Genomic DNA, 144179 nt, shown 5'->3' on the forward strand with positions numbered 1-144179 from the left:
ACTCTTTTTAGCTATAGCCTACAGTATATTGTGTCCATTTTTATAGACGATAGAACGGCATACAGAGTCAGAAACACATCTTCAGTTTATTAATATTAGGCTTACTCTGCAACTTAGTATGATTTGAAGCAAGTGTGTGATCATTTAATCTAGCAGCTTGCAAAATGCTAAGTGGTGGATGTAAGCTTCTTTACCTACTAGCCACATTAGCGCTGTCACTGCAAATGTAAAAAAAAAAAACATACTTATTTGTTACTGGGCTTTCATACTGTAATCTAGTCATTCAACTATACTGAGCTGAACAGCTGTAGCATTTACATAGCCACATGACCCATGAACAATGGAGGGTTTGCTTGCGTTCTACAAACTACTGACTGACGTCTGGATTCCTAGCTGACTGATACACAGATCTGGTATATTAACTCTTCATCTGTGTTGCCTTGCAAATTCTTGTTTGACTAGTTGAGCTTACATTCAATTTGTGGTCTGTGTGATATTTCTGTGTTGTGATACTTATCCAATGTTTGTATTAAAATCAAGATACAAGTACATTTCTGTCTGTCAAAAATCAAAACATTGGCTGGAGAAATACAGACAGCGTTTCAAAATTAAGTGGTGTAATAACTGATTTGTGATCTAAGAATTATAATAGCAAATACAATTAAATTTAAATGGGCCTAATTCTGTGGTGTCTGGTGTCAGAAAACAGTTTTACTTAAATTATTTCTAGCATTCCAAACATTTCGATTTAGCCTCCAGTCTAGAACTGTATTTTCTAGGGCTGCATTACGTATACATACTATGTAAGACTTCTGGGCGTCTTGCAGGTCGTGCAGCTGCTGTTCTTTTCCTTTGCGTTTCTCTTCAAATTTGATTCTGTCAGCCTGCAGTCTGACCTGTTAACAAGCCAATTACAATTCATTAGAAACAAATGAGAAGGGAAAATGATTTCTGAAAATTACAAATAGACTCGAACGACAAGACACAAGAAAAGGAAACAGAAAAGACGGGCCATTACTTGTTTCTCATTCCGTTCGACAGCAGCAGAGACGGTGTCATGCCCCCTGTGCTCGTCCATTAAACAGTGCATACAAATGCACATCTGGTCTGTACGACAGAACGCCTCCAGCAGCTTGTCGTGTTTCTGACAGGACGGCATGTTGGTGGCATTCACCAGCTTGTGCCTCTTAAGAGCAGGAAAGTCATAGTGAGGTTGAAGATGCATTTCACAGTAGGAAGCTCGACACTCCAGACACGAATTCACAGCTCTGAGCTTGTCTCCGGTGCAGAAGTCACATTCTATGTCTCCCAGTTTGGCTAAGGTCGGAGGGTTAAATGACGCCTGAAAATCATTCTTCCTCAGTTTGTCCATTATTTCAGCAAGCATTGTATTTTTGTTTAGATCAGGCCTTGAAATAAACTTTTGCCTGCACTGAGGACAGTTGTTGTTTCTGAGCTCGTCCTTATCCCAGTAGTCTTTAATGCAGGCCATGCAGTAACTGTGTCCACAGGGAATTGTCACTGGATCCAACATTAGATCTAGACATATTGAACAGCTGTACTGATCCTGATCTCTGAAGATAGACTCCGCCATGTTAGTTATAACAAAACTAGCAGTAAAAAAGATTTTGCCTAAACCCGTCGTTTAGTCTTCCTGGTTAATCTTTCTGGTACGTTTATGTCTTACCGAGAGACGAGTGAAACAGGAAACTGCAGCATTTATTACAGACGTGAAAGAATGGGAGAGAGTGAAAGTGAAAGGTCAATATTCTCTGACTTCTCGAGAGAATTGCACGATTGAGAGTATATGAAAATGTAGGTACATATATCAAAATGTAGGTAAATTCTAATGTGTGAAGTTTGACTTTGGACTGGAGCCAATGCAGTATAATTGTGCTAATAAAAAAAATTAAACCTGGAGAAAGTAGCAATGCAAAAATCTTGGACGTTGGCACCCTCTGCTGGTAATTATTTGACTAACGCTGTATATTGTAGAACGTTAGAGTAGCCCTCCAAGTACTGTTCTTTAGTAATATAGCTAATCGGTCCTTTGTGAGTTCAATCAGGTGTCATCATTAACACACTAAACTGTCTTCACCTGTAAATATTTGGACTCCACCTGTGGTTTTACATAGCTAGTGATAGGTGGCTTGATACTCTGTACAACAGAAACGACCTTACACTTCACCTTCATGTTTACACAGATGACATTAAGAAATATAGAGATGAGCTTAAAACCACCTTACAGACACCTTTTCTCCTTCAAAATAAAGTAGCCATTATCTATGAACAATTCTCAGATCACTCCCTTTTGGACGCCCTGTCCACTGTGATGTAGGTTGTACCCTTTTCACAGCACTGCTATAGACTTACTGTACATATATTGACTCATCATGAAATCACGATGAGTTATCATGAAACCGCCACAGGCTTTTTGATACAGTACCTACATTACAAAGACCATCTCTTTGTTCTCCATTTCTTGTCAGCTCCCGCTCCCTGCATGAAATATGCAATTTTTGCCTTATTATAAAAAAAATATTCTTGACTCTACCAAACCTAAATAACTAAAAAAACCATTTCAAATCTTCCTTTCCTATCTAACATATTTATGGAAGTAGGAGATTCTTGATTACAAACACATCCAATAGTTATTTGTCTGAGCTTTCTCAGTAAGATTTTCATTCCCATTACAGTGCAGCGACTGCTTTAATAATGGCAGTAAACTACTTCCTGTGTTCTGCAGACACTGTCCTTATTAATATTCTACTCCTTCTATATCTCAGTACCCCTTTCAATACAGTTAATCATAATATTCTCCTGAACTGTCTCCATTCTCTCCTAGGCATCTGTGGCATTGCTGTATCATGATTCAAGTCATATCTTACCAGCAGGCAGCATTTCATTTGTACTGGCAAATTCAGATCGCACACTGCACCAGACTTTCAAGGTGTCCCAAAGGGTTCGGTGCTTGGTCCTTTCTTACTTACAATCCACTTGTGCCCCCTTAGTTCATTCACCAGCATGGCCTTCCCATTCTATGCTGATGACTCTCAAATGTATCTTAGCACCTAACCTCCCACTCCTCTCCAGCGCTGGATGATATATTTTTTTTCTCCAGATGAACTATGACAAGACAGAGATTGGCTGGTGAGGCCCAAGGCTGCTCTGAACAGGGCTAGTGATCTCTTTCTTGATATAGATGACACCACAATAATTCTTCCCACCACTGCTCAAAACCTTCAGATTACCGTACTTTGATCCCATATTCTCCTTTCAGCCTTCTTCCGCCTTTGCAATATTGGCCACTTTGGTGATGAAGAAACACTGGTTAATATGTTCATTACATCACATCTTGATGTAACTCTATAACTCTAACTTTTTTTCTATGTCTCCCCCTTAAATCCCTTTATGACCAAAATGCACAAACAGATCTGGTCCTGGCATCAAGGTGCCAAAAGCAGTTCTGCTATTTGCTAACATCAAACTTAAAGATGAGAGAACACAAGTTTACCAGTTTCACTTTCGTGGTGATTTGAAGCACTCTAATATTCCATAACCAATTCGGGCAAGATGTTAAAAAATTTAATACATTTACATTTACATTAAGGGCATCAAGCAGATGCTCTTATTCAAGATACCCTTGAACCAGACTACTACTAAACTATTGGCCAATACCTAGAATTGCAAATAAAAATAGGCTCAATATCTCAAAAACTACAAGAATTAACAACACACACACAAGATGTGCTATCTGCATTGTTAGTGGTCATTTAAGTACTCAACAGGTGAGTCTTCAGACTACATTTGAAAATCACAAGGGACTCAAGGGAGTTCAAACAGCCAGTGGAAAATTGTTCCACCATCGTGGAGCCAGGACTGAGAAAAGTCTTGAGGTTTGTCTTCCATGCGACTTTAAACATGGCATTTCAAGCCAAGCCATACTTGAGATTCAATGTGCTCAAGGTACGGATCGAACATTGACCATGGTCATCGCACTCATCAAGGTTTTAAATCTGATGCAAGCAGCTACTGGAAGCCAGTGAAGAGAATGCAGAAGTGCAATAATGTGTGAACTTGGGGAGATTGAAGACCAGTCGTGCTGCTGCATTCTGGATCAGCTGTAGAGGTCTGTTGAGTAAGACCCGCAAGTAGTGAGTTGCAGTAGTCTAGCTTTAAGATGACAAGGGATTGCACAAGCACGTGAGTAGCTTCCTGTGAAAGAAAGGATCATCTGTATATTGCAGAGGAGAAATCTGCAGGATCTGGTCAGGTTTGAAACGTGTTTTTCCAAGGTTATGTCCAGGTTTTGAACAGTTTGTGATTGTGATAACAGGGTGTTCTCAAAAGAAACGGTGAGGTCTTTGTATGGGTTTGGGGTCCCTGGAATATACAGAAGCTCGATTTTGCTAAGGTTGAGCTTCAGGTGGTACGTTGTCATCCATCAAGCAATATTCGCCAAACAGGCTGAAATACTCCCAGAAACATGAGTGTCAGAGTGTGGTAAAAAAGAATTAGTTGGGTGTCATCAACATAGCAATGATAGGAGAAGTCATGAGATGAAAACATTTCACCACATAAACAAGTATACAAAGATAAAAGAGGAGGACCTAACACTGAGCCTTGGGGGACTCCAGTGGAGAGTTTACATGGATTGGGTGTTGAGCCTCTCCATGTTACCTGATAGGAGCAGTCTTCCAGATATGACTGGAACCATTTCCAAGCAGAGCCAGTCACACAGAGGCTAGAGAGAACAGATAGGATGATGTTGTGGTTGACTGTGTCAAAGGCGGAATGAATTATTAATGGAATGAATTATTGTTAATTTCATTTACTTTTTCTGTAACATTCATTTTCTTATACTCTCTACTTTTGTCAGTGCTGTCCTCTTTGTGTAAGACTAAGCACTTTACCACTGACAGACAATTTTTATGGTTTAGCATTTTACAAAGAATGGGTTTTTTGTAGAGATCTAGTGGAACAGAATTTCATCTGGCTAATCACTACCATTCTGCTAGCAGTGATAAAATCACTTTATTCTCATTAGTAGTGATATAGTTTGTAACTTTAAACATTGGAATATGAGACCATGAATATTGAAACGTAACGCATAATTACTGTTTCCTGTCACATAAAATCCTACTAAATAAACAGTATATACAAACAGGAACAATTAATGGCATCAGGTCACCGATCTTAAGATAAGGATCCACAAGATTTCACCAGGATTTTAATTACATTAAATAAGAAATTATGACATTCTTTTCATTGCATCCTCTCTCTCTATCTCTCTCGCACACACACACACACACACACACACACACACACACACACACACACACACACACACACACTCACAATTTTCCATATCTGTCCAAAGGGTCAATTTTAATTCAGAATTTAAAAGCCTAGCCTCCACGTGTTCACTTTTTAACATAGAAGGATTTTACCTTAGATGTCCCGAAAGCTCTGCAAAAGGCAATTGTCTACCCACAGCAATTTAACAAACTGCATCCAAAATAGGTTAGAATTTGCTTATTTTATTAACATAAATAATGTAAAAAAAATTCTCAATTCAAAATCAAGTGATGCTTATGTGGATTAAATTTCTGTGTAGGTACTCGGCTATTTCCTGAAAATAATACAATATTACAATAAAGGTAAATGTAGAACCTTTCTATTCCATCGAAGCTTTTGTTCGGGTTCCACAGATGAAACGATGGCCTGCTGTCTATCAAGATGCAAGCGTCCGCCCCCATCACCCCTTTCACTGCCGCAGCTGGCCGCCTGGCTGGCAACCGTATGCTCACTGCAATCTGTGTTGAAGTGGCCGAGGGAGCTACACCTTTAATATTACACCCGGCCTACAAAACGCTTATGACGCTCATCACCAAAGAACAAAAGTAGTTACGAGGTGAGTTTGAACCACCGCGATGCGCGCCGTGCGATGCATAATAGCGCGCATCTAATTCATGTGTGATTCCGACCCAGTGCGCGATTGTCTCGAGACGCGATGGTTAACTGCGCGGTCTATTTCGAACGGAGGCATGTTTGCGGAAGTGGCAGCTCGGTTCACGTTAGCTACTCTCGCCAATTTGCCCATTGTGCTAACCGCCTACACGTACACCTTCGAGTGTGCTTCACGTGTGCCTTTTCGATGTATTTACACCACATTTACTTAAACGTTGGCGATGTCGCTTTGTATGAGCAAACCGGTAGATGACGAAAGCTGGCCAGCTAGTTGAGAAAATCAAAATGGCGTCCATCTTTGTCGTTTCCATACAACCGAGCTGGATGGAGTTGTGCTTTCACGTACTTCAGCGTACTAACCCACACAGCCTGGATTAAAGGCATGAAACGACCGTTTAAATTCCTATGAGGATATTGTTGTTAGTCACACTGTTATTTTATTTTATTTTTTTATTTCTTAGACTTAGAGGAGCTGTATTTCTGCTGCTTGTTTCACAGTACGGTCAGTAACTACTAGCTCCCGTAAGCCAGCTCTTTTTTTCCCCCTCCGGTAGCCTAGTTATTGTCCACGTCAGGGCGGTGGGGGAGGGGGCGAGCGCCGGGCCAGGGTGGAGCCTGCGTGGAGAGGATGTACGGGCCGGGGTAGAGTTACACCAAATGCTCACGAAACCCAGGCTTTTTCAACTGCATGAAGCACGTCGCTGTTACGGGAGTAGCCCAAGACCTAAATCTCAGTGTAATTTTATGTGGTTATGATTGTGCGTTAAATTTCGCTTAAAAAACAGGGTTGTTATACATGGCATATCTAGGACATCCCTGTCTCGTCTTGAATGACATTATAGATATACCCACTGGTCTTATTCTTATTTTGTAATACTTTCTTGTTTTATTATTGTCATTTATTATTATTATTTTTTTACTTTAGGTAAAAAAGGCAGATATTTATTGTTGGTTGTAGTTTGAACCAGAGGTTAAGCCTAGTCACTAGCATAGGACTTGGTTGTAGTTTAACTGTGAATGTATGTCAGCTTGCACTCTGGTCTCTGTCTCTACAGTGCTGGGATGTCACTCATGCTTCAGGTAGGAAAAGCACCATGTGCTCATCCTAACCCTCCCAGAAAATACGCATAACATGTGGCTTTATGGGTTAGAGCTATTGTGTGTTTGTGTGTGATATTAGCAAAGATCAGGCAAATCATTTCCATTATGTTAAGACACTACTCTTAACATAAAACATACTTTGCATTTTAACGTTTGTAGATAACGGACCTATTGGATTTTTGTATCTAGTGTAATTTGACATGTTAAAGAATGCCTGATCTTCTAAATGTACTCCATTAATGTTTTTATCTATAATCATGTAGTTTCTCCACTCCATAGTCACCTACCATTTCTTGATTTAAAATAGGCGATGGACATCCCCCTTACCTTACAGCTACGCAAACTCACAGTCTGTCATGAACTGATGCCGGACAATGTGTTTCGCCATGTTGGGTGGTGTCATGTGTTTTCCCTGTTCTGGCTGCATGTATGTCTCTCTTAAGCTCTGTGATCCTGGCAGACTGGCCATGGAGACTCAGTATGTGTTTGTCCACACTTATTCCAGCTGTCACATTGCTCAGTGATGTCTGGGTCCCATACAGTTTTAGTGTGGAATTGTGCTGTTTGTATGCATCATGCACACTCGAATGAGGCTTTTGCATTTATATCCGTATTTATTTGTTATTAGACTAGTAGCCGTTGTTTCCATTTTGACATGACTTATTAAACAAGTACAAATTTGAGGCTGGAATGATTTAATTTACTTTTTCATTAGCTTATACAGAAAAAGAAACTAGGGGAAAACACAAGTTTTGTGTGCAGAGACATTCAGTACACAATTTCTGGGGTACTGCATTGTGTGAGGTGGAAAATTCATAGTGTGAATTGAATTTTCCTCAAGTCTGTCTGGAATGTAAGTGACTGAATATGTAAAAAAAAAATATATATATATATTTGTTTTGTTAAACCCATAAGTATCACATTAATGATCAAACTCAATTCAGTAATGCTAATGTATTTAGATGTGATTTGCAGATGCAGTATTTAGCATGTTTGATAACAAACACTATGATCACTATTACGGATCTCATTAGATTTGCGTCCAATTTGAGATTATACCATGTGGACAACCACTGGATTCTTATTTGTTACCATTTAGACAAATGACAGGCTAACTACTATTTCAGTGTGTCTGGGTGGTGATGTAAGACAGTGAAAATTAGCTCACTCATAGAAACTGGATGGAATGGTTGTACTGTCAACCGTACTGTTGTCTAAATGTTACATTTACCCAGACAGTACAAATAAAACATATTTATACAACATTTATATAGTCTGTGCATCAACTGACTATATTTGATTTGCCTTAAGTATGAAATATATTTGCATTAAAGTGATAATCACACCTCCTTTAACAGTTCCATCAGTTTCCCCTTGTTAACTCTGACTTAGCCTGATGCAGTGTTACTGTGTTAAACTAAAAGCCTAATCACTTCATTCTGACTACCATTATATGGTATCCTTGAAAACATGTGGTAACACTTTGGTTTGATTTGACTTGATGTGAATGAAGATGTTTGTGCTGACCAGTGTCTTAAAATTTGGTCTTCTGCAGGGTAGACATGTTCTCCAAAGGCACCAAGCGCAAGTTTTCCGATGATGGCGATGAGATGTCGGACGACAGCCTGGGTGGTGCCAACGTGTCCTCGTCGTACAACCTGCAGCGTCAGTCACTGCTCGACATGTCCCTCATCAAGCTGCAGCTCTGCCACATGCTGGTGGAGCCCAACCTGTGTCGCTCTGTCCTCATCGCCAACACGGTGCGGCAGATCCAAGAAGAAATGACCCACGACGGCAGCTGGCAGGCAGTCACGGAAGCCTTCTGTGGTGGCAGTCAGAGCCCCTCTGAACGCCTGGTGGCCACAGAGGTCCTTTGCCGGTCTCGCGAGCAAGATGCTGAGCCTAAGCTTTTCTCCGTCATCAGCTATGAAGGATGTCGTGAAGAGGAGGTAGTGGCCGATGAGACGTTGTGTTCTGTATCGGTCAGTGATGCTGCGTCTAACGTTTGCCTGTCGGAGAGTGTCAGCCACTGTTGGGAGACAGGTGAGCTTAGAGTGGTGGAGAGTGATGATGAGACCAGCGATGGCTCCAGGCTTGGTCCAGGAGATGATGACGATGACGATGAAGTTGACGAAGAAGAGGAGAGCGCCAGTGAGGATTCAAAGACCATGGGGCAGGTTTTTGGTACCTTTGAAATAAAAAATGGTGCACCAGGTCCAGACTCTGCTCTGGAGGAGTTGTTTTCAGATGTGGACGCCTCTTACTATGACCTTGATACCATGCTCACAGGAATTCAGAGTGCGCCCAAGATGGGTCCTTATGACCTGTTGGACAGTTTGTCGCCCTCTCATGGGCCCCCATCCTTAGGTTCTCCCTCAAACTGTCGCTCTGATCTCAATGAACTGGACCACATCATGGAGATCATTGTTGGTTCTTAGTCAGGAGTCTTTTCAGAGACTTGTATGCTTCTCTTAACATTACTGACTTTTCTGTCCCTTATGGGAAGCAAGTTAAATCTGCAATCCTTTCAGGGAAAGGAGTCTGTGTCTTGTAAAGGATGGCCTTGATTTTATGAGCTGACCATAGTTATCTTATTTGCATACCCTTTGTATGTTTTTAATGTTTTCTTTCTGTATTTGTATGTCCAGAAATGGTTTTTTTATTTATTTCTTAGTCATTAACACTACATGGTTGGAGAGCAGAACAAGATGTATACAAAAATGTAAAAGATATTTTCATAAAAAGATGAAATTGTCTAAAATATGTATATAAAATATATATATATATTTTTTACAATAGATACTACTTGTTAACTGTTACTGTAGATTCTTAGTTTCAGCATTTTGTTTTTAAAATGGACAGATCAGATATCTATGTCTATGTTCATTTATTTTTAGTGGTCTTCCACTTTCTGAAACGGTTGAAGGTTAAGAGCTTCTACTCTTTTCAGGATTCAGAAATGGCAGTAATGATTACAGTGATGCATGGCTTATTCTGTAGTACGTTTAGGTGCATTTTGGCACCCAGCATTCTTTCCCCTCTGATCTTGGCAATAGGCTGTCAATCAGCTCAGCTACGACTCTTGTTTTTCTATTAGAAGTCAAAGTGTTCTTATATTTGTCTTACCAACAAATGAAGAATAGTGGGTCCAGCCCATTCTATATTATGACTTTTAATTTATTTTATTTATTTGCTGCAAACATGTTGAGTATTGGCTTTGGTCAAACTCAGGGCAAGATATGCTTTTCAGCTCAGTCAGACTCAAAGGGTCTGATTCTTCCACACTTTTATCAAAATTCTGACCATTTGGAAAACCAATAACATGACTAATGACTGGTGATTTTTATGGGAATTGCACCAGTCCCTAGTTTAATTAGTGGTTTTGAGTGGTGACCTAAGTTTACCAAAAGATAATAAAAAAATAACTGGGTTTGACTCATTTGGGCTACGTTTAGACAAGCAACAAAGTGTTTTGCATGTGTACAACCATGTTCAACCGATCTTCAGAGACTAAAAATCACAAGTGAATAGAATACAATATTTTTTTCAGTTCTTTTTTTTATACCACCCTTGTATACAAACTTTATGACCGAAGTAAGTAATTACTTTCTTACGGTGTGTTCATTGGACACGTATGTGATCAGGTACAGAATAAAAACAAATCAGAGATGCAATCTGCTGTCTAAACGTAGCCTTCCCAGCCCTTTGTGATATCTATACTGTTTCTCTGATCCTATGCATTGAGTGTTGCAATACACTTACTATGCACAAAGTGTTCCAGCACATTTTAAAATACAGTATTGAATTTGTATTTGCAGTCAGAAGGAAGACAGTGTTTCCACTGAAAAATGTCTTCTAATTACAGAAATTGTTTGGTCATGTCTGAAAGGAATTCTTGCATATAATGAATTGATTTGTGCAAGCAGTACATAACAATTGAGGGGAACTCGTTGCCCTCGAAGTCAGTTTCATTTTTAATTATGATCTAGAATAGAGTATAAACATTTTATATGTGCATTGTAGCATTTTTATAACATTTTTAATAAAAGGTACAATTTTAAAAGCATATTGTCCTTATGTTAATTATTACTCACATTTGCCTTAGTAAAGATTATTGGCAGCTAAGTTATATCCCTCAACATCTTGGTGTAGTCCTCCACAAAAATGTCTTCCTATCTACATAGTGTTCCAACTTCACAAACTACATGCCCCTATAATGTCAATGCTGGATAGAAGCAATGACTGACTGTTATTTCCCCTTGGGGATAAAGTATTCTGATTCCGATTGATGAAAAGATGAAATAATCTACACGTATTAACTGGATGAGATGAAAATTGTTTTATTTGCTGTAGGTATTTCTAACTTTTTAACTTTTTCTCCAATTCTGAGTATATTCTATATGTAAATGTACAGTAAAACACGAGTATATTTATACACAAGCTTTAAGTTCGGTTTTTAATACTGTAGTTTATGACAGAATTGGGATCAACATACAGATTCCTGACTTTTTACTGCAATGCCGAAAAATAACCAAACTGGTTATTGACTCGGCCGTATGGAAAGGAAGGAATAGGTTTAAGTTGGGCGCGATAAGCAGAATTCTGAAGTTTTAAAGTGCATAACTCATTTACAGGACACGGCTGGAAGGAAAGCGGAATGAAAATGACATCAAATTATATCCAAAGGCCGCAGTACTCACAGAATACCTGATACATTTGATCGAGCAGCAAGAACGTAATATTTTGGTATCCGTAACGCAGTTGAGCTCGGCGTCTCGAATGGTAAAATGGTGAAATGCAGCAAGAACGTTTCTCCCAGCGATAATTTCACGTCATAGTCAGCGGAGAATCAGCACGTCACCCTTAAACCGGATAACGAAATATTATAACGAAATAAAGTGGTAATACAACAGTTGTTTCATCAGTTCTCCATATTATGTTTATGTGTAAAACACTACAAAAACCAACTCGTATAACCACATTAACCAGACGTAAATCTATTTTTTTATTTCATTCTATGAATTATAGTTGTTCATGCTATTGTTATCAGATCATGCATGTACAAATGCCGTGTGCGACGCTGCAAAGCACGCAACGTCTTACTATATGTGGCATATTTTACAGTAAATTCGGGTAGTCACGTTTTCAGCTAGCGCAGGAGCGAATGTGTCGTGAGGAAGAGAAAACGGGCCCCCACCAATGACACGCAGTTACTAGGCGGGCCTGAGATCTCATTGGACCAATCGGCGCGCTCGCGCCTGACTACAGTCAATCAGCTGAGCGCTTTTCCCGTAGCTTCTTCGCCACACCAACAGTTTAGTCCGCGATCCTGACGGGGGTCGACCACAGTTTGGCGAAGAATGTCTGAAGTCCGTATTAGAAGTCAAATGTACAATTTAACAACCTAACGAAGTCGGCGGGACATCTTTTTTTTAATCAGCCGTGAGAATGTAGGGGTTGTCCGAAGACCTCGGGCTGTTTAATTGTACTTTTTTTACCTAGTTAGCTAGCTAACATAATTTTGAGATCATAATTTGTAGCTAGCCGGCTAGCTATCCAGTGTGGTGAAACTACCTCAGCTGGTGAGCTAGGCTAGCTGGGCTAATTCACTGCGTATCCGGTTCCCCTCGGTGAGAAGCGGCGCGTACTGGCTTTTTAAAAAAAGAGTTCGCCTCGTTAGTGCGACTCGTCTTAACTAGCCGGATAACGTACTCGCCGCGAATTCAGCGAAACATTATGGTATGGGTCAGAGGGACGTTACACCATTGGAGACATCCATGAAAAGGAAAAAAGGACTTCATCCTGCCTCTATGTGTCGGCTGGACGTAGACTCTGTCGTGTCCGTGCTGAAGAAGGAAGTTGGACCCGGCGAAGGAGACGATGCCCTTTCCTCGTCCAGGTAGCTTTAAAAATAACAACGTGAACAAAAAAAACAAACTCCTACAGAACCAGCTAGCAGATGTTGGTGAATTCAGGCGATGGTCGTCGTGTTGCCACACAAGACTACTACTTATTTTACACGTAAATGTTCGTATGTGTCTGGCTATACAGCTAATTAGCCCGTCTGGCGGCTAATATAGCTGGTTAGCTAACTGAAGCAAGGCAGCAGTGGACCAAACTTGGTCGTGAGTGAGCTAACCCAGTAGGATGGACGGTATTAACTAGCTGTATCGTTTACGTCCACACGTAATTGGGATGTGTGGACGACAACGTCGAAACGCCTCGGGTTTTTGTGGCCACTTTTCGTGATAAAAAGCGTCGATCTGTTGCGTAATATGGTGGATTTGACCACCTCCGATAGCTGGGTAATGGTGAGACTAAACTTGACCGGCACTTTGTTTAGTGTGTCTTTTAAAACACACACCCATAGGGAAACTTGCTTGAGAGTGGATCGATTTTTTTCACTTTCTAAGTTAGCAGTTTACAGGAAAGTATCTAGCTGGCACGTCGACCTGGCTGTTGTTCACTTGTAACTTTCCTTCGGGCTTCCTAAGGCGTTTGTTCACCGTGGACGCCTAACTGGCTTGATTGAAGTCTTATTAGCTCAAGTTACGAAAGAAAAGCAGCAGTGTGTAAAGTTTAAAACTGTTGTCTCTGTATAGGTTACATGCTTAAAACAAATAGTACTTGAGTTTTTAAAGTACATAGGGTTTTAATGGCTTCCCGGGCACATGAATAAATTCGCTACTTGATTAGTTGGTCTGAAAACTGACTTTGTGGATTTTTCTACTAAAATTCTATTGCTGTTTAAATATTTCAGCACCAAGATCTGCAGTCAGTATGGTACATAGCCGAGGGCCATTGCAGGGAAGCACGATCATCCGATAGTGTGCTAGAGAAGATTAAGAAGGAGTGAGATTTTTTTAAAGTTTTGTTTTACACATTAGTAGTCTATTAAGTTTCAAAACGTTTCAGTTTCAGAAGCTCCGATTGTTAAAACATTATATTGGTGTAGGCAGGTGACTAACCAATCTCGCTGCTGTGACTCAGTTTGGTCAATGTGTATTTGTCATTGACCAAATTAAGGCATTCCGTTTTACTAGCCTGCCCGCCCATTGGTTATTTAGGATTTGCTAGACTTTTCTCCACCCACCCTTTTCCTCCCACTCAGTCTATCCCCAGAACAGTTTCTTCTCATTCCTTTCCTTCTACTCTCTGCGTCACATAGAATAGCTTGTGCTTACTTATGTCTGATTTAAGTCTAGGTATTGGGCACATTTTCTTTGTTTCAGCTTCTTGAAACTTTTATGTGCTTGAGCATTCTCTTGCAGATTTTCTTCATAACTTGTGTGTTTGTGTTCTTGCTCAGTTACTTCTCCCCCCCCCCCCCTCCCCTTCTGTTCTCTCAGCAATGGAGAGATACCCACTGTGCTTTGGAGATATGAGAGGGGCTACTTGGGAGCAGGAAAGGCTCATGTGTAGTCTATAAACGTCTGCATTACTTGTTTGTGCATATAAACCACTTTTTTGTATGTGGTGCATTAACAATGAATGCTGAAATTGCAACTCCTTAAAAATATATATATATAACACTTCAGATAGAAAATGGCTGCAGTTTGACAATGAAGGCTGTTCTATGATGTGAAACCATGGCATTCAAATGTAGATCCCAGAACCATTTCTTAACTTTGTAATCTTATAGTTGATCAAATGATTAGTGTAACTGCTTGGCCACTTTCACATCTGACTCCTGGGTAAAGGGAGCAGGGAACCTGTAGGACCTGGACCGTACTTCTTATTTCTTCACTTAAAACACTTGTGGAACGAGAGAAACACTCTTATTGCAAGATTTACTTCTTGGATTTCAATGTGCAAAATGATTTTTTAGTGTAACAAGTTAGATTTATGACATTATTGCTTTATTCTGTACTCAAGGTAGTAAATTGTTGAAAGTTAAAAGTAAATGGTTCACTTGAACATTCTGTTGAAGCTAATTGGAGTTTTTAAAGCGATTCTCCTGAAATCTTCAGATTTAGAGCCTTTGTTGATAAATGATCATTTATACATATCCATCCATTTACAACTGCTTATCCAGGTCTGGGTCATGGGGCAGTAGCCTAAACAAAGAGGCCCAGGTTTCCTTCTCCCCAGCCACCTCTTCTAGCTGATTTATATCAGTGAGGATATTTAGCAAATTATCTTTAGCATCTTTTTTGGTTAAATAAAGGTGAAGACATTCATTTTGAATAAGTAGTCAAATCCATGGATAGTTAAACACATATAATAGAAACGACTACATTTTAATCATTGGCCACACAAACCAAATGACCAATTTTTTGTAGCTCCGTTTGAAAAGATTCTTTATTTTGGCCAACATATTTTAAGTCTGCAAAAGAATGTTTGGGTACAATGCTCCTGTCCATGTGACCGTTCAGTAGCAAGTGAAAAAATGCTTGTCCAGAATAAGGATGTCTGTGATAGTGTGACTATATTTTGTTTCCCGAACCAAACAAACATGCACTTGTTTTAAATGTTAAGTGTTGCATAAAATAAAATCTTAATGCAAGATCTACCTCACTTGTGTAGCAGCTAAAAAGTGTCACATGACAAACAACTTTCCCCCTTCTTTTGTAATTCAGAAAAAAATTGATTTTTTTTTGTTTGCAGAATAATTACTCCAGTCAAATAAGTATTCATTATATAAATACACTTTCGTGCACATTCTTATGCATTTGTTTGCTTGCTTAGAATAGTTTGACACATAAATGAATCTTTGGTTGTTTACATTCGTTATTTTTGTTACAATAGGGGCAATAATAGCAAAAAGATGGGGTTGTTTTTCATTACTGTAATTTAATTGGTGAAAACATTTGTCAGAATTGTTGCCTAACAAGGTATTGCCTAATTTTAGTTAATGCATCCCTCTTTATGGTTTAATAGTTATTGGTCATGTATGAATTTAGGAAACGATCATGTACATGGAGTAGAGATGTACTGAGCATGCTCTGTGTTGCAAACTGTTTTTCCAGGTTTATCATCGCTACTTTGATTGTCCCATTTGGCTCCTGTCTTTATGTCCTTCATTTTATTTATTTGTTTTATAAGGAGGGGGGGCACCTACATGTCATTCAAGCCCTAGCCTCTCGTCCATTGCTGTTGCCATGGTAAGCAGGCCAGAGAGGCCAGTCTAATGACGGAGCCCCCGTTTAAATCGTGCTCTCGCAATGGTTTGCGTGAGGAACCAAACCAGTCGTGTCTGCAGCTCGATTATCAAAAACATGTGACCGGGTTTATTCGAACCAAGGCAAAAATCAGAGATTTTATGCCATATGATGTTACTGGCAAAGCCTGTGTATTTACGTGTAACTCTTACCAAATTATTTGTCGCTTAGTTTTGTGTGGCTGGCTGTTGGAGTTGGAGCTTGCACTGTGCGGCTGCAGGGATATTTAAAATGGTTGTAATATGCCATTTTTCAGTAGACTCTGTTCAGTGCTCTCCTGTTCCATTTATAGCTTGCTGTTGCTGACTGAGTTGAGCTGCAGTATTGTGCAGCTCCTTCAAGTTTGCTCTCTGTTCCTCTTGGAATTCAGCTGTGCCCTTTCCAAACCTTGTGCCATCTTTGTTGGGTGGGAAAGCGCACAGATCTGAAAGGGAATGAGTCGGACATGCAGTGCTGGTGCGGGTGGTTATATAACCGCTAGCCACAATGTGACACAGTTGAGAACTGCTAAACACACATACCCAGACAAATATCCCAACGTTCCGCTTAAATAAACGCCCTCTTATAATCGTCTTCATCGCAACGAAGCGCAGACATGTTTTCCTGACTCGTATCATGTGGTTCGCCATGGAAATGGCCTAGTTTATCAGACCTGTGGGGTGAACGGCAACGTCCCGAGTTCTACTTTTAAATCTGCGTCCTCTCCAACCAAAAAGGCTCAGATTCGGTCTTTTTAGCACCGTCCCGAAGCGCATTTGCGGTTGAAACGGATCCGTCTCTGTGCGCAACACAAAGGATGGGCTCCTCCGGGCTCCCGCCGCTTCCTCTGCTCCCCGCAGTAAAAAGGAGCAGTCTGCGTCCAGAGCTGTGGGGGATGTCTTCCTGCACGCAACAGCATGATGGATGGATGGAGGAGGCTGAGCCACCCACGCTACAGCAAGTGCACACAGCCGTGGACGGCCTCTTCCATTTACACCCCCTCTATCCATGATCTGTGTGCAAAAAAAAAGAAAGAAAAAGGCAAAGTGACTGCGTGATGGTACAGCTACTGTCGTAATACTGAATAAATGCACGCAGTTTTTGTTCATTTATTTTGCATTAGTTTGCTAGTTTGTTTTCGCCCTGTGGGGATCTTTAGAGCAGGAGAAGCTTTGCTCTCTGCATAGCTTTTATTGCGCGACAATCTTGGGGAACGAGCTATGTAGCAGTCCTGACCAAAAAAGTGAATGGGTTAGATGTAGAGGGGTGATCATTTATATGTAGCACACGCCCACACTCCCTACTGTGAGAAGGAGGCTCTGGCTGTGGTCGTGCTCCCTCTCATGCTTACTGCAGCCATGACCACGCACACTTCCACTGTTCACTCTGATGTAGGGGGAGGAGCAGGTGTATTGTGTGAGTAGCGATTCCCGCTGTGTGCTTGTCGTGTGTTGCGTATGTTCGATAGCAGTTTTTAGTAGTGATTTAGAGTAACGTGGCAGAGTTTGGACTTGCATACTTGAAGTTTGAGGTCTCTTGACCAGACTGCATGTGTCCATTGACTTCAGATGAGTACCTACACGTTTTGTCTTCTCTACCAACCCTTGATAAGGCAGTGCTCATGAAGCATTAGAAACCATTCCAGTACTGTACCGTTTTAATTGTTACTGCGCACAATGTTTTGATGTGTAGTATTTCTCACAGCATCCCTCTTTCTTCCGCTGCAGGTATGTACTGGGCCGTGGGGTGAAGCGCAAGGTGAGTGAGTGTGAGGACCCCACTCTGGGTCTGCCGTACCCCCTGCAGAGGCAGCTGGTGCTGGACCTGTGCCTGGACAAACTTCAGAGCTGCCAGCAGCGTGCCGAACCCAGTCTCCACCGCTCGGTGCTGCTGGCCAACACCCTCCGGCAGATCCAGCATGAAATGAGACTGGAGGGGGGGGCCTGCCCGCCCCCGGCCCCTTCTGCCCCTTCGTTTCCTCACGCTCCCACCCCACGTCATGTCCCTGAGCTGCCACCCGCATCCTTAGACTTTCCTCCGCCCTTTGCCGGGGAACTGTCCCCCTCTTCGTCGCCGACGCCCGTCACGGGCGGCGAGACCCAAATGGTCTGTGCAGAAATCAAGCCGTTTTACCCGCCCCCCTCAGACGAGGCAGACGCACGTCCGTCGGATTCGCTCTTTGGCTCGTTCGAGATAACGAATTCCACCGGCTACCTGACGGACCTCGCGCTAGACGACATCTTTGAGGACATTGATACGTCCATGTACGATTCGTCTGACATCACTGCTCTGGCAGTCCCTGCGCCGAGAGGCGGTAGTGCGGCATCTGGGCTGGGAGACGACGGCCTGAAGAACTGCTCCAGCTGCACGCCCAGCGGTCCCCTGCAGCTCTGCCTCTCTGACCTCAACGACCTGGACCACATCATGGAGATCCTCGTGCACTCTTAAACCACTCTCCACAGTTTTCTCTCAGATAGCCATCCCAATGTTTTCAAGGGGATATTAAAATATTTCCCTTTTTTTAAAACAATTTTTAAATTTATTTTTATACAGTAAAACTAATATTTATAAGAAAAACGACTAGCATGACACACACACACTGTAGGATGAATGCACATTATTCTGACCTTTCAGGTGGTCCAGCTGAGACCGCCGTCTTTCGTATTTAACTAAAATATGTATATGCAGGGACTTCAGGAATCAAAACGTATTACCCGTGAGACTTATTTATACCAGAATGGCACTCTGTTGTGTCAACTTCGAAGATGAAAGAAAATGGAAAACTGTATGTTGATCAAGTTGGACGTGTTAACTTTTTGAAGTGATGTAATGCTTTTATTTTTGTGAACTGATCCATTAAGATTTCCTCAAGTGTTGTATTTACTATCCGTGATCTTGGTGCATCGTCACATGCACACTCAACTTTCACACTACCTCTCAAAACCCAAGAGCAAGCTTTTTTCCCTGTACAGTTACAACGGAGTGAATTAACTACTCTCGAACCCTCACTCCCCTCTGATTTAGCCCACAGTAACATCACATCCCTTTCTGTTCAGAATGTGTCCTGTATTTTGCTTTCAATTTTTTGGATGTTTTGAGTGGAATAATGTTTTGCTGTTGCTCCTGGTGGACAAATCTTTTACCTTTTTCAAGGCAATTTTTTTCACCCCGTTTTACACATCCATGATTGTTGGACACGGACATTGAATCCCTCATATGAACTTGGTGCCTATGATGGAGGATGAAGACTGGCAGAAGTACACACTGTGGATCCACACATGGACTTGCCTGAACCTGTTTATCTAAGCCACTCTTCTCGTATTTACTGGGCTCTTCTTTCTCACACATCGGTTGAATCCATAGTCTGATTAAAAAAAAACAAACAACTAAAACAAGACAACCTGTCTTGTGTGCACAGCTGTTCCCAACCCCTGTTCAAAGATGACCAGTGATGTACAAACGACAACCGAATGTGGATGCATGTGTTCTGGTCATGCTGAGTCAGTCAGGATTGCATATTCCAAGCTCTCCACTCTTGTGGTGTGGCTATCATGTTGAGGTATGGTGTTGGTTGGGCTTGCACAAAAAGACCTTGGTCGGGGTTAAATTGTTTTTGTTTGTTTGTTCTATATTGTTTGAGTATGTCTAAGGAGGCGTCCTGTAGTATATGATGTTAGGCCTAAAGGGGCGCTGGGCTGGTGTGGGGGGAGGGATAACGTGCAGAAGGGAGAGGAGGGGGGGGGGGGGTAGGGGTCAAAGCCTGAAGCTCCTGTCACGTGGCGACTCTTGCATGTGGAAAAGGCAACATTAAGGGTTTCACAACAGCTGGTATGTGTCTGTGTGTGCGTGCTCATTTGTGTGTGTCAGTATCGAGCCCCTCCCCCCACAAGGGCTTCATTCTCTTCTTAAACCAATCAGTGTTCGTTTGCGTAAGAATCTCAAGCTGCCCAGAGCAGAACGTCTTCCCTGCTCAGGACTGTAACCTAGGCTGTGCTGTCGAGACATCTTGAAATTCAAAATTACCTGAAGTCAGAGGTGGTTTGGTGGAAGACAGTGGTGGTGAAGTGGCATTATTTAGCGCTCGTCTTTCAAAATGTTCAACATAAACGTCAAACTGACTCTCCCATGTCCCTGTAACTCAGGCTCACAAACGTCCTCTCCCCACCAGTTATAAGACAGGCAGACCTACAGAGAAATCTGACCCATAATGAAGTTTACACTCAGTTTTTGAGAACATGCTTTGAGATAAGAGGTGGTAAACAACAATAAACCAGAGACTTATATAAATCACCCATCAGCAATTTCCAAGTGGTCTATTTTTGAAGTGCTGAGAGCTGTGTATCAAAGTGTATAGCTTTTAAGCTTTGTAAGCTTGATCTTTTGTTTGTTGTGACTATATAAATATATATTTGTATATTTATTTTTTGTCTGCTTTTTTTTTTTTTCCTTTCGGTCTGTTGACCAAAAATTTTGATAATTTATTGCATTTATTTAAGAGTGAATAATTGTAAAAAAAAAATGAATGTTTTGTTATGGAGGGTGATTTTGTTCTGTAGCAGGATTTCTGCTTTATCTTCTGAGTAATAATTATATAATGTGTGTAAATAGCAAATTCAGAATTTTTTTTTTAATGATTGAAAGTATTTGTAAGAGTATGAAACTGTGCTAAGTCTTTCTGAATGCCTGTGGGAATCCTTTTAGAGTTTCTTTTGGATCATCTTCCTTTGACCAGGCATTTAATCTGGCAGCTCCGTACACTGTATTCACACTGAAATGACTGACCGCATTGGGGTAAAACACATGTTTAGCCTTACTGGTGTAATTTTATTAGACATTTCTTGTTGACAGACACAATTATGTCAAGATTTACTTGTTTTATTCAGTGCTATTCTCTCAAACCCAAGTACTTTTGCTTTTAATGTATTAGCAAAAAACAGCTGCCTGATTCATCTAGCCTACTGAAACATGGATGGGATGGTATTTTGTTAATGCCATTGTAGTCATAGCACATATCTCACAGCCATTTAATGTACATAGCTTGACTATTGAACTGCCCTTTTGAAGTTTCATAGTAAAGCACCAGTTGCACATAATATTCCTTTAAAAGAAAATATAGATACACCATTTAAAGACTGTTTCTTGGTGTAATCTTAACTGCTGTTTTCAAAAGCATTGAATGACTAGCTTTAAAAAATTGTTTGCCATTTTTAGTGAGGTGAATAAAATATCCTAATGAAATTGTAAGATGGCGAAACCTCAAATGTCACTTCTGTCCCAAGTGCAATATGAATATACCGCGCTGTTTGACTTATTTGAAAATGATACCTGTATGTTTAACTTTATATAAATACATTTTTAAATAATGGACTGATGACTTTGCACCCTGACTTGCATTGTTCTCAGACTGTGCTCTGTAGCTTGGTTTGTAGCTTTCTGTTTTGTAAATAATGAAGCATCAGTCATATTCTATGCAATGCTACTGTAGCAGGTCAGTATGTCGGAATAAAAAAACTGAAATAAGAATGTTTGTCATTGTATTTGCTCCGTTTGGGAAGATCTGTATCATCCATGACAGAATGAAAGTAAGTAGTAATGGAAACTTAATTGTAAAGAAGGTAAACCATAAAATATGGCCACATTGTCATGCTTCATGTCCATCACAAGATTCAGCATTTTAAAATCAAGGTTAACATTTTTCTAATGTTTTTCTGTTGCTGTGCCTTTTAATGTGGTGACGATGCAGTAAGGTTACGATTTGTTTACTATAAACCCTTTTCTCCTTTAACATGGGTACTATAAATAATCAAATTAGAACATTACTAAATGATAATTCTGTGAGCAGAGCTCACGCTTACTTCTCTACATCATTACTCTGCAAAGGAAACTGACTCTGAATCTATTCTAGTGAGGCTGCTTATTGTGAACTTGCCATAAACTTTACCTTCAGCTGTATTAATCATTCAGGACCCCATAGCAGGAAGATGTCTGCTGCACCTAATGCTGCGTCTAATTCCATTTCTGTCTCAATCTTCCTAATACTTACACATTTATAATCCGATTCAAATTGTTATATATTAACATGCAGGGCTTCAAAGAAGACTAGTTAAAAAGTACTAAACATTTCAAATGCCAGCTTCTCTCTCCGTGAACGCATTTCTACCTCTGTCCTGCTGCCCAGGTTTTTGGTATGTGGAGGAGTGGAGAGGCGTCATGTGGGTCTTCTGCAGGGCCCGACTCAGTGGGTGGCCATGCAGGATGTGAGATGCCAGAATGAACAGTCAGGCAGAGTAGAAGGGGGAGCCAGCCTGCTCTGTGGAAGAGCAGTACCAATGCAGCAGGAAAAGCTTCCCTCCCTGCACCTTAGCAACACGTTCCTCCAGGCACCGTTATAGACTTTGCAGAATGACATTTTCAGATTGTTTGCTAAGAGCTTACTCGGACCAAAGTTTATGTGTGTGGTGAACATTTCTGGCATATAATTGTGCTTTGCCTAGGAATGTCTCATCTTGGAGAAAAATGTATTTTAAATTGCATTTTTATTTAATCTGCTATACATCTAAACCCAATATATTCCATAAAGATGTATGATTAATAGACGGAGTAAATGGATGCACATCATGTCACTGCTGCAGCGAGTTCTAAAATTGGTGCATCAATAAAAGAAAACTGATTTATTGATTCATTGTCTTCATAACACATCACTGATAACTTCAAGGACGGAAGTATATTTGATATATAGTTCATGCAGAGTAACTGTGCTTTAGTTTCATAGTAGAACCATTCATTAGAAGTTGAGCTGGCTGAGTTCATATATTCTGTACTTACTTGTCAGTTTCCATTAAATCATTTATTTGATGCTCCATTGGTTTCTTAAGACTGGAGAACAGGGACAAGGTGGGGGAAGCATGAATGGTAGATTCAGTCAAGGCTGCTAAATATCTGACAGATCTGTTTTAGTTACATTTATCAGAACATAACAGAATTCATAAAATCATAAATAAAAGCTTATATGGCACGACAATGCAGTTCATGTATTATATACACTGCATTATCTAGAATCAAGACATTTCCATTTATATTTGGGGAATTTAGCAGACACTCTTATCCAGAGCAACTTACAAAGTGCTTTGCATCTGTTCACAGAATGTATAATAGATAGTAGATCTGAACATCTCAAGAGCATCTGAATCTGGACTGCAAGATATTTGGATAATAGAACAATGTTTCCAGGATTACTGAAACGTAGGCCCTGATAGGCACAAATGACAAAGGCCATCTGTAAATGTAAATCGGATATATTGGTTTAGAGATGAGCAAGATCATGGTTATTCAACAGATTATGTCAATCAGTCTTGACCAGATCACAGATGCAACCTAACAAAATGTGCAGTGTGTTTATGCTTTTATTAGCAGATGCTGATGCATGTAAATTGTTACATATCACCTGTTAATTAGCAATTAATTAATGTTACCATTTTTATTTAAAGAAGCTGGCTGTACACAAAAAATTTGTTTTACCTGCATCTCCACCTGCTGGGCGGCCTGAGCATCTGCAAATATACAAACCTGCTCTAGCAAGGTTGTTTATGGAACACATAAACATTTAATTTTCGCATTTCTGGCATGTAAACACTTGTAATCTTAGTTGTGCTGTTTCTACACAGCTTTGCTTATTATGTGAGATACTATACACTCACTTTATTAGTTACACATATTCAACTGTTAACACAAATATCTAAACAATCACATCTCCATACATTTATGCATGTAGACAAGGCCAGCACGACCTGCTGAAGTTCAAACCATGCATCAAAATGGGGAAGACGGGTAATTTAGGTGACTTTGAATGTGGCATGGTTGTTGGTATTTCAGAAACTGATGATCTACTGGGATTTATGCTCACAATCATCTCTTTTACAGAGAATGGTCCGAAAAAGAAAAAAAATGTCCTGTAAGCGGCAGGTCTCTAGACAAAAGTTCCTTGTTGATGTCTGAGGTCAGAGAATGGCCAGACCGGTCTGAGCTGAACATTAACTCAAATAACCACTCGTTACAACTGAAGCATACAGAGGAGCATCTCTGAAGGCATGACATCAAACCTTGAAGCAGATTACAGCAGCAGAAAACCATTCCAGATGCCAGTCCTGTCAGCTAAGAACAGGCAACTGAGGCAACAGTTTCTATGGGCTCACCAAAATTGGACAACAGAAGATTTGGACAGCAGTGTCTGGTCACACGAGTCTCGATTGCTGCTGTGACATCCAGATGGTAGGGTCAGACTTTGGTGTAAACAAGATGGAAGCATGGATCCACCCTGCCTTGCATGTGCAGTTTAGGTTGTTTGTGGTGTAAAGGTGTGGGGGAGATATTTTCTTGGCCCACTTTAACTGAACGTTGTTTAAACACCAATCTGACTATTGTTGCTGAGTATTGTTTATGACCACAGCATACCAATTTTCTCATGGCTACGTCCAAGCAGGATAATATATAATGTCAGAAACAAGTTCACTGTACTCAAATGGTCTCCACAGTCACCAGATCTCAATCCAACAGAGCATCTTTGGGATGTGGAGGAACATGGGATTTGCATCATGGGTGTGCAACCAATAAATGTTGAGCAACTGTGTGATGGTGTCAATATGGACCAAGATCTCTGAAGATTGTTTCCAGTGTTTTGCTGAACCTATGCCATGAAGAATTAACGCTTTTATGAATGCAAAAGGGGGTCCAACCCAGTACAAGAGAGACCTAATAAAGTGGCCAGAGAGAATATATTTACACATTACTTTGTTCTAAATGTTTGCATATCATGTGTTTATGCATATTGTGGGTTTTATTACAAAAAAGTATGTGTGCCAGATGTTAATGATATATTATAATAACACAGGGAATTAGTCTTGGTGAGTGCACGTGACATACCAACAGAAACTGGCACACTGGACAGATATACAAAACAGATGATAACCTAAACTAAAACACTGACCAGAGCTATAACAAGGGATATTAAAAATGTACATATTCAAGGAGCAAGGCCATGAGAGACTAGGGTCTGTAGAGACAGTGCTTTATGAAGACTTTTTATCATCTTGTAGTTCTCGCATGTGAACTCTAGGAGGCCTTGGCGGATTACTCGGCCATTACCAGGAAATTTGTTTTTTTTGACATTGTCATATTTATCTTTGTCATTCACTTGCTCAAAGATTAATCTGCTGAATCGACCTCTCGCTTGAAGTAACGCCATTAAGGCAATCTTCCGTGCATCTAGTTTGCTTTCCAGACCATCGACATGTAGGTACAACGTGAAATGCTGTTCACCATTTCTGCATGCATATCTCCAGGCCAATTCACAGCTACGGGAGGCTTTACAGTGACAAAAACTACTCCTGGTATTATATAATGTTTCTTATTACCAATTAAACTAATGAAAGCATGTCTTATTATTTATTACTGAACTTAAAAGAGTTTTGTTTTGTTTTATTGTATTGTCCTTCAAAGCTAAAACAGATCTAGCCTCTCTGCTTTTTACACACAACTGTCACCCAGAGGACTAGCAATCATTGCATACCACGACAGTATGAGGATAGCGCAGTTGTAATGATGATGGTCTTTGTGCCCACGTGTGTGATGTGTGATGTCTACTGTGTCTTGCCCTGCGTCATCAGTGACTCTGGCCAGAACATTGACGTCACACTCTGACACGCTTGCGCTCCACCGCCATCGCGCTGTGTAACTGTTGTAGCGCAGTAATTCAGACCCCACACTTTCAGCCTGAATCAGGCATATATCTCTCCTTCCATGTGGGAGAGCTTTTCTCTTGTGTAATGGTGACAGGCCTACACACTATTCCCATGACGTACTTAATGCTACTTTCACATTTTTCAATAAATATTTGACATTTTTTATCATAATCTGTAATATTTTTTTATTTGCATCGTTCTCGTTAACTGTCTACCACTGTAAGATAAACCTGATATAATCTGATTTCGATAATCTGATGGTAATGGTTCACGAACGATCCGATTCTATTGAACAGGGGTGGGTTTCCCGAAACGTTCATAGCGCTAAGTACTTCGTAACCTCGTATGAAACGTATGAGGTTAAGAAGTACTTAGCGCTAAGAACGTTTCGGGAAACTCACCCCAGCTCTTTAAAATTAACGAAAGGAACCGAGTCGCACCTCAGGGAGCCGTATGATTATATTTGTTTGTTTGCTTATTTCTGTGTAGTTTATATCGACTGTAATCCACCCATTCCTCCACGCGCAGAGAGCGAGATCCGTAATCCAAGTACAGAGACAACGTTCAGCAAATGGGCAGTGCTAGAAAATGTAATTTAGTATATTTTACCAAATTGTTTTAGTGTTTCTCTTTTTGGGTTGTTTTATGCTTGAAATGTAGGTTCATTTTGGCTACAAGTTGTACAACAGATGATACAAGCTTTATTCAGTTGCAGTTATTTGAAACATTTTTGTTTAACTATAGTTGTTAGTTATTATAACCTAGTTGTAGCCGATGTAACCCAAACGAATGTAAACTACGCCACTCCCGAATTATAAAAGGGGGGGGAAAAGCCCCATCCAATCGTAATGGTTCCCCGTGATGATCCCCATACAGTGATCACACAGCTGTAGGTACGATAACACTTTTATTATAACAAATGTAAAAGAAGGAGCGATGACATCACAACCCCAAGGTTAAAAGACTCTAAGATAGTAACACTAGGTACAGCCTCAAATGGGTCCCGTGGGTGGCAGCTACGCATAGCCCAGGTACAAGAAAATAATCACTGCAACCATTAGCTGCATCCTCCAATTTGGACACATACCCAAGTGCGCAATGCCACTCCCCAGACTTTCAAACGTAAACTGTTTCAAACACCCCAAGCACAGCACACAACCCTGGGCTAAAGTGAACTGCCAACCACCAGACAACCCAAAAAAAGGGACCCAGCTATAGAGTCTTACATAAAAAGGGGCTGTTAAAATACAACAATTACAGCTGGTTATTTAAAATAAAATACAAAGCAGATAGAGCTCACCTAACTGGCAATGCAGAACTATGACTAATTTACATCGACAATAATGCCCAATATAAAGTAAAAATCTGTAGAGTTCGTTGTAGGTGTTGTACTACACACCACAAACACAAATCAAGGTGGGAAAAAAACAGCGGCTGCACCACAGGCGCGTCTCCACTCCTCTGCAGCCTCCCCGGACAACTGCACTTCCAATCTTCTCCCCCAATATCAATGACTGTGTCAGCAGCCCAAACTCTCCGTACTGCATCCAGCGTTTCTCCTGCGTACAAGCGATCAACCCACGAACCCGGCAAAGTCGGCAACTCCAAACTCCGTTCGCGTTCCGAGCACACGTTTCCACAATGGCGGCACCTCACGGGTATCGAGGGAGCTCCTTATATCCACATTACGTGATTACCAAAACGCTGATGCTTCCTGCTGGGTCCTAGTGCCCCTCCATTTCCTTCCCCACTGGGACTAAGTCCCACAGGCTACATCCACCCCCACTTAAGAAGTCGCCGTCCCGGCGGCAACTAATCTAACACCATGGTCTAAAATAGGCTTGAATAGTATCTACCTGAAGGTGAACTGCAGCCCCCACCTGCCCATTACCTTGGGCCGCAAAAGCCCGAGGAAGGTGGTGCGGGTTAGAGTGGAGTCCAGCCGTTGCTCTGCCAGTCCGACGGACGGGGCCAACGGTGGCTGGGGGAGCACAGGAAACTGGGGTCAACTCAGCTGTTGGTCTAGCGGCTGGAGCGGAACTGCGCTCCTCTCTTGCTTCCCCAGGTTCAGATGATGGTGCTGGGGGCCTTACAGTCGCAGGTTGCACTCTTAGGTCTGCATCACGAGGTGCCACTACCACTACTGGGCCACTCCAGTCATCCTCTTCATCCTGATCATCCTGTGCCTCGGTCCTACTCCCTGGGCAAGGGACCCGTTCCTCTCCTTCGCCAAGGACCACCTGAGGTGTTGGCCCTGGAGCCACTCGTAGTTCTGTCCGATGAATATTATGCCTCCTGCCCTCACCCTCAACAGGTGTAATTGTGTACACCCGTCCCACATCATCTAGGCACTTCACTATCACATACTTCTTAGCGTCCCACACATCTTGAATTTTATGCCTACCCAACACATGGTTCTTCTTGTACACTATTGTACCTGGCGGCAGGAGGTCAACATTTCCCTTGGGCTGTTGCTGTACTCTTTGGGCCGCTGCCTCTTGCAGATGGCGGCCTGCCAACTCATAGGCTGACCGAAGATGTTCCTGGTGTCTTGTAATCCAGTCCTCCACAGGGACCTCAAGCTGACCTTCTGGATGAGTTCCCAGCAATGCATCAACTGGAAGATGTGGTTTTTGTCCAAACATCAACTCAAAAGGACTGTAACCTGTGGAGGAGTGCACAGTGGTGTTATACGCGAACAGCACATGGGGCAAGTGTTGTGGCCATTTTCGCTTCTTCTCTGGAGGAAGAGTTCGTAGTAGGTCATGCAAGGTGCGATTGAATCTCTCGCACTGCCCATTTCCTTGTGGTCGATAGGGTGTGGTGCGGCTTTTCTCAACCCCATACAGTCTGCATAAGCTTCGCAAGAGGTCCCCCTCAAAGTTCCGGCCCTGATCAGAATGTAACCGCTGGGGGGCACCATAGACATAAAACCACTTTTCCGTAAGTATGCGAGCCACTGTACTTGCTTTCTGATCTGTGGTGGGATATGCCTGAGTAAATTTTGAAAAGACATCGGTTACGACTAGTACATTCTCTCTCCCGTCACTTGCTCGTTCTAGGATCGTGAAGTCAATGGCCACCACCTCCAATGGTCGAGAAGCCAACAGGTTGCCTGGGAAAGTTCGTACTTTGGGCTGAACCGCTTTGGCTAAGGAGCAACGCTCACACTCCTGACACCACTTCTCAATGTCCTTCCTCATGTTCGGCCAATAGCACCGTTGCCTCACCAAACTTGTAGTCCGCTCACATCCTTGATGGCCTTGGTCGTCATGTAGGGCTACAAGTACTTCATTGCGCAGGGAACGGGGTAACACTAATTGCCATGAAGGTCTGCCCCCCTCTGGTGGCTGCACATGTCGATATAAAACTCCATCACGATCTCCAAGCCTTTGCCACTGTCGAACCAGCTCTAGGACATCGGCGGAAACTTCCTTCCGTTCCATAGCAGTTGGTAATTGCCCCCTCCGCCAAAAATGTAGAAAGGATCCTATAACAGGATCGGCCTCCTGTAGAGTCTGTAAATCAGCCCTTTCCCGTACTGGAAGAGCATCAATAAGAAAACAAGGGGCTTCTAGTACCTGACTTCTAGCCAACGGACCCATGGACAATGGGCCCGAAATGCCCGGGGCAACTGCTGCCATTTCCTTGGGGGATGCAGGACAAGGCAGCCGGGAGAGTGCATCTGCATTACGGTTCATGGCCCCTGGGCGGTACTTGATGTCAAAATTGAATAATGCTAATTGAGAGGCCCAGCGCTGCTCAACCGCCCCAAGCTTGGCAGTCTGTAAATAGCTAAGGGGGTTGTTGTCCGTATAGACTGTAAACCTGGCACCCAACAAGTATTCTCGGAACTTCTCTGTGACCGCCCATTTCAAGGCAAGCAATTCCAGTTTCATGGAGCTATAATTGGACATATTACGTTCCGTTATGGAAAGACCCCGACTGGCAAATGCAACTGGCCTTCTCCCTTCTCCATGATCTTGTGACAGAACTGCTCCCAGACCTGCATGGCTAGCATCAATCTCAACAGAAAATGGCTTGCTGAAGTCGGCATACCCCAACACTGGAGAAGCCACTAATTTTCGTTTCAACTCTTGGAAAGCTTGTTCACAGACACTATCCCAGTGTTCGTTGAGGGAGTTCCCTCCCCTGGGTGTACGTTGACTCTGAAGAACCCCAACCAACTTATGCAGGGGAGCTGCCGCCTTGGCAAAACCCTCTACAAACCGCCTATAGTATGAGGCAAAGCCAAGAAATGAGCGAAGTTCAGTCAAAGTGGTGGGTTGCTTCCACTCTACCACCGTCTGGATCTTGTCCGGGTCTGTCATAACCCCAGCGGCTGAAATCACGTGCCCCAGATACTTAACTTCAGACTGGAAGAAGCGACATTTCTTCAACTTTAACTTCAGATTGTATTGCTTTAGTCGGGCCAAAACCACCTCTAACCGCTGCAGATGACTCCCAAAATCAGAAGAAAAGACGACAATATCGTCGAGATAAAGTAGCAAAGATTGGAACCGCTCATCCCCAAAAATGCGCTCCATCAAGCGCTGAAACGTACTCGGTGCGTTGCACAGACCAAAGGGCATCCTGTTAAACTCAAAAAGACCAAATGGTGTACAGAATGCGGTCTTGGCCTTGTCTTTGTCTGCCATAGGCACCTGGTTATACCCACTGGCCATGTCAAGTGTTGAAAACATGGTGGCCCCGGCCAAAGCGTCCAATGATTCTTCTATACGAGGGAGGGGAAAAGCATCCTTCCTGGTCCTAGAATTAAGTTGCCTATAGTCTACACAGAGGCGAATGGTGCCATCTTTCTTCTGTACCACGACAATAGGGGAGGCATAGGGGCTACAGCTCACCTGCACTACTCCCTGATCCAGCAGCTCTCCAATGTGTCTCTTGAACACTTCATACTGTGAGGGAGGGAGGCGGCGATATCGCTGCCGTACGGGTGCGTCCTCCAGCAAAGGTATTTCATGCTCTATGAGATTGGTGCAACCCAAATCTCCATCCCTACAAGAGAAGACGGAGCTATACTGCTGAAGGAGGGCCTTACTGCTCTGTTCTTGTGCAGGACTGAGATTAGACCAAGAGATATCAGACAGGTCAAGAATGTCCTTTGGAGTCTGGACGGACTGAACTTGCACTGTACACTGGGCATTAGTTTCCTCTCCGAACACCACCATGTGGCCACTGGCTGGCTGTACCTGAGCCATAAATAATGCACCCAGAACCACTCTGCGGGGAAGCCAGATATCCCTGGTTTCCACATTTACAATAGGCACAGAAACTTCTCCATTATCGATAGTCACGAAAGACCTAGAGGCTAATAGACCATCGGGCATTTTCCCACAGTTTGGTTCATACAGTACATGACGGAGAGCCTGACCAAATACCTTAGTACAAGTAGCAGTAACTGTTTGTATGGACCCCGCAGGGATGCAAACCGCAGCCCGGCCTTTAGACCTCACCTTGCCCAAATATCCTGAAGAAGGCAAACCGTCAAGTTTCTGACATGTTAATAAAGCTTCCTTCCATGCCTCACTAGCCCCCCGAGCTGGACCAGAAGTAAACAGAGCAGACCCATGTTGGCGGAAAAGTTCATCGTAGCACTCACTGATCACATTCATCCCCAGCAAACCCGGCGCCTGAAGAGTTTGACTACTAGCCAGCGGGCCAGCGGGGTCCTTTACTACTAAAACCCCCATTCCAGAAAGAGTCTTACCTAAAATCAGCATATCAAGTTCCATATAGCCTAGGTATGGGATCTCTAATCCATTGGCAGCTCGAAGCTGCAACCAATTACACTCCTGCAACTTACCACCAACCCCAGGCTGGAAGTGTTGTCTAAAAAAACTTTCTGGAATGGTGGTTACCATTGACCCGGTGTCAATCAAGCAAGAAACCTTCATGCCCCCCATACCAACTTCCACCAAAGGTCGAGTCCCCACCAATTTCGAGGACTGTTTTACCGGAATAGCTGAGCCCCCTAAACCCCCCTCTGACGTTGGGCTCCGTTCGCCAGGGGGTACTAGTTTCCCTGTTGTTGGGAAGCATAACCCACCACCCCCGGGTGTTGACTCTCCCCGACCACCCCTTCCGGTCTGGGTACACTAGAGCTAGTTCCCATATGCGTACGGCAAAATCGAACTATGTGGCCCGGTTGTCCGCAACGATGGCAAATAGGCTTTCCATCTGGTTGGAAACGATATGGTCTACGACTTACGCTACCATTACCCGTGCTGAAAGAGGAACCTGGAGGACATGTACTTAACTGTTTTAAAATAGCATCCAATTGCGCTTGTTGTTTGCGCAAACACGCTTTTACCTCCACCAGCTCATCTTTAGGGCCGGCATTGACAGCGCAATCGTCCACCACATGAACCCTCGAATCGCATGAATAAGCTCTAGTCCTAGGGGCCGGCACATGCTCTCCCTCCTCAACCCAACGAACCGCCTCACCCCGAACTGTTAAAAAAGAAGAATCAGGGTTACATCTAACAAAACGTTTCAGTTCGCGTCGCAACATTCCATCCCTTGTATGCTCAATAAATTGGTCTCGTACCAGAATATCTGACTCTGGAACACCCCCTGGTTTAATTTGCATGATTGCCCCCATCAGAGACAGTAAAGCATGCGAATATTCACGCACAGATTCTCCCTCTCTCTGTTTGCGTTGAAAGAACTGTTTCTGCAAAGAGACAAATGACTGGGAGGCCCCATAGGTCTCTGATAATATATTAAAAATTTTGTCTACTGTATCCCTATGGGACTGTGCCCGGAACTTGACTTCATTCTTGGCCTCACCCTCTAAATGATCAAACAAAAATAAAACTTGTTCGCATTGAGGCATATGGCGTACACTCAAGGACTGACGGGCCTCTTCAACCCATTCCTCTACAGGTAAACTGCTAGTGTTGCCAGAGAATTTGGGGCATTTTCTTTCTCTGGGTACATAAACATAGCAATCTGGTCTATTTGGAACTGAAGGCACAGAACTACTAGATTCTGCAGCATCTCTTAACCTTGCATTATCTGCCTCCAACTGTTGAACTCGGGCCAATAATGCCCTTAGCTGTTCCCCCATACTTTCCCCTACCGCCCCGGGTTCAGTACCAGTAGACATTACAATAAACAAAACGCAACCTCCAAAAAATAAGTAGCCAATCAAAGGCAAGCCTCCACGATCCTTGCTGAACTTTGGTTTCCCCTTCCAATCCACTGCAACCACTGTTTTTTTCCCACTTCCAACACAACCAAAACTCTAACTTTCCAACAGTTAAGAAAACCAGCTGTGTGATCCTGCCGACTGCGCCAAAAATGTAGCCGATGTAACCCAAACGAATGTAAACTACGCCACTCCCGAATTATAAAAGGGGGGGGAAAAGCCCCATCCAATCGTAATGGTTCCCCGTGATGATCCCCATACAGTGATCACACAGCTGTAGGTACGATAACACTTTTATTATAACAAATGTAAAAGAAGGAGCGATGACATCACAACCCCAAGGTTAAAAGACTCTAAGATAGTAACACTAGGTACAGCCTCAAATGGGTCCCGTGGGTGGCAGCTACGCATAGCCCAGGTACAAGAAAATAATCACTGCAACCATTAGCTGCATCCTCCAATTTGGACACATACCCAAGTGCGCAATGCCACTCCCCAGACTTTCAAACGTAAACTGTTTCAAACACCCCAAGCACAGCACACAACCCTGGGCTAAAGTGAACTGCCAACCACCAGACAACCCAAAAAAAGGGACCCAGCTATAGAGTCTTACATAAAAAGGGGCTGTTAAAATACAACAATTACAGCTGGTTATTTAAAATAAAATACAAAGCAGATAGAGCTCACCTAACTGGCAATGCAGAACTATGACTAATTTACATCGACAATAATGCCCAATATAAAGTAAAAATCTGTAGAGTTCGTTGTAGGTGTTGTACTACACACCACAAACACAAATCAAGGTGGGAAAAAAACAGCGGCTGCACCACAGGCGCGTCTCCACTCCTCTGCAGCCTCCCCGGACAACTGCACTTCCAATCTTCTCCCCCAATATCAATGACTGTGTCAGCAGCCCAAACTCTCCGTACTGCATCCAGCGTTTCTCCTGCGTACAAGCGATCAACCCACGAACCCGGCAAAGTCGGCAACTCCAAACTCCGTTCGCGTTCCGAGCACACGTTTCCACAATGGCGGCACCTCACGGGTATCGAGGGAGCTCCTTATATCCACATTACGTGATTACCAAAACGCTGATGCTTCCTGCTGGGTCCTAGTGCCCCTCCATTTCCTTCCCCACTGGGACTAAGTCCCACAGGCTACATAGTTATTAAAACATTTTGAAATTTCTCAAGTGTTTGAATTAGGCCTACATTTAAGGCAAGATACCAAAATTTGCACAATTATCCCTCGCTGGTATATCAACGCTGTCTAGTAGCGCCTCCTGTTGCCTGAAAAAAAAGAACTAAGATGCATTTTTAACGGCTCTTTAAAACAGGGATGGGCAACTTCCATGACAAAGAGGGCCAAAATTTTTTCAGCATTATTATTGGAGGGCCACATGACCACGCACTTCAAATAATTGGATATGAAAGACACTACAAATTATTCTCAATAAGAACACGTTTTAAATGAATTCAGATCTGTATGTTTATTGCACCAACATACATCTATTTTCTGCATATAAATGCATTAACGTCCTTAATAAGCAACAAAGACAAAACATTTGCTTAATAAAAAAGTGCAAAAAGGAATTTGAACTCCTTCATATCAAAGAACTGTAACGCGTAGCGCGCTGCGTAGCTAGGAGGCGGACACAAATGCTGAGAAGAGCGAGATTTAATAAGGGGAATTCCATAGGCGAAGTCGTTTGTACAGGCACGGGTCAAAACGGGAGAGCCGTCCAAGTGGTCAACAGGACAGGCAGGAGTCGTAACAGGAGAGCCATTCACAACGGAGACGGAAAATACCAGAACAGCGATGACAGAGATAATCCACAAAACCGAACAAACCACAAATAACCGACAACGGGCGAAACACAGAGATACAAGTACACAGGACTAAACTAGACACAACTGAACACAATGACGACATGCACATGGCAGACAGAGGGAAACCAGGACAACAGACACGCAGGGCGGCATAACCGGGCAAGGAACAACACCAACACGGGAGAGGGGGGCGTAGCCCTATGTGACAAGAACAAAAAAGTCCTGCTCTATCGGGCCGCACTGAGTGAGGACGAGGGCTGTGTGCGGCCCGCGGGCCGCCAGTTGCCCATCCCTGCTTTAAAAGAAACTGAGCTAAAAGATCCGGTTTGCTTCAAAGAGCCATCATTCCCATCACTACAACATAAACAATTAACAAACAACCCATTTGTTAGATTTCCACAAATCTTCAGGATAACATAACTGAGTGGCAGATTCTCAACAGTCACCCAAAAGAGTTGTCTTTAGATGCCTGAAACCAGAGGCAGATGGTACTGTCGAGTGGCATTAGCCATGTTAAGTGCCATGATTATGTGGCTTTTGCCACAATTTTGTGGCACATGCCGCTACGGGCCACTTCCGGGTGGTGCAGAAGCCACTTCCTGCTGCCACATACCCTGAACCCTCAGAGAGTGAAGGGTCCACGACCTTTGAACTTCATAACAAAAAGCTGATGTGCTGAGAAATTTATATACACAGTTCATATTATGTGAATGTATTTAGAGAGGTATCATCTGACTTGCTTGCTTAATATAGTATAAAAATGCATTTATAGCTAATTTAGCTAATTACATAACAAAATGAGCAAACTGTAGACTTTACTATGGCCTGCATGTTTTGTTATATTCTCATTGCTCACTACATTATTGAACAACATGTCAAATGAAAACAATGCCTTATTTAAACACATAGGTTACCAACTTATCACTTAACATGGCCTCCGGTAAGTGTCAGGAGAGCTGTTGCTTTCAGGTTGAGTCAGCTGTAAAATCTCAAACTGTATTGAGCCCAATTTTCAAACGATTGGATGTCACTTCATGTATTGGATGTCACTTCAACCCCAGAAAGCAATGTGAGCCATCTTGAGATCGTCTTGAGACACCTTCAGACCATCAGGATTTGGGATATGTCATTACCAGTGGCAAGGCATTTTACTAATGGACATTGTATTAATCGGTCTCAATTGTCAGTCGTTAATAAAAATAACTGATATAACAATGTGTGTGCAACGCTGTTACTGAATCCCATTTACCTCAGTGAAATGTCAATGTCACATGATAAACACCATCCATACCCTCTACTGGCATGGTCAAGCATTAACCAAGCATTAAGCATTTACAGTATTGACAACTCAACTGTATTATCAAGATTATATCTAAAAATGATGTAATTTAACCAGCATAATATGTACTAAACTTAGAATCCTTAGATTATCCTTTGTGAGATAATCATACCAGTGGTCACTAGTTGTGTGTCTAAGTCTCCTCATAGTGGGACGTACCTAGAACAGCTGTAGCCAGATGTCAGCCAGAGGACATACTTATGACATACCTGAACCACTTCAATAAGCTACTCTCAAACGTAAGGAGCAGTAGCACTACTCACTGGACTTCTTAGGTTTCAGAGTTCTCCACTATGCATTCAGCAAACTTTTTTTTTGTTGCTGGTTGTATATATGATCATATTATTTTAGCCACTACCTAAATTTTGTGACCAGAGTTGAGTATGAGTTTCTTTCTAGCAATAAACTCCAGGTTAACCAGACACTGATTCAGAGATGGCAATACTGTTGACCCCATCCGTGAACAAAATCCTGAGATACTTTAATCTCTTCCACAAATGGCAAGTTTAAATGTAATTAGACCTCATACTTAGAGGCTATGATCTGTATCACAGCCACTTTTTGACATTTTGTTGTTGTTATGCACTGATTCTCTCTCAAGACGAATATTCTGGTGGAGAATTTCAGCTACATTGTGTCTGCCACAGTAGTTAATAGTTTTGTGCGCGTGTGTATATACGCTTCAGGCTGGCTAATCAGTGCATTTGTCTTATAATTACTGCAGCAGCGACGTAGACAACAGGAAAAAGTAAGTGGCGAATCTGTGGGGACCCTCGCTGGATAGTGGAGCAGAGGGCAGACGCCACCAACGTTAATAACTGGCACTGGTAGGTTTAAATATCTGTCCGTTTGGACGAACGTCATTAGCGCTTGGCTGAAGAGGTAGCGAAATATCTACGATAATAAATGGACTCTTCTTAATGGACCCAACGTCCCAGCTAAGCAAAATGTGTTAGCTAACCGGGAGACGCTTGTTTAATCTAACTGTACAGGACAGACAGCTAGCTGCTTAGCTATGAGGGGACGTCAGATGTCAAGGCTGTCTGCAGTCGTGAAGTACAGGAAAATACTTTGCGTTGAAGTTGATAATCGCACTCAATACCAATTTCATTCACTTCTGGCACGAATTTGGCGTTTAACCTGGAAAAATACTTTATCCAGTTTTTGATTCTCTTTGTGATTTCATAAAAACACCTAGAAGGTAAATTTACTTATATAAAAAAAGCGAACAGGGTATACGTTAAATACCTATTATGCAATCCCTTTAAAAAAGATAGACTTAGAAGATGTGAAAACATCACATCTATAAATTAACGAGGAGTCCATGCTAGCTGATAAGCATGTCAGTGCCAAGACTTCTTTTAAAAATAGAAGTCATGGGTGTATGACTTTTAAACATGTGCAACTGAACATGTGAACCTGTTAACACACAGGTATCAGCTACATAAAGAGGGAAATGCATTTCATGTGCATCTGGGCTTGTGAAACATCTCACATTTGTGAAAACACATCAAATGTCAGATTTCCTATTTTTGCCACTGGTGGACTAAAAAAAAGCATTTTTTTTACCAGTTTTGCAAACATCAATTCACTAGTAATAAAAACTACTAGTTGTTTTCCTGCACAATATTTACCCCAACAATAGCCAGACTTCAGTGTTGACAAAGTTTTACTTCTCTTTTGTGGGTTAGTCAGCGGCCTGTCAGGGGCCCTCAGTTTCAGGGAACTGTTTACAGTTAGGGCTTTGCTGAGCTGCAGAATCCCTCCATCACTTTACTGTGTACTGTATGGCACCATGTAAAGCAAAGCAGTAAATGGGCCTGAGCCCTCAGCATCAACCCACCACGTTAGAGGCCTTAGGTCATATTTAGGTCAAAGCTATCTTTAAACAACTGCGGCAAGAGAAAGGGACATGATTGGAGGATAGTTACCGCACATATAAAGGAGGAGATGACAATAAATATGACAACGCACTCCAAACTTAAGGTTTCCTGTTGTTCTCAAGACAGTGTTTTATTGTATACCCTGTTGGTGTCAATAAATTTAATCTTGTTTTTTTTCCCATCACCTCACTCTCTGTCCATAGAGTACAGTGCTTTAATTTTCTGCATGACACCAAGCTTTGGATTATCAGTCAAGCAACCACTGAATATATGGGAGATTAATTGTCATATCAATCATGTATTCTCTGAAAGAAGGGATTTGAGTGCCATCCTGCAACTTCTCTCCACCAACAACCCACCTCAAAGGCAAAATAATCATATTCATCGCCATGGTAAATGCCAACAGTAAAATAGTTCAACCTGCCATTATGCCCATTTTGACAGACTGCCAAGATGTGGTATTTTCACCTGTTTTAAAGCAAAATGGGATATATTTGAAATAGGCTCTGACCAGCCTAGTGTCTGTTAGCTGAAAGAGGACATATATCCTCCACTACAAACTGATTAGTGCTGTGGTACATTCTGCGAAGCCTGAAATGTGCCAATTAACCTTACACAACCAGCTGCTGGGAACCGTTGGAAATGAAGAGAGTAAAAAAAGGTTTTTATATTAGCAAAAGTTGAGATGTAAGCTTATAATTTGAAATAACAAAATAATCTAAACAGATTTGCAATGTGGTGATTACTCCCCTAAGCATGCCTTTAGCTCATGAGAGCTCCGCATGCCTGCTAGATTATCTGATCTGTGTATTTGTCCTCAACTGTGATGATGTCCTCATCATTCTGTTGACATATTAACCTGAGAACATAATGTTGTTAATAGGGCATCTCTGGTCAAAAGGTCAAATTGTGCAAATCTTGACTAACAGCTTTGTTACAGATTTCTATTCATCACTGACGAACAGTAATGGCATAGTTACCTTGAAAAAGTAATCAGATTACTGATTACTCATTTAAAAAGTAACTTAGTTACGTTACATATTACCTGATTTTAAAAGTAACTACGTTAGATTACAAGTTATTTTAGTAGTTACATTCAGCAGCAAAATACGTTTTTCTAATACTCACTTTATTGGAAGTGTATTTTTAACAGTAACAATGTATCTCCTGACATTATGTTTGTGTTGCTGCGCGGTATTATTTTGTAAATGTATTTGTAAACATAATACAAGCGAACTATTCAGTCAGACAGCTATTTGTTGTGAAACGAAATACAATTACAATTTCAAGCATTTTTAAGTACGTTAGCCAAAATTCCAGCACTTTTCAAACCTGGAACACAATGCAACATTAAAATTCGTCAGGTAAATGTTCCTTCCCCTGTTTTTGAGGGGTGTTACTTTACACTACCACAGACAACACTGCACAGAATGACGTGAACGCGCTCGCGCTCTCAAAGGTTAGCGCGCAGCGTGCGGAGTCGAGCGCTACGGTCAGACGCTAAAGTATAAGTGAGCCAAGAAGACAGCATATATGATACTGGACTGGAAATAGTAACCCATTATATTACTCGTTACTGAAAAAAGTGGTAAGTAACGCGTTATTGACATCACTGCTGATGACATGTGCAGGCCTCATCAGACACCAACTGTACTGTATATATTTAGCGAAGACACACAAACGTTTCATGAAAAAAGTGGCAAATTATTTGACCAGTAGATGGTGCTATGAGACAAAATTTGAAATGCACATAGTTTTTAGACCTTTCCTTTCCAAAATACAGCACATTGTTTAAAGGTCCGAAGATCAATGTTTACAATACCTGACAAACATCTTGATCACTCATTACAGAGGCCTCTTCAGACAAGCTATGTGCACTTTCATTTCTTTTTTTAGTCCAAGGCTGTGTCTGGTTCCGTCTGTATGAACAGTGGGATGTTAATGTTAAAGAGCAGGAAAGGGAAATCGTCTTTCGGTTTCGATATCGTAAAACTGGATAGTTTTTCTTTCAAACATGTTTAGTCGCTGGTTTAATAGAGAGGTAAGAAATATGTACAGTAACTTGTATTTAATAATCTAGATCTAATTAGTAAATAACTTTCAGTTGGTGGACAGAATTCCTGCAAATAAAAAGCTAATTGTAGCCTTGTATAACCCTGCTACTGAGTTTGGGGAGGCTATAGGCCTATATAACAAACTCCTGGAGCAGAATTTATGATTTAGTCTGAATTCATAATGCTGTCTCCTCTTTTCAAGACAAGCAAGAACCTAAGGGAACGAATCGAAAAACTGGGTGCATCGGTGAAACTAGTATTGCAGGGTAGGTCACGACTAGCTTTGTTATTCTCGAACAATTATTCGCAATTACTTGTTTCCCCTCGTCTGTCTCTGTCTTTATAATCAATTCATAGATCAATTGAAATGTTGCACACGTCTTTAGTCTGCAATAGTACCTGGTCATGTCAATCGTGTTGTCTTCAGACTGATGTGAATTGTGTGTGCAGACCTAAAGGTCGGTAAACGTTGAACTAACATTTGTGTGTGTTTAGAACGTTCTTAAATTAAAGTACTAAAGCAGTCCCCTATAACTGGGAGGTGTTTGTGTGTGGGGGGACGGGGGGGTGGGGGGTGGGGGGGTGTGACGGACGGACCAAAATGTACTGGGAATTATTCACGTGTTAAATGTGTTATTTAAATGATGTATCAGATTTTTGTAATAAGGAAAACACTTCTTGTTTTGTGGACATTTTCTTTAGGCTACTGTAAATTGGGTCAATCATAAATGCTTCTATATTCTGTAGATGCAGATATTGCTGATACACAGCTGCTTACCTTGACGAGGGAAGATTTAAACGAGCTTTTTCCTGGTAACAGAAACTTTCAGCTTCGTAGAAGAATGATGGAACTGATCAGTGAGGCAGTGCAGGTGCGTTTACACAACTAGAGAATTTGGAGATTTTCTGCACTCTCCTTTTCACACAGCACTATATGCTGGAGATGATCTCATCGACCTTAAAGAGACTCATATGGGTCTACAAAATATGTTAAATAATCTTCAGATTATTATGATTTTCAGTTGTGCATACCATTCAATTTGTGTTTTTAAGCATGGCTCCTTAAACATTTATCATTTTAAAAAACATTCTGGATTCATTTTTAGCATTCTATGGCACCAGAGCAAACGAGTACAAGCTTGGACACATTAAGGGGTCTTATTCAGAGGCCAGACAGAGGTGAGTTTTTATCAGTGATCATATAAACAGTATGACTACCACAGAGAATACATGCATGTACACAAATAACCCCAAATGTTCACTATAATCCCCCATGGATTATTTACTGTGTTGTGATTCATGGAGGTGAACCTGCTGCTGAAGGCATCTGGAAGGAGCACCTCCACACTCTGAGGGACCTGGAGAAGGAGCTTACACTTGCCTTGGATTTTATAAAATCTCACATTGAACTAATGGAGAACCTCACTGAAACCCCAATGAACGAAGCAGCCAGTAGTTTAGAAACCACCGTGAATCACATACATGCTGACAGAGAGCCACACCTGCCTGCAGCGTCCCAGAGCACACCGCTCTCACTTCCTGGTGCGTTATGGGTAAATCGTACCAGGCCCTAAACACGAGCTTATTATTCTCATCATATTCCGGTTTACTTCTGCATTACAGAACGCTGTTATATCACTTTGCAATACTGTTTATATTATGAAAATTTGGTTAATTTTTTTTACTTTTCACTTGCAGTGAAAATCCACTCAGTTGTGTGTGGCAACACTCTGGGAGCTCATGATGCGATCCTCAAACATGTTCACACAGCGGTGCACAGCAGTGCAGAGGACTGCAACGTCATCCTGCTCTTCTGTCCCATAGTGTCCCGAGAGGGAACAGATATCGAAGCCGCAATTCAGAAAGTTCCAGGTGAGTGTGAAGGTTAAAATGGAGAATGTGATTTTTCTCTATTGTGCTGGCAATTTAAGGATATTGTTTTTTTTGTTTTTTTTTTTGGATCAGTTGTAAAAACCACACAGTACAACTAACTGAACATGTAGTTTTATGTTATACCATGTTCATTGTGTCTAAAAGTCCTGGTAGCTATGTAAGAAAATTTATTTTGCTTTATTACCCTTTTCCAATACGTAATAGAAGGACTCCAGGTTGGGTTAATGTCTCTGATCTGCTTTTGCTTAGAAACATACATAGAATTAGGTGGATGCACAAACGTAATATTGCTTCAGCTGTTAATGTCCATTCTTTAAATGTGTTTAAATTCTCTTCTAATGGGACCTCTTCTGTAAATAGTTTCCAAAGCAACCATCCTGGTAGTGATGCATCACACATTCCATCAGGACCACGCTGGAGTAACTCCAAGGATTTGGTCTTCCAAACCAAACATAGTCAAGTGCGTGAACGTGATGTTCCATGAGTCCGAGCCAGGGTTACTGCTTGGATGTCATGCAAACACACAAGCAATAGCCCAGATACAGTCAGCTCTGCAACAGTTCAGGTGAAGCAAGAGCCATCTGTAAAGGTTCAACGTCTTAAAAATGTAAGAACATTTTAATTATATAGATACACGTCAGTATTGCTCAGACAGAAAAACTGCTTTCATTACCACTATCAACAAAAAAATGTGGTCTTGAAATATGTTGTAAGAACTAAGTGTCATTCATCACCCTATGGAAAACACTATGTAAGTTCCTAGATCGTGAACCTTATTCATTGGCACTCCAATGTCTCTTAAATATGACACTAATTTTTTTTTGCTTGTTCCATGGTCACGACAAAGACTAAAGCGACTAGAGCATTTGCAGTTACTGCTCCATCATTGTGGATTTCTTGTGTTTTAATTATTTTCTCAGTTTAAGCTGCATCAGATATGCTCTAAAAACATTTATTTATGGCAATTCCAACCTCAGCAAATACATTTAGTGAAACTAATGTTGGTATAATCTGAAAATAGAACTAGGCTGTGATTCTAATTGTTTTCATGTTTCACACGTCTGAATCACAAATCTGAAGTACATTTGGTTTGATTTCTCATTATTACTGGAATCACCAAGTTTAATTACCAACTCCTGTTTTAGGGAACGTTTGTGTGTGAACTACACCACTAAAACCATTAAATAAACAGGCTACTTATCACTCAATGCACTCATCACAACTTTGTTTATACAACTTTTTTAGGGGGTGGAACCAAAACATGTTCCAGGTTCATTCCAGCTTTTAATATGAATACTGATGATAGAAATATTAAAAACTGTCTCACCCGAATATATATATATATATATATATATATATATATATATATATATATATATATATATATATATATATATATATATATATATATATATATATATTATATAGTCATCACTGTGTTAGTTCCCATGTAGTTACTACAGGCACCTTTAAATCATACAACAGCCACATCAGTAATGATGATTAATTTCCAAACTGTTCCAGCACATGAAAATAAAACCAAACAGAGCAGATCAAGTTAGCTACTGGATTTTCAGTTCATGGAATTTTCAGTTCATACACACAAACCAGTACAATGTGAACATGACAATCATTCCACTGCTTCAGACTGACAACATTAACCAGGTCCATGGATGATTAGTTCAAACATACTCTCACAATGTAGGAGAATGCTACAAAAATAGATTTTTGGCAGAAAACCGCTGGCCAAATTTCTGTTGAAGGAGTGTGTCTCAAAGTTCCAGTAGAGGAACACCTGAATGGATCAGGGTTGGGGTTGAAGGGTCAGGGTTTGGGTTATAGGATGAGGGTCATAGGGTCATGGGGTCAGTCCCTTCTGTAGAGCTTAGACAGCTTTTATTCTTGTGCGATTATCATACATGTAACAAAACAAAAGCAACAACAAAAATGCTGATCTTATTCAAACATATAAGCCTTAAGTGCTCTGGACCTGAACTAAAGGCCCAAACTGAGATAATAATTAGGAGAGGTGACCCGCTGGCATAGTTGGCAAATTTGCAAGGTCTTGAACTCCATCAAAATATTAGGTAAAACACCCCAAACTCACATGGGGATCTTATTCCTCCGGTACATAACAGATCCTCACTCCAAATGAAGGACAAGAGAGTCCAACAACGGATAATGTACCAAGAACATGTTGTGATTTAGGCTTAGAAAAGGAAACAGTGCCATGATTTTACATTCATTTCCGAGTCCTTGGCAGACCACAGGAAGCCTGGTTAAGCTTCTGCCCTGCCCATCTCCTGACACGTCCTAAGACTGGGCCTGCGTCTGGAGGACAGAGTCATTCACGGCTGTTGTCCTTTCTGCCGCTTGCTCCAGTAGTTAGCGTAGGCATGTTGGAACATATTCTTGCAGCGCAGCTTGGCATGGAGGTGTGAGCAGATGAGGAACGAGCCTCCCATCTTACGGTGCAGTGAGTACGTCTCCTCAGGAGGGGGCGCCAAACGCTGTTTCAGCATGATGGGGATCAGGTTGTGGATTCTCTTGGTGGTGCTCTGGGAGCCGAAGTCGAAGAGCTCGTGTGAGGAAAAGGCCTCACCCAGAATCATCACTGCATCTATGTGGGCATTCTCCATAGCCTGTGGCAGGGGGTGTATATCAGATTGGGGTGTATGTAATAATCTTCTTCACACACAGATGCACAGTATGAGGTACAGGACCTTACCTTTGTCTCATATCCTGTGAGAAACTTCATATCTATTGAACGCTTCAGCACCGCCTCTCTGTCGCCATCTGCAGCTGCTTTAATGATCTATTACCACACAAGCTCAAAGTCAGATTACACTTTATTGTTCATCAGTACGTGGGAGTTTGTCTTTGCTGTCCAACAATTCAGACAGAACAGATACTAGGGCTGTCGTGGTGTAAGAATTTCCACTGCGGTAAATTAACAGGGCTCCACACCGCGATATGCGGTATTATCGCCATTTTTGTTGTTTTCACAAACATATCCTGATTTAAGTGCTATTATAAACACGTTTTTATTGCAAAGGAAATAATGTGCTAGGAAAACCAACATGTTCACCTTATGTGGTTTCAGAGAGGATCTAAGTGGGGTAACAATGTTTCCGGCAGCACTAAAAACTCTCTGGTGGTGTGCTCGTTGCACAAATACACATGTACTTGCGGGACACTTTAGAAAGCAGAGGAAATCTAACCTGGTTGTCGCGCCACCAGGCGATCAGGTAGCGCGAGCTTGGCATGTGCGCGAGCTCTCTTAGTTTCCCCGTTTCACAGCAACCTTTCGCGCACAGATTTTGCATACTGCATATCGTCTAAATTGTCCGGCTCTCTCTTTTCATTCGGTTGAAAGCCGAAATGCTCCCAAACTGGCGAAGTCACATTTGGTTTTGCGACCAGAGTAGCCGCAATTGTTTCCATAAAAAGGCCACTCAGAAGCAACGGATACGAACGTTTTTAAATAGTAATTAACATCCACCGCACACGCAGCAAAGTGGCTTACGTGTAAAACAAGAAGAACCTTGTGGAAAAAAAGAAAACACGAACATCGCGGTGTGACGGTTGCTTGGAATTCCCTGCGGTTGGCAGGTGAATATCGCGGTATTACAATATTGCGGTTATTGCGACAGCCCTAACAGATACAAATGCATCTAATGCATGGGAGTTACAAATACACACAAACACACATACAAATACACACACAGACACACAAATACACATACAAATACACAAATACACATACAAATACATACAAAGACGCATACAATCTGCACATACAACAAAGCTAAGTACTTGTTATACACACCCACACATACCACATACACATCACAACTGCAAAAAATACAAATAATACTAATCCTATCAAAGATTCCTAATAAAACACTAATATTACTAACAAAATATTTTATCAAATGACCCTGCTTACCTCTATATAGACATCTGTAAAGCTCTCATCAAAACCTCGCGTTGCTCCAAAATCCAGTAATGAAACCTGTACAATGAAGGTTCAATTACTGAGCTGGATTACCCTAATCCAACCCATACCTTAAAAGGCATATTTCATACAACAGCAGCATACAATAAGACAACAAAGAACAGCAGCAACTATTTAAATCGAGCTTATAATAAAGAATAAATTCCCATCAGCGTCCTTCCATAACTTTGACCCTAATAGAGAAGAACAGAACAGCCTTACCTTGTGGGTTTGTGGATCATAGAAGAAATTTGACCAGTTTGGGTCTGTCTGCATGTACCGAAACTCAAACAGCTCTCTTAAGCACAGTGTCAAGATGTTCTCACAAATCTGATGAAACAAATATAAAGCAAACTGGTGCTGATAACCACTAGGTGGCAACATTGCACTAAATCTTCCCTCCACACCAGTGGATGGATGGGTGGGTGAATTTACTAAAGATTTACCGATTTACATGGTAGCAGAGAAGCTGTCTATGATAACACATTAGATCAACATTATTGGTACAGTGTGCAAGAATATACATTTTCTTTTATACATTTAAATTTCCATTTTAAAATTTCCATTAAAAAACCCAATATGGACTAATCTAGGGTTAGCTCTAATCTTGACTGGTTTATGTGCCATATTTGTCATTTGTGATTTTCACCCCAATTAAAATTTGTCTTCCACATTAACTCATCTGTGCAGTAAGAACACACACACAAACACACTAGTGATCATTAGGGTGCTGTAGTGCACACATGCCCAGGGCTGTGGGCAGCCCTAGCCAGGCACCCGAGGGGCATATGGGGTTAAGTGCCTTGCTCAAGGGCACTTCAGTGCTGGCCTGGCAATCGAACCCATGACTATCCGGTCACAATACAGGTTCCCTAATGCAATACAAGTATAACTAACTTGTATATAAGTATAACTAATTGCACTAAGCATGTGGTGCACAGTAGTGAGCATCATTAGCGTCTTGAGCTAATGTGGTGAAGTCAAAACTGCGATGTCCCACTTTTTTAAAAAAAACCTTCTAACTGCCCCAGCTGGGAAAACTCAGGATTGGACACACCTCATTTTTGAGCTCCTGGGAAAGTCCTTCAGCTTTGTCCAGGGGGAAGCCGGAAACCAGCTCAGTGGTGAGGATATGTCTGCTACTCAGCTCGTCAATCACACCAGGAACATAGAAGAAAGGGTGGTCTTTCAGCAGCTCTCTACAAAAACACCCAGCTTACAGTCAGAGAGGAGAGACCCTAACATAAAACCTACCGTTTTTCCTATTTTTGAGTTTACAAATGCAGAATTTTTTCCGAAACCTTATCATGTTATCATATCCTCATAACAAAACTTTAAACCACTGATTTACAATTTTTTTTTTTTACTGAAATGTATCAACATGGACATTCACTACTGTTGTAATTCCCTGTTCCTGGAATGTTCTTGGAGTGGGCATTGAAATGGTTTGGGCGTTTTGCTGTGTTGGGCTCCAAGTTCGCTGACACTATAGTTCGGTTGAGGAGTAGAAGCAGCTTCATTACTGGAAACTTTCAGGCTATGTGGGTTCTGCTCACTCTGGATTCATGGAGCTGGTGAGGTGACGCAATGTAGGTCATTTCCTGTACAAGTCCTGCCTTATTGGAGTGGATGTACCACTTCCATCTCTCTATCTCTCTCCTTTGTGTGAAACCTCGTTATTCACCTTCCGTCATCAACGGACGTGGTCTGTACAAAGGGTCAAAGACTGGGGGGAAGGGATGGCGTTTGGTAGCCTTGTCACTGTGACTTAGGTCAGTACCTATATTTACTACGTGACAACACATGGACACAGTTCCTTCACATCATCGAAACCCGATGCTGACACAAAGTTGGAAGCAGGGCAGGGTTTCTATGTTCTGCGCTGTGAAAATACAGAGGGTCACTGTACAGTCAATCTGAATTCTTGAAGGGCTATTTAGATCATTTGCAAATGTTCCTGGGAAGACATGAAGGCTGGTGAGGAAAGCCCATGTTGAAGGGCAGGATTAATGTGGCCACCAGGTTTACTTAGGGTTAGGTCAGTGGTTCCCAAACTTTTTCTGCCGTGCCCCCCTTTAGTAGATGAGAATATTTTTGCGCCCCCCCCCCCATATTGACTAGGGATGTGTTGAAAACTTACAAAAACAATAGGTTCACAACTTTGGTCAAACATGAAAAAAATTAACTGCAAGAAACATTTTAAATGGTTCAAGAATTCTAAATGTAATTTAAAATAAATAAGGAGATGAAATAAGAGAAACAGCAATACATATGCGGCTAGTTTGCAAGCGCAGACATCACGCAGAGCACAAAGCATGTAACGGCCAGAAATATGTGTACTGTCTCTTTAAGGGAGCGAGTTGAGCGTGCGTATGGAATATTGTTTTTTTAGCTTTCCGCCGTAGACCGAGTCAGACCACTACTCTTTAATTTATTTCTGTAAGTAACGCATTAAATGAGCTTTGGACAACTCACCAGTTCATGTATGAACAGTGAAGTATTGCTGGAGCCCAGGTTTATTTTGGTCAACCAGCAAATAAACGGACTACCGTTTAATACCACCAGCGCGAGTATTAGGGTTGAACTAACTCCGAAAAGCAAGCAATACAAGCATATAATTAGAGTGAATAGATCTGTTTTTATGGATCGGTCACATTGTCCCCGATACCCGATCTAGAATTTTTTCAGATATTAATATCGGAATCGGTGCATCCCTAATATTGACACATGTGCACGTTTTACTTTCAAGCTCCGCGCCCCCCCTGCAATAGCTCCGCGCCCCACCTAGGGGGCGCGCCCCCCACTTTGGGAACCACTGGGTTAGGTTATGGTTACACTTTAGGGCTAGGTTATGGTTAGTGTAAGGATAGGGTTAGGGTATTGTTTTGGTATGGTTAGAGTATGGTTAGGGCAAGGTTATAGTTAGGGAATGGTTTGGGTATGGTTATGTTAGGTATGTATATGGGTATCGATATGGTTAGGGTATGGCTATGACTAGGGTATGGTTAGGGTATGGATATGACTAGGGTATGGGTTAGGGTATGGATATGACTAGGGTATGGTTAGGGTATGGATATGACTAGGGTATGGTTAGGGTATGGATATGACTAGGGTATGGGTTAGGGTATGGATATGACTAGGGTATGGTTAGGGTATGGATATGACTAGGGTATTGGTTAGGGAACAAAAAGCAGATGGCACCAGAGCCACCTAATTTCTCAGAAAAGCTAAGAAAAAGAGGAAAGTTATTCATTTATTTAGGACTGTTAGAAAAAAAACAGTGAGTCCTTGTGTTTAACTCACTTGAATTTCCGGGCACACTTGGCCTCTCTAATATAATCACACTCCAAAGCCAGCTCACGTCGCATCACATCTATCAAGTGCTCTGGGAACAGACCTGCTCAGCCAAACACACACACACACACACACACGGAAAAAGTAGACAATTAGTGAAAAAGTGAAAAACTGTGAATCAACTTTAATAAATGACTGATAAATTAAATCAAATCATGAGAAAACTTCAGTTCCTTTCTCAAAAGGAGGAAACCGAAACCATCTTCTGTAACATATCAGTGTTGTTTAATTAAAGAATGACGAGAAGTCAGAATCAGAATGTTTCCTCAAAAATCCATCTTGCACATGACACCAACTATCCTTCAGAATATAGGAATGGTTATAAGTTTTAGCTTAAAATATATCACTAATAAAGTGTCATGCTTTTGATATAGCAACCATGACATACAATACCAATGGGCAATGTGTAAACACCAAACAGCACCACCTTCAGGCAGAGCGTTGCTCATGCTGAGAACCGTCATCAGGTTGTTCACGTCACTGTTAATGCTCTGTGCGACTCCAGGGTACTGCAAAACAAAAGTAAAACGTACTGCAATTCAGACACAGACCTATTCCAACAACCAGGAACCAGAACCAGTCCAGCTTGCAATCCTAATTAGGAACTGTTTGTTGCCTTTCCTCCAAAACATGTTCCGCTGTAAAAGAAAGCAGTCACGCAGCGGAGCTGGAAGAATTAGGTTACGGTTAACCCTCACATTATGTTATGCTCGATGGGGCACTGGTAACAGGCCAGTAAACCAGATGACTGTGACGCTGTGTTCAGCTAAGACAATGGTGGAAGCTGATGTTTGTCCACACGAGCCATTAATAATATTAGGTTCAATACATTAAACAAATAGTGTTAATATTTTTCCAAGACTATTTAATATTGTTTTATTTGTTAGATTCACACTGTTCATTATCTGTTATTTGATTATCCATTATTATTGTTATCTGTCATTATCACCATGATCCATGCTTAGTGGATCCATGCAAACCAAGATCTGTTACGGCAGTACAAATGCTCACAGGTGCTATGCGATCTAGTTACTACTGTTTACTTCTGATGTGCTGCACTGTACCGCACCCTCTGCTAATGTGCACTGTACCACACCCTCTGCTAATGTGCACTGTACCACACCCTCTGCTGAGGCCACGAGGGCTGGTTCTCTGATCGTGCCGATGTTAGGGTTAGCGTGGTTAACCCCCCAGACTAGTGCACAGTGCAGAACAGTGCAGTGCACAATCCCTCGTTGGTGGAAACCAACAGTACTATATAAATGACCAGATACAACACACAGCACTACTGTGAGTGTTGTTTTGTGCATTATGCACCACCTTGCTGTGCCACGTCAGCATTCTCAAACTTGATTGCTAACCCTACACACACACAGGAGCCCTACAAACACTACAGGAGTCCTACACACACTCCAGGAGCCCTACACACACTACAGGAGCCCTACATACACTACAGGAGCCCTACATAAACTAGGAGCCCTACATACACTACAGGAGCCCTAAATAAACTAGGAGCCCTACATACACTACAGGAGTCCTAAATACACTTTACAGGAGCCCTACATACACTACATACATACGTTCCAGTGCTTTGTGGGCCTTGTTATTAACCATTTTAATGACATTTTGCTAAAATCCATGATGTTGTTTCTCACCTGGATCTTCATGGCCACCTCTCTGCCATCCTTCATCCGAGCTAGATGCACCTGGCCAATGGAGGCAGCGGCAAATGGCCTCTCCTCGAATACCTCAAGAGTGTCCCTCCAGTTAGGCCCGAGGTCATCGTTCAGAACTTTCTGCACATGGGTATGTGAACGTACAAGCTGATCAACATGCATCCGAGTATGAATACTGAAATTTGCAAAGAATGTGCTTAGCACAACATTCCAGAAGTTGATTTGATCATTTGAGTGGTTTTGTGTTCAGGCCGTCCATACCGTCATCTGTTTAATAGGCATGAAGTCTGCGCTTTGACGAACCCGCTCAAAAATCTTAGCAAGCTGAGGATTGATAAAGGCGTCATCTAGAGAGGGAAAAAGTGCAATAATAAGCAGTCATGAAAAGCGATACATGTCCTAAAGGAAACGTGAGATGAAATATAAAACGTGAGATACTGTGAAATGAATTAATACTCTTCCAGGACCATGAAAATATGTGTAAAGAATAAACGTGAAATATAGGACCAACAATGAAATATAGGAGCAACAATCACAACTGCCCACAAAAAGGCAGTCCAGACACTGTCACGTGGGATGGTGTGTAAAGGATGTACCATGCATTATTGTTTTGGTTATAGTTGCTGTAATGCAACACATGCACACATAAATCCTGATGAACTGATTTAATTTTAGAAATTTATTTCACATTTCACCAAATGCCCTTCTGAGACTTCTGAGAGTTAACGTATTAAAAAATGATAACTTGTACAGGCATGTAATGGGGTGAATAGCAACCAGTACACCCCAGTACATTAGTGATCCATAAAATACACCCCAGTACATTAGTGATCCGTAGAGTACACCCCAGTACATTAGTGATCCGTACAGTGCATTCACACTGCAGCTCATGAAATGCTAACTCAGGAAAGCAGCACAGTCCGCTAGTCCAGCTCACATGGGCATTTGAGATCACTGATAACACTCATTATATATGAAGGTATTAATAGCTGGGTTCACCAAAATCCTAGCTGTGCTTGGATCTGATGGGAGCCTTCAATGAATCTTTGCAATTCGTCCAGCGGTTTGTTAGAGCCTTGTTGCATGTATGTGTCACTTTGCTTTTACTGTAAACACTTTGCACGAGTTTCTGATAACTGTGTACAACAGGCTGCACCTCCAAGTGAAAGGTCAGCATTCTCTGCAGTGGTGAGGAGCTTATTTTAAGCTTCCCTCTTGCCAGGATTGTCACAGTTGCTCCATGAATATAAATAAATAAACAAATAGATATTATATATATATATATATATATATATATATATATATATATATATATAAAACATTGCCACTAACATGCAGTGTCTATAGCCAGTGTCAAGAAGGTGTCCCCCAGTTAAAACAGTGGTACAAAGTAGTTATTTTGTGGGTTGATAGTAATACGTGGTAGTGGGTAACGGTGGTGGGTAATAAAATGTTGCCCTTAAGATTCAATAATAATAATAATAATAAGTACTTGGCTAATCTAGAGTAACACTAAAACAACTCAGTGTTTGAACAACTGCAAACAGCAACCACCATCATAGTTCCTTCTGTACTGAAGTGAGTGGTGTAACCTACTGAGTGATCTAGGCGCTTCAGATATTTATATATTATCAGAGGCGCTATAAAAATGACTATCAAATAAAAAGACGTGATATGAAATGATTTTTTAATGTGTCTTCACTCACCCTGAATGCTGAGCATCTGACCCAGCTTGAGGGCAGCTCCGCGCACCTTACACAGCGTCCTGACGATACGCTCCGCGTTGGCCTCAGACAGGAAGGGGCTGGAGCTCAGAACAGCCCGCTTGTCTCCTGGGAGAAGAATCGGCTCTTGGGTGGTGGACATGGTGGCACAGATTTATTGGAGAACATTTTTTTTTGGCCTTCCTCTGACATCCAACTGTGCCCAATAACGGTACAGGCCACTCCCACTGATTATCGTGAAATGCTGCAAACAGTGGAAGGGGCTGATATGGAGAAATCCAGGCATGGGGGGCTGGAAAAGGCCGGACTCAGAGACCCGCATTTTGTTGTTTGGCTGCTTGGGTTTGTTGTGAGTTTACAGTCTTTACCATTGCAATAAAACTGTTTTCATTAAAGCATTTTCCAACTCTTCTTCACTTGACCCCTAATCAAGTACATGCAAGAGCACATTTGTGATGACCTATATTATTTGCTTTCATATTTGTTGCCTTATGGTTTTGACTGCATTCAACCTTGCAAGGGTGAAATGAGTATTCCTGTCTTATGCTTCAATTTAATTATTAAGAGATAACAGCTAAGGTCTACATTAAGTCTGGTCCTCTAACCATGACTACATATAAGTTCTTTCATCAACAGCTGCAGATAAAATGAACAATAGAGGCTGACCTAACAGCAATAATGTCCCAACAAATCAATGACTAGTAATTCAAATGATAAGAACTATTACTTTATTTTGTAACTTCTAATACAAACTTTAAACTAAGAAAGACTTCAAACAAGACAACAATTTAATATAAAACACAGATTGCCAGACAGACGGCCTTACCGTTCTTTTCCTCTGAACGAAGGCTCTTCTTGGCCACCTCAGCTAATGCTCCAATCCCAAGACCTACTGCAAGACCTGTGGAACAAACAGAGGACATCTTTACACACCTCCTGTGTACTTTAACTGTGTACTAACACACTAACAAACAGAGGACATCTCTACACACCTCCTGTGTACTTTAACTGTGTACTAACACACTAACAAACAGAGGACATCTCTACACACCTCCTGTGTACTTGAACTGTGTACTAACACACTAACAAACATACTGTAAACTCTAAACACTTGCTGTAGTTCCAATAATCAAGATTCATTCTACATACAACTATATTTATTTACATAATTGTATAGATTTATATGCATACATTTATATTGTTTATATGAAAATACTATTAATAGTCTGACCTACAAAGGCATTTAAATTTACTGGACTAGAGTCTCAATACATTTACCAGCTAACCAGTGATGCATCCTGAGATCAATGGAGATCATCTCAAACTTCACATAAAAACTGCTGGTCAATTGCATCTCAATATCTGGCTCATGAGTGAACATTTATAGCCATGCAACCTTCTAGATATCTGACTGGCATTATTATATACACTGTATAGCAAAATGATAATTGTGGTTAAACCAATTACCGCATAATAAAACAATGAGAATATAGTACAATCTGCAGTTGAACAGCTGAAATTCCACCACTAATAGTGCCCATCATCACATTTCCTGGCTTGCAGCTTTAAAAACATGTTTCTGCAGCCTTTGCTGACATGTTATGTAACAATAAAGTGTTGCAACAACCCGACTTTGTGAAATTTAGGAAGAGCAAAAAAAGAAGTTGTGAAGCTGGCAGTAAATACACAATGTTACTGTAAGTAGCAAAGATCACATTATAGTTATGAAACCTAGCCCCATTCCCAAAGTCTTCATAGCATTTTCTTAAGTGCAAGAGAGCTCAGTGTAATACTGGTACTACCATTCAAACATGCTCTTTGCTTTACACCGCTCATGGGAAACATAGCCCTGTGCTTTCCCTGTTATGCTCACGTTTTAAATACTGTGGTATGTTCTGAACAGGTAAAACATGTTTGACTGTTGAAATCACATCTAGGGTTTAAATGTTATGCTGGCCTTGCACCAAACGAGTTTTCAAGAGATTTTACTGATACAGACAATTCTCCAATATGAGAACAAAAGCAGGAGTTGTGGTGCAACCCTGCCCTTGTTCCTCTGTAAGGACAGTTCTCTCAACCCTGCCTTCTTGACATTCAGAGACCACGTTTTAATCCAAACTACATAGTTCAATCCAAACTAATAGTCATACTGAGTGCAGATTAACTCAATCCCAGATTAACTCAAACCCTGCCTTCAGAGAGATATGCTGAATGTGGCATCACAAGCTATTTGCTTCCTCCTTCAAAGGCCAACAGGAGCGGGGGGGGGGGGGGGGGGGGGGGGGGGGGGGGTGTCACGAATACATAATGTTGGTGTGTAAGTGCAGAATAGCTAAGCAAAAGACAGATTCCACTGTAGTAAACATTTGCTTTTAGACAGATTGGAACTCAATTTGCACTACCTCCAAAATTTGCCAGTCTTCCCAGTCGTGTCACAGGGACTTTTCTCTCGCGTGCTCTTTCACTCAGCTAAAACACAAACAAAACATTTCAAACATAACATATCATGTAGATGTGCCATATATTTACATGCCATCTTCCTACAACTACACTCAACTAAACAAAAACAACAACAAAAATCCAGTATTCGCCCCCAGGCAACGTTCAATTTAACAAAAACAAATATTACAGGTATTACAGGGTTGCGCCATCCATAACAAACTGCACTTTGATGTCGAGACATGCGGCTGCAATTAGAAATATCCAATCCATCCAAGACAACAGAAATGATGAGTAAACTTTTCTGCAGAGCAGAAAAGTAGGTATTTCCAATTGAACGACACAGCAAATTAATGAACAAAATGAATTATTTAGTATTTTAGAGTAGCAGACATTTTGTGACTAAGGAGCTCTCACAGAGCTAAAAGATTAGATCAGTAGATCAGATCATTGAGTGCACCAAAAAGACAATGAGTATAAGAGACTCTAGCTCTCTCGCTATAAGATTTCCAAGATGTAAACATTCCTAGTAACACCATTGTATGGGACTTCAAAATGAACAACACAGCTGCAAACCTGCATAGCCATGATGGGAGAAAGAATTATCAAGAGGTCATAGCGATCTCATCAGGATAATGCATAAAACCCTTGTGTTACTGTAGAAGACATACAGGTTGATCTGATGACAGCTGAGACAAATGCGTCAGTGCACTTAACAACGAAAGACTTCATGGCCAGATTCCACGATCCATGTGTGACTGGCATCTTGAAATCACAGACATACCAAATACATTCTGTGACACATTCTGTGATCGTTAGTGATAGTTGGACTCCCCAGCAAGACAATGATCTCAAACACACTTTCAAGTCAACAACAGATTGGTTAAGTAATCAGTCCTAAAATGTCCTGGAGTGGCCTTCTCCCTCTCATCCCATAGAGAATTTAAAGAAAGCTGATGTACTAGAGAAGACATCAAACCTCAGTGACCAGGACACTGAGGACACTGAAGCTTTTGCACAAGAAGAATGCACAAAGATACCAAGGGAAAGGTGTCAGAAGCTAAATGAAATCGCTTATTAGAGGTTATCAAGGTAAAAGGAAGCATCTCCAAGTAATGAAGTTGGGGTCTGAAAAACACATGGGGGATGCTCTAATATTTCCAGAATATTTTCCAGATTTCCACTGCAGATTTTAATCTCTTTTGCCTTTTACAAATGTACATCTGGCAAACTCACACCATGCCCAAACCCAAAATGCCAAACCCTCTTGAATATTCCTCCAGCAAAGCATGCCCGAGAAGATCTAGCTGACACAGTGAGCCAGTGTATAGAGGTGTATGTACCACCTGTTTATAGGGTTTGGTGAGATCTGGTGTATGTACCATCTGTTTATGGGGTTTGGTGAGATCTGGTGTATGTACCATCTGTTTATGGGGTTTGGTGATGCCTTGCTTCGCCTCTCTGGCTTTTTCCATGTCCTCGGCTGTAATGCCGCCCACTGGAGAATGGTCCTGGTGGTAGGAGCGAGTCCCTGTGAACTGCTTGCTAGGGTCCTTGTAGCCCTTGAACAGCTCAGATCTGCCTGGTGGCTGGCCAGATGTCCTGGTTGTACCCGTGCTGGCATCTCTGAGATCATCGGCCTCCGAGTTGTGGTCCGCACCCTCAAAGCTGTCTTCCTTTGCACAAAAATCATACTTGGTGTCCACATCTGCATCGACGTTCGTCATGCTTGGTGACCGACCCGTAAGTTCCTACAGCCAACACAGATCAGAAAGAGAGGTTACTTTATATCAAATGACCCTAGTAGCATCTTTTTTTTAGCAGTGTTTGTATTGGTGCATAAACTGGTGCTTCGATAATAGTAATTTCATGGGATTTAAATTGCATCATTTAGCATTATAACAGCAGCACAGTAAGGTCCTAATTACACAGCCTGTCACTACATTTTTTTAACAAGTGAGTTTTTTGTACATTTCTTTGTATTTCCCTACATTTAGATCATGCTTTTTGAGTACTGAAACAATTTGGTTTTCATTTGATCAATGACTAAAGTGCACAGAACTCAAGTGAAGTGCAAAGCACTTCAAAAATGTGTGAAGATTACCTCTGTTATGCAAAACATCTAATGATCATCTGTATAAACATATCATCTTATTGCTGACAGCTGTGCTTTACCCACAGGAAACCCACAGTCTGTTGAACTTGTGAAGTTCTTTAAGAGTAGCAGGTCACCATATTTCAACAGATTATGGAAATGACACACAAAGACAGGTGGGGGGACCTTTGTGTCCATAGTTCAGGTGGACTGTGCAGAGAAACACCTGTATCTTGTGCATGGCCGCGCTCACGCTCTGTTCTGCTGTCATCTGCACGCTCTGAGTCACAGTTCCCCCACGATGCAGTGCGCTGCTCTGAGTCTCAATCACTGCCTGGCTCAGCCTGGCCAAGCCCCTCATTAGCAACAGCATGTCTGTCGCCATGGTGCGTCCTTCCCCAGACCTGGGAGAGAAAAACGAGTCGGTGAGGAGACGGACGTGTCAAACATGTCATGCTGGGTCACACTGCAGAAAAATATTTATCCTCATAAATTACGAGTGACTGACATTCATCAGTGACAGAGTGTTAGAATGTGGCGTTTCTTTGTCCACAAAAAAAAAGTCCACAAAAACATGTTAAAAGGTTTTAAGGACAACAGGAACAAAAAAAATGTGAGTAAGCCTATTTGAAAAAAAAGAAAAAGTTCAAGATTTAAACCTACTGTCTTATGGAAGCCTCCCCCCCACCTCCCCGTCCCCAAAATGGAGAAAATACAGTGACATATGAGTCAGTCTGGCAGTCTCTGCTCTGTCTGACAGATCAACAGCTCTGGAACGTGAGCAAAACCCAGCTGTTATCTCCACTCCACCACACTGAAGGTTAAACATTTCATGCTAAGACTAGTTATATCCATACTAATACAACATGCCCACTCAGAAGCACAGAGATAAGACTGCTGGGGCCCCACTGCTCTTATATGCCATGTCTAACATCTTGCGCATGCTAAGTACAGTTCCACAGAAACAAGCACATTTATTGGTTACGCTTCCAAGTTCCGACTCCTTACAACACCAATGGCTACCTAACAGAAAACCCTAATAATGATTTAAATAGCCCCTGAATGCTTGGCTGCCCATCCAGACAATGAGAGGGCCTTCTCCTCCCCCTTACCCCATATTGTTGCTGGAAAACAAGTATGATGCTACAGAAATTCAAATTATTATTAGAATTTATACAATATATTATCATCATTCTGAAGTCACAGAAATGCATTCGGAGTTGTGTATCTGTGTTTACAGAGACTCTACACGTAAATTCGTCATCATTTTGCTCAGGCCAGGGTTATTCAATGAGAATGTGTCTCTGTGTCTGATCAACCATATGCCCCCACTGCAGCCTGTGTCTGATCAACCCCGCACCTCCATGTCTGATCAGGCCTGCAACTCAGCCATTACCTGTACATTACTAGACATGTCTTAACTGGTTCTCATTCCCTTACAACAATATGTTTTAGGCAGGAGGCAGTGAGTAATATTTGAATTTCAAAAATATTAAATTAATAATAAAGTAATAAAAGCAGCCTATAGTTTGTTTCTATCATCTACTTGTGTTTCCTGTCATTTCTATCTTCTTAAACAACCTACTTCTGACACTGGCTTTCTTGGCAGATGGTCATGGCACGTAATACTTTTCTTATAACTGAAGGCCTGACTAAAAAATAGATCAGATAGTCAATTTTAGTTAACATTTACATATTATTAAGATTTCACAAAAAGACTGATTGGACATGGACACCTCAGCCTTGCCTTCAAAACAGAAGTCGCTTCTCAATTTAAAAAGACACCAAAAATGACATCAAAGTGCCACAGGGAGCAAGTTTCTGTAGCTACTGGGCTTGAGTTAGCTTTGTAGCTACTAGGGTTGTGGATAGTTTTGTAATGAAGGTTAGGGTTATTTATTTAACTATTAGGGTTAGTTATTTAGCTATTATGGTTAGGACTTTAGCTATTATGATTAGTTATTTAGCTATTAGGTTTAGGGTTAGTTACTTAGCTATTAGGGGTAGCAGTTGATTTTGAAACTACTAGAGCTAGGGTTTGTTTTGTAGCTACCAGTCATTTGACTTGTGCAGTCATTCAGGGCACACGTTACACTTGGGGCACACACGTCACACTCGGGGCACACATGTCACACTCGGGGCACACATGTCTAACTGTAGATGTGTAGATGGAGCGTGAGGACTTGGCTTAGAGTCAGAAACAAGTTAGAGGACACGAGGGCATGGTAACCAAGGGCACGTCCTACATTACCAGCCAATCAGGAAGTCTGTTGTGATGAAACACCCCTCTGCTTCCTGTTCCAATAGGACCAGATTAGTTTATTTGTAGTCCTAAGCCTAGACATGTCTTATCAAGTTACTATAAAACACTGTTGATAATATCGCACTTACTCAAAAACAGGAAATGGGGCTGTAAAGTTCTTCCTTAATATGGAAAACCCCCAATAAAAATCTATTTATCTACATTTGCAACTGAATGCAATAAAGGCAGACAATCACAATTCTTGTTTATAAACATTTGACCATTAACTGGATGGAAGAACCTACAGATTTATACAAAATCAGGTGTCATACATCATGAGGCAGAGTTTACACCTTAATATAGTTTAAATCTGCAAAAAAAAAAAAATTGAGTGACATTAAACAGTAGCTTCTGTATCTCTACAATAAAACACACTAAAGTGCTCCTGAGTGTTATCATACAAGTCAGGCATGACAGAGTCTCTCCTTGAACCAGCCTTGAATTTCTGTATCACCTCGCAAACATTCCACTACAACACTTTTCTGGCAGTCTGAGAATAAAAACAAACAACTTTTTTTTTTAGAATGAGAGATAAAACCTCTAATCAAGATCATGTTTAGTGTGTCCTGCGAAAGTGCAGCAATCAACGCTGCACACGCTCCCTCTACTGTACATTATACAGTAGTCATATACATCACAGACATATACACAGTCGTTATACAAACCGAAGGATTTGTGTGAGTAGGTACTTTATAATTGCATGTTATGTGTATTATGTGTTATATTTTCTAAAATGTTATTTAAAAACAACAGGTCCTGAAGATAAACATGTATATACAGGAAGTGACGGTGTAGGTACAGCCACGCCCACGTGGACACGTGTCTATCTGCAGCCACCATATTAGTTGCAAACATTTACACAGTTTTGTCAGTTGACTGCAGGGCAATAGCTATGTCCTTAATAAATGAACTCTTGACATTCATGCATGCATGCAAAGTTTTAAATGGCAAACAGAACGAACAAAATTTTGCTAACTTTAACGCTACATGTTTACTTATACACCAAATCATTAATGTATATTATACAGAAGAGATAATTCAGCATTGGCCCTGAATGCAAGACCGCAATGTAAGATAGCGAGCATGTTAGCTGAAGGACGAATGCCTCTCTAGCCCCTGGACAAACATGCTGTCCTAACTGTATCCGACCTTCTTTCAACATATCCCCTTAAAACACTCACGTCTCTGTATAACGGCATTAAATCTACATATCTGAAAAAATATGTCCTATATATGCAAATAATATATGCAACAGATAGACATTTACCTCCACACTTTACAAATTTTAACTGCGTTTTCCTCTGCGCTTTGCCAGCGTCTGTGTGGTGGGTTTTAAACCATGAACAGCGATGTTTACTAAATCTGTGACGGTGTGGAGGCTCCAGTTCCGCCTACGCGCCTTCAACTACTGGCGCTCGCGCACGAGACGCCGCCTGCCAGTGTGACCCGTCCGCTGCTATTGGTTCGTTATGTGGAAATATGACGTAAACCTCTTTTCTCATCGCGAGTTATAAAAGATTACCTGATGGCGAGTCTTAAAGGACACACCACTTCTGCCAAATCGCACATATGTACATTTGGGTCGGGCGAAAGTTGGCATTGTGTGTTTATGTATACACATGCTTAACTTTCGACTCAATGTGGTCTTCAACTACATATCCCAGCAGCTCTCTGAACCATAGCAACGTTTGGGCTGGAAGAATATCACAATGCGCATGTAATAATAGCCTATTACATATTCTGGTATTATTAATAATTTAATATAAACAACAATAATGCATTGTTTTCATATACTTTTCAGAAACGCTTGCAACAGTTATGAACAGACATTCAATACAGAACAAATACAGAATATATAACATTTGCACACAACAGTAACAAAACATGAGCAGGAACAGACGAAAGGGATAGGGGTAAAACTCGAAAAAACCCTTTTTATTGACAAACTACTCCAAATCATTAATTAAAACTACCAAAGTAATCAAATATTCTCAACTATAGCGTTTAAAATGTAAACAGGGACATTAATTCATTGGCTTGATGATATAACTGCCTCTATGCTAAGAATATTTGTGGTGTGCCTAAATATTATTTTCATTTTAAGATCAAGAATATCTCACCTTACTTCATTGATTTCATGTTCATGTTTTTCATTCTGTGACCTTCACTAACCTTTCCCACTAACCGGCTGATCACCTCCACTCAAGTTGGACACACCAGTCTATACTCTAAGAAAGCTGTAGTGATAAAATGTCGAAACCTTGAAAATCTTGGCTCAAAATGCACAAACATTCAGATCTGAAGCTTCCAAAATCTAATAAAAGTTTATTCTGGGATACCCAACTGTATACTCCTCTGCCACCTGCTGGTAGAAACAAGCCAAACGTTAAACTATGCTGATGGCTCACCCAAATGATGCAATTTCGTTGTCCAACAGGTGGCGTAGATGTTCTATAGACCATGACCAGAACCCAACTTCTCAGTTTATATTTGATTAAAGAGCATGATGTGTTGAAAATGTCCACTGAAGGTGTGGTTTTGTTTGGGATTATTCTATAAAATGTTCATCCATAAATGCAGGAACAGCAGTGAGTGGTTATCAGTGTTTGTTTACTACCATGTAAACATTAGCTTATTCTGTTTTATCTTAATTCTTTTGCCCTTTGCTGATAGTGTGTCATGCTTTGTTTGGAGAAGTGGTGACTGCCTACCTGTAACATTTGAACAGAATAGAAGGTGTGTGTGTGTATATATGCACTCACCCGCCACTTTATTAGGTACACCTTGCTAGGGTTGGACCCACTTTTGCCTTCAGAACTGCCTTAATCCTTCGTGGCATAGATTCAACAAGGTACTGCAAACATTCCTCAGAGAGTCTGGTCCATATTAACATGATAGCATCACGCAGTTGCTGCAGATTTGTCAGCTACACATCCATGATGCGACTCTCCCGTTCCACCACATCCCAAAGGTGCTCTATTGGATTGACATCTGGTGACTGTGGAGGCCATTAGAGTACAGTGAACTCATTGTCGTGTTCAAGAAACCAGTATGAGATGATTTGTGCTTTATGACATGCCGCGTTATCCTGCTGGAAGTAGCCATCAGAAGATGGGTACACTGTGGTCATAAATGGATGGACATGGTTAACAACAATACTCATGTAGGCTGTGGCGTTGAAATGATGCTCAATTGGTACTAATGGGCCCAAAGTGTGCCGGGAAGATATCTCCCACACCATTGCACCACCACCACCACCACCAGCATCCTGAATCGTTGACAGTATAAGGCAGGATGGATCCATGCTTTTATGTTGTTGATGCCAAGTTCTGACCCCATCATCTAAATTTTGCAGCAAAAATTGAGACTCATCAGATCAGGCAACATTGTCCAATTCTATTGTGCAATTTTGGTGAGCCTATGCGAATTGTAGCATCAGTTTCCTGTTATAAGCTGACAGGAGTGGCACTTGGTGTGGTCTTCTGCTGCTGTAGCCCTTCTGCCTCAAGCCCATCTGCCTATATATAGTGTGTGTGTCTAGAGAGAGAAGAAAGAAAAAATTCTGTACAACACAAGGTTTCACGAAAAACAAGATATTTCATCCAAAGGTCATGCAAGCAAAGTAATTCTGAATTTGTAGGAGGTCTAGCCAGTTTATATTTGAAAAAGGAGATGATTGAAAATTCTAAAGGGACTTGTGTTGTGGTTTTAGTGGGGGACCCAAGTGTTATTGATGAGTCTGACTGCAGTTGGGAACTAACTGAGCTTGTGATGAGAGGTTTTGGTCAGTAGAGACCTCAGTGTGTCGTCGAAGGGGAGTGTTGTGGTCAGTAAAGACCTCAGTTTCATGTCGGAGGGGAGTGTTGTGGTCAGTAGAGACCTCAGTGTCATGTCGGAGGGGAGTGTTGTGGTCAGTAGAGACCTCAGTGTCTTGTCGGAGGGGAGTGTTGTGGTCAGTAGAGACCTCAGTGTCTTGTCGGAGGGGAGTGTTGTGGTCAGTAGAGACCTCAGTGTCATGTCGGAGGGGAGTGTTGTGGTCAGTAAAGACCTCAGTGTCATGTCGGAGGGGAGTGTTGTGGTCAGTAGAGACCTCAGTGTCATGTCGGAGGGGAGTGTTGTGGTCAGTAGAGACCTCAGTGTCATGTCGGAGGGGAGTGTTGTGGTCAGCAGAGACCTCAGTGTCGTGTCAGAGGGTTTTGGAGATATCATGTCCACGATATGAGGTGTCAGTGATGATCTTGCCTGATCCCCACTGTGTTCAGGAGGCATGCAGATCCTGGAGAAATTTAATGGCTTGATCGGCTATAATTCTGTCCTTCTTTCTCTCCCACACACATTCTCTCTTTTTTCTTTCTCAGTTAAACCACATGATCCTGAACCATTTTCATATATAAGCACAGAAATTTGTTTAGCTGATGAGATGTAAAAACCACAAAAGAGTCATTATATAAACTTTAGCGACTTCCAACTGAAGGTGATATTCATACTGTCAGTTTGTAAATAGATATTTATGATTTCACCTATTTCTGCTGTTACCTTTCTGAGAGACTTATGGACTTACCAGCAACAAAAATTACCAACATAAAACACTGTAAAAATGTTAGTTACTTTAACCCCTAAGTTATTTACTAATATTAAATTTTTTAACTTGAGCAAAATAAGGTTTTTAGTTGAGTCTGCACTTTGGCCTTGTGTCCGTCTCAGGACATGGAAAATTAATTTTCATATTACCTATCAGCCAGTCAGCAAACCAGTCTCATTCAAATCAGACTGGCCACTACAGCACAGGATTTTCCACCACGTGACACCTTTTCTTTGTGTTGTTTTTCTTTGTCACGTTTTCTTTGCAAAAACAAAATAGCACTATATTTGTTAAAGGTAAAAATATCTGTTTTGAAGTCAGACATTGTGACCTGCAGTTAGCAGTGATTAGGCTGCAATGCCATTTTAAGATCCATTGTAACTCAGAAATCTTCAGTAGTAGCCTATATAACTACCAGTGACCAGTTGAACTACATAACTACCAGTGACCAGTTTAACTACATAACTACCAGTGACAAGTTTAACTAGCCTACATAAATGCAGTGACCAGTTTAACTACATAACTACCAGTGACCAGTTTAACTACATACTTACCAGTGACCAGTTGAACTAATTAAAACTGCAGTGATCAGATGAACTACATAAATACCAGTGACCAGTTTAACTACATAACTACAGTGACCAGTTTAAGAGTAACTAGTACTCTCATGGTAACTGAGTGACCTCTGGAGCATCTTGGCCTCAGTACATGCAGAAAACATTTAAGAAGGTAAGGCCCACAAACAGATGCCTGTGCCTGTCCACTGAAAAATTCTGCACATAATGATGTAATGTACATTTCCCATAAACATTAAAATGAACCATATTGTACATTCATATACAGGGCCGGAGTGGGACACTTTTTCAGCCTGGGAGTTATATGCCCAAATCCGGCCCAATATTATTTTTCCCTCCCAATCGGCCCAAACTAGAGATTGACATGAGCCGGCCCATCGGGAATCCTCCCGAATCTCCCGATTAGCCACTCCGGCTCTGTTCATATACATATGAATACATGTTTACATATGTAAAGGTATTATGTACAATTATGACTATACATAGGCTATAGGCCTACATACATATCGTACATATACAAAACTTTGTATTTTACCTATTTGAATGGTACGTTTGTACATTGTACGTAACTATATTCCGTATAAATGTTTGGAAGGCGTAGACAAGACTTTTCAAACTTGACGACTACCATATAGTCATAGGAAGTATACTGGGATAAAGTAAGGTTGTTCTGTTGTGAACTATTTTAAAATCATACAAATTATTTTTCCGCCTTTATTTTCTCGAAAAAAGGTTGCGGGATTAAGAGTTTTAAATCAAATAAACCTTAGAAGTTTAATTCTGCCTACTCCGCGCTCCAGAGATGTATAGTTTTGGGTTTCTAGGCTCTTCCCACGTTATGGAGTACAGTATAATATCGGATGTGTGAAGTAGTCGGAGGACGCCGACTGTTCCAGTTCAGGACGACTGTCAGTTTGACTTCCTTCCTGTCTTTTGTACATTAAACAAACAGCCGACTACTCGAGTCAAACTGCTGAAGAGTACACACCACAGCTACAGACCTGCTGGTCTAAACTACATTTTGACGACTTCAGGCAATATAACTCTGCTGCAAGTCTCTCATTTTGGCGCCGACTGAGGAGAAGTCTTTATTCGTAACGATTTTTGGATTGGACAGAGATTGTACAACACCGAGTAACGACGGCGGCTTCGCCCACCGCGAACTATGATTACACACACCAGCACGGGGTACGTCGTCCAACTTCTGTGTTCTTCTTATGGAACAATAATTTTACTTTTGGCCACCATTTGAGAAAGAAATGGGTTGTTATTAATGAGGTTCTTTTGTCACGCCCATGTTGAAAAATGTCTATGAAGCCGACGAGACTTTAGAAATATAAATACTAATAGAAGCATCATGACAATGTAATAGTCTAATTCTTATAGACTTATGCGAAATACTACAAACAGTTCTTACTGTTTTACCACGGAAACATCTGCGGAACGTACTAAGAACTTGTTTTAAACTGCATCAGTAAATATCGTCCATTATGTTGTGTTATATTCTTATTGCCAATTTATGCACACGTTATTGATCTTAACTTTTACTAATATTATTTGTTTTTGAAATGAATATATCTAAGCCACTTCATTCATGTTCGTGTGTATCTACTTTGGTGAAGTTACTTCGTAACAATGTCGCCACGTGTTTATCGCTCTCGCGCTCTGTGTAGGGGTTCCCTTACCAAAGTTATGTACAGATGCTTAACTGATATTTGTTGATTGTACTGATATCTTGTCTGCCACTGTCTTCTCTTTGAAGGTGTTAGGAAGCAGATTATGTTGTCAGATTCTCATTCTTTGTGGAGCAGGATCAAAATGGAAAAAAACTATAGCAAACAGGTCCATTTGCAGCAGTCTGTAAACATGTGTGATAAGCATTTTACGTGGATAGTCAGTCAGTTTTACTGATATAAGATATAAGCATGGATCGTCTGGTTGATACTAGAACTTAGACTGATAGGCCAGAATGCTTTGTAGGTGAGATGAGAATTTTTGACCACTGATGTATTTTACCTTGTTTTCAGATTTACTCCTTGCTGGGGTTCCAGATGCTGATGTCAGATTATGGATATGTGCAGGTTTGTGATCAGTTTGGTTTGTAGTCTAAGGTGGAAGAGGCAGAGAATCATGTATCTGGCCAGTGGTGGCTCAGATATTAGTGTGTAGCCGTAAAATATCGTTCATGCAAAAACGAATGATTTAACTAATGACTTAATGCTCTGTGGACATGCTGTGTCCTTCGAAATAAGCATGAAATGTGTGGTTTGAACGAGGCTAAATGTTATAATCAAAAAACAGAATGAGGTTGAATTGTATGGTCTAAAACAGAATGAGGGTGAACCGCATGATCTAAAACAGAGTGAGGTTGAATTATGGTCTAAAAGAAAAAAAGTTTCCAAGTGTGTCGGGAGTTAATCATCATAGATAAGTTTCCACAATGTTTACACTTAATCAAATTTCATTGAGATCATTAAAACAAAACAACCAAACAAAACTTAAAGCAACCCCATAACTTCACTTTTGAAGGTGTTGTGGGTGGAGTTGTCCTCATAGTTTTTAAGAAAACTTACTTAGGAGAAACAGCCTAATATGTTTTCAGCTTCTTGAACCTTTTGGAAGGATGCCTGATAGACTTGAGGTTCAATAGGTTGTCATGTATTTTGGCAAAAAAGCTATTTTGTTTGGACCACTTAAAGCTGCCCGTGTGTGGTGGACTATGTAGAGTATCATATATGTGTAGTGGATTATCTAGAGTGCCTTACATGTGTGGAGGATTACCTAGAGTATCATGTAAATATGGTGGATTACCTAGAGTATCATACAAATGTGGTGGATTACCTAGAGTATCATATAAATGTGGTGGATTACCTAGAGTATCATACAAATGTGGTGGATTACCTAGAGTATCATATAAATGTGGATTACCTAGAGTATCATATAAATGTGGTGGATTACCTAAGGTGTCACATAGGGGCTGATTAAATTTTTTGCAGAGGATGATTTGCTGTTTAGGTGGGTTGATAGAAGTTTCCAATGGTCTTTTGGTAGAGGATTTACTATTTTGGCATTAAGTCTTTATTCTTTACAGGCTCATTTGACGTGCATTTGTCATTATTTTTATGTTGGGAATCCAAAGCCCAATGTATAAGCTGATACACCCTTATAAATGATGATTTTACAGTTAGCCAACATCTAATGTCAACAATATTTTGTGTTCTTATAGTGTTTACTCTTCTATATTTGATCTCGACACTCCTTTAATTGCCACATTGCCTCTGAAGCACGTTTGTAATTTTACTATGTCCTGCATAACTTTAACATCCTTGTTTTGCCTTTAGTGGTTTGCCCCATGTGTGGATTCGTGGAACATCATAACTGAAGGAAAGACGAGGACTGGGCTTTGCCGCCCTGCCTCCTGGTGGTTGGCTCCAGAGGGCTGTGTGGATGAGTGGTCCTAAATGGGAGCACATATGGACAGAACCAGCCCGTTACTATGGCTGCTTATGCCCTGAACAGCTTGATCATGATGAACTCCAATAACCTGGCTGATAAGAGGACATCTCGGACTGGGAGGCCCGTGCTGCCTGTGCCCGACCGCACCACCTACTGTCCCTACAGTCCTGCCAGCTTGAGCCCTGGCTCTTCTGGGACCGCTTTTGTTTTCCCACCTGGCAGCCCAAGGGTGCATTCGCCATGCCGTCCACCCGACCTGCTGGGGGAGAATGTGGGGAACAGGGTGCGGCGGCTGAGCTGCTCTGGCCTGGGTGAGGAGCACGAGGAGAGTGAGCAGCGTGCAGCTGAGCAGCTCCAACGCAGCGTGGAGCTCCAGAACGTGGAAGTGAATAAGGTGGTGAACCTGTTTGAGGCACACATCTCGGCTCAGGCTCACAGCAGGGAATCCCAGCACAGCCCTCGACCTCACAGAAGGTGCAGCCCAAGCCGTGACCCCTGCCCTCACCTGGACAACACTCACCTGCTTCCTGACTTGAACCTGATGGACTCTCAGAGTCAGGACCACTTTACTGGAATCCCGAAAGTGCTGCATAATGGAAAGAAATGTAGTGGGAGTGAAGGTGGTGGAGAAGAAAGCAACATGGGTAGTCCGAATGTGGAGGACGGTGTCTCAGGGAGTCAAGCCGACAAGCTGTCCTGCATCTCAGGAGAGACGGACATCTCACCAGCCACCCCGGAGCAAGTGGACACATTGGCCGGGACGCACCCAGTGAACGTTCAACTGATAGAAGTGCAGCCGCGGGTGGAGGAGAGGAGCTGCGTGGAGGTGGCCATTATCCCGGCCGTCATAGTGACCGACCACGGCATTGAGGCCAGTGGAGAGGTACAGGAACCCGAGGAACCTGAGGTGAGCCCGCAACCCTCTCGAGCTGGGTTGCGCAAGCTCTCCTCCTCATCAGCTTCTTCCGCGGGCTTTTCCTCCTCCTGGGAGGAATCCGAGGACGATATTTCCAGTGACCCAGAACGCACCCCAGCCTTCCTGCAGACACAACAAAAAGCGGTGAGTCCAGCTTGGTTGTTGTTCTTCGTCCTTTTACAGTCCTGTAATGTATATACAGTCCTGTTAGAGTCTTGTAAAATATATGCAGTCCTGTTAGTCCGGTAACATATAGGCCATCCAGTAATACATATACCATCTGTTACAGTCCTGTTACATATATACAGTCATGTTACAGTCCGCACATATACACTCCTGTTACAGTCCTGTAACATATACAGTCTCGTATGCTCTGTTGAGGATTGTGCAGAGTAAGCAGGGTTGATGAGTCTCTATGAGGCGTCGATCATACCATCACGTAATTTCCTTATAACAATGAACATCTACCTACATTTTATGTGTGGTCGCCCTCAAAGCTAAAATATTTGAAATCAATTTCTCCATTAAATGCTAGACAGAAGCCTCTGGTTCATCTGCACAGTTTCTGCTTCTCCTGTTCCCCCCATCAGTATTCTCCTTGAGTAACACTTGACATTCTCACATACAAAGGCACTTCTGTCCTGTTACACTGGCAGCACTTTAAGTGGAGCACAAAGGCAGATGCATGAACAAATAGCTCAATACAAGGTTAACAAGTGGATCTGAGTCACACATTACTTATTTTATAGGTAATTAGCCAAAAATCATCAAGTAGCTGAACTACATCCACTGAGATCTTTAGGACCTGTCCTATAAAACAGGGTTAGAAGGCAGTACAGACTTTAGTAACCCTGTACGTTGATTGTGTGAAGTATTGTCATCACTCCTGAGCTCATACTGTTCAGTGTGTAGACTCCAAGGCATGTCTTGATGGCCACATTTTTAGAGTATATGTGGCTGAAATGTTGCTTCTGTTGTTTTAGCCATGAACTCTGATGTTTTAGCCATGAGCTCTGATGTTTTAGCCATGACCAGGGAGACCAGGGCCACTAGGGAATGTTTGGTTCATTAAATCTCTTAGGTGTGTTCAGAGCTCATTCATAGCTGATCTGAAAAAGCTTCATTTTCCCAGAGAAATGTGTAGGTAAAATGGTTCAAAGGAAATCTTCCACAATCTGGTTAGCTTGTAAAAGCTGTTAGCTGTTTACTCAAAACAATCGTTAGAATACACAGCACACACTAATTTTCCAAGATCTCCTACTAAAGTGAAGGAATTTGTACAGTAAGATATTCAGTGTGCATTCTGAGCTATGGGTTGTATTATATACCCTTACATATGTGTTTTTTCTCTATTTACATGACCGTTGGCAATGTGGTTTCTGTTTTTGTGGGTTTCTCTGGGGCTTCGGAAAATTGACTGGTGAAAAAACTGGTGTTATCAGTGGGTTTGGTCAAATAAGTGACCCAGAAAACTTTCCACTGGGCTTGCCTTTACACCAGAATTATGGTTATGTTGAATGTTGAAGGAATAAAAATCTATTGGATAAATATTAAATGCTATATAGAAGTTAATTAAAATTAAAAGGGTTGATTTTGTTAACTGACCAGTGTAGGTGTATATTGAAAGTTTTGATGAAGTAAAAAAAAGGGGCACAAATATTGAATATTACACTGAAACAGTATATAGAGCTATTATAGATGTGTTATAGATCCCTTATAGATGTGTTATAGATGTGTTATAGATCTGTTATTTTCTATAGATAAGTTTCTACTTTCATTACATGGTTGTTTGGAGTCCTTTAGTCCTCGTCTATAACACAGAGCTACTTAATTAAATGTGTCATTTTCTTCCTCTTGCTTATTTGCAAGGGAGAGAGAGAGAGAGAGAGAGAGAGAGAGAGAGAGAGACAGAGAGAGAGAGAGAGAGACAGGGAAGGGAGGTAAAGAGAGTGCTGATCTTGTTGAATGTTCCCCTTAAGCTGTGCAGGTGTCTCTGTGGAATGTACCTGGACAGGTATGTTCATATGCCTGTGGGTTACTGTGCCTGGACAGGCATGTTCATAGGCCTGTGGATTATTGTATTATACATACACCATAATCCAAACCATTCAATATCAGACCTCTTTCTTAAAGGAGATCCGTCATTTTATTACATATAAAAGCCACATAGAGTGATTACGGTCAAATAAGGTCAAATATATTCAGTTTGTGAAGTTTTCTATTCCCTTTTAGAACACATCTGGTAGAGTCTGTACAATTTACTGTATTACTGACTGCAACACTTATGTCGTACATCACTGTTTTAAACTTCTCTGTCAGGACTTTCTGCAATTGTTGTGTTTCAAATCTATAAATTGCCTTCGCTAGATGGGAAGAGAGTCTAGTGTGTTAAAGAGGAAAAACTGTGTTTCACAGTCCCTGTGGGCTGCTTTAAAGTTGTTAGCGGGCATAAAGTAATGGTGTCTCCGACTTCTGTAACAGTAAGACGAGGGAATAGCCCTCACAGTGCACGCGTGTGTGTGCGTATGTGTATTTGCAGATGAGCACTAGAGGTTTGTGGTTACTTGTTGTGACGCCTGTCAAGCAGAGCCCAAGGAAATACGCTGAGGACCTCGTTTAAAATACTTGTGCCATTTTTAATATATTGAGCTCAGTCCAGCCTCAGCTAAATGTTTTGCAAGTGCATAAAGTTGAGCTAAATTTGCTATAAATGGTAAAAGGTCTTAGCTAATCAGCACCAAAGATATGTATTAAATATGGCAGTATTTTAAATCATGCATGACTATTCTAAAACAATAAAGCAAGATTTGTTAAATTAATGTTTAGCACCGTAAAAGTTTAATCGCAGTTTTAATGTTTCAAACCAGTATATTTCTTTAATCCTCTATAGTCTTGATATTAGTGTGTCATTGTTACTGTCATCTTTCATCAACAGGAACAGTCTGTGTGACTAAGCTTTAGCACTGAATTTGCTGTTTTCACTGTTTTTTCTTGTCTGTGGTGCAAAACGTGTGCTCTTTCCTGTCGCAGGGCTTTGTGAAGGTTTGCACCCTGCATAAAGCACGTCTGGGCCTGTCTGCGTCAGTGAGCAACAGAACGGGGAAGCTGTGCTGAGCAGGGTGCAGTCTGTGTGCAGTCTGTGTGCAGTCTGTGTGCAGTCTGTGTGCTGTGCATAATTCTCCATTACAGGTGCACAGCCTAAATGAGAATAAAACCCAGCATGATGAATGAGAGAATTGAATGCTGGTACTAACAGACTTTTGTCTGGTCTAAAGATTGTGTCCTGGATGAGGACGTAAGATCACTTCCTCTAACCTGTCCAAACCCGAGACAAGTCCTCTCATGGCATTTATTTGTGAACTGTCATAATGGCACCTCAACAAATGCAGTATTAGTATTTACTTTGCAAAGGTCATTTAGATTCCATAATTTCACTTTTGGGAACAGTATTTTGGTAGTTTGTGTGGCCTAGTAAACGTTGCGTTGACAGTGTTCTCAGGGGTGAAAGCAGAACGTCTTTACTCATCTCATTATTACAGTTCTCCAGCTCTCTTAATACCAGCCCCCCCCAATCCCAGAGTGCACAGCGCGACTGCAAGTTGTTTTTGTTGGAGGATCTGAAAACTACTAGCAATGGAAAATGTAACACCCCTGTGGTTGACGGTTGCCTGGCGACCGGCTGACGTCAAGGCATGCCTGCTTCAAACAGCTGGGCTTCTTCACTGCAGCAGCTCTGCTAGAGACCTGCTATGTAACCCTAATCCCTAATCCCTAACCTCTAACCCTAACCCCTAATCCTAACCCTGCCAGAAACCTTCTATGTAAGCCTAACCCTAGCCCTAACCTTAACCCTAAGCCTAGTCTACTAGAGACCTGCTATGTATCCCTAATCCCTAACCTCTAACCCTAACCCCTAATCCTAACCCTGCCAGAAACCTTCTATGTAAGCCTAACCCTAGCCCTAACCTTAACCCTAAGCCTAGTCTGCTAGAGACTAGCCTAGCCCTATTCCTCCTCCTCCATACGCAACTCACAGCTCTGCTACAGATCTGCTATGTTACCCTAACTCTAACTCTAGCTCTGCTCCATACACAACTCACAGGAAGTTCACCAGCCCTTTTGTTTTTTATTTTTTATTTCTCAACCTGTTTTTTTTTCACCCTATTGCCATGCATTACTTGTCACACCCTGGCACAGGTAATAATGTTAATTTAGAGTGAATAAGTCTATGCTTGTTGATTGCCTTCTGACAATACATGGTTAGGAGAAGAAACTGAAGTCCTGTAATGAGTGCTGAGATGCTACTTTGATAACCATGAAATTTCCACTGCTGCTGTCATTGAAGTGGCATCTTTAATGTACAGCCTGTCGTCCTTGTGCCACTCCAAGACAATAGTTTTGAGCAGTAATTTTATGTTTAGCATTAGCATTATTTTAGGGTTAGTATGTCACCAGTTCTCACACACTGTAACATCCTGTAATATGAGAGACAAGGTGTCTCAGAGTACCCAAACTGCTGCAGTTGTGCATCTGAGCTCTGTGATGATCTAACTCACATCCAGGACTACGCAGCACTGCTGCAGAATGATGTTAGCTCTCATATTATGTGCACCAGGAGTAATTAAACTTAATCAAACTTAATGGTCACCGTTACTTGAGTCCAGCAATAAGGTGGTTAGGATGTGGCTTTGGGGCAGACATAAATGTAGTTCTCTGAGGATCTCTACGTTTGCTACACATCGGTCACAGATGTGGAAATTCTTGTCACCATGGGCTGGTGCTTTCCTGTCTTCACTGAGAGGTTCCTCTCAAGGGTTAGAAGCCACTTCCTCTGGCAGTGGTGCTCAGTGGAAACTTTAACAGTGCAAGTGTGGTTGAAGGGGGTCTCTGCGAAACAGCACCATGTCTTCCTTGTGCCTGATGGAGCTTGCAGAGTGTTTATCAGAACAATGGCATGACCCAGTGCACCCGCTGCACTCCACACGATACGGTGCAACCTCTCCCAACCTCTTCCGTCTTCTGCTTCAACAGCCCCAAAGGCTGGTGACAGCTGTGTAGGACAGCCCGTGGGCTTTGGGCTCCAGAGCCTCACTGACCGTCACGTACAGAAACGTCCTCGGGGACATTTGATGTCTCCAGCGGTTCCCAAAGGAAGACCGTTTTAAATTCAACTCTGACAGACTCTTTTTACTATTTTTATCCACTGTCAACTTTAGTGCTTGATTCCGAGGAGCTATGTTACACTATGGCTGTTAACTAGTAAGGCTTCAGAAACAATTCTTGAAGAACAAAAAGTTGAAATGGTTAGTGATGCACTGCAAAATGAAAAAAAGCCTTTTTGGGTGTTGCATGCACATTTCTACTCTAACCTCAGGCTAGTGTCTCCCAGAGTACTCGCAGGCATCGGAAACTTTTGTGGTTATGAGATAATGCTCATATCAACAGAAAAAAGGAAGCTCACCTTTAGTTATTTGACCAATGCTACTTGTACATGAATACTATTATACATAAATACTATTTATCAATGTTATGACATATTAGTAAGAGATATATGATGCACTAATTAGCTGACATACGTAGTTAGGTGTGTGCAAATTAGTTAACCAGACCAACATCTCTACCAAACATTAAATGTACATTTTAATAACCAAAGATCAGAAGCTTGTTTTTTTCAATTTCAGTATCATAATTGGATCAATAATTGGATAATTTTAACCGTTAGACACACGCAGTATGGTATAATACTAGAGGAATACAACAGTAAACTAGAATGAATACAAGCTGTCCTGTGTAAAGAATCCAAAAAAACATTGTATACAATGTATTTTGCACATGACGTATGATAAAATATGTTGTTTCTTCAATGATTTCCATTCATGACTACTAATTCAGAAAGCTAAAGAGCAATAATAAATCATTTCACACATGTGGTGTAAAAAGGTTTTTGGTTTTTGTTATGTGAAAAGGGGGAAAATGCCCAGTCTTCTGTTGGCCATTGGTCTGTTGGCCATTGTTCTGTTGGCCATTGGTCTGCCACTGTTTGAGCCTCATGATGTCAGAATGGGGAGATGACATCACCTCAGAAAATAACAGTCAGCCTGTCTTACACTTCCTGTCTTATGTACACTTCCTGTCTTATTTATAGTGTTTAGCATGGAAGTGTACCTTCAGGATGGTTTAAAGCGTTTTTAATTTTGTGTTTTTAAGCAGACACAACTTTTGTCTGCATCTGGTGTACATTTCTGGTAACTGATACTGAAGATCAAGTATTTGTCTAATACATCCTCTGTATGATCAAGTACAGTAGTACAGTATGCATTAATACAGTAATACCCCAAACATTTGAGCTTCTGAATCTAAAGCTTCACAAATTCGCACATTTTTTCCTTGGAATCTAACACCTAAAATCTGCGGGTCCAGCAGATGTAATCCGTAGATGGATGAATGTGCTTGCGTGAATGTAGCCAATCAGAACACACCTTCAACCCTGTACATACATTTTAGTACTGTGTATCTTTTTTTACTGTGTACAGTATTGTACTGTATTCTTTATTACCTGAACATTTAATGTATTTGTAATGTATGTATAGTACATACCTGCCTGAGGGAGAGAGAGAGAGAGAGAGAGAGAAAGAGAGAGAGAGAGAGAGAGAGAGAGAGAGAGAGAGAGAGGGATACTCTGTTGTAAGCAAAGAAAATGGATCTCATAGAAAATGAGCTCACAAGAGAGTTGAGTTTATTCTAATTTTATTGTACACACAGGAAATTATGGCATAGCATTCAATGCCTCATAGACAATGAGTTTAGCATTTCAGAGACGCCGTGGACGGGCACAAAATGGCAGATGGCTTACTGTATATGTTTACTTTTACCTGTATAATTTTAAAGGGTAAAATGAATTATACCATACATTTTTTAATGAACCTGAAGTGTTTTGAGAACATATTTAGTAGTTAATGTGACGTTCGGGCTGTCACGAAGGATGAGACACGGAATCCTCTCGACTGACGTCACTTCGTTTATTGACATAGATTGCGCAATAGCGCACGAGCAACAAACACTTCTTACACACACACAAACGTGTAAACTTAGACAACGACGAGCACAGGACACTGCGCGAGCGCACATTAAATAGACAGACCACATTAGCCCCATGTGATTACGAGACGATTCACAGGTGAGACACATTATTCACACAACAAAGCTATCACCACGGAGTTCCGAAAACGCAGACAGAGCACGTGGACAACGTTTACACACGCCCAAAAGGGAGGGGCCGGGGTCCTCAACGTGACAGACGCCCCCTCCAAGGGCACTACCCGTCCCGGGGTGCCAACAGGACCGAGTGCCCCGAACCCACGGCGATGGGCGGATCCGACACGCTCAGTCCTGCGTCTGGGAGGTGACTGCCCTCGGGGAAGCGTCCGCCACGGACCGCCTAGAACACCCTCCCTGGGAACATAGGGGAAAAGACGTTAGACACGTTACACGGGACATTCACAAACACGCACACAGGCACATTGACACATAGAGGAACGAATGGGAAAAATGGGTTAGGAATACACACGGGAAGACTGACGAACACTGGCACACACACACACGAAACAGGCGCCAGGCTGCGCGCCAGGAGGAGAGCGATGAGGGGAGTGAGATCGGGAGCCACTGGTGCTGCAGGCGCTGCGATGGGCGGTGCTCCTCCTGCCCTTGCTGCAAACCCTCCACCGGGCGCAGCGCGGCTGGCGAACGCGCCAGGTGCAGCGCGGTTGGCCGACGCGCCAGGTGCAGCGCGGTTGGCCGACGCGCCAGGTGCAGCGTGGTTGGCCGACGCGCCAGGTGCAGCGCGGTTGGCCGACGCGCCAGGTGCAGCGCGGTTGGTCCCACCCCTCGGTGGGCCATACGGGAAACCATCCTCGCCCGAGGATCTCCCTCCGGACCTGGCAGTGGGAGTGGCTTCCTCCGCTTCCATCTCCTCCTCACTGCCACGGCTCCAGCTCATGGGCTGCCCCCAGCTGCCACCCCGGGAACAGTCCATGTCGCTGGCTGGGGAGCGCTCGGGGGATGAGCCCGCCTCTGGACTCCTCCCCCTCTTCACCGTCTCGACTGACAGTTCCGAGGGGGGAGGGCTCTCCTCCTCGGTAAAGGAGCCCTCGGACGGAGGGTAACCCCCGTTTTCCTCTTCCTCCCCACCGTCCTCCTCGGGGTAAGCAGAGCACTCCGACGGGGGGTACTCCTCCTCGCCATACTCTTGCTCCTCGCCTTCCTCCACGGTGGTAGAGGGACCTACGGGCGGAGGGAGGTAGTCCTCTTCCTCGGACTCCTCCTCCTCCTCCTCTTCCCCGTAGTCCACCGTGGAGGCGTCGTATAACGACGGAGGGTAAGCTTCCTCCTCGTCCTCTTGCTCCTCCTCCTCGCCTGAGGAATCCCCCTCCCCAAACTCACTCTCGGGGGTCCTTTCCACCCCGCAGAGCGCGAAGGAGCCTATCCGCAGGGGTGAGGGCTCCCTGGATGTAGAGGGGTTGTACTCCCTCCAAAGCCGCACCGCCTCCTGGCGGAGCTTCTCCGCCGCCTCGGGGTCGTGGTGCACCCGCGCCTGTCGCAGCAGGGATGCACAGACTGGGTCTGTCTCCAGCTGCTCCTGCGTGGGTCCGATCTTGTGGCGCGGGGAGGAGTCCCCCTCGAGCTCGTCCTTTGGTGTCGTCCCTGTCCCGTATAGCTCGGGGACGTTAACCCGTATGGGCGAGAGCTCCCGTGGAGGCGCGGAGTGTCACTCTTGCCACACCCGCGCCGCTGTCTTGCGGTACTCCTCCGCCAACTCTGGTATGGAGGTCTCCCGAGCCGCGCACAGTAGGTAGGCGCACTCGGGGTCCTGCTTCAGCTGCGCCAGAGTTGGCGTAGAGTCGCGGCGCGGGGGGGAGGACGAAGCGCGGTGACGCCGCATACTCGGGCGAGTTGCCTTCTTCGGCCGGGTTGCGTAGCCCGGCATGGTCCTGGTGTCTCTGGTCGGCTCGTCGTTCTGTGACGTTCGGGCTGTCACGAAGGATGAGACACGGAATCCTCTCGACTGACGTCACTTCGTTTATTGACATAGATTGCGCAATAGCGCACGAGCAACAAACACTTCTTACACACACACAAACGTGTAAACTTAGACAACGACGAGCACAGGACACTGCGCGAGCGCACATTAAATAGACAGACCACATTAGCCCCATGTGATTACGAGACGATTCACAGGTGAGACACATTATTCACACAACAAAGCTATCACCACGGAGTTCCGAAAACGCAGACAGAGCATGTGGACAATGTTTACACACACCCAAAAGGGAGGGGCCGGGGTCCTCAACGTGACAGTTAACATATGAAGTCTTTCTAGGCCTTTGTTAGCTGTCTGTCCAAAATTTGCGCATTTTCAAAATTCACAAAGGGTCTTGGAAAGTAAAACCTACGAATTTCAGGGTATTACTGTATTTGTCAAATACAGTCCATACAGTCCTGTATAGTTCATACAGTCCCATATAGTCCATGCAGTCCTGTATAGTCCATACAGTCTCATATAGTCCATACAGTCTCGTATAGTCCATGCAGTCCCGTATAGTCCATGCAGTCCGGTATAGTCCATACAGTCCTGTATAGTCCATACAGTCTCATATAGTCCATGCAGTCCCGTATAGTCCATGCAGTCCCATATATTCCATACAGTACCGTATAGTCCATGCAGTCCCCTATAGTCCATACAGTCCCGTATAGTCCATGCAGTCCCCTATAGTCCATACAGTCCCATATAGTCCATGCAGTCCCATATAGTCCATGCAGTCCCGTATAGTCCATGCAGTCCGGTATAGTCCATACAGTCCTGTATAGTCCATACAGTCTCATATAGTCCATGCAGTCCCGTATAGTCCATGCAGTCCCGTATAGTCCATACAGTCCTGTATAGTTCATACAGTCCCATATAGTCCATGCAGTCCCGTATAGTCCATACAGTCTCATATAGTCCATACAGTCTCATATAGTCCATACAGTCTCGTATAGTCCATGCAGTCCCGTATAGTCCATACAGTCCCGTATAGTCCATACAGTCTCATATAGTCCATGCAGTCCTGTATAGTCCATACAGTCTCATATAGTCCATACAGTCTCGTATAGTCCATGCAGTCCCGTATAGTCCATGCAGTCCGGTATAGTCCATACAGTCCTGTATAGTCCATACAGTCTCATATAGTCCATGCAGTCCCGTATAGTCCATGCAGTCCCATATATTCCATACAGTCCCATATAGTCCATGCAGTCCTGTATAGTCCATGCAGTCCCGTATAATCCATGCAGTCCCATATAGTCCATGCAGTCCCGTATAGTCCATGCAGTCCCGTATAATCCATATAATCCCGTATAGTCCATACAGTCCCATATAATCCATGCAGTCCCAAATAGTCCATACATGGCCACTGTGCCCCTTCATTTGCATTGGCCTGATTGTTTTTTAATGCTCTTCTGCAAAGCAAACAAATGAGCAACAGCTTTGACTGGCCCTTCCTAACCCAACAGCTTTGACTGGCCCTTCCTAACCCAACATCCCAGTGGTGTGTTTCAGGACACAGTGTCACCCGACTGTTCTCACCATGACATCGTTTGCCTCACATCTTTGGAGTCTGCTTCTGCTGGCATTACGTTTTCTTGCCACATCAATAATCCTGATCACCAGAGAGATTCAGGTAAACACAGTGGTTTGATTTTACTTTGTAGGTCTCTACCTGAGCAAACAAGGGAGCAGAAGCATCTATGGCAGGTTAAGGTATATAGCAACAAGATGAGCAGACCAAAATATAAGGCTGAGTTTCCACTTTTCCCGAACAGTAGAACTGTCATGTGATTGTAAAAAAAACACCAAAAAAACATGAATGTTTATAGTTTCTACATAGCTCAGTTTCTCAACAATGTTTGATGGCTAAAATGCAGCTGTATTGTTGACAGGTCTCTTTTTAAAAGATTATATTTTAAAGCATTTGGTCTGTCCGAAATGACAAAATAAAACAAAAGCATCACAAACACAGTCTAAAAATCTGTTATGTTAACTTACTTCATCATGAATTGTGTAGGATTTTAATGTTTCTGTACTGCTTAGTGTTACTGTATAGTTTTGTGTTGTTGTATTTGTTTTGTGTTGCTGTATTTGTTTAATGCTCAGCATTTTTGAGGCCAGTTCCAATTGCCGATCACTTTTCACTGTGATCAGCTGATAGCCATTTTGGGCTACATGCCATTTTTAGCATGAGCAAAACATGAAACTTGTTTATTTCAATATTTATCTCAGATGGAACAGAGTACAAACGTTATAAATTATTTGTAAATTAGCACTAAATATAGAAAATCAAATAAATATCACCAATATTGTAACCCTAAATTTAGACCATTAATTAATTAAAAAATGAAAAAAGAAAATGAAATAGATGCAGTCAAAACTGCAGTCATTAAACGCAGACTCTGGGTTATTATAAACAAAAAACTGTAACCATTAAATGCAGATATTGAATTTTAAATGACAAAAACTGTCAATTAAACAAATGTCTGCATAGCCACACTGAAATCGTGCAGTTGTCACATGTCTTGAAGTAGCTATATAAAATATGGAAACTTTGAAATTAAACAACTGGGCCTGATTTAGGAGGGGACAGTCCCATTTGTCCAATGGAATTACCGCTTCTTAATGTTGAGCTTTGAAGGCATATTTACCAGTAATAACATTTAACATGAATATTTCAGCTTTCTGGGATGACAGTAGTCTGTTCCTTTTCTCAGTCAGTGTAATTGAAGCGACTAGAGTGGCTAAACAATCTTTCACTGTCCACACTTGTTCCTGGTGCAGAGAGGCAGGCTGGGAGGCTTTGGCAAGAGTGGGAATCACTACTGTAGTGCTGTGTTGCTCCGTGGAACGGTAGCCCTCGAAAGAGCAGTGCACCTGGGATGTGATCGGACTCCTGGACCGCCGAGCTTTCCTCCAGTATTTCACTGTGTATGGCAGACAAGGAATCCATTGGTGATTTTTCTGTTGTCTTGTCTGTGTTTATCTGACTTGGTCCGGGTTCTTCACCGGAGCACTGCTCCCGTTTTGTTTGTGCGCAATACCGACACATAGCCGATCGATCCTGGCATCTTTAGTTGCTGTATTTGTCTCTGTGGGTTAATCTGGATTAGTCTGGGTTAGTCTGGGTTAATCTGGGTTAATCAGTGTTAGTCTGGGTTAGTCTGGGTTAGTATGCCTGAGTATAGTGTGTCCAGCTGGGACTGAAGGACTTTCCTCGTCTCCAGGGGAACCTCCTTATGCCTCTGAAGAGACTGAAGTAGAGTCTAGTCATGGCAGTAAGAAGTGATAAAGAGCGCTGTCAGCAACTCAAAGGACAATGGAGTAACATGGTGCAGCTAATTCTCTTTGTGTGTGAGTGGGAAACAGCATTTCCAGCTGTGAGTATGTCAAAATAGGCAAGGAGGGTTGAGATGGTGTTCTGGGTGAAAATGTATCCAGGATTAACTCTATGTTCATTAACAGTAGTGGAGAATGAAAGTGTGTAATATCAGCTGTTGGATATGTGTTCTCATCTTGGGCTTTTTTTGCATACTCTCTTCTATTTGAAGCTTTTCGACACGTTCGAGGTGAACTCTTCAAAAACATTTGTTACTTTGACATAACACATTTGGGTTTATTACTGAACACTATACTAGTGAATGGTGTGTATTGGAGTAATTATGCTAACTTCGTAATGGCTTTGTACATTTTATTAGTCATTTGGCAGCCGTCACTTATGAGGACTAGGTTAGACAAAACAGAAGGGATGGTCAAATACATGCAAAAAACATCTTTGGTTATTTTCCGACAGTGTGGTTAGAGTGCACATCTCTGGTTGTGGTTAGTCTAAGATAGGAAAATGACCTTGCATCAGAGTCCCTAGACTAAATGCTTATGTTCCCTTATTTTTTTCTCAAGCTGTTATTTTAAAATGAAACACCTGTTGTTGTGTCACTGAACAGCATAAATCATGGAAGAAGATCAAGAACGTTGTGCAGTGGTCACCCTTCATGATGTCCTTCAAGAAGAAGTACCCCTGGATCCAGCTGGCAGGGCATGCAGGTGCACCTGACACTCCTAGCACACTTGTTCACTCAGCCTAGCACACCTTGACTAGGCAATGCAAAGCTAGGGTTAGGGTTAAAGTGTCCCTAGCACTAGGAGTAACAACAACCCCTAGCCCTAACCCTAACCCTAAAGCTCTAACACTACCAGTAACCCTAACACCAACCTCTTGACTTTTAAGCCCTGAGACTAGCATTAACTGTTAACCCTAACCTCAAACCCTAGCCCTAACTTAATGCCAAAACCTAACCCTAACATTAACCTCTAACCCTAACCCTACCATTAACCTCTAATCCTAACCCTAACCATTAACCTCTAATCCTAACCCTAACATTAACCTCTAACCCTAACCCTACCATTAACCTCTAATCCTAACCCTAACATTAACCTCCAACCCTAACCCTACCATTAACCTCTAATCCTAACCCTAACATTAACCTCCAACCCTAACCCTACCATTAACCTCTAATCCTAACCCCAACCCTCTTCTCTGCGTGTCTTGCAGGCAGTTTCAAGGCAGGGGCCAACGGGCGTATCCTGAAGAAGCACTGTGAGTGTGAACAGCGCTGTCTCGACCGGCTGATGAAGGATGAGCTCAGACCATACGTGCCAGCCTACCATGGTGACGTAGAGAAGGACGGCGAGAAATACAACCAGATGGATGACCTGCTGGCAGAATTTGACCTGCCTTGTGTCATGGACTGCAAGATGGGTGTGAGGTTGGTGGCACACAGGAGAACAATTCTGTGCTGTTTGCACAAGTGAAACAAAAAATGTCACTGACATTGAAAGTGTATAAAAGACGAAGGTGATTTTAATAGATAATAACGCCCTGAGGAGATGTACTTTCTCTTTAGTTTGATCTTAAGTTATGAGTTCTGCTGTGTCTGTTAGCACTGTAGATGTTTTTTTAATGGGAGTATAATGTCGTCTGCAGACCAAAACATTCAGAGTAAATAGAGAATTTAAGTAGATCACATTTGAGTAAATACTGTGCTGTTGAGAACATTCTCAGCTCTCTGTAGTATCTGCAATGCATTATCACTTAATATCCCACATACTTAATGAAGTAACAAATGTAACATTGACAGTCCCAATTTTTACTCCTTGCCTGTCCTTCCCTCTGGACAGTCGTGGTGTGTTTTTGATGACTATGAATTGTGGGGCTAAGAATTCTGTCCCACTTTGCCGTTCCCAGTAGTATTCCAGGTGATCCTGTAAGCTTTGCTGGAACATGGCTCAGAGTCTGCAGACAGGGCCAGATGGGTGGGATCTTAACGGAATGTCCACCGGCCTGTTCAAAATGCAGACGTATAGAGCTACTGGACATATTTCTCATTAGAAAATAGATTACATTCAGGTTCCTGTCTGAGAATGTTTTTATTGGAACTTTAAAACCAACATTATGTCAATGTACGTAGTGAATTGAATTAGGTCAGCGCATTTAAATGCACTAATTGATTTGCTGTTCTGTCAATTACAGCAAAAATGTTAAAAGCTGCATCTCAATGTGCAGTTTGTAATCTGCTGCTGCCTCAGAAAAAGGAGCTTAATGCGTTTTCCCCTCCCAGGACATATCTGGAGGAGGAGCTGTTGAAGGCCAGGAGGAAGCCTGCTCTCAGGACCGATATGTACCAGAAGATGATCGAGGTGGATCCCGAAGCTCCCACTCCTGTGGAACATGAGCAGAAAGCAGTCACTAAACCTCGCTACATGCAGTGGAGGGAGACCATCAGTTCCACCGCTACACTGGGCTTCCGCATCGAGGGAATCAAGGTGACACTGGCAGTCGACGTTCATACCTGCTTCAGTCACACCAGCTCCACTCAGCTAAAGTCTCAAGTGTCTCTTACTTCTGTATTCAAATAAAAAACTAGGTGTAAAATTTTTTAGGTTTTCCAGGGTGATCTGTTCAAGAGTAGTAAGCAGACTCTTTATATTTATACTTTTCCTAAGGAAACAACAAACAGCAGATTTATTCTGCTATGATAATGATAATGATAGAAGCTGCTGTATCTGTAATTTAGTCTGTAAATTCATGTTATTTAATCTGTACTTTAGGAATACACGGTCCACAAACCATGTGATCTTTTTGGGGGCAGGGTTTTGCAGTGGCATATCATCAGAATAATAATTGACACTAATTTGTGTAACGGGCGAGGAATAGGGGCAGATACTGATCCACTCTCCAGAATTACCACATTTATTAACAACCAGCTACAAAGGTAGCAGACACGTAACAAGCATGACTGTAGACTTAAAGACGAGCACGGGACACGACTAACACACACAATATATACTTAACACACATCGAGCACCGCGTGTAGCACATTAGACTAATTCGACGAGTGAACACTTACACAAACAACCACACCCACAGAAGTAAATATATAGAACCACACTACATCTGCACACGCCCGAAGGGGTCCGGGGCTGTACCATGACAATTTGTTTCTTAAACTAAACTTCTGTGAACTATAAACAAGGAGGCACGAAGTAAAATTATAAGTGATACATTGAATGACTGCTGTGCCATATCAGTATCCTAATTATCTAACAGAATAACAGGTTTGGGTTTGGGTTAGTGTAACAGGATAACCAGTCTGGGTTTGGGTTCGTGCAACAGGATAAGCGGTCTGGGTTATGGTTAGTGTAACAGGATATCTGGTCTGGGTTAGAGTTAGTGTAGCAGGATAACTGGACTGGGTTTGGGTTAGTGTAATAGGATAACCGGTCTGGGTTAGGGTTAGTGTAACAGGATAACCGGTCTGGGTTAGGGTTAGTGTAACAGGATAACCGGTCTGGGTTAGGGTTAGTGTAACAGGATTACTGGTTTGGAGTTACAGGGCGGAAGCTGTTTGTGGTCAGTGTGTGTGTGATGCAGCAAGGCTGGTGGTGGCACCTCCATTGAACAGGACATCTGTTCACGACAGCACCACCCCCACCCCCCTTCACTCACACTCACTCTGGCTGTTTCTAAGCAAAATGCAACCTCATAGGAATATGTCAAAAATACTTGGAACTACCCAGTGAACTCAACTAAACTAGGCTTACATTATATTAAATTGGGAAAGAGAGGATTAGGGTTACCATGTTTGGTCTGTTGTGTGGTTTTCCAAAAATATGTCTTCATTAAGTAGGAGCTCCCACTGTGGTCAGTGGAAAAAAATAGGAGGGTTCTCCTCTCAGAGTTTCCACTTGCATAAAGCCAAGAATGTCCATAGAAGGCTAGGGCCTACTTCTCTCTCTCTCTCTCTCTCTCTCTCTCTCTCTCTCCCTCTCCCTCCCTCTCTCACCCACCCCCTCTGTTGTCATGGTATCAGAGGCTGCCCTCGGAAACTGTTGCATACTGAGTGAGAGTTTGGAGAACAGGCAGCTGTTGTTATGTCTCTGGATGTGAACTTAGTGTCCATATTATGGCTGTAGGTCAGGCCTGAATTGCAGGTTTGATCTGAGTCTAGGGATGACACTGCCTTGGAGATTTAAGAACTATGTCTAGCTTTCATAGTCCAACTTTTTTATTGCCAAGAATACTAAAAAAAATAAAGTGTCCTTAAATGTTTTATTGTGAGGAAGTTTCTACAGTGTTTTGTGTTAATCCATCGTTAAAAGTATTCTCTTAACACCTATGTGTGTCTAACGTGCTATTTTCTTGCCTTCCCATAGAAGGAAGATGGAACAGTGAACAGAGATTTTAAAAAGACAAAGAGTCGTGAGCAAGTCACAGAAGCATTCTATGACTTTGTCAAAGGAAATTTAAATATCCTGGTGAGTGTGCATCTGTGTGTTAACACTAACCCTGTTCATCATTGCCTTGTTATTGAACACTGTGATCTTATCCTTTGTGATAGCCGGCTTTCTCTTGCTGCTATACTGTAGAGGTGATAAAGTGCTTTATTTAATAAAAGTAGGTTCGGGTTAGAAGATATGTAGATTATAAATATGTAAAGATTTGTCTTTATAGAATGAATGTATTGTTAGTATTATCAGTTACCTAGAATGTCTCTCTTTTTGGTAATTTCTGCATATAGCATTTGTTCAATACATTCTGCAGACCTGAAATGTTCTACATATTGCACTTATATATTTATAGAATATATATCTAAACTGTCTATCCTAGTATATAATCTGTGGCCAATGTGTCCACATTCATTAATCTTTGCCAACTTTGTTTCTGTTTGTGCAGAATTCCTATCTCACTCGGCTGAAAGAACTCAGGGACACTCTGCAAATGTCGCCGTTTTTCAAGACACACGAGGTATGCAGCACTATGCTTGTTTACGGAGCTCGACCTAGCCTGACCTCGCGCGGGCGTGTAACCCTGATGTTGCTCTCCTCTCTTGTGTTCAGGTGATTGGCAGCTCTCTTCTCTTTGTCCATGACAAGCGCGAGCAGGCACAAGTGTGGATGATTGACTTTGGCAAAACCACTCCTCTTCCTGAGGGCCAGACCCTGAACCACCAGACTGCCTGGGAGGAGGGCACCCGGGAGGACGGCTACCTCTGGGGCCTGGAGAATCTTATAGACATTATCAGCCACATGGTGGCGCCAAAGCCTCTGTAGAAAGAGCTGGTCTCCTCCCCCCCTGTTCTTACCGTCTGTCTCTGCTCCCTCTGGGTAGGCCGCACTACAGCTCAGGGGTCGTACAATGCTACCCCAACAGATCCCCAAATGAGTCCTGTGCATGTATAAATACAGGTGCTGTACATATAGTGTAAAGTGTACAAAATGGCATTTTCAATACAGTAGGTGTTTTTATGTGGGCAGAGTGTAGCTAGTGTTTTGTTAATACATGTCTGAATGTCACAATCCTGTTTTGTTCTACAGTGTGAGTTGTTTGTATAATGGTAGTGTTACATGTGCGCTAACTTCTTATTGATCGCATTCAGAGTACTGGTAAGACATTCATAGATGTAACCTTGTCTCAAACAAGAGGATATTGGAGAAGTTTCTCATTTTCGACTGAAAAGTCAAAAATTTATTATGATTATTTTAGCTATAGCAGGCTCATCTGTACAAATCTCCAGGTAAACATCCAGGTTTATAACTAGATAGGTCTAGTTCTCAATTTGGAACAATGTTGTTAATTTTTATTTTTATCTATGTATGATAACTGACAATCTTCATAGTATTGTGTCTTTTGGGAATGTCTTTTGTAGGACCAGAGATTGTACCATCAGAGAACAACTGGTGCATAGATTTGAACTGGTTTTTTAAACTGGTTTCTGCTGTTAATTTGTGTATTTGCAAGATGTGAGAGTACTGGAAACCCAGGCAAAGAGCGATAGCCCAGACACACACATCATATGGATGATGCTTCTGAGAAGATTCAGAATGACTCCATCTTATCAGAATGCAGGTCAGAAACACTGAGAAACCAAGTGATAAAGTTTTAATATAAAGAATCCGCTGTGTTTGAGCATGACTGTAACCCATATAGTCATAAGCATTCAATGTTTTATAGTGTTGTTTGCCCAAAATATTCAGTTCAACTATTTAAATACAATACTGCTGACCAAAGGTATAGTAACCTATCTTGCACTGATAAATAACTTTAGATTATCTCTTACTAATAGATCATGGTAATTTATTAGGAAGGAAAGGTGATTTAGTCAGCCATTCCTGAATTACTCAAAGTTCCCATAACAAAAAAGTAAAGAAAAAAGTCAGAACTCCTGAAGTTCATCATGTTTGAGGTCATTGATGTTTGCACTACAATTTGCTGTGCATCACATTTGAGGTAATTATTGTTTGCATTGCTATTTGCTATGTAAATCACCCACTCTTCCATACTCACCTCACCTCAATATTTGGATATGGTCCAGCGAAAACAAATTCTTTGATAAGGCTCATTTGTGGCCGCCTGTGGCAAATGCTCGCTGAAGGAAGCATAACCTCTGCATCTGAGTGATGGTGAATCATTTAAAGTGACAGACCTGCAGTCAGTGTGTCGGTTACTGTTCAGGCCAGGGGTTCTCACCTCGCAGTTCTGCTGTTATCCAGATCGTAACAACCAGTAACCCAAGGCATTAAAAACACATATCTTACACAAATACATTGGAAGCTAACTTGTGGTTCTGCCTACTGGGCTATGAAATTATCTATGAAATGCTCATGTTAGGGATAACCTTATGCTAGGTTTAGCCTCATGTGTTAGGTAGGCTGACTAGATCAGTGATGGTGAAAAAGAGGACACCTCGGGGAGGAGGGATCTGAATATGCAAATACGGTGGGCACTAGTTTATGAATAAAACGCTTCTCGAAATTCTACGTAAGCTCGAGTAAAACAAAATCCAAGACGTTTGTGAAATTCCATCAAGACATATTTTTGGCTCAAAAAGAGGACATGTCCAGGAAAAGAGGACCTCTGGTCACCCTGGTGTTAGGTTCATGAGAGGGTTAGCTTCATGTGAGGGTTAGTCTCTTGCAAGGATTAGTCTCATGAGAGGTTTTGCCTCATGCTAAGGTTAGACTCATTTGAGGGTTAGCCTCATGCTAATACTCAGGTTAGGCTCATGCTAATGCTAAGGTTAGCCTCATGCAAAGGTTAGTGTCATGTGAGGGTTAGCCTCATGCTAAGTTTAAGATAAGGGTAATGGTTCCCTCAATTGTCATCATTCTTGAGGATTTGAGTTTTAAAATTGTACTCAATTGTCTTATTTGTATTTACTTTGCTAAATTAATAGAAAAGGAAATTTAGTTTCCAATATCACATACAGTCAGAAGGCACTATTGTTTCTGTGAAGTTCATCCATGCCTTTTCTTATTTGTTCTTGCTGTGAAAAAAGTGAACTATGCACCTGAAACAAAAATACAGCAATGATCCATGTTAAATAAAACATGGAAACCATGAACAGAGACCAACCCTGGACTGTAAACCCAGTGCCCAGCACAAGGATATTTCTGATATGATTTCCTTTTATAGCTAATGTTCCCAAAAGTAGAACCGAGCAGATCTTCCTGGGGAAGTGAGTGCCTACTGGAGTGTGCGCCACCTGCTGTACAGTGCTGTTATGTACAAAAAAACAAAACTGGTCTCATACCATATCTCTTTGTAATCATGGTTGTGTGAAGCTGCATGAAATCTCAATGTGTCATACACACTCATATTTATTGTCTGTAACATTTGGCACAAGAACACTAAATGTAGCTTTATGTTTCTTCTTTCCTTTTGATTTCTGAAAATGACTCGCTATAATTTTAGATTCTTTGCTTGTGGAAAAGGTGCACTTTTGTCTTGAGAAGAGCTGTTTTGTTATTATCTGTATACAGGAAGAAATATAAGGAAGCCCCATTGTAGTCGCTTGCATTAGACATGATGTAACAACCTGTGGATTACCTCCAAAACCCAAAACAGCAACAAAATGTTCAACAATGACAACAGAATATTGCTTAAACAAATTTTCTAGGAATTATTGTGTTGTGAAACTGCTCTTCTCAGCGTCATAGTTCAAGCCACTAGAATCCTATTAAAACTGCTCTTTCCAAATTGCTGTTATGATGTTTTCTGTATGTGTGATTAGATGAGTACTGCAATTATCGATGCTCTGATGTACAACTTTAACAAAGTAAATGTAAAATGGTCAAATACTCCTGGCTGTGTCTTGTTCTCATTTTGACCTGTGTTCAGTACCAGGTCCTTGGAGGGAGCAGGGAGGGAACAGGGAGAGAACAGAGAGGGAACAGGGAGAGAACAGAGGGAGCAGGGAGGGAACAGAGGGAGCAGGGAGGGAACAGGGCGAGAACAGAGAGGGAACAGGGAGAGAACAGAGGGAGCAGGGAGGGAACAGAGAAGGAGCAGGGAGGGAACAGGGCGAGAACAGAGGGAGCAGGGAGGGAACAGAGAGGGAACAGGGAGGGAACAGGGAGAGAACAGAGAGGGAGCAAAGAGGGAACAAGGAGAGAGCAGGGAGGGAGCAGAGAGGGAGCAGGGAGGGAACAGAGAGGGAACAGAGAGGGAGCAAAAATAGTACAAATACAATAGTACAAATATAGTTCAAATTGTATTTCAGGCTTGAAGACATTTACAGATGAGGTGAATCATTGGTGAATATAATGTTAATTTGCCATAACATTGCATCAGACCTCAAGACTTGCCATGACAGCTGTGTAATCTCACCCACCAGGAAGCCTCATTTGAACAGGAAAAAAAGGGCTTTTGTTTTAACAATAATCCACATGATACTCTTTGAACATAGTGGTGATAATCCTGTACAGCATAAAAACTAGTTAGTTATACAGAACAGACATAGAGACATAGACTACAGAAGACTGTGGTGATAATCTAGGGTTATTTATACAGAAGAGACAGACTACAGAAGACTGTAGAGATAATCTATGATTAGTTATACAGAAGAGACTACAAGGAAAATACAACAGCTGCAGATAAGCACAGAAATAAAATGCTGGAGATCACGATGGCATGGCTAAAATCATACCACTGAGAAAAGGTACAATGGATTAATTTAAATTACCATTTGAATGAAAACATGTTTAGTAATACAGGGGCAGTCAAGGTCTGGTGATAGGGAACTGGTCTTGTGACTGGAGGGTCGTGGGTTCGATTCCCAGGCCTGAGGCCATGACTGAGGTGCCCTTGAGCAAGGCACTTAACCCCAACTGCTCCCCGGGTGCCAGGCTAGGGCTGCCCACTGCTCTGGACATGTGTGCACTACAGCCCCCTAGTAATCACTAGTGTGTGTGTTTGTGTGTGTGTTCTAATTGCACAGATGGGTAAATGCGGAGGACAAATTTCGATTGCGGTGAAACATCACAATTGACAAAATATGGCACATTTCTTTTTTTTCATACCATTAATCACAGAATTCAATAGTTTGTAAGAACTCCTTAACCCTCTACTACATCATTGCTACTTCCTGACGTGGCCAGAGATGTCCACAGCAAAGGGAGGTGCAAACATCCTGACTGCATAGGCAACATCAGGGTGACGTGGGAATAGTGCAGGACCCTAACCCTATTGTTCTGACTGATATTTTGTATTCTGGTTATTCCCCTTTACAGCCACTGGTGTAACTGGTTCATAGGTCAATGTGGCCATCTTAGATTGAGCTGCGCATGTGATTAAGCAGGTGTAACGTCTCTACAAGCATCTTTATTCATCCTCATGTTTTGTGCCATATCTTTCACTGTTTGTAAGTTAAACCTTTTGCAGTATGTTTTAAGATATGCATGAGTAGAATATTACATATATCTGTGACCTGTTAGTGCAGTTAACTGCATTTCTGTTTCATGCTCTGTGTGGATACTTAGTCATGGTGCTTTACAAATGTTGGTGTACATTGTATTAAGATATGTGATGTTTGTTTGCAGTTTTACAAGTAAAATGGGATTTTGGATAAAGTAAACACTGAAAACACTGAAACGCCTTTGGTCCAGCTCTTTATTCAAGCCCTGTTGTTTAGCTATCTGTCAAGTTGTGTTAAGCTACATGCAATAAGGACAGAATACCTATAGGCATTGTCAGGGTGTCGTGGGAATAGTGCAGGACCCTAACCCTATAGGCATTGTCAGGGTGTCGCGGGAATAGTGCAGGACCCTAACCCTATAGGCATCATCAGGGTGTCGTGGGAATAGTGCAGGACCCTAACCCTATAGGCATCATCAGGGTGTCGTGGGAATAGTGCAGGACCCTAACCCTATAGACATTGTCAGGGTGTCTTGCTCCAAGTGAAGTTTACCTCTGCTTTACTAATGGGAAAAACCACTTCAATTACTCAAACTGCGTGACGTATGCATATGTGCACACGGGCTTTCCGCCATTCTTCTCATACGTATGTATAGTGTACTGTACACAGTCTTCATAGTTCCCCTTGGCTTGATGAATGTTAATGTTTTCCAGTTTAATGGAATGTTAATTGGAAATGTTAACTGGAGAATGTCATTTTCCAGTAATTACATGCATAATAATAGTAATTAAAAGATCTTAAATGATCTTGTCTAACATTTGGCAACATAAAATAAACACCCGTGACGGTCCACCCCTGACTCCTCCCTGGGGTTTGTCTGTGTCTATGTGTATGTGTGTTCGGGGGTGTGGTTCTGTGTGTGTGTTCATCTGTGTCATTTGTCACACCTGTTGCTTGTCTCGTTACCGTTGTGTTGCACTTGTGTGTTGCGTTTGTAACAGTATTTAATGTGCGTTGATGTGCTGATCACTCATATTTGTTCTAGCCCAGTCTGTGTTAGGTGTGCTTACATGTCTTGTCAAAGTGTAGTTTGTGTGTTTGTTGTTCCTAATCACTAACACGCTACTTAAATAAATGTTCTGTGTGAAACGCACAGCCTCCCCTCATTACAGCGCCACTTTAATTTTACTATATATTTTTGGAAAATAAATTAACTACCCAGGCTACAGATATGAATCTACTACCAAGAAGTATTTGGGTGGCCTTTCAAGAACCAAACTAAGTCCTATTTGACAGCAGTTGGCACAGGACTGAGGGTCTGTGCCTTGATGCTACATAAACATTTGCCTGAATTCTTTCTGTCCCTAGTTACAAGCTCATCTGTTTGCTTAATGTAAGGCCAAAGGACAAATGCCACTACACATAAAACATAAAAACTGAAACCAAATCTTACATGGTAAATATAGCCACATTTTAATAGATACAGCACCTTTTAAGGTTACAGAAAGGCAACAATGTATATCTTTAATTTCTGTAATTATATTGGTGTGTAACGCATCATTATCTTCAAACGATGAAGGCAGTTTTGCTCCCATTTGACCTTCTCATAGATTTGTAATTGTTGTATACAAAAGGCAGCACTAGCAACAGGATGGATTGTAAATTACTACATCGTTTCCCTTAGTACCACAAAAACCTTCAATATGGCTAACACATTCATGTTCACACATAACACACCCACATTTTTTGGGAATCTTCAGGACATTAGAATATATATATACAGTGCATAAAGAATGTTTTCAGATATTTCAAATCTTCCACATTTACGATTCGTCTTAAAATCTTCAGGCTCATCTTTAAACTTAATCAGCATACACAAAACACTCCACAATTGATTTATGAAATGTTTTGTATATGTATTAAAAATAAAACACTATAAACACATTACATTCACATAATGTATTTGTGCCCTTTAATATGACACTTCGTTATGACACTAACCCTAACCAAAAGGTTTGCATTTCACAAAGAGAATAAATGACCTGGATGTTTATTACACAGAAAAGGCAGGAGCGGCTTCGGGAACTCTGCAGAAGGACTGGGCAAGCCCAGAATGATGGATCCAGAGTCTGGACCTGAACCTAGTAGAGCATCATATCTAGAGCCCAGTAGAGCATCTCTGGAAAGCTCTGACAATGGTGGCCCAACCCGACTGAGCTTCAACAGTCCTAATAAAAATGCGAGAAACTTCCAACAGGAAGATGTTCCAAGCTTGTAGGATCTAGGGTCTTCTTCTCAAAAAGTATTTGGAATAATTTAAGTTTTTCAGTTCATGAAACTTTACTAAACCCCCTTTTTTGATTTGTGATTGTAGAGCATTGTGTATAGACTCCTGAGAAAACATACCAACATTTGGAAATGGTCTGAAAACATTCTGTATGTTCAGCTTGTTAACTACCTGCACAAAAATAAATAAACAATTCTAAGCATAATCCTAAAAGATAAGTCTCACTAATCAAAAATATGTGTTTTAGCATTCTAGGTTTAGAAAAAATGGTTACCTACTTTATCAGGAACATAAAAATCTTTTTGAATAAGGTAAAATTATATTTATAAAAGAAACATGGTTCATTGTATACTGCATAGTCATGTAGTATTTTGTCCTGAAAATTTACGTAAACACAAACACTGGGTATATTATTATTATATTATTAATATCGATTCATATAATTATTCAATAATAATACAGAAATGTTGATGTTTAAAGAATAGACCCTGACATTGTTTTTAATTAAATTTAATACATTCTTTGGACACTAAGACTAGTTCTATCTTGTATTTATGTTTTTTAAGTAAAAACAAAGCCACAACCACACAAATCAAACACTATCCACACAAACCACACTATCCATTTACTCTGAGCATGTGTGAAATTTTTATGTGTATAATTTTTCAGGGTGACTCTTAAATCACTTCTTGCCATGTTTGTGAAATGAAAATACATCCTAATAATAATAATAATAATAATAATAATAATAATACATCCTAATGACATTTTTCATGTTATCATAACAACGGCCCAACACTGAAGCTTCACTAAACCACCAATAGTTCTGCATTAAAGTACAAAATCTTACATTTGTTTGTATTTGAGCTTTGAGGTCAAGATAAGGGAGTCAAACACTGTTTAATTGTGACACACATGATATCTATGCAGAATACTGTTCATGTTATACAAAAAACTTCAGAAACAGTACACACTGCCCTGATTTTGTAGCCTATTTACGAACTTTGAGGGCAAATGGTGTGGTAAAAAGTGTGGTATTTAGAAATTAAAAGAAAAATATCTACATTACATACTAGGACAAATTATAGCATCTATAATGTAATATACATCAATAACAGTATAATGTGTGTTAATTACTTAGGCTACTCTGGTTAGGATATTTTGATGTGGGATTCATGGTGCAGTGTTATCACTAAATATCTCATTAGGCCACTGCATTAGTTATCTCTTGCTTTTTGTACACATCTAAACCATTTTAGTTTAAATGTTATTTATATATCATTTGCTTCTGTATAGGCAGTACAGATCCTTCACTCCATGTACAGGTGGATGGAGAGGGTTAGGGTGGAAACAGGTGACAAGTTAATGAGCGGCTTGCTCAGACAAGAGTTTAGCACATAGACGGTTGCCATATTAGCATTTTCTGGTAATATTCACAGGAGCCTCAAGGACATTTTACAGCCAGCCTTCTGGTAGCCTTGATTTCCAACTCGGCTGTTGACTCTTCTTTCACCACACCAGGAAAGCACCCTCATGCTTCCATCTGTGCTAGCGGGACCTCTCCGCTGAAAAAGCGCACTTTCGTGGGTTTGAATGGTGAATGCTTCAGAGGTGTTGGGCGGCTGTCTGCTCCCGGTAGCCTGAACACAAGAGGCACACAGTAACTGATTAACAAGGCAGTGCCTGGAAGAGGAGTACTTAGCGTGTCCTGAGTCACGGCAGGTCCGGATGCCAACACAACACAGAATATTTCTGGATGTGTTATATAAAATGTGACCAAACAATCTCTTTAGAACCAGTACTGATTTGACAGTTACATTCTTTATGCTTTCAATGAGTCAGATCGTTGTTAATGTAGCTACGAGAACACCACAGCATAAGACTACTGTGCTCACAGGAAACCTGCACAACATTAATTTACTTTGGTCACTGGTAATTAAGTCGGCCCCATTCCAGACTTTGCTAGACTCACCTGTGACTGCTGTGGTTGATAATTATTAGAGGAACTCAGATTTTACAATCAAGGTCACACACAAATTTATCTAGCTAGCTAGGAGTTTACATATTGGTTAAGTTAGCTAACAAGGTTATCTGACCAATACAAGTAGCTAGCTGGCTAGTTGTAGCATAATGAACAGCAAGCTAGTTAGAGGCACAAAAGCACAAGCAGGCAAGAACACAACTAAAATGAAATAACAGGCAGGGGTTCAGGGCATGACAAACAAAACAAAGGTTTGATCTGCACACTCGGAGGAACTGGTGACTGGTTGTGTGACTGCAGAGTTTAAGTAGGATGGCTAATTAAGGTGGGAATTGAAGACAGGTAAGTGCTGTAAAGGTAGTCATGGTAACCTGGTTAGTATTCTGGGGTAGAGGCCCTCTGGCAACCTGGAACAAATCTGGTGCACACCAGGAGTGTGCCAGGAGTATGTCATTTCCAGCCCAGTAATGCAGCAGGTGCTGGCAAACACAGCTAGATTTCGACAGCAGTTTTGGACACCATGTCAAACCAGCATGGGCCAGCATCAAACCATCATTTATTTATTATGTGGCTGATGGAGCTGATGAAGAAACTCTCAGCATGTCAGACATGGCTCAGAATCAGGCAATGATCTGAGTGTATTTGTAGGTAATCAAATTGTATGCACCTATTTTTCAAGGGGTAGCCAATTTAACCTGTTATCTCAATGTTAAGCTATACAGAAAGAGACAGTTGCACAGAAGTGGAGCCACAATCCAGAGTGAGAAGCCCAACAGTGGCTTGTTTTGTTATCAGGTTATGCTATAAGTAAATAAAAGCTTGTAATGGCTAATATGCCTTTCAATTCTTACAGTGGTGCAATGTGATGGCTAGCCAGAGCTGAACCGGGTGAACCACCATGGGGTTTTGGGTAGATAGGATCCAATCACCAATATGACTTATAACTGGTAGTGAGAACTAAAGGGGCAAAAGGGAACAGCCGGGAGAAGGTAGAGGATAATAGAAAAATGACAAAATCCCTGAAAGGTTTGAGTGGGAAGAAGATAAAGGCAAGTGACTCCCTCATTGAGTGAGGCAAAAAACTGAAATAAACTTCCCAACAAGAGCATAGCCAAAAGGAATAGAGGTGAACAAATTTGTCCTTTTAGTTTTCTAACAACAGTTTGTTGAATGGAGAGAATGACCCAAGACCAGAGAGAGGAACTCTCGCAACCTCTACCCAAAGATACCAGCTGATCTGTACATCAGAACACTGACCAACAATTCAGCAACCAGTGTCTTGGACTGAGCTGCTTGTAAGGGCTACAGAGCAGGTGTAGCTCATCTGGCTTGATTAGCCAGAATCGGCTCCCTCTGGTGGCTGGTGGTGGTATGGTGCTGGGGCCAACCCTTACAGGTGGTATCAAAACCTGGGATTCAAAGAAAGTGTAGTACACCATAAGTCTTTCCCTATGGGTTTACCTAAAAATTATAGCCAACCTGCAGCACAGTCAGAATCAGGTTTTCCTTGAGCTACTGCAAAAAGGAAAACCTGTGGTTCAAAGCCTCACTAAGCCAGCCATGGCCTGCTGGGTCCCATGGAGCCTGCAGCAGCAACCCAGTGGCCCAGTTGTGTCCCTGATCATCCTTTCCAAGATGACACCACAAGATGCAGCTACCACTGCTCCCTATGAGGAGGACATCCCTATGAGGAGGACATCTGTATCCCATATTGCTGCAGCTGGACAATGATGTACTTCAACAGGGGTGCCCATTACGTTGATTACGATCAAGTGTGGGTCCATCGCGAAGGAAGTGTGGGTAGATTGCATGACATTAAAAAGTAGTGGATGAATGACAGGCTATCGTCCATCTGCACTGACGGTTGTATTTTGATTGCCATACATGGTAGCCAATCTGACATCTAGGGTTTGACACATGCAATCCCCCCCCCGGCCACGATCGACACACATTGCCGGCACCCCCCCAATCCCCCCCCGGTCACCCCTGCACTACAACATGTGGTTAAGCAACAAGTTCATTAGTTGAACCTCAGCAGTTTTGAGATTGCTACATGCAGTGGATACTCAGTCCAGGATGAGATTCATTGACCAGGAACCTTGAACCAGGAGTAGTTTGCTGCCTTCCAGAAGGAATGACTGAGTAGTCCAGTGCCACTGACCCGAAACCCTGAACAATGGCATCTAGTAGCATATTGGGAAGATAAATGCTACATTATCAATGCAACCCTCACAAATTCAAGTGTTTATGTGGTAGTACCAACAAAAATAATGCACATGTATGCAGTATGAAGCTGGATGTAATATCTGAAGAAATGTGTAGCTATGGCATAGACCATGGCGATATGGCCAAAAATGTTATAATGATAATTTTTTTCTATTCAATGTCAGTAATTTTTGTAATCTAAAATTAACAGTCACAGTCACTGTTAAATCCTTTAAAAAAGGCCAAACAATGCAGAATAGGTACATTACTTAAATCCACAATGAAATGAACATTTTACTTTTTGATTACCATAATAATAATTAGATTTCCCAAATAATGAAAACCTGACTTCTAACAATATTCCTACCATAAAAAAGTGTTGTGTCCCGATTTGACTGGATGGATGGTATTTTTTCAAACATTAAAACGTAGTGTTTTCGGACTTTGTTTGCACTGCGCATCTTTTGGTCTTAATTGCGCTCTGTTAAGATATCTGAACCACATTCATATGATCAGACATCTGAAGCGCTTCCATACGATGGACATCAGGTTTCCTTTCTTTGTCCTCGAAGGCAGAAGGGTGACCTTCAGCTTCATGTTTTCTCTCAGGATTCTCTCCACGGGCCATCACCAGAACCAATCTGTTCAACTTATCCGACTCTTTGCTATCTTGGATGAGTCAGATGACCATAGTCTTGTCTGCCAATTTCAAGAGTTTAACAGTTGGTGTCTTGGAAGTGCAGCCCTTGGTGTAGAGGGAGAAGAGCAGTGCGGAGAGAACATGTACTTGAGGAGCATTAGTGATGACTGTATATATACAGTTGACTGTATTTGTATACTGGGAGTGACTTCCACAGAGTTCTCTGCTGTTCCCTGTGTGTCATGGAGCTGGTGACCCACAGACAAAGAATCTGGCAGACGTTAGAAGAAAGGATGTCTGGAATGGTAATGTTGAATTCCAAAATGAAGCCCTATAAACTGCATGGTGGTTGGGGGTTAGCATGACCTGTCAACACTTAGGTCTCAGGTTTGTGTCCCTGTCTTGGTGGACTTTCCATGTTCTCCCTGTGTTGGTGTGGGTTTCCTCTGGGGTCTCTGATATCCTCTCACAATCCAAAACAAGGCCTGCTGCCTCTCATTGGTGTTTTGATTGCAAAGTGTTCTTGGGTTCTGAGAAAGGTGTTATCTGTATGTTCATTCATTCAGAAACACAAATCTTGCATATGTCCCTGGATGGAGAGATATTCGAGGTGAACAAATGAGCAATCAAAATCAGATACACCTAACCCATGGGTAAACCATGGGTGGCCTATTTAAACTGTTTTCTAAAAAGATTATTATTCTTATTATAAAGATTAAAGATTATATTAAGTTAGAAAGATTACAATTTTTTCAGAATATGTATGTTTTCTGTTATATGTATATTGCTTAATCAGTTAAGCAAAACCAGTACTGATATTTCTTAAATGGTTAATAAAAATCGCAATACTTTATACTGCTGTAATATGCAAATTAACTCTCTAACAGTTCACAACATCTAATTTTAACATTCTAAACATTCACATGGCCTAGGAGGCAGTATTTATTTCTCACTATTTATTTCTGACGTGTCCATGTCAAACGTGCCCATGTCAAATGCAGTGGGTGTGTTTTTTCTTTCTGCACTGCCTCTAAAAATGTTGGAAAACGTAAAAAACATTATAACAAGCAGCGTAAAGACATTTCTCTGGAAAGCAGAGATCAAATGTCAAGAGAGTGATAGATGGGAGTAAGTGGGAGGCTCTTCAACAGAGACAGACCAACATGAACAGAACAAACACAGCAGGACTAATAGACAGCAAGGAAAGGTGAAGTGTCTGGATGGCCCACAGGAGCAGATCAACAACTTCAGAGTTGTAGCACTGAAGACCTCTTGTGGTACTACTAACCTTAAACCGAGAAGTGTTCTGTTTGAGACAAGTCTGAGGACATTATGAGACATGAATGTTGGAATGATATACTCACCTTCAGAGACTTTAGAATGAAGGGCAGCATGGAAAAGAAATGGGGAAATGATGAATGTTCATTATTTAAATCTACAAGAACAGCAGTCCTTATCCTAACCCTAAACCCTAACCCTAAAACCTAACCCAGGTTATCCAAACATCCTGTTGAATTTGTTCTAGCCACAAAACAGCAGGAATACAAAGCTATTTGAAGACATTAGGACCACAATTCAAAATTGGTCCAGCTGTTACACATGGAAAATACATCTATTTTTACATCACATAAAGTGTATATTTACTATATAGTTCTATATTTACATCGCAGGAAGGGTATATTTACTATTTAGTTCTATATTTACATGACAGGGAGTGCATATTTACTATATAGATCAATATTTACATCACAGGAAGTATATATTTACTATATAGTTTTATATTTACATTACAGGAAGAGTATATTTACTATAGGCTATAGTTCTATATTTACATCACAGAAAGTATATATTTACTACATAGTTCTATATTTGCATCTCAAAAAGTGTATTTTTACTACATAGTTCTATATTTGCATCTCAAAAAGTGTATTCTTACTATATAGTTCTATATTTATATCACAGGAAGTGCATATTTGCTATATAGTGTTTAGTAGCATGGTTCTCTATACTGAAATAATACTGTACAGAATATATATTCTATGCCACTGTACAATATATCTGGTCAGGCAAAAGGGTTAGCCATTAACAGATCTGTGTATTTTTAGAAGCAAGCATTGTGCTTACTTCTGAGAACCAAAACATCCATGATTCAGAATTATAGGTTAGGGAAGCCTTAGCCCTAAACCTAACCCTAAACTTAACCCTAAACCTAACCCTAAACGTAACCCTCACCATGCATTGTGCTTACTTGCAAGGATGACCATGTCCATGCCCCAGAATATGCTCATTATCCAGCCCACCATGACTACAGCAGTCAGGATCTGGATGAATGCGGCTGCGATGTTGAGCCAGAACACACAGCACACGTGCAGGTCTGGCAGATCTGTCCTTGCACCACAAAGCACAGCAAACGCTGAGACGAAAGTTCCTGGCCAATCAGACGCAGAGAGGACACATGGACTGTTAATAAGGTATCTGAAAAGGATAAATTACCTGCTAATACAACTAACAGTGAATGCAAACTGACTTGTCTGGTTCATTTAGAATACTAAAATTGAATCTGTTTAAAAAGTGTTTAAACATTATTAAAAATGTTAACGTTTTCTGATAAAATATTCCTTTAAAGTTGAGTGATAGATCTCTACATCTGGAGGCAATTAAATTGAGTCTTATTACAAAGCACTTTATTAAAGGGTTAGAACATTAATCAAAGTGTAAAACCTAAAAGTGAGCATGAACTGAAGGGCAGTAAAGGGTCACTAAAGGGTCACTTTCGTTTGGAGTTAATCCTACGTAGGGTGTTAAGGGTTATGGTTAGGGTTAAACCACTAAACTGAAGTGTGGTATAGGTTTCACTAAGAATCAGGTATATCTGTACTTAACTTACATTGATCAAATTAATTTAATCAGATTCTACAATGTTTAATAATTGATTTGTTTTTATCAGAAAAATGAAGGGGTCCTACCATACAACAATAAAGCTGCAAAAAAAAGTATATACTCTTTTTTCTACATAAAGGCTACCTACATATATACAATAGGGCTGGCAACATTAAGAAATGTCTTTAAACTAAACAGATTTGTGCAGCATAGCCTAAAAGGTAGAATAACTTTTAAAAAAGAAAAGAAAGACATACACATACAACCTGAAAAATAAAAATACAAATAAGTCTCAGCTTTATTTCAGACGTCCTGCTGCACAACTGATCATTATTGGTATCTCAACAAGGTTTACTTGTAACCCAGGACAACGTTCTAAAAATAAAAATAAAACATAGCTCTGTGTGATAGACCAGCATGATCTGCAGGGTATGCGACATCTGCTAGACCAACATTATTTCCAGCAGAATTGTTTTGTGGTAACAAGCTATGCTGTGCCGATGCCACAGAGACGACTGTATGTCTGTATGGCAATAAACACATTCGAACTGGGGAGTTTAGTAGTCATATGATCACAGAATGTGACATTACACAGCCTTCCTATGGCATTGGAAAACATCAGTGCATCTTGGGGAAAATTACCGGTAATTCACTGAAGTAAAAATCTGACCTAATGTTTAGGTTTTCATTTGAGTGGTTGAATGAGCATCACTTATGTGTGACTGAGCTCATAGGGTTAGGATTAGTGTTAGGGTTAAGGGTTAGGGTTTAATTATGTGTGACTAACTGATCTTAAATGGTTAGGGTTTAGGATTAGGTTTAAGGTTAGGATTAAAGGCAATGTTTACAGTTAAGGGTTAGATTTAGGGTTCACTTATGTGTGTGATTAACTGAGCTTAAAGGCTTGGCTGTTAATGGCACTGATGTGACCAGCCCTGTTCTATTTCATCCATCCTCCCACATTTCTTTATCTCTCACTCCTTCACTTTCTCTCCCTCTCACGCTCTCTCACTCCCTTTCTCACACTGCCCCTCTCTTACACCCTCCCTCCCACTGTCTCTCTCTCACTTTCCCTTTCTTTCTCAGTCCTTCCCTCCCTCTCTCTCTCACTCCCCCTCTCTCATTCCCTCCTTCTGTCTCTCTCTCTCACACACACATGCATGAACACATCTCACGCACGCACACTTGCCATGCACACACACACACACACACACACACACACACACACACACACACACACACACACACATTTTTTTGTTAATTGTTAATTTTGTTAATGTGCTTGCACTGTAGCTTTATCCATCATAGCCAACTCCTGCTATATGAAGAACTGATGAGAATGTGTGCAAGAACACAGCTCTGGTTCCTCGTCCTTACACATTAGGCTGATGATGATGGTAATTTTCCACATCATTGTTCATAGAATGCCAACTGCAAGTGTGGGAGGTTAATTATCCACTTCCATCCTCTCTTCTCAGGAACAGAGTGCTCACTCACAGTGCTCTGCCTCAGACACACTTGTGTTAGGAGAGTGTGGGGAAGATTTTTGGTCTTCTACCTTGTATAGTTTGTAAGACATTGGTTATGTAAGCACCTTGAATAAATATAGTAATGACCTGGGAACATGCAGGAAGGCAAAGAAAAAAATGAAGACCTACTTGCTCTCTCATGTGAAATAGCCATCTTTATTCTTTATTTTCGTTCTGATTTTAACGACCCTACCTGCTTGCCTACAACCAAGGATGGAAATAGGTGCAGAAGAAGGATTATTTTGTGTACAAACCTAATAAATGATCTGACTGCAAAATATAGTTATAGTTAGTAAGAACATAAGGCAGCTCACTTCTCAGAGCCCAGTGTTATAAAATCCCTAATGAACATTGTAAAATTCCTTGCTATAAACAATAGTCTGCTTTGTCAGAGGTTTATCAAAAATATGCGCAGCAGATGGGATACTTTATAGGGAATTGGTGTTAGCATACATTTACCTTTATCTGATACTAATTATGAGCTTGTCTGGCCCACTATAGCTATAACCATGCTATGACCACAGTTACACAGTTAACCAGATTCATTAAACAAATATCAAAATATTAAATATACAAATGCACTGATATAATCAAGATACAAACACATATATTATCAAGATACACATGGTCAGTCTTATTGGAACGTCTTGAGGTACACACCCCCCCCACTGTTCCTATCTGCCACCCCCAGGAAAATACCACCATTTGGCGCCCCCCATAGTTTTGCACAGGAACACCAAATCCTGTATTCTCCACAGGAACATCACACCCTGCCCCCTCCACCAGCAGGGCGGTGCTAAATGTGCTGCAGCACTGACAGGTCAGAGAAAGGGAAGTGTTGAACAAGTTGTTTGTGACACTTGGATCTTTGTTCCTTAATGTAATGAGGACGTGAATTATTGGTCAGCATCTAGACTATAGAGGGTTTTGAAACAGCTCTTCTCTATTGGATAGAAAGTACTGAAATAGATGCCTGGGCAACATCCTAACCCTAATCCTAGTTCATAACCCTAAGACTTAACCCTAACAGCTATGCCTAACCCTAATCCTAGTTCATAACTCTTAACAGCTAACCCTAGATAAAAACCCTAATATTATTTAAAATAACCCTAACCCTGACCCTATATAACCATATCCCTAACCCTATATAAATAACCATAACCTTATATAAATAACCCTAACCATGAATAAACAAACTTGCCTGTTGTAGGCTGAAGACTGACATCAAGGAATGATTTAAATGTCTGAGGAAAATGGTTCAGTGCTGGACTGAAAAAAAAACCTGGGGACTGAGAGTAAGATATTGGTCAGCGGATGACAGATGAGAGGTTGACCACAACCCACAATATGACAGTGGCCTCAATTAATGTTGCTAAAATGAGGCAAGCGGTTCAAGGTTGGAACTGGGTTGGTCTGAATGCAGTGACTCAGACAGGCTCCCATGATTTATGGTTGCTTGACCAGTTTGTTGGCATTTGTTTCTAAGATAGCTGCAGACATTACTCACCCTCCACAGTATTTCAATGGCTGTGACATGCTAATGTGCATCTGTTGAATGTCATTATGTAGTGGCATTAAAATCAAGGGAATCGCAAGCTCTGTGTTAATAGCATTCATCCAGGATCTCAGTTTTAAGGTATGCATGTGCATAACATGGTGGGGGTCAGAGATGAAGTAGGACTTCATGATAATAACAGATGGTAATGACTTCAACTAATGTTCTGGTTGAGAGTATTAATTGCAATCAGAACCAGAGATTTGACTTTGTATTTCAGAAAATATTAAAGCAATTTCCTTATGAGCATGTGGATTTAGAACACGTGAGACGCGTCAGTAAGTGCTCGTGGGGGTCCTTTAGTGTTTCTGAGGGAGTCTGTGCTTCTACTGTTCATTTTCATTCAGTGGCTATAATACATTATAGAAACACTGCCATGCTACCTTTTAAGTTCAGAAGAATTCAATTCCAGTGGAAGTAACATTAAAGCTATGCCAAAGTAATATGACTGTTCCAGGTTACAGGTTTTTTATCTACATGGACACAGAATACATAGATAGAGCTGTTTGTTGGTTATAATTAAAGGACAAGTTTACTAATTAAATTGATGTGCTTGCACTATAGCTTACTCCACCATAGACAACGTAGGAAACACTGATGAGAATGTGAAACAACTGATCATGTAAAGGGCCTTATGAAAGATGCTCTCCCGTGTAGACGGTCATGTGGGTTATCTTTAATCGTTCCAGAGACTGCGGGAAGCAGCCTTTAAGTAGCATCTGCTGTCATGGCAACTGCAAGAGCATCAGTGGTAGTAGAACAGTGGTTGGTCCCCTGGACCCTTTTCAGAAGATCAGACGTGAAACATTACATTACATTAACATTACAGGAAAAGACTGTGTTTTGGGTCCTTATCATAACTGAGATGTCTTCCATACTATCATAACTGAAAGGTTTTGACATATCTTGACTGCTTCATTCCTGGAAAAAAAATGATTTTCTGTTCATAAATGGTATAGGGCAATACAGCCTAACCAAGCAAAGCTAAATACATGGCCAAAGACAGCACATATACATCTACTAAATTAAGACACATCTTGGCTAGTGCTGTATATTGAGAAATTTGTTGAATCTGCTGGAACCACCATCAACGTGATTCGAATTCATTAAAAATAAAATTGAAACACTTCATTTTCACAATCCTAGAGTCTGGGTTAGGGTTAGAGTTAATCCTATCCCTGGTTGTACTGTAAAGTGTAGGATGAGGGATTACTTATACTAAGAGGTTCATCCAATAATACATGATCAAACATGATTCAGTGAGAGGCTGTTTGGAAACAAAACCCGCACAGAATGGTCAAGGATGTTTGAAAACACCATACTGGTGTATAAAAGTAATTGTACTGGTGTATAACAGTAACCATACTGGTGTATAACAGTAACCATCTCCTATGGTGCCCAGAGAAGGTTTTACAGGCGTAATGAGAAACCTCAGACAAAGCAATGACACCTTATTTGGATAGAGCCCAATAAGAACACAGACATCCACACAGATGGACTCGAAAACCACAGTAGCAAGGGGACAAGGTCTGCAGATTACAGTGAGAATCTACTGAAAAGCCACAGTAGCAAGAGGACAAGGTCTGCAGCTTACAGTCAGAAACTACTGAAAAAAAAACAGTAGCAAGGGGACAAGGTCTGCAGCCTAACAGTGAGAAACTACTGAAAAACCACAGTAACCAGGCGCGGGTAGGAGAAGCTACATATTTCCCATGACCTGATTACACTCACCCCAACAGTATGCACACACACACACACACACACACACACACACACACACACAAATGCAAGCACACACAAACACAAACAAACGCATGCATGCATCTCACGCACACACACTTGCCCTGCACACTCACATGTACACAAATACACAAACACACACACACACACACACAGCCCAGAAGGATGGGGGTGGTCAATTGTTATTATAGCATTAGCAGTCTTCAGTTTCAGTATGCTTATTAAACATGGCATTACTGTTACCAGTATTTAATTTGTAAAAAATTAGGTAACAGAACACCTACGGTGAAGGAAAGTCCTAGTACATAAACCAGGAGCAGACAGATTCAGATTCCAGTCCACAAGGTCCAGGTACAGGTTATCTGCCCACCCTTGCCCTAGGAGTCATGTGTGACAAAAGCGTGGCTAACCAATCACATTAGACAATTAATCAACTATAGGAAGTAACAAAATCCAGGTCAGGATTTGGGTTTGAGGTCTAGATTTGAATTCCACTGATATAGACGGCATGTGATGTCACAGTGGAGTAACAGCACCGACCTTTAGTATGAATGCTGTGGGGTCATGATAACAACATTAAAGATCGTGATGATCATGATATTTATATTATAAGATACTAAAATATATTAAACTAATATTAGATTTAATGGTAAGAGGAGAGGTTATTTAACATGTATAAAAATATGAGTGTGAGTGCCAGTGTTACATACAAACAAAGTAGGCTTAGATAGCACACACTATTCCAAACAGAAACTGCAATAAAATGCAAATATTTGTACATACCTGTCCGCACAAAACCAGAATTTCCATTGGTGTCCTTGTTACTTTAATTTCACCTACACATTCTGCCTTGTAGTTTGAGAATGTGGCAAAAGGGTTTGTAGGCAGGCTTTGCTTTGTGCATGTCCCCAGAGTCCCCAGAGACCCCATTGTCCCCAAAACAGGTACAAAACAGGTACACATAAACATCACAAAGTCCTGAACAGGTACACATAAACATCAGGAAGTCCTGAACAGGTACACATAAACATCAGAAAGTCCTGAACAGGTACACATAAACATCAGGACGTCCTGAACAGGTACACATAAACATCAGGAAGTCCTGAGCAGGTACACATAAACATCAAGAAGTCCTGAGCAGGTACACATAAACATCAGGAAGTCCTGAACAGGTATAAATAAACATTAGGAAGTCCTGAACATGTACACATAAATGTCAGGAAGTCCAATTCCTGACTGCATGTCGATATCCATTGATCGCTGTTAAGTCCAACTGGCCACTCTCTGTGTGTGTGTGTGTGTGTGTGTGTGTGTGTGTGTGTGTGTGTGTGTGGAGGGGGTTGTCTGCATTTCAACAGAAAGTTGACATCAGTGCACACTCTCCAAGAATGCAACAGTAGTCCAAGTCCTCCACCTGGTACACATGTGTTTGCACTAATGCTACTCTTAGTATGATGTTTGCGCTAATCCTAGTCATTATATGATGTTTGCACTAATCCTAGTCTTAGTATGATGTCTGCAGTAATCCTAGTCTTTATATGTTTGCACTAACCCTAGTCTTACAGTAATATGATGTTTGCGCCAATCCTAGTCTTTAAATGATGATACCATATTTTAAGTTTCTAAATATTCAGACCATAGTGACAGTCAGCACTTAAGTAATTGAACATTAAGTACCCCTCTGCACCCCATAACAGTAGATGTTAAACTAAAGGTCATAGTATTTTCATGTATATTAGAATATTTGAATCAAGGCCATTTTAATATATAATTTCCCCATTTCAGGATGCCATATATTTTGTTTCTTGGCCAAATGTGTGCCATTGGCTCTTAGATCAAAAACAAGAAAGTGACTAAATCTACATGTGGATTTGCATGTGGTGACTGTTGTCTCTCACCATGTGGACCAGCGAGGTGTCAGTGTAAATACTCAAGGCTGTCAGGAGCAGGACAACGTTGCTTTACGAGCATCAAAACATTTTGCCACATTGTTAAAAAGCAAGTGTAGGAAAACACAACAGTTGATGATTTTTCTGTGTAAGAGATCAACACATTATCCAGGATGTAAACGGGTCCATCAAAGGCATATGTGTAAATAATATACACCCGGCAGGATAATGTGGGCTAGGCTTAACCCAGGGTGAACCTGAGCTCCAACATTTAGACAAGAAGGTGACCTTCTGACTCCCTAGAAGCATACTGTATGAACGTCTTTTCCATCTGGCAGTGGGGAAAGGGGGAGGATCTTAGGATGAAAGGAGAGAGTAAGCAGATAATACAATAAAATAACAAAGGAAACCAGCTAGTTTACTGAGAGCCATGATGACATGCAGTGGAAGCTGAAATCTCTGCTGATGAAGCACTTGCTAACCCTGGGGATCCTAACTCTGGGCACCCTAAACCTGGGCACCCTAAACCTGGGGACCCTGACCTTGGGTTACATACTAAAGTGACCGGAGCATGTTGTTGTTTTGCAAAGGTGAAAAAAACATACTGTAGCAACATGTGAGTTCATTCTCAAATGTAACTTAACACAACTGAATATAGTAAAGTATATAAAAAACAAGCAACCCCCCCCCCCACACACACTACTAATAGTTGTTCTGTATTTTTTCACACAATACATTTTTACATATTTCAGAAGGCCACCGTTCATCGTTCTTTAGATGTGAGATTACAATACACATTTCACTATATGCATTATACAATCTAATACTACTTGAAACCTTGAATTGTACTGATGGCATTAGATGGAACAAGTTATAAGACTTCTTGATAGAATTTTGCGCTTTGTTATAAAGACGTTTATTATGCTCTAGAAATTACATTTAAAACAACCATCCCCCTCCACACACACACACACACACACACACACACACACACACACACACACACACACACACACACACACACACACACACACACACACACTGACGCGCAAACACACGGGAAAAAAAATTGCAAGTTATACACGTTAATTCTCGCACACGGTTGCGGTGACTTACCGAGTCCTGGAACAAACGTGTTGAGAAATAAGCAAAGAACCGCTACAGGAAAGGGCATGCGCGGTATAGCTGCGCGTAAGCGTCCCTTCTTCTCCCTGACTTGGACAACTACTCCACTGGTAGAGGAAGAAATTCCTTTCTCGCTCATCTCCGTGTCCTTCTGGTCCATCTCTATTAAAGAAATATGTGAACTTCCGAAGATTGTCGGACAAATCTGACTAGTTAGTTACCAGGACAGCCAGATCTTACCGTAAAGCGCGGATACTCTGTCACTACTAGGCAAAACAGACACTGTGTTCAGACTACGCCCCCCTCTCGCCTAGCACAGGTTTGCGAGCACCAGTGGACTAGCGGACTGTATTATATTGCAAGGCTTCGTTTAAAGTGACAGGCAGGTGCTAAAGTAGACGGGAGAACTCTTAACATTTAACAAACTAAGTGCATAATACAAACACAAGGATATAGAACTACTGGATTAAATAGTGGAATTAAACAGCAACTGTGTATTGTTGTGATATGTTGCACATATGATATAGATAGAGAAAAGTAGGAATATGTGAAATAGGACAATACTATAATAAAAACTATAATGGTTGCTAATCATGCATCACACACACACACACACACACACACACACACACACACACACACACACACACACACACACACACAGAAACTAGCAGGGATGATGCCATGTGAGCAATCTGCTCTGCCTCACAGTTGCTCTGAGTGACTCACAGCTGTGTAGTGTATCTTACAGTCATGTATGTATCTCACAGCTGTGTAGTGTATCTTACAGTCATGTATGTATCTCACAGCTGTGTAGTGTATCTTACAGTCATGTATGTATCTCACAGCTGTGTAGTGTATCTTACAGTCATGTATCTCACAGCTGTGTAGTGTATCTCACAGCTGTGTAATGTACAAACCACGTACTTGAGTTAAAGTACAGATTCCCAAGGTAAAACATTTCTCTAGCACAAGTATTAGTCCTCTCTTTAGTCTTCTACTTGAGTAAAAGTACAAAGTTTTGACTTTCAAATGTACTTAAGTACTGATAGTAAAAGGCACCATGCCCTGCTTGGAAAATCTGTCAAAGTTGAATCTTTTCTAATGTAAAGTGCTGCACGCACTACATGCGAAGCGCGTTGGTAAAGCAGTTTTCCTTTGTGTACCAGCAATAGACTACTTTGCTTGCTAGCTACCTAACCATGCTAATGTCGGACCTATTTTAACAAACACAAAGAAACCGTTTGCTGCATGATATCGTTAGATTTCATATTAAGGCAAATGATCAGTAGACCTATGAAAATAGCTCAGTTCTATGTGTTTCATTAGACTGAATGGGGAATTCTTATAAAAACAAATCTTATGGGACTGAGGCAGGTAGAGAAGGCACATTAAAATGAAGGAGTAATTTTTTTTCTTTTCGACTACTTAAAATATTTCACTCAGATAAGTCCATGGGTTTTGCGGCGAGTTATATGGAGTGATGTTTGTTTCAAAAGTTCCACAGAAGCAAAAGAAAATCTGTAGGGAAAATTTTTAGCATCAAGAGCAGAAAGTATATGCTGTGAATGCAAAACAGAATGCACATATGCATATATGTGGCAAACTGTAATGCAAATAGTTACTTTCCCTGGTAACGGGTTACTTTTATTATAGAGTAATTCAGTTACTAACTCAGTTACTTTTTTTAACAAGTAGTGAGTAACTATAACTAATTACTTTTTTAAAGTAACGTTCCCAACACTGGTCATTACTACAGAAATGTGCAAATAAAATAATTAAAATGCTACTAACATAAAACATGCATTTGACAAGAACGGTGCAAAACACTGATCCTGCTTTATTCATTTTGTTATGTCTGTGTAAAGACTGGCCCATTATTAAATGTAATAATTCACGTTCTTATGTATTGCTCTGTTCTGGTAGCAAGGGAATGTTGTGTTTTTCTTGCCTGGTAAGCTTTGCTTCATGTGTTTTCATGAAAAGCTCCTATAACATTGCATCAAGGAATTCATCCTAATCCTCAGGAAAAATGTATTATTGTACAAGATGAAATGTGGAGAATCTTCAAAGCAACACTAAGTGGAAATTTACATGGCAAACTGTTGGCAGATTTTGCAGGAGTAGGTAATAAACAGGCTGACAAAGCCATCACAATCTCTAAAGCGCCTGGTACAAGAACCTACTACACAGTTTCTCGTGAGGCATTGCAAAATAACCTAAAGCATAACCTGTATCTTCTGTGACCCCAAATCATGAAATACTGGGTCTGTATGGAGAATCTTTTTATTGACACATTAAGGTGAGACATGAGGCAGTGTTAAGGCTAAAGTTAGAGTTAAAGTTAGGGTTAGGGTTAAAGTTAGGGTAGGAGAATACCTACCACCATACACCCGAAGCACGTCTTCAGTTCCTAAACATATTTTAGCTATTGTGAAAAGGATCAGCAACATTACAAATTGCTAAATGCTTTACTGTCCCAACTTATTTTGAAATGTACTTTTGTATTATTTTCAAGGTTAAACTTACAAATAACTAATTCCACTTTTCATTAAAATGTAACATATTATTCTAATGCTGGAGGTATCCTAAGGAAAAAGCAGAGGGCAAAGGTGTCAGTGGAACATCGTTATTGTCCATAATGAAGACAGATACACAGGCAACACGTTGGCTCATTCATTCATTCAGATACAACAGACTCGCACACTGAATAACTGATTAAAGTTTTGTAATGTGCATTAGCAATTGAGCGCAAAGCTCAAACAAAAGTAAAGTGGTGCCGGTAATGAGGGCATGTGTGTGAGGAAATGGGAGTGGCTGAGGCTGTGTGTGTGAGGGAGTGGGTTGACTGGGTGAGTGCATGTGAGGGAGTGGTTTGACTGGAGCGGTGTGTATGTGAGGGAGTGGGTTGACTGGGGGGTGGTGTGTATGTGAGGGAGTGGGCGTCTCCCCTGAATGCTGGGACCAGCTCACCATAACAATTATCATATACAAACATTTAAATGCAACAAATGTCCATAATGTTTAGGATTTTGGGTTGTATACACTGATGCCAAAGAGAAGTTCAGATTGGTTCTTGTCATATAGTAAGTAAGTAAGTAAGTAAGTAATCTTTATTTATAGAGCACTTTTAAAACAACTTTCGTTGACCAAAGTGCTGTATATAAAAGTAACGAGAGAAAAAAGACAATATAAAAGGATCAAGAACAAGAACTGAAATACATGAAATAAAATGAGATTATAGTTTATATAAACTATAAAAAAAAATATATATATATATATATATATATATATATATATATATATATATATATATATATATATATATATATATATATATATATAGTTTATATAAGATTATAAATATATAAACAATTTTGGCATTGAAACATGTAGGGGTGGGTGTCAAGATACTTTGAAGCTGTAAATCGTTTATTGTTAATTCCTTTATTGTCTAATCCACCCAAAGAAAATCCACACTTGCACAGGGAGAATGCACAAAACCCACCACAACAAACACCACCATAAATACCACAAACTCCAGTGCCAGGAGTCAAACCCCAGTCCCTAGCTGGGAAGCAGCAGTCACTGCTAATGACTGTTCATTTAATATTCGTTTAATACTGACTGTAATGCTTGGAGTAAAACAACACACAAGAGTATTGAGGGTGAGTCACAGGCGTAGATCAAGAAGTCCGAGTCCAAGCCAGGAAAGCAGTCTCCGTTGTGTTGTAGGGGCAGGCAGGGTGTGAGGTCTAGGGGAGAAGCAGAGGTTAATACACAGAAAGATAGCCAAGTAGAGTAAACACTCAGTAGATGACATGGTCAGAAACCTTCACAACAAAGAAGGGAAGGCAATGGGTGTGTATAGGCCTGGCTGGGGTGTGGCAGGTGTTGGTGATTAGTTCTCTGGATATCTAGATCTAGATTGTTGCAACCTTGTGCCACTAGGTGGTGCAGTTGTGTTAGAGGAGCGGAGGGATTGTATATAATTCTTTACACTGACAATAAGATAGGCAAGTCACAAGAAATCATCTCTCCCTTAGCTGCAGTACATAACTTTGGGGAACATTTCTACATTTCTAGTGCAAATATGTAATTATGTGAAATACCACAGAGGACAACTGGGCTGTACAGGGCTGTGTGGGTGCTGTTTGATCTCATCCTCAGCTATGGCAGTGCTGTACAGATCAACAGTGTGAGCTACACCAACAATTTATTCAGGTATCTAAACCTCTTATGCTGCACCTTCTTTTGAGCCTGTGCACATGATGTCAACACAAAAACTGATATGGTTTAAAATCATCTGACCTAACAGTTCAGAATTTGAACATTTAATGCCAACTCACAATATTATATTTTAACAGATTTTTTCTCTTTGCTAAGTAATGCAGTGTCTTCCAATTTTTTGTACAGAGAAATTTTTACAAACAAATGTTTCATAGTGAAGCTTCAAGAAGTCATGGTGATGTTTTTTTGCCTTGATGTTTGCTGCAAATAATTGATTAATACTGTAATTAGTGGCTCCCTGCTTCCACCTGGTGACAGAAGTGGATCTTAAAACTGGGTGAGTGGGCCTATCAACTAAAATGTCAATGTAGAAGAGATGTGGAGATTAACAGAAGAGATTAAGAGATTAACAGATGAGAAAAGGAGATTAGTAGTAGAGATGAGAAGATTACAGGAGACAGTACACAGTACAAACCTGGACCGTTGGGCATGTTTGCATGTGGTTTTTGCGTGTTGCATGTTTGTGTGTGTGCGGCTGTGCTATGCAAAGCACCTGTCCCTTGTCTCGTTGTTACATGTTCCACTTGTTGCTTGTTGTGGTCTGTGTATTTAAATATGTGACTTCTCATTGTTCTCTGTCAGTTGTTGATCTCCATACTTGTTCGTGAACCTTCGTTTACATGTTACATGTTATGAGAGCACTGTCTTGCTATTGTTTATATCAATAAACACATTTACTGAGATTACTGGTGTCTCAGAATCCTGCCTTCTCCACAATGCTACAACATTAGGATATTAACAGAAGAGATTAGGAGATTAATAGAAGAGATGAGGGAAAGAACTGAGTTGTCAGAGGCTAAGACTCCAAAATGACAACAATCTAAGCAAAATCCTATTCTTTCACAGTGATATTACTGAGTAGTCTAATGAGTGCTTCCTGCAAGATATAATAAAAGTCTTGTTGAATAATTATTTTACTGTTCACCGTGTGTTATATACAAGGCACCATACTGTTTACTGCTTGTGAGTTATTGTCAAGTTACGACCTCGGATCCTTCCATTTTGAGTGTGTCTACATGCGGTTTAGTGCGGTAATGTCCTTATATGTATTTCCGTGTGTGTCTTGATGTTAGTCTTTGTCTGTTGTTAATCGTCCATGCTTGTTCATGTACCAACATTTGAGTGTTTCATGTTACAATAGCGCTATCTCACTATCGTTTGTATTAATAAAAGACGTTGCCTCATGCAGAATACTACCCAGAGACCACAGACTACTTGGAGGGAGAGGCTAGCCCTTCTCCATCGTAGTATTTGGAGGAAAGAGGGTATTATAAAAGTAAGGAGGTTAGTTTGCCTCCTTCAGAATTCTCAGGGGGAAATGAGGACTACAAAGACAGGGGGGATAGACCTTCCCCACTGGAGGGCCAGGAGAGAGAGGATGTGGAAATGTCACCAGCAAGATTCTCTCTCACTCCTGGGACCCGGGAGTGAAATGTAGGTCACGGAACCCGGCTCGCTTGAAGCCTTGAGGATATGAGAACCAAGGAGGAGGGGTTATATCTTCCTGAAGCTCCTCAGTGCATACCCCACACAGATACAGGAAGGTGTCCCTTCACATCTCCTGTGCACTCATCGGATGCACCCAAATCTGGGTCCCACCGTCAAGCAGCATCCAGTCTAGGAGTAAAAACACCACTCCATCAGCACCTAAGGAGGACAGTTGTCCTCCGGTCACTCCCAGGCCCGGTCCCCAAAGACCCCAGCAGGTGACCCCACCTGCGGGGTTTGGATCTCCAATGGGTGTGGCTGTTCCCGCCTGGCGTCCTGGGCACCATCACCATACCCATATGTGTAAATGTACCTGTGTTCATGCCTAATCTGTTGTTTGCTTTTGTGAATGTGTCCCTTTGTGTTACCATGCCAGTGTTCATCCCTGTGGTTGTTACTGTTCCAGTGTTCGTGCCTAATCTGTTTCCCTTTGTGTACCCAGGGATGGTAATCTAGACTGTGGCATTGGCAGTCCCCCCCACCAGGAGAGGACGATTCCTAGAGGTCCACGGTGCCACCCACTCTGTGCTCTGGCCCTGCCTCTTAACCCCGCCTGATTGCTGTTGTTGGGTCGTTCTGGGAGGAGCTGCCCCTGGTGGGAGGGTCAGTCATGTTATGACCCCGGATCGCTCCCTTTTGCTCTACGTGTGGTTTAATCCTGTTATATTCTTATATATACTTCTGTGTGTATGTGTGTGTGTGTGTGTGTGTGTACCAATGCCCCTTCAATTGCGTCACCTGCTCCTCGTCTTGTTAGAATTATGAGTTACACTTGTCCCTCATTGTGTTTTGTGCATATAAACATGTGTCTTGATGTTAGTCTTTGTCAGTTGTTCATCGTCCATGCTTATTCATGTACCGACTTTCGAGTGTTTCGTGTTACGATAGCGCTATCTCAATATTGTTTGTATTAATAAAAGACATTGCTGAGAACTACTGTAGTTTAGGCATCCTGCCTCCTCCATAATGTTACAGTTATAAAAACTGTACCAGACTATTTACTCCATGTGTGTGTTATAAATACTGTACCTGACCATTTACTACATTTGTGTTATTAACATAGTGCCAGACTATTTATAAAGGTTTGCGTTCTCTTGGTTTTGATGTGTGAAGTAGGCCTATATGTATTAATTTTTTGTTTCAAAAACATGAACATGTCCTAAAAAGTGCATATAAAGTATACTATACAATGTAAACCTTCAGTACTATTATTACTATAATAAGAAAATATATACTATTTAAAATTGATGACATACTATAAAATTGTAATGCCAAATTTTTATTTTAAAAAATATATAACAAAATAAAAAAAAAATTATAAAAATTTAAAAAATTATTAAATAAATATAATTTAACCACCAAAATTATATAAAAAAGGAGACCCAGTTACAATGCAAAAAAAGGAGACCCAGCCTGCATCTGGTAGCTTATACGGGTTTCAGGGTTTCTTCTCGGCAGCAGGGAGCTTAAGCAGCAGTAAATCCAGAAGACGCAGTAGAGACAGGAACAGCCACCATACGCTTCTTTATGACATCCATGAGCTTCTGAACCCACTGCTGAGTGGGATCAGCACAGATCTCCAGCTGCTTGTTTGTGTGGAATCTGTGGGACGAAAAGAACACTGATTAAAACACAACTAAATGACACGAACAATGTTTCGAAGCCACAGTAGATGGTCTGACATGCTTACATGACGCCCGGGTTCTTGCATGCAGGGTTAGTCGTCTCAAAGCGCTTTACTGCACGCTCAGGAATTCTGGGTTTGAAGTAAGTGAAGCAGCACTTGTCTGGTTCGTGACTCACTGAAATGTAAAACAATGAACTTAATTAAAACATATCGCAGTATTCCACAAGTTTTGCACAGCACAACAATTTTCATAACATAAATGATATCATCAAATTATTTAATTGAATTTCTGCATTCTCATTAATCGACGAACTAAACGGAAGGTGTTGAAAGTGTCTGTGGCAGATGAAAGGCTGCACACTTACTCTGAGAGAGGGTGAGTGAGCAGAATGTGAAGAGCAGTACAGTGAGTGCAGCAATGCAGAAGGGCTTCATGTCTGCTTCTTCAGTCGGGCCTGTGGTCAGGGCTCTGGATGTCTGGCTTCTTGTGCAAGCTGTGATCACCTTATGGCTGCAGGCCTCCATTTTATAATAGATAACAGCGAGACTCCGCCTTGTCTACACACCACTACCCTCTGTCCACCGAGGAACAAGTGACATCACACATGGGGGAAATAACCGTGATGTGTGCCTAACCCCCTCCCCATTTGACTCATGGAAATCACCTTTTCTGTGACCATGTGGAACTTTTCACACTGAATAGTTGTGTTTTTAAAAGATTTTATGTGTATATAATCAAAATATGTAATTTGAACATTTTAATATGCTTTTTAAAATACAAGTATTTGCACTGTATTTCTTAGCCTTTCTGTATTTAAGGAAAAATTGACTTGTTAATAATATTAGTAGTATTATCAGTATATATTAGTTATCAGTTACAATTATATAGGGCATTTCTCAGTACCAAGATTTTATCCAAATAATTTATGACAAAACAATTAATTTTGTCTGAAAGTTTTATAAACGATTTAAGACAAATGTGGTCCTTTTGCTTATTTTTGTTCATGTTTATTTCTGCATTTGATTTTCTGATAGCTGTAGTAGTAGAAGATGCTGACTGCAACTTTGCAAAAACTTCACTGTGTTCGTTGTGGGTTTGTGGGTCTGAAAGAGTCTGGGGGACTGGGGCAGGAAGTCTGTATAGGTGCTGGAACTGTGGGTGCATTTTGAGAAGAGGTGGCCCTGAAACTGTGGTGAACTCATGCACACAGTGAGAGCTGACCCAATTTCATAAATCATTTTAACAGATCATTGTTACGTGTTTATATGAGACATTTTAAGTGATTGCAGCAAAAGTTGACAAATTTCCTTAAAATACAGATTTCCAATACAGATTATTTTTCAATATTTTTCAAATAAAGTGAAAAAGTACTTTCTGAGTCACAGCGTAGAGTATTCTACTGTGGTATACTCACTGCAATTGGTAGGGTACTGACACTGTTAAGCACTAGCTCACACGCAAATGCTTGCTTTAGCATAATTTTATTTCTTTCTATTTAAACAAAAAACATCTGTATCAGTCTGACTGTTGAAAATTGTATAAAACACTAACCCTAACCCTACACATACACACACACACACACACACACACACACACACACACACACACACACACACACACACACACACACACACAGTATATAGTATATATGTATATACTGTATATATAATTGGATTTAATCCTCTCTCACTGATTCCCCAAGCCCATTTGCCCTCCACATCAGGTCATCAGAATATCTCATAACTCAGTAGGTGCTGAAGTTCCTCATGTTTATTTATCCAGTGATTCCCACAGCTGTGTTCAGCTACTCAGTACGACTGCTCTGACCTGTAATCTTTACACTTCAATAATTTTCCTGACTAAGAAAGGTATACCGCTCTTGCGTTGTATTTTAATGAATGATAGAGAACAGACTGTCTGGATACATTGGGATTGCAGGCAACTCTGAACCCAGCAGTGACATTAAAAACACATAAACCAAGTAAAATGTCATCCAAACTGCTGCCATGTGCTCCTCTGCCATGCTGACACCTCACAAATAATGTCTACCCACAGAAAAAGCAAAAATTACATAATATACCTAACATACTAACCAGGGCCGGAGTGGGCGGGAGTTTGCCCGTGAGTTTCATGACCAAATCCGGCCCAAAATTATTTTTCCCTCCCAATCGGGCCCAAACTAGAGACTCACATGAGCCGGCCCATCAGGAATCCTTCCGAATCTCCTGATTAGCCACTTCGGCTCTGATACTAACCCTAACCATAACCCTATGATTGGGTTTTGTGATATTGTGTGATATTAACCACAAATCATGTGCAAGCTTTGAACTTTCATTGTTCAGTTTAATGACATGAAATTACATCCATGCATTTTTGTTGACAAATGGGAGTTTATTGACCCATCAAATTGTGAATTTACTGACCTACAAAACTGTGAAAGGGCTTTTTATTGTGTTTCAAAATGTATGCTGGTATGTACGAGGTATATCATGTTAATTTGAAGTAGGCTGAGGAGATGTCTGATAAGCTGTAAGATGTGGTTTTTCTGTAGATGTGGTTTTCTTCAGAAGCTGAAGGTGAGATCACACTTGGCTGAATAAAACCAGGGAGTGAAAACAGTGTGCTCATCTTTAGCCACATTTAACTCCATATTGAATGAACCAGTACTAGAGCGAGATACAATCTGTGATATTTTAATTATATGAATCTAAACTGAAATAAACACAAGTTTGGCAAGAACATTTCGGTACATTCACAGCAAAATGGTGGAAGATGTTGTGGCTATTTGTCAAAGGCTCTATGCTCACCTTTAAAAATGCAGCGTGTCATTGACCTAAAGAAACACATTTCCTTCCATTCGATTATGCCTACAAAGGCTACTTAATATTATCCCCTGGTGAAGAATCATTAGCCTGCTTGTGTGTGAAAGATTGAGCTACAAGATTGGTCTAAGAAATTCTTCCAATCTAAGTAAGATACATTTCCCATAGGTCAGGCTCAGAGCATAAAGTATCTATGATTGACAGGGCAAACATCCAGACTGGATATAAGCCTGAAGAGATCAACATGGTCAGCAGCAATTTTCAAAAATGCTGTGTTGTTCACGTTGTCGTGGAAATTTCCTGAAAATAGATGAGAACTCAGGCGTGGCTAAAAGAGTTTTATTACAAAAGTAAACATGCATGAGAGTCTTGTCTAGAATAAGAACTCTGAGGAGAGAGGGCAGTCCAATCTCCTTTATTCCATTGTTATCACATGTTTATAGTACATTTGGGCACACTGAGAAACTGAGGGTGGAGAATGCACAGTAGACAGTTTTCGTCTCACATATGCATTCATCCTAATATGGATCTTTCCTGTTTTTAGCAAAAGAAACTGACGTATCAGTTGTACACAAGCTTTCTGTCTCTGCACATTCCTCTGACGCCGTTTACACACGAACAAGAACATGATTACAAATCAATCACTGAACCAAATCACTGATCAACCTTATTCTCAGTTTTTCTGCTAATCAGAAGGACATGTACTAAACCATGTTCTTATGTGATTTTAAATGACATTAGCAAATTTCCCTGACATTGTTATTCAGGTTCAATTCAGGTATCCTAATATGTTCCATAAAAACATTTTCAGTGCCATTGCACTACCACCATCACACTACCATGACCTGATTATCACCATCACACTACCATCACCATGTTGTAGCCCAGGGGTGCCGCACTAAACGTCGATCGCAAAGGAAGTGTGGGTCGATCGTGAAGGAATTGTGGGTAGATCACATGACATTAAAAATAAGTGGATGAATGACAGGCAATCATCCATCTGCACTGACGGTTGAACTTTGATTGACATACATGGTAGCCAATCTGACGTCTAGGGTTTCACACATGCCCCCCCCCCCCCCCCCCCCCCCCCCCCCCCCCCCCCCATCAACGATTGACACACATTGCCGCCTTGGTCTTCAGTCTGTTTGAAGACCAAAAGAGACTGCAGTCCATAAAGCTAGCAGAAAATCATTCCATCTTCGAGCTAGGACAGAGAATAATCTTAAGGTTGGTCTCTCGTGGGTTTAAGCAAGTCATGCTGCTGCATTCTGTCCCGGCATCACAGAATGCGCAGCCTGTGGCAGCGGGAGCTGAAGCGCTGTCACCTCTTGAGATCCTGGCGACATAAGGTAGGACTCTTGGACAACAACAGCAAGAAATAAATGAGATGAAGAATTTAATGCAATTGAAGTCCAGCTGTTTGCAGACTCTCGACCCAGATGAACAGCGCTTCCTCCTCCGCAAAGGAGGAGAAGGTTCTCATTGTTCCGCCTGAAGCCTACGGAGGAGATCCACTCCACTCCAGCTCAGACGAACCCCAAGGAGAGCCAGACATCAGAGCCTATGCAGGGAATTTGATGGAGCAGAGCCTGGCGGAGCGCCTGAGAGTGCCCTTTGTGAAGCTGGAGAGAACGAGGCATGTGCAGGCGCTGGACGGCCGGCCTGTGGGCAGGGGTATAATACAATACCGCACCGCTTACCTCCATCTCACCATCCAGGGTCATACTGAACATATCTCCTTTTATGTATTGTCACACTTACGTCACCCGGTTACACTCAGAGGTGTCAATTCCAGGTTCAGAAAGTAAAAGCAAAATCCTGGTGAGGACTTTTACCTTCTGAACCTGGAATTGACACCTCTGGTTACACTAGGACTTCCCTGGCTCTGTCTGCACAATCCGCACATAAAATGGTCCACTGGCCTTATCCTTTGCTGGTCGACTCCCTATAGACGCGCTTATCACAGAGCCCCTGTCAGGATGCTAACTACTAGCATCGAGAGCCCTAACGTTGCCAACCCCCAAGCGATTCACAGCCAGTACAAAGATCTCGCAGAGATTTTTAGCGCCACCAGGGCTGCGCAACTTCCGCCACACCGCCCATGGGATTGCACCATCACCCTTAAAGAGGGCACTACTCCCCCCAAAGGCAGAATCTATCCCCTTTCACAGGAGGAGGAGAAAGTGATGAACCAGTACATCAGGGAGGCTTTAGCGCAAGGTTATATCACTCCATCCACCTTGCCGCCTCAGCCAGCATCTTTTTTGTGAAAAAGAAGGATGGTGGTCTGAGGCCTTGTGTAGATTACCGAGGGCTCAATTCCCTCTTGGTGAATTACTCATACCCGCTGCCTCTAGTGCCTTCAGCACTGGAGCAGTTGTGGGAGATGAGTATATTCACCAAACTCGATCTGCGCAGCGCCTATAATCTCATTCGCATCCGGGAGGGGGATGAGTGGAAAACGGCGTTTAGCACGTCAATTGGTCACTACCAGTACCGGGTCTTTCCATATGTCTTGGCTTCGGCACCATCGTTTTTCCAGGCGTTCATTAACAAGGTTTTACGGGAGTACCTGAATAGATGCGTCGTAGCTTACATCGACGACATCCTCATCTATTCGCCTTCTCTGGACCTACATGTTAATGATGTGCATGCAGTCCTGAGCACTCTCCTGCATAATAGGCTCTATTGCAAGCTGGAGAAGTGTGAGGTCCATTTCTCTGAGTTGAACTTCCTTGGTTACATCATAAGGTCAGGTGCAGATGCAACCTGGCAAGGTGGAGGCAGTAATGGGATGGAATCGGCCTCCCACACGGTGCAAGCTCCAGCGGTTCCTGGATTTGTGAATTTCTATAGGCGTTTCATTTGCTCGTATAGCCAGATCGCTAAGCCTCTTACTGACCTACTGCGTGGAGGGGTGAAGAGGCTAATATGAAATGCCAAAGCAGAGACCGCATTCAACTCAAGCAGGCTTTCGCTTCTGCTTCCGTGTTGCACCAGCCCGATTCAAAACGACCATTCATAGTGGAGGTGGACGCTTCGGACATGGGGGTAGGAGCGGTGCTATCCCAATAGCCTTCTATTCCAGTAAACTCAGCTCTGCCAAACAGAATTACAGAGTGGGTGATTGTGAACTGTTGGCCATGAAACTGGCTTTTGAAGAGTGGCGACATTGGCTGGAGGGAGCCAAACATCCCTTTGTGGTCATCACAGACCACAAAAATCTGGAGTACCTCAAGTCAACCAAACGTATGAATGCGCGTCAGGCGTGGTGGTCCTTATTTTTCTCCAGTTTTCGTTTTCAGGATACTTACCGTCCTGGGGAGAAGAACAGGCGCGCAGATGCTCTGTCTCGCTCCTTTCCTGAAAGCAAAGAATCTACAGACGAGAAACCCGGCCTCCCAGCAAAGTGCTTCCTTGGTGCTGTGGAATGGGAGATTGACAGGTCAATTGCAGCTGCTAACCCTCACCCTCTGTGTCCTCCTCACCGCAGGTACGTTCTTCCGGCTCAGCGTACTCCCTTGATCAGTTGGGCGCATACGTCTCTCGGCACAGGTAATCCCGGATTGACGCAAACGTCACAGGTGCTGGGAGCCCGATACTAGTGGCCAGGTATGCACAGAGAGGTTATGCGCCTCGCACTTCACCGGCGGGTAAGTTTTTACCTCTACTCATTCCAAACCTGCCCTGGACGCACATCGCAGTTGATTTTGTTACGGACCTGCCTGTCTCAGAAGGAAATACCACCACCCTTTCAGTGATAGACAGGTTCTCTAAGATGGTGCGCTTCATACCGATGCCAGGGTTTATACAGTGTGGGAGACAGCGGAGGCGCTGTTCTAGGAAGTGTTTTGTCAGTTCAGGCTGCGTGCAGAACTCCTTAGTCCAATCGAGCACAGGCAAAACACTGTTTGAGTGTGTGTTGGGGAGACAACCCCCGTTTTACCCTTGGAACGGCGCCTCCTCTGACCAACCCGTGGTAGAGGAATGGTGTAAGCGGAGCGAGCATGTGTGGGGGGGATACTCACCGAGGCGCCAGCCTACAGGATAGGCGATAAGGTATGGGTGACCGCCTTGGACCGAGAGGTAAGCTGACCAATTACTGTGCGGGTCCTTACGTAATCGCCAATGTTGGGAACGTTACTTTAAAAAAAGTAATTAGTTATAGTTCCTCACTACTTGTTCAAAAAAGTAACTGAGTAAGTAACTGAATTACTCTATAATAAAAGTAACTTGTTACCAGGGAAAGTAACTATTTGCATTACAGTAAAAAAAGTTATACGCCAATGAATAAGGATTTTTTGAAAAAAGCACTTTTCACAGTCAGTTGAAATGAGTAGATCAGAAAGGTGTTTAACTTTTGATATTTAATGCACACCCACAGACCAGGGCAGGACAAATCCCTTTAAAATCCCAAATCTTTAAAAAAAAAAAATTAATAAATAAAAGCAAAAGTAAAAGTAAACAGTTACACTATATAAAGTGCATTTACATCTATCAAATTAAATTAAATTCTCTCAACCTGAGACAACTGGTTTGTTCACAACAGAAGTAAACTTAAGAATAAAACCTCTATTCTTAATTAAATAAATCAAATACCCAGTCTGGTAGACATTCAGGAACTTCAAGTATTTTCTTAAATAATGTTTATATCGCCAACTTGAAAATGCAAATTTTTCTTCTGCTTGCTCCTGACTCGCCATTTCTGCCTCTACTCCGTTTGTGTCGTGTGTCCTGGTGTGCTTCGGCACGCATGTAAAACACTGGCTCTGATTGGCTATCATAACGCTGCCTAAGGTGTTACACCGAGAACTGTGACCTATCGAGATCTGTTACTCCTCACTAGCCTGGGCAGGGGTCCGCTCGCATTACTGTTAGTATATCAATATATAGTAACGAACCGCTTTTAATGACCAGTAACGTCAATGGCGTTGTAACGACAGGAAAAGTAATTAATTATATTATCCCATTACTGACAAAATGACACCTAATGCCCTTATTTTTAACGGCATTATCCACAAAACTGGTAATCGCTAAACGCATAAACGCTGTCACTTACCAGATACCAGATCTGCAGAGACTGCAGAATGTCAAGGGCATTCCATGTTTCTGCGTTAAAGCCGGCCCGAGAGGGGCCATTAAGCACTGAGGCGATGCCGAGACCGCCTTCGCTGCTGCAGCTGCTGGATGGTCTGACTTATCACGTAAGGAGGCTGGTGAGCTCCAGGCGCAGAGGCAGTGTGCTGCAATATCTAGTTGACTGGGAGGGTTACGGTCCTGAGGAGAGGTCGTGGGTCCCTGCTTCCCGGGTGCTGGATCCCTCCATGCTCGCCTCCTTCCATCATGAACACCCTCACATCCCTGCTCTGCGTCACCCGGAAAGTCGGAGAAAAGCTTGGTTGGAGGAATCCTTGGGGGGGATGGGGGTTCTGTCACGGTGGGTTGGCGCAGACGCCATCAGAGGGCGTGCACATGCACTTGTTCACAAACCAGCACGCCTATATCTTCACAGCGCACACCCTCACATCCCCGGACACTCCCACCATCTCAATCACCTGAATATTGACACCTGCCACTAATCGGGTTAGACCCGCTTAAATTCCCACAGGTCGCGCTGTGCATTCAGCCTGCAACCTCGCCTCGCTACATGGGAGAGATCTGCTTCTCACTTGGACTGCTAGTCTGAGGACTTTCAGCATTACTTCGTGCATATTGAGTATTCTGTTGGGTTCGTTCTGCCTAAGTGCTTTCGTTCATTTCTGTTATGGAAAATAAACCCTTTCGCGCACAGCCTCTGCCTGCTGCTGCTTTTGTCGTGGTGTCACACAGTGTTTATTTACCTCAGAGGTTTCCAGCACTGGTAGCACAAATGCTAACTGCTCTGTGTATAAAATTATGACATTTAATTTCAAATTTAACCTAAATGGTACAATAAAGGCTATGTGGTTTTATATTAAGAAAGTTTTTTAAATGTTTCTTGAATCATGTTTCTAGAAACAGCATGTGACGTGTAACTTTAGACAACGACAAGCACAGGACACTGTGCAGGCGCACATTAAATAGACAAACCAAATTAGCCCCACATGATTACGAGACGAGCCACAGGTGAGACGGATTATCACAAGACACAACCACAACCACACAGATCCACAGATGCAGACGATTACACGTGGACAACGTAAACACACGCCCAAAAGGGAGGGGCCGGGGTCCTCAACGTGACACAGCAGAGCACATTTGAAAGTGAGCTCACAATTTGTGCTGCATTGAATCATGGGATAGCCTTAGCAGCTGAAGATCCCATTTGATTTCAAATTCAGCCAGATTTAGGTAGGCAGCATATTTAAAGTACCTAAGAGCTTGCACCGCCTAAATATCAGGAGCACTCACTCTATGATGTAAAATGCTGTCTATGTAGATAGCGCATTAGGTTATGGCCTAGTTTTTTGCCTTTTGCTATTTTTGCTCTGTATCTATTTTTGTTTACATTTTAATAGCTGTGAGTCTTTTGTTATGCAGGAAAAGAACATTATTTTTTGAGGAACATTAATATATGCCGATAGTTAATTTTTGAGCAATTTCTCATGTACAGTTAAATGAATGTACAGCTGAATGTTACTAAAAGTGCCTGTGTGGCATTTGGGACATGTAGCCTTCACTCTGAAGTATCTTTTTGTTATTACCTTATGGGAAGAAAAAACATAAAGATGTATATTGTATATTGCCATTCAGCAGAAAAAATATTGAGATATTATTTTTGGCCCATATCGCTCAACCCTACGCTGTACCCGACTGTTGTGGTGAAGAGAGAGCTGAGCCGAAAGGCAAAGTTCTCAATTTACTGGTAAATCTACATTCAATCTACAATCTACTCTCACTTATGGTCATGACTCAAAGAATAAGATCACGAATACAAGCGGCTGATAATAATAATACAAGTTTCCTCTGCAGGGTGTCCAGGATCTCCCAGGGTGTCTAGTTCTGTCATCCTGGAGAGACTCATAGTAGAGTTGCTGCTCCTCTATGTAGAGAGAAGCTAGTTGATGAAGTTTGGGCATCTGATCCAGATGTCACCTTGGGAGGCATTCCGGGCATGTCCAACTGGGAGGACGACCCATGACAGAGTGGAGAGATTATATCTCTTTGCTGTCTAGGGAAAATCTCAGAATCCCCACAGAAGAGCTGGATGAGGTGACTGAGGAGAGGAAAACCTGGACTTATTTGTTTAGGCTACTGCCCCCTCTACCCCACAATAAGCAGATGCAAATAGACGGATGGATGGATCGATGGACATTATGTACTTGAATGTTGAATTGAAATCTTAATTATTTTGATTTCTTGTTTTTCTAACTCCAGATCTCCACACCCTAGAATTCTAAACAATAAAGAAACTCTGCAATGTATTACTTAGCTGATAAGAGTGGAGCTGTTTGAAGAAAAACCTTTAGAACAAATAAGCAAATGAAGTGACTTCCTGATGCTAGACAGAATACCTCTGACATCACAGTTCCAGTTCCAGTCCTCCAGTCAATCCACTATTAATCATTAGTTTCCACATGAAATCTGCTTGTAGATTCAGTTTCTGAATGACATTTTTCAACCAATTGTTCAGTGCTTACTACATGTCTACAAATACTTTTTACACTCCAAATTCTTGAATACCTGAAATAGCAAACACTACTGGCCAACTCATTGATTTTTTCCAGTGGACAAATAGCATACACACATCATCCCTAATGAAAATGGCTTGAGAGCTTTAAAACATTTCCTGAGATTTTTTTTTTCACTAAACTGCTTCACTCTGAACTGCTTTTGTTAACTCTGAACTTCTTCGCCTTTGACTCCTAAGTACTACTCACAAATAAGAGGAGTTAGTAGGGGTGCTAAAATTTTGTACAGCCTATGCAACCCTCTTTGCAGACACTGCAGACAGTGCAGACACAAACACTGAAAGGAGCGATCATTGTACGTGCAGGCATCTCTTCTTGTGGACCTCCTGTGATTGCCTGTCAGCAATTCCCTCTCAGCTTAGTACTCTTTTAAGGTTCCCACTGTCAGTTCTCAAAAGTTAAATTTTGAACATGGGTCAATGCTCATTTAAACCTTAAAGTAATCAAAAAGTAATCCAACAGTAATTTAGTTACATAACTTTTTTTAAGTAATCGAAAAGTTACACTACAATTACATTTTAAACAAGGTAACTTGTAACTGTAACGAATTACATTTTTAAAGTAACACTGAGAGTAACCAACATGCAACAATGATAAACAGAACATATGCTGACAGACCATAACCTGCATAGTAATATAGAACCTTTGCTCACTATAATTTACTATTCTCGGAGCCTATGACTTGGAGTCATTAAGCCACTAATTAAAAAACCTGGTCTTAATCCTCATGAACTGTTCATGTCACAAAACAGCTCCGGGACCCCTCCTTTTGTGCATGTGTTTATGTCGTCTGCATCTGGTTATGTCCGTATATGTATCTACGTGGGTGTGGGTTGTAAGTGAGCATGTTCATCGGTCTCACCTGTGGCTCGTCTGGTGATCACTGGAGGATTGTGTAGTTTGTCTATTTAATGTGCATTCACGCAATGTCCCGTGCTCATCTTTGTCAGTCAAACACATCTCTGTGTTAATGTTCCATGTGCGCTGTCTGCGCTTCACTAAATTAAAACATTTAAAGTTTGCATTTTCCTTCCTCATTTGTTGACGCACACTTAATGTCACAAAAAGACGTGCCAACCAAAAAAAGATCATGTGAAACGAATGGGGAAGAGGGCAAGTAGGCACCATCACGCCTCTTCCCCTGTACGTCGCTGCGAAGCCCCCACGACTGTCACTGAGATGATGCTGGATCTCATATGCGTGAGCCTGCTGTGTCAGGTTCAGGAGGCCAAGACGGAGTCAAGTGCGGACCATTTCAGGCAAGCTGCACAGAGGGTGTGGAGAGAGACATATTGCTCCCCGACCAGAGACTCCTCTCCCCTAAAAGCGGGATCATTCGAGGTTTTCACAGCGGAGATGATTCCTAAACCCCCCCGAGAGTGAGTTTGAGGAGAGGAGGAAAGCTACCCTCCATCAGTGTACTCGGCACCCACCGAGTACTACAGCGAGGGTGAGGAAGAGGTAAGCCCTCCTCCTTCCTTGTATTCGGCGCCCACCGAGTGCTACGGCGAGGAAGGCGAGGACGTCAGCCCCTCTCCGTCCGTATGCTCAGTCCCTACCGAGTACTACGGCAAAGAGGGCGAAGACGTCAGCCCCTCTCGGTTTGTGTGTTCGATCCCTACCGAGTACTCCAGCGAGGAAGAGTACTGTCGCCCAGAGAGCCTGCCTGCGTGCCCACCGAAGGGACTGCGGGGGCATCAGCGAGCAGCGCACCAAGTAGCACCAAGTAGCAGAGGGTATGCGGCAAGGGCAGGAAGAAGACCACCCACTGCAGCACCTCCAGCCCTATACAATTCAACTTTAGGCCAATCTCTAAAAGTCTCCAAAGTCTAGAGAAAGTAGTTTCTTCACAACTCTCTACTTTTTGTCCCTAAGTTATTTCATCATATATTTACAGCTCACCTCAGCACTGAAACAGCACAGAATAAATTAGTTAATGATCTCTTCATATCTTCTGATAAAGGATGCATTTATTTTCTTATACTGTTGGACCTCAGTGCTGCTTTCAACACCATTGATCACAACATTCAACGGGCTAGGCTGGAGACATTCATTGGCATAAAGGTCAAGCACTCTCCTGGTTCAAATCTTTCCTGACAGATTGTTGCCAATTTGTCATTGTAAATAATGAATGGTCAGAATGCACAAAAGTAAAATACGGTGTCCCACATGGATCTGTACTGGGCCCCATATTATTCTCATTATAGATGCTACCACTAGGCACAATCATTTGTAGGCATGGTATTAGCTTCCATTGCTATGCAGATGATACTCAGTTGTATATACTGTATCTTCTAATCCAGATGATGTTAATACTACTCCCAAAATTGAGAACTGCATTCAGGAAACTGGATGGCATCTTATTTTCTTGGACTGAGGTGCTTCTTGGACCCAAAGCTGTAATATTCCTCTTACCCTAGACGGTTTTTCAGTAACACCTAAATCTATCGCAAAAAGCTTAGGTATTGCAAAAGGATTTTTCATTTGACACACACATATGCAATGTCACTAAGGCTACCTTTGTCAATTTATGTAATACTGCCAAGCTGACACATTCACTTTTGTTATCAGATGCAGAAACACTGGTCCATGCTTTTGTCTACTGTAACAATCTCTTAACTGGATGCTCTAAAAGGTCCCTAAAGACACTTCTACTCATACATGTTGCAGCCAAAGTCCTAACTAGGGCTAGAAAAAAGTCGATCACAGTTGCACTGGCTTCTGGTTAAATATCAAATTGATTAAAAAATTCTTCTGTTGACCTATAAACCGTTATACGGTCTTGCCCCACAATATCTGACTGAACTCATTGTATACCATAACCCATCTCACCTGCTGCACTCTAAAAATGCAGGATTTCTCTTAGTTCCGAGAATGAGCAAGACTACAGCTGGAGGCAGAACCTTCTCCTTTAAAGTCCCTCAGTTACGGAACGGTCTTCCAGCTCCAATCCAAGATCCTGACACAGTTCTAATCTTTAAATCAAGACTTAAAACTCACCTGTTTAATCAAGCCTTCAGTTAATGAAATACATATGAAGGTGTGAAGCTCGGGGGCCATCAGTCATTGAGTCTTCTGGTAATCTGACATGTTAATGCTGTCATCTAGCCATGTCTTAAAGGGTAGCCCCTCCCTTTATTTATGCTGCTATAGATAAGCCTGCCAGAGCCACATGCTAATCACTGGCACATGTGCTGTTATATGGATGTTTCATGTGATGTTTACATACTTAACCTGTATTTTGTAACCTGGTTACATGCTTCTACAAAGACGAGGATTGTCTGGCTCGCCAGTGGATATGCCAATGGCATGGATGGATATGCCAATGTCACCAGCAGACGTGCCAATATCAACCCAATATTGGAGAGACCGCTTGGCCTAGAAATAGAACTATAAATATGGACTTCTACCAGGACATATTTGCTAACATGCTAAACCAAGAATAAACCAAATTCACTTTACCATACACACAGATACGAACTAAACAGCTATATAACAAACACACCAACACAAAAAACAAAGAGCTAAAATACATGACATTAACAAGGAAATAAACAATGCACACCTGACAGCAATAATGAAGGGTGGGGTTACAAAGGACCAGGCAGGAACAACATAAATGACAACAAATTCACAAATCACAACAATATTGTCTATTTCACAATTCATTTAAGTATATCAGATGATTTTTAAAGAGTAAGAATGTATTAAATGTATTAAGTATTAAATTTTTGTATTGAGGCTTATTTTGCATATAGTCCTATTATCAGCAATTCTCAGTCTTCTGACTAAATCTCCTGGTATGGCCGCCAATCCAAGTTAAGGATGTTATTGAGTTAACTGGTTGTTAGGACACTCTTGCTCAATTGTGATGCACAGCTGAAAAACATTATACTAATAAGTCAGCATAAAAGGGAGCACAACATTCTAGGTTAGTTTAGAATCTGAAGCATCAGCAGTTGTTGGTTAGCTAACAGGCTCAAAATGGCCAGAAAGAAACTACGTTCTTTAGAGACCTGTCAGACCATTGTTGTGTTAAGGAAGGAAGGCTACTCAGTGCACAATTTTGCCAAGAAACTGAAAATATCTTACCATGCTGTTAACTACTCCCTTCGAAGAGTGACACAAACTGGCTCTATCAAGGACAGAAAAAGGAGTGGGAGGCCTCGGTGCACAACTGTGCAAGATAAACATCTTAGAGTGTGCAGTTTGAGAGAAAGACGCCTCACAGGCTGTCGACTGACAGCTGCACTAACCAGTGTCAACATCAACGGTCAAGAGGCGCCTTCAGGATGCTGGACTTCAAGGCAGAATTGCCAAGAAAAATCCATACCTCACACTGGCCATTAAAAAGGAAAGACTGCGATGGGCCAAAGAGAAAAGATATTGGACACTGGAAGATTGGAAGAAGGTGTTGTGGACAGATGAGCCCAAGTTTCAGATCTTTGGATCTAACAGAGGAACACTTGTGAGGTACAGGATCAATTAAAAGATGCATGATCAATGCTTAATGCCATCTGTCAAGCATGGTGGAGGCAGCGTGATGGTCTGGGGATGCTTTGGAGGTGGGAAAATAGGAGATTTATACAGAGTGGAAGGGATATTAAAGAAAGAAGGCTACCACAAGATTTTGCAAGGCCATGCCATACTCTGTGGACAGTGCTTGATTGGGGCCAATTTCATTCTACAACAGGATAATGACCCCAAGCACACCTCCAAATTGTGTCTGCAATATTTAAGAAATAAGGAGTCAACCAGAATTCTGATTGTAATGGGGTGGGTGCACGGCCTCCAGATCTGAACCCTATTGAGCTGCTGTGGGAGCAGCTTGACTGTATGGTACGGAGGAAGACTGCATCAAGCCAATCCATTTTGTGGGACATGCTATAGGAAGCATGGGGTGAAATCACATCAGATTACCTTGAAAAGTTTACAGTTAAATAAAATCTATATTTCTTACTCTGACAATGTCTGCATGTCCTGTTTAGTTGCCTTTAGAGGTGTCAATTCCAGGTACAGAGATTAAAAGTCCTCACCAGGATTTTGCTCAGGCTTCCTGGATTGTGTTGATTCCACTAATTTTACCTGGATTGCTAATTAGAAAATCTAGCAAGCTTGAGCAAAATCCTGGTGAGGACTTTTAATCTCTGAACCTGGAATTGACACCACTAGTTGCTTTATTTCATAATCTTAAGTGTTTCCATTGAAAACAAGAAAATTATATATATAATAAAAAATTATATAGAAAATTATACAATATATATCTAAACTAAAAAAAACATACTATATGTATCAATTTCAAGTTAGACCATCTAGTTCATATATGAAATATGCCAGCCATATATTTATTATATTATACATACAGTAAACATGTTATACATTTACATTTACATTTATGGCATTTAGCAGACGCTCTTATCCAGAGCGACTTACAAAAGTAAGTTATACATATACTTGTTATATTGCCTAATGAATTATGTGTCATATGAGTGCTTCATAACTTTTAAGTATATTTCAGTATGGATCAGACCCAAAAGTTAGATAAGTATACCCCACTCAATCCTGGGGTAATCTCTCAGTACACTCAGCAGGGGAAGTCCATGAGGTGCCTGTAGGTGCACCACATGCCTGGTGGCAGGGAATTTTGGTGCTGCTACTTTGTGAAGTTGTGAGAACCATTTGTATTGTCCCTTCACTCAGTCACACTTTTAGATTTCCACCCATTGTTTTTGTACATTAAGATTTGTATATTTGTATTTTGTATCCTCTAAATTGTTTTTGCTTTTCTGAATGTAGTTTGTATTTTAGGACTTTATTCCCTTGTGTTTTGTTTTCTGATTTTCTTTTGTGTCGTAATACTTTGATGTTGAAATACAGGCATAACAGACACTGACATTTAAAAATAGAAAAAAAAGAATGAAAAATGAAATTGGCCTGTCTTGTCAGAAATGTAGTTATTACAGTTAAGTCAATATCACATCATTAGGGAGATAATGAAAAAGGTTTAGATTGAAATGTTTTTTATTATTCTTTCATAAGTAATGAGTTTATTTATTTACAAAACAATCCCAAATCAATCACAAAGTTAATGTAAACTTTTACACTACAATTACAAATGAAACTTGTTTTAACTAACTTTAAAATCTTAGATAGCTAGAGAGAATCAGAAGTGGGAAGTAAGCACTTAATGGATGTGTTCATCTTCAGAACCAGTCACAGACATACTGCTCTTCATGCGATTCTGCACCTTTCTCATCAGTCTTTTAACCCACTTCTCCTCTGGATTAGCACATATCTCCTTCTTCTGTGTTGTGAAGAATCTGCATCAAAGACAACAAGGTATGTTTGACCACCGTTCAGTGACAAGAGCTCATTACAGAATAATCACAGAGGTTATTTCACCATCACAGATGGTCTGACAAATACCTACATGACACCTGGGGACCTGCATTCAGGGCTGGTCTCCTCAAAGCGCTTAACAAAGGGCTCAGGAATTCGTGACTCCATATATCTGAAGCAGCACTTGTTGGGTTTGTGACTGTCTAAAATTTAAGTAACCATAATGAACATTTTATACAAAACGTAAAAACCACAATATCGGATGAACATTTCATATTTTAACAATAAAAATATAAAATATTTAAATGTTAGTATTCTTACTAATCAGTAACTTGAGGACTGGTGCACTGAGAGATGCTTAAAATGAAAGGCTGCACACTTACTCTGAGAGAGGGTGAGTGAGCAGAATGTGAAGAGCAGTACAGTGAGTGCAGCAATGCAGAAGGGCTTCATGTCTGCTTCTTCAGTCGGGCCTGTGGTCAGGGCTCTGGATGTCTGGCTTCTTGTGCAAGCTGTGATCACCTTATGGCGGCAGGCCTCCATTTTATAATAGATAACAGTGAGACTCCGCCTTGTCTACATACCACTACACTCGGTCCACCGGGGAACAAGTGACACCACACGTGAGGGAAATAACCGTGGCCGGTTCTCGTAGAATTTCCCGCCCTTGCCCCCTACTGAGTACAAGAAACCACATTTAACCCTGTACACTCTAAAGATCATTTAGGTGGATCATCTTATTTTTCATTCTTATAACTACAGATATTTCACATTAGTTTCCGAATACTTATCTGGGAGTGAAATGTGTTTAAGAAAAGGTGTCTTTATTGCGCCAAACAATTGGATTTAATTCTGCTCTAACGTCATTTACCTGTGTGTTCTGTACTCATGAGCAGCTACACATCTCATAATTTTTTACAACCTTTTGCAATTTGCAAAAATATTGCTATATTGTACAGTGTTGTGTACAATAGGGTAAAAGAGTCTGGGGGCCTACGGCAGGAAATGAGCATGTGTGGGTGCTGGAGGTGTGGGTGAAGTTGGAGAATTCTGCAAACCTCAGCTGACTTTACTGAACACAGGTGTAGTGCCAAAATAGGGTGATGACTTTGAACTTTGAGTTGTACTCTTAAGTGTAGCTACCTATGTGTTTGTGTAATCATTGTCTTTTTCTCAATAAGCATGGAGCAGTCATTTCAAGGCAGTAGAAGAATAATATTGGAAAACTTAATTCAGTGTCAGTCCAGCAGTGGAATGTATTAGCATTCCCACTACTAAACCCTAACCCTCTTAGCCCGAACCCTAACCCTCATAGAAATATTACTCATATAAAGATTAAGACTTTGGCATAAGCTTTAATTTTCAGTTAATCAAGGCATGTTCACACTAGCATGTTTTTTTTTCCCAGACACAAAATCGCCTGCTCTGTGAGTTTGGTACATTCAGTGTGTGAATGGTCCAGAGAACATCTGAAATCTGTGGCCCAGAGTTCACTTCTAGGAAACTCTGGTCTTACTTACAGTGAATGTAGAATCTATCTGCTCCTGGGGCTACGTGTGGGGTTTTGAGATTGGTTATTTTGTAATGTTCCTGATTCAACTTATTTTGTCACTGTGTTTGTCAGGTTTGGTGATAGCAGGGAAGGTTTTGCAGTGTATGTCATTTAGGTACCATGGGACTATCATGTTTCATACAATAGTCCCATGTTATCACAAACTAGCATCCTGTCCATGTACAATCATCACGTATTTCTGGTCCTTAATGCTGCTGTCTGCTACTCCTGTGTGATGTAGCGCATGGACGTAATTTTGATTTCAAAAGTGGGGGGGGACATGGATTCGTCGCTATTTAAATATTTGGTTTTAACCGTAAAAACTGGGGGGGACCAAAGCCGGCTTTTGAAAAAGTGGGGGGGACATGTCCCCCCCGTCCCCCCCCAAAATTACGTCCGTGATGTAGCGGTTGTAATAGGCTGAGAACATTATTTAAGACCACTGATAAACTCTTCAAACCCTTCTCTACATATCTCATGTACTACTGTGCAATGTCAGTCTCTATCAGCTCCATCAGCATTTTACCTCAGCTCTTCAGTCATTCTTTGCTGTTAAATCATGTCTTCTAATTCCTCATAGTAAGATCATGTGTTTCCCCTGCATGTCAAGTATCATGTCTGTTAGGCCTTCGCTCCTCCAGCGTGTGGGTTTACAGTCTCTGCTCTAGTTTCATGTCTGTCTGCTGGTTTTCTTTCTTTCTTCTCTCAAGGCTGCAGCTATGACACCTATAATGAACAGTGGTGAAGTCCTAGAATTTTTTTTTTAGATTTTGCTTGCAAAGTCCAGCATTCTGGTGCACTTTGAGATTATAAATATGTAATTAATGATTATGCAATATACAGCAATTCATGTCTAAACCACCAGAAACAAAAGTGAGTACACCCCTAAGAGACTACACCCCTAAATGTCCAAATTGAGCACTGCTTGTCATCTTCCCTCCAAAATGTCATGTGACTCGTTAGTGTTATTAGGTATCAGGTATGCTTAGGGAGCAGGTGTGTAGTACAGCTCTCACACTCTCTTATACTGGTCACTGAAAGTTTTAACATGCTACCTCATGGCAAAGAACTACCAGAGGATCTTAAAAGACGAATTGTTGTGCTACAGGAAGATGGACAAGGCTACAAGAAGATTGTCAAAACCCTGAAACTGAGCTGCAGCACAGCGCCCAAGATCATCCAGCGTTTTAAAAGAGCAGGGTCCACTCAGAACAAACCTCGTGTTGGTTGTCCAAAGAAGCTGAGTGCATGTGCTCAGCATCACATCCAAATGCTGTCTTTGAAAGATCAACACAGGAGTGCTGTCAGCATTGCTGCAGAGATTGAAGAGGTGGGTGGGGGGGGGGTCAGCCTGACTATATCAAATCGGTCTGCATGGCTGTCACCCCAGAATGAAGCATCTTCAGAAGTTTGTACACAAGAAAGCCCGTAAACAGTTTGCTGAAGACATGTCAACAAAGGACATGGAATACTGGAACCATGTCCTATAGCCTGATGAGACCAAGATTAATTTCTTTGTTTTAGATGGTCTCAAGCATGTGTGGTGGCAATCAGGTAAGGAGTACAAAGATAATCCCTACAGTCAAGCATGGTGGTGGGAATGCCATGGTCTGGGGCTGCATGAGTGCAGCAGATGTTGGGGAGTAACACTTCATTTAGGGACACATGAACTCTAATATGTACTGTGAAATACAGAAGCAGAGCATGCTCCCCACCCCCCAGAAACTGGGTCACAGTGTTCAATCATGATAACCCAAACACACCTCTAAGACGACCACTGCTTTATTGAAGAGGCTGAGGGTAAAGGTGATGGACTGACCAAGCATGTCTCCAGACCTAAACCCAATAAAACAGGGGTGCCCATTACGTCGATCGCGATCGACCGGTCGATTGCGAAGGAAGTGTGGGTCGATCGCGAAGGAAGTGTGGGTAGTTCGCATGACATTAAAAAGTAGTGGATGAATGACAGGCTATCGTCCATCTGCACTGACTTGTATTTCAATTGACATACATGGTAGCCAATCCAACATCTAGGGTTTGACACACGCCACCCCCCCCCCCCCCCCCCCCCCCCCCGTCAACAATTGACACACATCGCCACCTTGGTCTTCAGTCTATGTTTGAAGACCAAAAGAGACTGCAGTCCAAAAACCTAGCAGAAAATCATTCCATCTTCGAGCTAGGACAGAGAATAAGCTTAAGGTTTGTCTCTCGTGGGTTTAAGCAAGTCATGCTGCTGCATTCTGTATCACTTGTAGAGGTCTGATGATCCGTAGCGGAATACTCACAAGTAGGGAGTTGCAGTAGTCCAGCTTTGAGATGACAAGAGACTGCACAAGGACCTAGCTTCCTCTGAGAGAAAAGGTCGTATTCTCAGGAGAGAAATTAGCAGGACTTGGTCAGGTTTGAAACGTGTTGAGAAAGACAACAGGCTGTCCAAAGTTACACCCAATCTTTGTGCAGTTTCTGATGGTGATAACAGGAAGTTCTCAAAAGAAACTGTGAGGTCCTTGTTTGAGTTTGGGGTTTCTGGAATGTACAGAAGCTTTAGAGTTTTACTAGGGTTGAGCTTCAGGTGGTGAGTGTCAGAATGTGGGAAGGAAATAATTAGCTGGGTGTCATGATCATAGCAGTGATATGAGAAATCACGAGAAGAAATAATGTCACAAAGGGAACAAGTATACAAAGAGAAGAAAGAGGGGCTAAGACTGAGCCTTGGGGGACTCCAATAGAGAGTTTACATGGATTGGGTGCAGATCCTCTCCATGTTACCTGATTGGATCGGTCTTCCAGACTGGACTGGAACCATTTCTATGCAGAGCCAGAGAGGAGGATATTGTGGTTGAACTTGTCATAGGCTGCAGAAAACTTGACAGCATGAAGCTTCTAACTCACTGCTTTGAGGGCAAAACTACACCTGCAGTGAGTAATTACAGCCAATGACAGCTAAAAAGTAACAATGTTAGGACAAGAAGCCTGAAGAGCAAGACTGATTAATCCCCAGAAAGCACACACACGTCATTCTGATTAATCCCCAGAGAGCACACATATGTAATTCTGATTAATCCCAAGAGAGCACACACATGTGATTCTGATTTATCCCCATAGAGCACACACACACGTCATTCTGATTAATCCCCAGAGGGCACACACATGTCATTCTGATTAATCCCCAGTGATATCACACGCATGTAATTCTGATTAATCCCAAGAGAGCACACACATGTGATTCTGATTTATCCTCATAGAGCACACACACACGTCATTCTGATTAATCCCCATAGAGCACACACATATATGTAACACCAGGTTTGGACACCAGTAAGTTGTCAACACCACAGAAGAGCAATAAGACAGATCAAACGTAGTTGAGGGGTTATTAAAAACATTACAAGCTTATCAGAAGAAAACCTCTACGAAACCTGGAATAAGCCTGTAGTGCACAGCTAGACTCCTCACCCCAGCCAGTGGCTCCAATGCACAAGCTTAAAACCCACTAATTAAATAGAATTACCTTTATTAGCTTTAAGAAGTAATATCTAAAAACGTACATCAAACACACATTGCCGAATCCAAACTACTGCCTGCACTAAGCCACTGGCTAGAATAATTGGTGGCGAACAGTGTCCCAGTACCGATTGGCCACCCCGTCTGAGACAAACAAAAACCAACTGAAGTAAACAGACACACACACACACACACACACACACACAACCGTGCATCAAATCACATGTTGAAACAGCACCCACCCATACACTCCCCCAAATCTCAGCGAAACCCAAGATGCCACGGAGATCCCCAGAGGGCACACACATGTCATTCTGATTCATCCCCAGAGAGCACACACATGTTATTCTGATTAATCCCCAGAGAGCACACGCATGTCATTCTGATTAATCCCCAGAGAGCACACACATGTTATTCTGATTAATCCCCAGAGAGCACACACATCAATCTGATTAATCCCCACAGGGCAGACACACGTGGTGTCATGTTTGCGGTTCTACCAAAACAGTGCACATAAAATAAATATATAGTGCACATAAAAATAAGTATATATATATACAGTCATTCGGTGTGCCATCATTGATGGAGATAAATCAGGGATCATTTCTCTGCGCCAAGAATTTTTTATGCGCATCTGATAAGTCATGATTTATGGCCCACCCCCACTGCCCTGACCACCCCCACTGCCCCAACCACTTCGTGTACAAATCAGTTTTGCAACAAGTGAAAAAAACAACTTTTAGATTACAAGTTCCCAGATTAAAAAGACAAGTGCAATTTTTAGTTAACAAGTTTCCAAATTAAAATCGCAGTACAGATTTTAAGTCCTTAAATCATGTCCTTCACACTTTCAAGTTTTACAACATATTTACCTTCATATTTACAACATATTTACCTTTACCTTTAAATAATGTACTGAGGTATGAACTTGTACAGTACAAATGCACTGTATACAGTATTATATTATGTACTGAGTAAAATCAAGAAATATAGTTATAGTAAACTAAAAACATAACTAAACTAATAACTTTTAACAGAAATAAATTGCTCCCCAAAAAAGGTATGTCAGCATTTTCAACTATGAACAGTGTGTTCTCCCACTGTGGAGATGCATTCATGCGGTTTTCTTCAGGAGCTGAAGGGGAAATCACACTTAGCTGGTTAAAACCACAGCGGAGAAATAAGGCTCTCAAAGTTGATATAATCTATGTGAGTCACATTTATTACATCCGCAATTAACCACCAAAATAAAACAAATTTAAATATCAGAACATGAAAATTACAAATGTATATAATCTGTAGTTAATTCATTATTACTAAAGGTGTATTTGTTGCACAATAAAGTATTTAAATGTTACAATTCAGAGATTTTTCTAGTTGACCTTATTAGTTATAAGTTTCAGTTTTTTTTTTAATCAGATCAGTAGTTCATGATGTAACATTACTATACAGTATACAAGGTTTCCAAAAAAACAGATAATTTTAGACAGAGGTCCTTCATTCTCAAGAAGGAAAGAACCTCAAGGGGTGAAAAGAGACCCAAATGTCAGTGATTTATCTCTCTATACAAATTACCTGCCTTGTCTTTCACCAGAATACTGAAAGGCCACACAGGAAAGCCTGTGTGCTGATCTTAAGGAGACATCAGGACAGGTGCGGTTACTTGGCCCTGATTATGTTGGAGTTTACCCATGTCTCCCTCTGGTGGTAGAATGCAGCCCATTAGATGGCTCCACCCATTATAATATACAGTATGGCTCACCTGCTCTGTGACCATCTGCTAGATTTATTGTAATGCAGAACACAAAGTTTCCAGAGGAACAAGATATTTCAGACAAGTCCCTATTATGGAGGATTTCATCCCAAATACAGTGCTTTGAGACATTGCACTATGGGGAAAGAGGATGGCTGAGGATTAGTGAGCACAAGAACCACGATCCAGCATGAAACAATTAAGATCTAGGAGTATAGCAGTCTTACCAATGGCTAGAGGAGACTGCGCAGAGGAACTAGTCAAAGCAACACAGGAACAAGATCAATACAGGCTGCAATCTATCACACCAGCCAGGACGCCAGATACAGGCTGTGTATAGATGTTCCAGAGACAGTCCAGCACATAACAGCAGCGTGCAATATGCTAGCTGGCAGAGCATACATGCATAACCAAGTGGCTGATTCTTTGGGACTTCCAGATACAGAATCAGAATGCTGAATCCCCAACCATGGACAAACAGCAGAAGAGGTCCATGAATGTTATGATTTTCATTCTGATTTTCAAACTGGTTCCTTTTCTGAGAAATTCAGAAGCACTTTGCTTTCACAGCTGATGAAGGACCTTTGCTGAAATGTCCTGTTTCTCTAGAAACATTGTGTACTTTTCTACCATTGTCAGTATCTGTCTATCTTTTGCTACAGTACCCTACACTACACTATATATGATTATGGCAGTTTAAATGTAAAACATGTAAATGTTCACAACTTCAGACATACAGTAGATGCTGTATAGAATTATATCATTTGTTTTTAACAGTTGTCATGGAAACAATTTTATATTTTTAATATATTGCCACTAGATGGAACCATTGCATGCAAGACCATATTATCTTTGGCCCTTCAGAGAGTACGGTTTAAATGTGTAAATTATCATCTGGGTTCATTTCATTATTGTATTGTAGTTTACTCAAACTTGCATTATTCATAGTATTCATAGTTAATGACGAGTCCCAATGGGCTACTCGTGCTAACTGATCCTGTTACTAAATTTGCCAACTATGTTCTATCTTATTGTCCTGTCTACTATTAACAACCGCAACACAAAAAAACATACTGTCCAATCTCCATCATTCCCCCAAATACACTCACATCCTGCCATGGTCTTCCTGGGACATTGGTATCTCAGACAGGAAACATGAACCTCATATGTTCACTTAGTACAACTGTCAGCAGTTTGTCCTGGAAATTTGATACATGGATGTAATTTGTCAATTTTATCAGTTCATGTCCAGATATGGTGAAATATTTGGAATGCCTAAAAAGGTCACACACATAGTTACATAAGCAAGACAGTATGAATAGTGCAGTTAAACAGCGAGTATGAGATGTAAATGTCTAAACTAAAACTAATGGTAAGAATTTTTAGGGCCATGAACTATTGTATTTTATTGTATCAATTGTAATTTTTTTCACTGCAATCAATATTTGTCCTCCATTTTTTCCCCCATATGTGCAGTTAGAACACACACACTAGTGATTACTAGGGAGCTGTGGTGCAAACGTGCCCAGAGTGGTGGACAGCCCTTGCCCGGCACCCGGGGAGCAGTTGGTTTGGTGCCTTGCTCAAGGGCATCTCAGTCATGGCCTCAGGCCTGGGAATTGAACCCACGACCATCCAGTTACAAGACCAGTTCCCTAACCACCAGACCATGACTGCCCCGATCATCAAAGTCTACGATGATTAGAGCAATATCGAGAGCTATAGATAACTATAGATCAGGACTAAAAACATGCATCACTAAAAAAGTCAAAACGTGCTTCATAGAATTACAAATGTAGACAGTATTTTGAAGGCAATTTGAATTCATTGCTGTTATATTGCAGTTTACTAACTGCTGACCTTCATCATTTAATCAACAGACTGGATATATATGACAATTTGTAACTCTCTCTGTTTTACAGGAGACCAGAAGCTGATTTGAGCTGCATCAAGATGCTGACTGTCTGATATTTGTATCATGATGCTGACTGTCTGATATTTGTATCATGATGCTGACTGTCTGATATGTGTATCATCATGCTGACTGTCTGATATTTGTATCATGATGCTGACTGTCTGATATGTGTATCATGTTGCTGACTGTCTGATATTTGTATCATGATGCTGACTGTCTGATATGTGTATCATCATGCTGACTGTCTGATATGTGTATCATCATGCTGACTGTCAGAAATTTGTATCATCATGCTGACTGTCTGATATGTGTATCATCATGCTGACTGTCTGATATGTGTATTTTCTAGATTGTTCTCTAAGTATAATGTATCATTCTATAAGGAAAGAAGAGAAAAGGGTCTCCATAGATGTCATCACTATTGTAATTACATGCACAAGCAGCAGTAAGGAATGTGCTTCACTGCTCCTGCTCTCTAATGGACGGTATGAGGAATGAATGGATATATTGTGGTCAGGGCCAGAGACATGAGACATGTTGGAAACTTAAGTGTGTCACTAAGAGACTGTCCATCGATGTGTTCCTCAGAACAGTCCTCAGGTGTGTCCCTCGAAGACTGTCCTTCACTGTGTCCCTCAAAAGTGCTGAGGGGAGGAGTTTAGACCAAAGTCACTGGGGGCAAAATTTATTTGGATCTCCTGCAGGATCATTCATTCTTTGCAGCTTCCTGTTTTGCCTCTTTGCACTGAGGTTGTCGACGGAGGATGAAGTCAGAAAGTACAAGCTGTTGTTATGGGCTGTTTCAGTGTTCTGTTATTGGTTGTGTCAATGTTTTGTAATGGGTTGTGTCAGTATATGCTGTACTACACATATATGCTGTACCACAGTATATGCTGTACTGCACATATATACTGTACCACAGTATATGCTGTACTCCTCATATACAGTATACATGGGAGTCAATGACATTTAACTTTTTCAACTTTCCACAATCAAATGTTTGTCACATTTGCTGAAGGTATCCATGGAATCAGCTTCCCACATACAGACATTTTTTTGTTTTAATGCAGCCATTTCTGGAGTTCCTTAGGTCTGCTCTGTGGTTGATTCTTACGGCACCGGGATCACAGAACCCCACAGGTCTGCTGAGCGGAGCGTGAGCTCAGCACATGGTCAATGTCTAGGTAATTAGTGCCTGCTTGTGATCTTTCATAGGAGTCCTTGACACTCCTGGCACTTTTTCACACTGGGTTGCAGTATTCCTAAGCACTGGTGCCTAGAATGGCCCAAGATACTCGAGCTCTCTGACACTCCACATCACTACATGCCTCTGGTTTGACCTCTTCTCTGCTCTTCTCTGCTCGTATCAGATCTGTTTCAGTGCTAATTGTACATGTGCTAACGTGAATGCTGTTGAAAATGTAATGAGCCAGCAAAGAAATGTCTATCTGACACACCAGCTTTACACATTTTCAAAACTGGATGATCTTAATAGTATAATGTAAAGTGTAAAGTGTAGTGTAATCTGCAGTGTAGTTTAATGTTCAGTAGATATCAGGTAATGCTCAGTAAATATGGGATAGACATAGCAATGTTTTGCAGTGAATGAGTGGAAACAAACAGGTTACACAGAGCAGTAGTAACATTCAGTAATTTGGAATTGGTCGAACTTGGCAGAGTGGCACATATATTCTGCTGGGACATATTCCTCCCAAAATCAGGACTAAAGTTTACTGTGTTTGTGTGGATTTGTTCTGCACTCTTTGTATATTTATATATGTTTTTAATTTTGTTTTTTTTTATTGACTAGGTCACATCCAGCCACAGATGATGCCATGTAAAGTTGTAATACCTCACAAAACATTTTTGT

General features: G+C 41.5%; 9 protein-coding genes across 17 annotated transcripts in view; 4 read left to right on the forward strand and 5 right to left on the reverse strand.

The window, feature by feature from the left end:
• LOC143523095 (E3 ubiquitin/ISG15 ligase TRIM25-like) overlaps positions 1 to 1863 on the reverse strand; it is a 6924-nt gene extending 5061 nt beyond the window's left edge. Inside the window, exons 1-2 of one of the 2 annotated variants that reach the window (XM_077017263.1) lie at positions 1019 to 1863; positions 801 to 896 (exon numbers count right to left, since the gene is read on the reverse strand). In XM_077017263.1, coding sequence (XP_076873378.1) covers positions 801 to 896; positions 1019 to 1594 — 672 coding nt within the window. In that variant the 5' untranslated portion in view covers positions 1595 to 1863. The remainder of the gene's footprint in view (positions 1 to 800; positions 897 to 1018) is intronic. The other variant, XM_077017264.1, reaches the window with a different exon arrangement.
• Positions 1864 to 5755: 3892 nt separating this feature from the next.
• On the forward strand, positions 5756 to 11137 carry cdca4 (cell division cycle associated 4). 3 transcript variants are annotated; one of them, XM_077017286.1, is made up of 3 exons: positions 5771 to 5914; positions 7026 to 7050; positions 8627 to 11137. In XM_077017286.1, the coding sequence occupies exon 3, from the start codon at positions 8634 to 8636 to the stop codon at positions 9507 to 9509; it is 876 nt and encodes a 291-aa protein (XP_076873401.1). In that variant the 5' UTR covers positions 5771 to 5914; positions 7026 to 7050; positions 8627 to 8633; the 3' UTR covers positions 9510 to 11137. The 3 variants fall into 3 exon arrangements, with proteins under 3 accessions (XP_076873400.1, XP_076873401.1, XP_076873399.1); XM_077017285.1 differs by lacking the exon at positions 7026 to 7050 and having other exon boundaries at positions 5756 to 5914; XM_077017284.1 differs by lacking the exon at positions 5771 to 5914 and having other exon boundaries at positions 5921 to 7050.
• A 1233-nt stretch (positions 11138 to 12370) lies between these two features.
• LOC143523110 (cell division cycle-associated protein 4) lies at positions 12371 to 19659 on the forward strand. Its single transcript, XM_077017290.1, has 2 exons — positions 12371 to 12970; positions 17939 to 19659. The coding sequence occupies exons 1-2, from the start codon at positions 12813 to 12815 to the stop codon at positions 18657 to 18659; spliced, it is 879 nt and encodes a 292-aa protein (XP_076873405.1). The 5' UTR covers positions 12371 to 12812; the 3' UTR covers positions 18660 to 19659.
• A 20276-nt stretch (positions 19660 to 39935) lies between these two features.
• On the forward strand, positions 39936 to 43328 carry LOC143523109 (uncharacterized). The gene is made up of 7 exons (XM_077017289.1): positions 39936 to 40214; positions 40430 to 40493; positions 40975 to 41099; positions 41334 to 41406; positions 41533 to 41769; positions 41926 to 42099; positions 42481 to 43328. Exons 1-7 carry the CDS (start codon positions 40188 to 40190, stop codon positions 42687 to 42689), a joined length of 909 nt encoding a protein of 302 aa, XP_076873404.1. The 5' UTR covers positions 39936 to 40187; the 3' UTR covers positions 42690 to 43328.
• coq8aa (coenzyme Q8A, genome duplicate a) lies at positions 42220 to 61132 on the reverse strand. 3 transcript variants are annotated; one of them, XM_077017268.1, is made up of 15 exons: positions 60975 to 61132; positions 57659 to 57809; positions 56693 to 57061; positions 55274 to 55340; positions 53698 to 53772; positions 52854 to 52979; positions 51409 to 51494; positions 51127 to 51267; positions 49899 to 49980; positions 49421 to 49514; positions 47175 to 47316; positions 46340 to 46447; positions 46070 to 46135; positions 44849 to 44935; positions 42220 to 44762 (listed from the first exon to the last, which is right to left on the reverse strand). In XM_077017268.1, the coding sequence occupies exons 2-15, from the start codon at positions 57788 to 57790 to the stop codon at positions 44469 to 44471; spliced, it is 1869 nt and encodes a 622-aa protein (XP_076873383.1). In that variant the 5' UTR covers positions 57791 to 57809; positions 60975 to 61132; the 3' UTR covers positions 42220 to 44468. The 3 variants fall into 3 exon arrangements, with proteins under 3 accessions (XP_076873383.1, XP_076873384.1, XP_076873382.1); XM_077017269.1 differs by having other exon boundaries at positions 56732 to 57061; positions 57632 to 57809; XM_077017267.1 differs by having other exon boundaries at positions 57632 to 57809.
• A 4607-nt stretch (positions 61133 to 65739) lies between these two features.
• Positions 65740 to 89958, forward strand: itpkb (inositol-trisphosphate 3-kinase B). Of its 2 annotated transcripts, XM_077017265.1 has the most exons (9): positions 65740 to 66052; positions 66892 to 66945; positions 68206 to 69380; positions 82263 to 82362; positions 82871 to 83084; positions 83937 to 84141; positions 86032 to 86133; positions 86552 to 86623; positions 86716 to 89958. In XM_077017265.1, the coding sequence occupies exons 3-9, from the start codon at positions 68361 to 68363 to the stop codon at positions 86926 to 86928; spliced, it is 1926 nt and encodes a 641-aa protein (XP_076873380.1). In that variant the 5' UTR covers positions 65740 to 66052; positions 66892 to 66945; positions 68206 to 68360; the 3' UTR covers positions 86929 to 89958. The 2 variants fall into 2 exon arrangements, with proteins under 2 accessions (XP_076873380.1, XP_076873381.1); XM_077017266.1 differs by lacking the exon at positions 66892 to 66945.
• A 2992-nt stretch (positions 89959 to 92950) lies between these two features.
• Positions 92951 to 109673, reverse strand: stum (stum, mechanosensory transduction mediator homolog). Of its 3 annotated transcripts, XM_077017294.1 has the most exons (5): positions 109583 to 109673; positions 109334 to 109504; positions 100873 to 101052; positions 99913 to 99997; positions 92951 to 95438 (listed from the first exon to the last, which is right to left on the reverse strand). In XM_077017294.1, the coding sequence occupies exons 2-5, from the start codon at positions 109500 to 109502 to the stop codon at positions 95330 to 95332; spliced, it is 543 nt and encodes a 180-aa protein (XP_076873409.1). In that variant the 5' UTR covers positions 109503 to 109504; positions 109583 to 109673; the 3' UTR covers positions 92951 to 95329. The 3 variants fall into 3 exon arrangements, with proteins under 3 accessions (XP_076873409.1, XP_076873410.1, XP_076873411.1); XM_077017295.1 differs by having other exon boundaries at positions 99989 to 99997; positions 109334 to 109640; XM_077017296.1 differs by lacking the exon at positions 99913 to 99997 and having other exon boundaries at positions 109334 to 109640.
• Positions 109674 to 116408: 6735 nt separating this feature from the next.
• Positions 116409 to 117304, reverse strand: LOC143523114 (C-C motif chemokine 18-like). The gene is made up of 3 exons (XM_077017297.1): positions 117113 to 117304; positions 116811 to 116922; positions 116409 to 116722 (listed from the first exon to the last, which is right to left on the reverse strand). Exons 1-3 carry the CDS (start codon positions 117270 to 117272, stop codon positions 116587 to 116589), a joined length of 408 nt encoding a protein of 135 aa, XP_076873412.1. The 5' UTR covers positions 117273 to 117304; the 3' UTR covers positions 116409 to 116586.
• A 15972-nt stretch (positions 117305 to 133276) lies between these two features.
• LOC143523115 (C-C motif chemokine 4 homolog) lies at positions 133277 to 134140 on the reverse strand. The gene is made up of 3 exons (XM_077017298.1): positions 133966 to 134140; positions 133674 to 133785; positions 133277 to 133563 (listed from the first exon to the last, which is right to left on the reverse strand). The coding sequence occupies exons 1-3, from the start codon at positions 134123 to 134125 to the stop codon at positions 133428 to 133430; spliced, it is 408 nt and encodes a 135-aa protein (XP_076873413.1). The 5' UTR covers positions 134126 to 134140; the 3' UTR covers positions 133277 to 133427.
• Between the last annotated feature and the right edge of the window lie 10039 nt (positions 134141 to 144179).

The sequence above is a fragment of the Brachyhypopomus gauderio genome, chromosome 9, assembly GCF_052324685.1.
Source record: "Brachyhypopomus gauderio isolate BG-103 chromosome 9, BGAUD_0.2, whole genome shotgun sequence".
In the NCBI taxonomy this organism is placed as follows: domain Eukaryota; kingdom Metazoa; phylum Chordata; class Actinopteri; order Gymnotiformes; family Hypopomidae; genus Brachyhypopomus; species Brachyhypopomus gauderio.

Coding starts and splice junctions, on each gene's coding strand:
- cdca4 (XM_077017284.1), top strand. CDS start 6,992: ATGTCAGCTTGCACTCTGGTCTCTGTCTCTACAGTGCTGGGATGTCAC. Junction 7,051..8,626: donor GGATGTCACTCATGCTTCAG/GTAGGAAAAGCA, acceptor GGTCTTCTGCAG/GGTAGACATGTTCTCCAAAG.
- LOC143523110 (XM_077017290.1), top strand. CDS start 12,813: ATGGGTCAGAGGGACGTTACACCATTGGAGACATCCATGAAAAGGAAA. Junction 12,971..17,938: donor GATGCCCTTTCCTCGTCCAG/GTAGCTTTAAAA, acceptor CTTCCGCTGCAG/GTATGTACTGGGCCGTGGGG.
- LOC143523109 (XM_077017289.1), top strand. CDS start 40,188: ATGTTTAGTCGCTGGTTTAATAGAGAG. Junction 40,215..40,429: donor GTCGCTGGTTTAATAGAGAG/GTAAGAAATATG, acceptor CCTCTTTTCAAG/ACAAGCAAGAACCTAAGGGA. Junction 42,100..42,480: donor CGCAATTCAGAAAGTTCCAG/GTGAGTGTGAAG, acceptor TTCTGTAAATAG/TTTCCAAAGCAACCATCCTG.
- coq8aa (XM_077017267.1), bottom strand. CDS start 57,790: ATGGCGACAGACATGCTGTTGCTAATGAGGGGCTTGGCCAGGCTGAGC. Junction 57,062..57,631: donor CGGCCATGCACAAGATACAG/GTGTTTCTCTGC, acceptor TGTTGGCTGTAG/GAACTTACGGGTCGGTCACC. Junction 44,763..44,848: donor TCACAGGATATGAGACAAAG/GTAAGGTCCTGT, acceptor CCCCTGCCACAG/GCTATGGAGAATGCCCACAT.
- itpkb (XM_077017265.1), top strand. CDS start 68,361: ATGGCTGCTTATGCCCTGAACAGCTTGATCATGATGAACTCCAATAAC. Junction 82,363..82,870: donor CCAGCTGGCAGGGCATGCAG/GTGCACCTGACA, acceptor CGTGTCTTGCAG/GCAGTTTCAAGGCAGGGGCC. Junction 86,624..86,715: donor CGTTTTTCAAGACACACGAG/GTATGCAGCACT, acceptor TCTTGTGTTCAG/GTGATTGGCAGCTCTCTTCT.
- stum (XM_077017294.1), bottom strand. CDS start 109,502: ATGGACCAGAAGGACACGGAGATGAGCGAGAAAGGAATTTCTTCCTCT. Junction 101,053..109,333: donor CACGTTTGTTCCAGGACTCG/GTAAGTCACCGC, acceptor CTGATTGGCCAG/GAACTTTCGTCTCAGCGTTT. Junction 99,998..100,872: donor GGACATGGTCATCCTTGCAA/GTAAGCACAATG, acceptor TTCATTCTAAAG/TCTCTGAAGGTGAGTATATC.
- LOC143523114 (XM_077017297.1), bottom strand. CDS start 117,272: ATGGAGGCCTGCAGCCATAAGGTGATCACAGCTTGCACAAGAAGCCAG. Junction 116,923..117,112: donor CTCACTCACCCTCTCTCAGA/GTAAGTGTGCAG, acceptor TTTACATTTCAG/TGAGTCACGAACCAGACAAG. Junction 116,723..116,810: donor TGCAAGAACCCGGGCGTCAT/GTAAGCATGTCA, acceptor TTCGTCCCACAG/ATTCCACACAAACAAGCAGC.
- LOC143523115 (XM_077017298.1), bottom strand. CDS start 134,125: ATGGAGGCCTGCCGCCATAAGGTGATCACAGCTTGCACAAGAAGCCAG. Junction 133,786..133,965: donor CTCACTCACCCTCTCTCAGA/GTAAGTGTGCAG, acceptor CTTAAATTTTAG/ACAGTCACAAACCCAACAAG. Junction 133,564..133,673: donor TGCAGGTCCCCAGGTGTCAT/GTAGGTATTTGT, acceptor TCTTTGATGCAG/ATTCTTCACAACACAGAAGA.